Source organism: Saccopteryx bilineata, chromosome 1 (assembly GCF_036850765.1).
Source record: "Saccopteryx bilineata isolate mSacBil1 chromosome 1, mSacBil1_pri_phased_curated, whole genome shotgun sequence".
NCBI classification, from domain to species: Eukaryota; Metazoa; Chordata; class Mammalia; order Chiroptera; family Emballonuridae; genus Saccopteryx; species Saccopteryx bilineata.
The window spans coordinates 405,518,687-405,655,653 of NC_089490.1; the positions used below are offsets into that span (position 1 = coordinate 405,518,687).

The 136,967-nt window shown below is 59.2% G+C and overlaps 4 protein-coding genes and 1 non-coding gene across 15 annotated transcripts; 4 read left to right on the top strand and 1 right to left on the bottom strand.

Moving 5' to 3' along the window:
- Positions 1-8,128: 8,128 nt before the first annotated feature.
- NAP1L4 (nucleosome assembly protein 1 like 4) lies at positions 8,129-54,199 on the top strand. Of its 4 annotated transcripts, none has more exons than XM_066252319.1 (16): positions 8,129-8,211; positions 22,032-22,062; positions 23,465-23,523; positions 25,551-25,650; positions 28,153-28,294; positions 28,488-28,574; positions 30,074-30,205; positions 34,782-34,853; positions 38,511-38,650; positions 40,192-40,337; positions 43,012-43,034; positions 43,366-43,485; positions 45,838-45,867; positions 46,294-46,347; positions 49,515-49,552; positions 53,193-54,199. In XM_066252319.1, exons 2-15 carry the CDS (start codon positions 22,049-22,051, stop codon positions 49,518-49,520), a joined length of 1,125 nt encoding a protein of 374 aa, XP_066108416.1. In that variant the 5' UTR covers positions 8,129-8,211; positions 22,032-22,048; the 3' UTR covers positions 49,521-49,552; positions 53,193-54,199. The 4 variants fall into 4 exon arrangements, with proteins under 4 accessions (XP_066108416.1, XP_066108413.1, XP_066108414.1 ...); XM_066252317.1 differs by lacking the exon at positions 49,515-49,552 and adding an exon at positions 11,163-11,305 and having other exon boundaries at positions 8,151-8,211; XM_066252316.1 differs by lacking the exon at positions 49,515-49,552.
- On the top strand, positions 35,424-35,546 carry LOC136321263 (small nucleolar RNA SNORA54). The gene has a single exon (XR_010728533.1). It is a non-coding gene; the product is annotated as a small nucleolar RNA SNORA54 (small nucleolar RNA).
- Positions 54,200-66,410: 12,211 nt separating the features above from the next.
- On the top strand, positions 66,411-67,430 carry PHLDA2 (pleckstrin homology like domain family A member 2). The gene is made up of 2 exons (XM_066254087.1): positions 66,411-66,868; positions 67,124-67,430. The coding sequence occupies exon 1, from the start codon at positions 66,463-66,465 to the stop codon at positions 66,856-66,858; it is 396 nt and encodes a 131-aa protein (XP_066110184.1). The 5' UTR covers positions 66,411-66,462; the 3' UTR covers positions 66,859-66,868; positions 67,124-67,430.
- Positions 67,431-69,297: 1,867 nt separating this feature from the next.
- SLC22A18 (solute carrier family 22 member 18) lies at positions 69,298-94,791 on the bottom strand. 5 transcript variants are annotated; one of them, XM_066252320.1, is made up of 11 exons: positions 94,678-94,791; positions 91,906-92,194; positions 86,777-86,874; positions 86,399-86,559; positions 85,866-85,998; positions 78,136-78,254; positions 77,063-77,170; positions 76,013-76,113; positions 72,367-72,468; positions 72,030-72,150; positions 69,298-69,582 (listed from the first exon to the last, which is right to left on the bottom strand). In XM_066252320.1, the coding sequence occupies exons 2-11, from the start codon at positions 92,047-92,049 to the stop codon at positions 69,395-69,397; spliced, it is 1,275 nt and encodes a 424-aa protein (XP_066108417.1). In that variant the 5' UTR covers positions 92,050-92,194; positions 94,678-94,791; the 3' UTR covers positions 69,298-69,394. The 5 variants fall into 5 exon arrangements, with proteins under 5 accessions (XP_066108417.1, XP_066108420.1, XP_066108418.1 ...); XM_066252323.1 differs by lacking the exon at positions 94,678-94,791 and adding an exon at positions 94,588-94,651; XM_066252321.1 differs by lacking the exon at positions 94,678-94,791 and adding an exon at positions 93,054-93,257.
- Positions 94,792-110,847: 16,056 nt separating this feature from the next.
- Positions 110,848-112,833, top strand: CDKN1C (cyclin dependent kinase inhibitor 1C). 4 transcript variants are annotated; one of them, XM_066252329.1, is made up of 4 exons: positions 110,848-111,080; positions 111,267-111,919; positions 112,466-112,603; positions 112,696-112,833. In XM_066252329.1, exons 2-3 carry the CDS (start codon positions 111,277-111,279, stop codon positions 112,600-112,602), a joined length of 780 nt encoding a protein of 259 aa, XP_066108426.1. In that variant the 5' UTR covers positions 110,848-111,080; positions 111,267-111,276; the 3' UTR covers position 112,603; positions 112,696-112,833. The 4 variants fall into 4 exon arrangements, with proteins under 4 accessions (XP_066108426.1, XP_066108423.1, XP_066108425.1 ...); XM_066252328.1 differs by having other exon boundaries at positions 110,851-111,084; XM_066252326.1 differs by having other exon boundaries at positions 110,849-111,919.
- Positions 112,834-136,967: the final 24,134 nt, after the last annotated feature.

Below are 136,967 nucleotides of genomic sequence, written 5' to 3' on the forward strand. Positions count from 1 at the left end.
ACATGCCCATGCTCGTCCTCGGCCCCTGCGGCCCCCCTGCTGGGACGCTGTCCAGAAGACCCAGTGTGTCCGAATGTGTCTGTCAGCCAACAGTCGGTGCCACCGGGAGCTCCCACAGTCACACGCGGGGCACAGTAGCTGGGAGACAGTGGGGGGGGCATGGTTTGGTACTGATCTGTCCGACCCTGAACCTTGTAAACATTCTCATCAGTGGTTTCCAACCTCTTTACACTTGGGGACCAGTGAAAACAGATTATTTCTGGCACCGCTAAGGCAGAAATCACCCTGAGCAGAAGTGGATTTGACGGCAATCGCTGGGTCTATAACCTTCATCTGACATCAGGGTGGTTCACACTCACAGGCCAGCAGCTGAAAGACACTGCTCTCCAAACCAAAGACTTAAACCAGCAAGAAAGGAAGGCCCCCACACCACGTGGACCAAGCTCGTCCAGTTATCCACTGCTGTCCTGGAAACCACAAGGTCATGTTCCTGTGGACAGGCCGATCTGATCGGGCTCTCCTGCCGGGCGCAGTCAGGCGGTGACGTCTGCGGTCTGTGCAGGGGCAGCTGCCCCTGGGCAGCTTGGCTGCGGACTGCAGCCTGGCCTGGCAGTGCAGTGCGGCCTGCTGCTCAGCGGGTGCCTGCGCACCCCAGGGTCCTCCCCACAGAGGCCTGTCCACACTCAAGGGGCCCGTGGGGCGGGCTCCCTGAAGCCCGTGAGCCACTATTTGGGAAAGCACCGTGCGCCACAGAGCCGTAAAGCTTGCTGAGGAAAGGCTACTTCATAGAGCTCGCCACTCCGCCGGGCATCTTGAGCGGGGTCTGTTCCAAGTATGAAATCAGAGGCGTTAAGGAAAACCATAGTGTCAGACGCGAATTGGAGAAAACCATGTGAACGAGTGCTTGGTGTGGAGACCATATGTATGTCCTGGCTGTGTAGACCAAGGGGAGGGGGGGGCAGCTGTAGTCACCACGAGAACCCGCCCAGGTTCCGTGCTGCTCCTCGGAGAGAGGGCCCATGCCAGGCCTGCAGCAGAAGCACAGGGGACCCCGGACCGACAGGCGCCCAAAAGCCAAGCTCTCAGACAAACTAGCTGGCTGGATCTGCAGGGCGCCGTGCTGAGTGGAAGAGCCGACCTCACGGGTCACATGCCGAATGCTCCTGTTTAGACCACATTCTCCAGATGCCAAAACCTGGGACAGAGCACGTCGGCAGTGGCCGGGGGTCAGGGCGGGCTGGCTCCACAGGCAGGGCAGACCTTCCGGAACAAGGCGGGGTGCAAGTTTTCCTAACTCGTGTAGCGCTGGCCCACCTGTGAACGGTGTTGCTTCCCTGCACCCGAAGCCTCTTTCCAGGCCTAGGAGCCAGAGTTCTCTTTGCGCTTCTCCCCCAAAAAGCAATCTTTGGTGTTTTCTTTAATAAAAATATCACGGATTCATGATTTGAAAAATCAAATCATGCAGAAAATTACTAGGGTAAAGTAGAGACAGTGTCCCTGTAAAGCCATCTCTGAAAGAGTCACAGGGGACGTCTCCAGACCCCTTCCTTCCGAGGGGAGAGGTTTGCAAGTCCCTCCTGCGTTGTGCGTCTCTCTGCAGGGGACGCGCTGGGGCATTTCTCTATAGCGCCACGTCACGTCACAGACCTGCCCCATCCTGCGTTGTGCGTCTCTCTGCAGGGGACGCGCTGGGGCATTTCTCTATAGCGCCACGTCACGTCACAGACCTGCCCCATCCTGCGTTGTGCGTCTCTCTGCAGGGGACGCGCTGGGGCATTTCTCTATAGCGCCACGTCACGTCACAGACCTGCCCCGTCCTGCGTTGTGCGTCTCTCTGCAGGGGATGCGCTGGGGCATTTCTCTATAGCGCCACGTCACGTCACAGACCTGCCCCGTCCTGGTCCTGCGTTGTGCGTCTCTCTGCAGGGGACGCGCTGGGGCATTTCTCTATAGCGCCACGTCACAGATCTGCCCCGTCCTGGTCCTGCGTTGTGCGTCTCTGCAGGGGACGCGCTGGGGCATTTCTCTATAGCGCCACGTCACAGATCTGCCCCGTCCTGCGTCTCCTCCAGCCCGTCTTGTTACTGCACCCTATTCTGGGTGCCACGGGCTATGGAGGGACGTTGGAGTGTGCCCTCTCTTCTGCCAGCTCTGGGGGTTCCTCAGTGGGCAGCAGCAACCCTTCAGGGCCAGGATGGTTGGGGTCCAGGCGTTCCGAAGCTGTGGGGTTGGAGAAGTTACTCGGGACGGGGATGATGATGTCTACCCAGAACGCTGCGGGGTCTGGGCGGTGCCGTTACTCAGTGACACAGAGATGAGACACAGCACCCCTGGTGGGGAGGAAGCAGACAGGGCGGCCCCTGGAGGGGGACTCACAGGGCTCCTACCTACACAGAGGCAGGTAGGATGCTGGGAAGACAAAACCAGGGGCCATGAGGACGCTGGGTTCTGACCCCAACGCTTCCAGCCCTGCTTGTCCTTGACATCAGCATCCGAGGACTTCGCAGCAGATGGCTCCCGCCTGCCTCCCCCTCTGAGTTCACCGGTGGGCCGCAGAGTGGCGTGGCCAGAGCTTGCCTGTGGGCTGGTTGACAGTGGGGAGGGTGGGGCGGCAGGGCACCCTGTGGAGGAGGACTGCTGTGGCCGCAAACCACGGGCACTAAGGGGCCTTAACTTGTCAAGAGTGGGAACTCCTGGCTAAGAAGGAGCCGGCCTCGCAGAGATCCCATCAGCTGGTGCCCTGCAGTCGGGAGGAAGTCAGAGGACTGTGACCACCAGGTGACTGAGAAGCGCCCCGCCAGAGAAGGCCCTGGCCTCAGGAGAGCCAGGCGCTGATGAGAAGGCCCAGGGCAGAGGTGAGGATGCCGTTCAGAACGAAGGTGGTACTGAGGGTGGAGACAGGAGCCTGGTTCTGTGAAATGGAGACCAGCTTCGTCGCTCGGGGCTCTCGGGAAGCCTCCTCGCAGGTCCCCAAAGCCTGTGGTCTGGCGCATGCGGACCGAAGGAGCCAGGGAGTCTCCCAAGTGCTGGGAACCCATATTCCGGGGCAGCCAGGGGGCTGCTGTGGGGGTTGGCACCTCGCCCCAGGTGGCCGGAGACTTGGCCAGAGCTTAGGAGAGAGCTGGTCCCTGAGAGGGAGATCCCCCCCCCCCAGCACTGGGCCAGACCTCAGCCCTTCAGCCCTAACACTGTGTGGCCGGTCTGGAAACCCAAGGACGCCTGGAGCAGGTGTCCAGCCCAGAATCTAGCGGGAGACCCCCTGCAGTGGCCACGTCCTGAGATTTTTCAGAACAGCTTTGTCCTGGGTTGAAGAGTGGCCTCCATCTGGAATTCCACAATGTGACCTTATCTGGAAATAGGGTTTCGGCAGCTGTAAGTTAGGTTAAGATGGAGTCACACTGGAGGACCCTCAATGCAGTATGACCGGTGTCTTTATAAGAAGAGGAGAAAGACATGCACACAAGCCATGTGACAGACAACAGAGGCAGAGCCTGGAGGGACAGGGTCACTGGCCCCGGGACGCCTGGAGCCCCAGAAGCTGGGAGAGACAGGCAGGCCCCTCCCCTGCAGCTTCCAGAGGGAGTGTGGCCCTGGGACACCTTCATGTCACACTCGTAACTGTCCAGACTGGGAGAGAATCTACTTGTGCCATTGAAGCTGCCCAGTTAGTGGCGTTTGGTGCCGCAGCCCTCAGGAAACCGACAGCAACAGCGATTCTCGTATTTTGTTCTCTTTCACCGAAAAACACTTGATGGCTTAAAGGTTCATTTAAATTCATCCATTCGTGGCTGTCACGGGACGGAAAATACAGTCACAATGCAGGCAGGCACGGACTGCCGCCTGATTTCCTAAGAGACATGACTAAGAGGTTTTGCAGGTTCCAACGAGCCACGCGGTACACAGCCAGCTAGCTGCAGGGGACCCCGACTCCCGCTTCTGCGGGGAAATCCAAGACCCTGTGCCTGAGATCTGAGAGGTCAGCTCCCAAGTGGACTGCTCGGGATGGTAATGTGGGTGTCATTGTGCCTGGTGCCCCCTCTCCCCCATCACTGCCACTTGCAGGTGAGGACACCCAGAACAGCCTGCCCAAAGCATCACCTGCCACAACCCTGTCCCTAAATCTCTGTCATGCAAACGTGCGCCTGCCCAGGGAACCTGCCATGAGTTCACCTCCTGGGGTGGGGTGCGGGGGAGGGCTCCCAGGGACTGTCTTCAGGGACATGAGCTACCCTGAGCTATCTGTAGGTCCTGGAATGCAGTGTGCTGCTCACCGCCCAGCCCACACCCTGCCCTGCCTGCTGGTCCACTCCTTTCGGTTCTCAGGTGGCAGCAGGGCACCCCTTCCTCTAGGAAGTCTGCCTGGCACTTCCTTCTAATGGTGGGGACCGGGCAGGAGGCAGGGAGAGAACGTGCCTGGGTCTCAGGAAAGATGGCAATGGGCGCCTCCATGGAGATGAGGCGGGGAGGTGGCAGCAGTTGTTCAAGGAAGGTCTCAGAGGAGGTGGCCATTCAGCTGGACCAGAATGACAGGAGCCAACAAGGGAAGATGTGGATGAGGACTTTGATCTCACTCACAACCTCCCCCAAATGGCCTTCTGGCAAATCCATGAGACACCCAAAGGGGCAGGCCAAGGGATGTGTACTCGACCTTCCCAGGCCTGGCCTTTCTCCAGGCAGCATCTGGGCCAGAAGTGGACCCAGGAGTCCTGGCCCAGAGCTGTCCTGGGGTCAGCATACAGGCCCTGTGGTGGCTGCTGCCAGTCACGCTGAGCCCCAGGGCCTGTGGGGGGGGGGGGTCAGGCGTCACCTGGGGCAGGATGCAGGCTGAGCAGCACCCCCGACAGACTCCTGAGGAGAGCCTGGGAGGCAGGGACTAAAGGAGAAGCCTGGGCTTCAGCTCTAAGACCCTCCCCCCGACCTGTGACCTCAGGCGCTTGGTCCCCCATCACCACCAGTGCTGGTGGGGAGGTCGGAACAGCCAACACCTGCTCCAAGCTGACCACTGGCCCAGTGTCATTCCAACCTGCCCCCCAGCCTTACTAAGCAGGTCCACAAGTGCCCCTGACATGCAGCTGGGGAAACGGAGGCCCAGGCCAAGGGCCACCCAGCCAGAGTTGGTTAGAGCACAGACATCTGGTCCCAGGGGCCAGTCCAGGAATGCCTGCCCCTTTACCCTGCCCTCTGCTGCGTGGCCCACTGGCCAGGAAGGACATCTGACCACCTTACTGTGCCGAATGGTGGCCCCCAAGAGATAGGTCCAACCCTAAGTTCTGGTACCTGTGTCCTGGGCGTTTGTAAATAGGGTCTTTGTAACGTCAACAAGTTAAGATGAAGCCATTAGGGTGTGGGCTGATGCAGTGACTGGAGTGTTCTTTTAAGAAGACACAGGGCGCCTGACCTGTGGTAACCTAGTGGATGGAGCATTGACCTGGAGTGCTGAGGTCTCCAGTTCGAAACCCCAGGCTTGCCTAAAGTACCTAGGGCAAGCAGTCAACGAACAACTAAAGCAGGGGTCAGGAACCTATGGCTCACGAGCCAGATGTGGCTCTTTTGATGGCTGCATCTGGCTCGCAGACAAATGTTTAATAAAAAAAAATGTTAAAAATATAAAACATTCTCATGTATTACAATCCATTCATTTCCTACCGCTCATGTTCATGGTTGCTGGTAGGGCTGGAGCCAATCACAGCTGTCTTCCGGGACAACAGCAAATTTTTATTGGATAATGTGTAATGTACATGGGTCGTTGTATGGCTCTTACGGAATTACATTTTTTTTATTTTTTTTTACAGAAACAGAGGGACAGTCAGAGAGAGGGACAGATAGAGACAGACAGGAACGGAGAGAGATGAGAAGCATCAATCATCAGTTTTACATTGCAACACCTTAGTTCATTGATTGCTTTCTCATCTGTGCCTTGACTGCGGGCCTTCAGCAGACCGAGTAACCCCTTGCTCGAGCCAGCGAGCTTGGGTCCAAGCTGGTGAGCTTTTTGCTCAAACCAGATGAGCCTGCACTCAAGCTGGCGACCTCAGGGTCTTGAACCTGGGTCCTCCGCATCGCAGTCTGACGCTGTATCCACTGTGCCACCGCCTGGTCAGGCTCTCACGGAATTACATTTTAAAATATGTGGTGTTCATGGCTCTCTCAGCCAAAAAGGTTTCTGACTCCTGAACTAAAGTGAAACAACTATGAGTTGATGACTTCTCGGTCACCTACTCCTCTCTCCTTTCTCTATAAAATCAATAAATAAAATCTTTAATAAATGAATAATTTAAAAAAGACAACATAGGGAGCCCTGGCCGGATAGGTGGGTTCATTAGAGTATCCTCCCTACACACAAAGGATGCGTTTGATCCCTGGTCAGGGCACATACAGAAAACAGATCAACGTTCCTGTCTCTCTCTCTCTCTCTCTCTCTCTGTCTGTCTCTCTCTAAAATCAATGATGATAATAATTAAAAAAGACAACACAGTGAGACACATGTGAAGATGAAGGCTGAGAACTAGTGTGATGTGGCCACAAGCTCAGGAGTGCATCAACCCCCCCCCCCCCAGAGGGGGGAGAACTGGAAGAGGCAGAGGTAGGAAGAGGCAGGAAGGACCCTCCCTTGGAGTTTTCAGCGGGAGCCCAGTCCTGCTGACACCTCAATTTCTATTCTAGTCTCTGGAACCGTGAGAGGACCCGTGTTCATTGTGCTAAGCCCCTCATTTTGTGGCGCTTCGTTGTGGGAGATGAAACAGCATTATCAACACCGTCACAAACCAAAAGTATGTCGCCCACCTTCCTACCAACTCACTGAACTGGCCCAGGGAAAGTCCCCACCACCACAGCCAGTCTACCTTTCTTAGATCCCCCAAGGAGCAGGCCCAGCTTCCTGCCCACTGCGGAGCCTCCCAACTACCACGGGTGGTGATGAGGGGCAGGGCAGTATCCACAGGGACTCCACCAGCTCCATACCAACAGCGCCAATCCTCAACATCTGCCCAGGGCCAGGGCCAGATCCCTCAAGGGATTGGAACCTTTATTAAATATGAGGAAAGACCTCCAAACTTGAAAATGCTGGCTTTCTTCTCTGCAGTAGAGTATGTCTCCCTTCCCTGCCCCCCCCCCCCAGCTCTGCCACACCCTGGCCAAGACCGAAACAAAATGACCAGAAAAGCCAAGTAAAGCAGAAGTCACACAGCCTTCCAACACAACAGCCACATCAGCAAAGACGCTGGGATGTGTATGTCATACCTGGGTGCCCCCTGGCCACCTTGACCTTTTGTCCTCAAGAGCCCCCCAACCAGGGGCCTCCGGATGGTCTCACACCCACGCCCCCCCCCTACACACACCAAACGCCACAGGACAGGAATGAACACCTTGCTAAAAATTAGAAACTTTCAAAAGCAACCCCTACGCAAAGAAAGTCAAGTTTCTGAAAAAATGAAACAGAAAGAAATGAAAACCCCTAGTTTCAGGCAGAGTATGGAAACGACCCCCCCCACACACACACACACAGCCAGCAGTAGCCTGGGGGTGTGGTTTTTCTAACTCAACTGTCATCGCACGCAAGTTGAGAGATTAGTGCTTTTCTACACTCTGGGGGTCCCCCAGCCGCTGGCAGCCCAGCGGCCGCACCTGCAACCGCCCGCATTGGGACGGAGACGCAGAGGCGTGGGCCTGGCGCTGCAGGAAAGAGACCCAGTGCACGCGGGACGAGCGGAGCTGGGACGCGCCCGCGGACTGGAGGACCAAGGCGGGGAGGGGGTCCCCTTAAGTCCGCGGGGCCACCTCACACAGGACTTGGGGTCTGGGAGGGTGTGAGAGGTGTAGGTGGGTCCTACCCGGCACCCGGAAGTGGGACGCTCGGGCGGGCTGCGGCTGGCGCCCTCCACGTGGGCTCCGCGCGCATCGGCCCCTAAAAGACGCGGAAAAAACACGAAGAGAGCGAACACGCGCCACCGCCCCGCTGCCGCCGCAGCCTCACACTGTATATTTGCATATGTCTCGCGGGGCTGAGCGCGGCGCAGCCTCTTATTGGCCGTCGCCGGCGGCGTCGAAGCGTAGTTGACTTGCGCCGAACCAGCCCAATCGCAGCGCGCTTTCCTCGTGGGGGGCGGGGCCAGGGGCTTGGCCAATGGGGGGCACTTTTGTTGGCGGCCACGGCGGCGCAATCCCAGGAGCGAGCGGAGCCCCGGCTGTCGCCACTGCCGCCGGAGGCGTGAGGTGCGGACGCGCGGTCTCGGCGGGCTAACGGCGCGCTGGGGGGGTCCGGCGCGGCCTGGGGGGGTCCGGCGAGGCCTGGGGGGGGTCGAGCACCGGGGACACCGGGCGGCACGGCTATCGCGGGCGGCGGCGGGGGCAGGGGCGGGGCCGGGAGCGCCCGAAGCGGCGGCGGCGGCTTGCGGGCGGGCCCGCGGGGGAACCGGGCCGGACCGGGCCGGGCCGGCGGCGGGTGTTCCTCCCAGCTCCGCCCGCCGCTGAAGGTCAGAAGGCTCTTTGTTCCGCGCGCGGCGTCCCCGGGTAGGTGACGGCCGCGGGCCGGGCGGGCTGGGCTCCAGGGGCAGCGCCGAGCCGCCGACGGGCCTTTGTTTTCGGACCTGGCGCCGTCCGGGGGGTGCGCGGGCCGCGCTCGGCGGCTCTGGACGTGCGTCGGGCGGGCGGGGCCGCTGTGTTGGCCAGGAGACGGAACCCGCGCGTCCGGGACCGTGTCGGGGAGACACCGCCCCCCCCCCCCCCCGCCGCCGCCGGTGGACTCGGGGTTCGGGCCGGGCTGCGGGCCGGGGCCGCGGGAAGCAGGACCCACGTCCCCGCCCCCAGAGGCGCGGCCGGTCGCCGGGCACGTGGCGGGAGGAGAACGGTCCCTGCGCTTCTCCGGGTGGGACGGGGGTCAGCGGTCACTTGGGCGCGTCCCGACCCGACTGCTCAGCCGCCGGTTCGTCCCAGGAGGGGCCTGGTCAGGTCCGGCCCGGCCGGGGGTCTGGGGGGTCAGCGTTCAGCCCGCAGCCCCCGGGCGAGGGGCGCGCACCTGCCGCCGCCTGCGGGGGTCCCGCGTGGTCCCCTGCCGCGCCCTCCTGCGTGGCCCTGGGGAAGGGGCTCGTGCAGGTTTCTTGTTCGCGCCCTGAGACTCAACTGTCGGGACGGGGAGTTCCGAACTTTTTTGTGCCCCCCCCCGCCCCGCACGTGACAGCATCCTGCGGTCAGCACGGCACCCCTAAGGGACGCGCGCTGCGGGGCCCACGCCGGTTCCTGCGCGCGGGCCTCTCCTCCACGCCGGGCCCTGCCGGGCGGACGGGGGCCTCTGTCCCCTTGTGTCCCCGCGCGTCCCCGCTTCCGCCGAGGGAGGAAGGAAGTTTTTTTCTCCTGTTGCTTTAGAGGAGCATTTGAGCCGGTGCGTCGTTCCCAGCTCGTCCTTCTGGGGCTCCGCTAACTGCTCCCCGTGGCGGGATCGGGAGGTCACTTCAGCCTGCGGTTCGTGTTCGCCCCCTGGGGTAAAGAAGGTCGGTGGGGGTCGAGCCCCGAGGTTCCAGAGCCCCTCGTGCTGGTCCCCTTGCTAAGTGGGCAGACTTGGCAGGAGAAAGAACCCCCCACCCCCAAAAAACACGAGTTTGCTCGGCTTCTGATGCTTTTCCTGCTTGTTTTGGGACAAGGAAAGTGTTTTCTTCTCTGGAGGGAAAGTGTCCTGTTCTGGGGTTGGAGAGGGTCAAGTGAAGATAAGACTTTTTTAGCTAATAAAAATAGGATTGCAAAACAAATTTCCTAAAGACCTGTAGTGACCAAAGGGCCTCATTCTATAGATAAAATAGGTGTAGGAACTTAATGTTCCCAGGTGTTACTTGGGAACGTTTTCACTAGAATTTTAAGGTCTCTTCTCATGGTATGATGGCAATAATTCTCTAAAGCAATTATTTATAACTGTGTAAAGTAACTACTTGAACGCTGTAGCACTGCCATAAATACCTAGTATTACGTGTGCATTGCAGTCGTTTTTCGGGTTGACCAGTGTTACTGAGGCAGAGCCTGCACTTAACCTGTGTCTTTCCATCATTCAAACGCGGTTGTGAATTTTGTGTTTTCAAAACATATACTGAATGATGACTGGAGAAATGAACTCCTTTGCAGTAGCTGTTTTATTCACTTTGGGTTTGATAACCTCAGTAAACTGAATTCTGACTTTGAGGCTTGTTATCCTCCTAAAATGTCCAGGCGTTGTAGTTTTGCGAATTGGTAGTTTAGATTACCAGACTCTTCTGTGGAATTTTGAGTTGAGGCGATTTTATCTGTGTGGGGTTGTTTGCGATTTCACAGATTAAATACTTAGAGTTGGGGTGTGTGGTTTCTGTTCACTTGTCAGGTTTTTAGCAGCCTCTTGATGCCAAGAGCATGTCAGCTCGCCACGTATGCAGTTCTCTGACCAGCCACAGTTGTTAGGATTGTGGTCTTTTCCATTTTTCTTCTTTTAGCAGCTGATTGCCTTTTAGTAGCAGGAGGAGGTGACCTCAAGTGTACACATGTAAAGGCATAATGGAGTTCAAGATTAACTTTCAGGCCCTGGCCGGCTGGCTCAGTGGATAGAGTGTTGGCCTGGCTTGTCCCAGGGTCAGTTCCCAGTCTGGGCAGACAGGAAAAGTGACCATTTGCTCCCCCCTCTACTCCTCCTTCAGCCAGTGGCTCGATGGGTTGGAGCTTATTGGCCCAGGGCACCAAGGATAGCTGGGTTGGTCCGAGTGTCTGCCTCGGACACTAAAAAAATAGCTGTTGGTTTGAACATCAGCCCCAAATGGGGCTGTGGGGTAGATCCCGTCTGGGGTGTATGCGGGAGTCTGTCTCACTTTCTCCCCTTCTCTCACTTAAAAAAAAAGATTAACTGTCAGAGTTTTTCTTCCTTGCTTGCAGTTTTCGGATGTTACTGTTTCAGTGAACTCATGTTGTTGGAGAACCTAAATTGTTTTGTTTGTTTTGGGTGAATAATATCTGTGGGCAGGGGGATAATTTAAATTCCCTGGCAAAATTCCTTAGCGCTTGGAGCCAGTGCTCCCACTGATGGCCTGTACTTGACTACTAGGGCAGCCGTGAGGAGCTGGGGATTTGGTCTGACACGCTTACTTTTTTGTTGTTTTTTATTTTATTTTTATTTTTTTTAATATATTTTTAAAGATTTTATTTATTCATTATAGGGAGGGAAGAGAGAAAGAGAGAAAGAAGGGGGAGGAGCAAGAAGCATCAACTCTCATATGTGCCTTGACCAGGCAAGCCCAGGGTTTTGAACCAGCAACCTCAGCGTTTCCAGGTTGACGCTTTATCCACTGCACCACCACAGGTCAGGCCACTATTTTGTTGTTTTTTAAAGGGAAATTACACTATTTAGGCATCCCAAGTAAAAAAGCTGACGTTACTTAATTTGACTTTTCTACAGCCAGGCTGAATTAAAAGTAGGAGGTAGCTGATGTCGAATCATTGCAGGAAGTCGCTGTCCCCTGGCCTTAGCTTATTTTGCGTAGCATCTCCTAGTTTAGCAAGTATTTGCTTCCCTAAACTGCAATTGTGAGATTTGTCCATGAGCACATAGTAACGGCAGAACCCTTATTAATGGGCAGTGAAGACTTTTGTGTTTACAAAATCTTAAAGAAACCGTTTGTGGCCCTGGCCGGTTGGCTCAGCGGTAGAGCGTCGGCCTAGCGTGCGGAGGACCCGGGTTCGATTCCCGGCCAGGGCACATAGGAGAAGCGCCCATTTGCTTCTCCACCCCTCCGCCGCGCCTTCCTCTCTGTCTCTCTCTTCCCCTCCCGCAGCCAAGGCTCCACTGGAGCAAAGATGGCCCGGGCGCTGGGGATGGCTCTGTGGCCTCTGCCCCAGGCGCTAGAGTGGCTCTGGTCGCAACATGGCGACACCCAGGAGGGTCGCAACATGGCGACGCCCAGGATGGGCAGAGCATCGCCCCCTGGTGGACAGAGCGTTGCCCCTGGTGGGCGTGCCGGGTGGATCCCGGTCGGGCGCATGCGGGAGTCTGTCTGACTGTCTCTCCCTGTTTCCAGCTTCAGAAAAATGCAAAAAAAAAAAAAAAGAAACCGTTTGTGATGGTGCAGATTTTTTATTTTTTTATTTTTTTTACAGTGACAGAGATAGAGAGTCAGAGAGAGGGATAGATAGGGACAGACAGACAGGAACGGAGAGAGATATGAAGCATCAATCATTAGTTTTTCGTTGCAACACCTTACTTTATTGATTGCTTTCTCATATGTGCCCTGACCTTCTCATATTGCTTTCTCATATGTGCTACAGCAGACCGAGTAACCCCTTGCTTGAGCCAGCGACCTTGGGTCCAAGCTGGTGAGCTTTGCTCAAACCAGATGAGCCCGCGCTGAAGCTGGTGACCTGGCGGTCTCGAACCTGGGTCCTCCACATCCCAGTCTGACACTCTATCCACTGTGCCACCGCCCAGTCAGGCTTTTTTAAATTTTTTTACAGAGACAGAGAGAGAGTCAGAGTGAGGGATAGACAGAGGCAGACAGACAGGAACGGAGAGGTGAGAAGCATCAATCGTTAGTTTTTCATTGCGCGTTGCAGCACCTTAGTTCATTGATTGCTTTCTCATATGTGCCTTGACCGCGGGCCTTCAGCAGACTGAGTGACTCCTTGCTCCAGCCAGCGACCTTGGGTCCAAGCTGGTGGGCTTTGCTCAAACCAGATGAGCTCGCGCTCAAGCTGGCGACCTCGGGGTTTTGAACCTGGGTCCTCCGCATACCAGTTGACGCTCTATCCACTGCACCACCGCTTGGTCAGGCTATTTATTATTTGATGGCCATTGGTGTTTTACCCTGCCGGCTGCTTTGCTTTGTTTGCCACTGAATTTTAAATTTCACCAGTGTTTTGTAACTGGAGAGGCAGTGTGTTTTTGTAGCAAGAGAACTACAAAAGATCACTTTGTGATCTTTACCTTTTGATCCTAACCATGTGTTGCCTTAAATTTCCTCTTACAAGTATGCTCTGCCAGCTGTTGTAACTAGTGTGCTTCCAGTCCGGTCCCTCGGTTTTTTTTTTTAATGTACTCTTTATCTTATTATTATCCCCAAAAGCCTGTTCAAAAACAAGACTTCTGTTTGATAGTTTTGTGGTAGAAAGATTATCCTTACATTTCAAATACTTATATAGAAAGGTTGTAGAATGCAGTTTTGTTCTAATTTGAAACGTTGTTTGCTCACTTATCACAAAGTAGCTTTCAGCGCTTTGCACCCATCCATTCAGTATGAGCACCTTACCTTCTCTGTGCTAGTTCCAGGTTCTGGGACATCACAGTGAACAGAATAGAAGGCCTTTCCCTCGTTGGTTTCTGCAGTGGAAGACAGACTGATGGGTTGGATGGTGCTTTTGGGAAGAAAAGTAGAGGGAAGGAACAGGAATTTGGGGTTGTGACTTTAAATAGGGGACAGGACCTGGCTGGGAACCTCAGTTGGTTAAAGCGCTGTCCCAAAACAAGGTGTTGCGGTTCAAGGCTCAGTCAGGACACATACAGGAAGCAGCCAGTGAATGCACAGCTAAGGGAAACAACACATGAAGGCCTCTTTCCTTCTCTCCTTTAAATAGGGTGGAGGGGAAAAGCCTTACTGACAAGGTGACAAGGTCTTTAAATATGATACTTAAGAAAAACTGAAAAGTTTGCTTTATTCAGTCTTATGCTAATGAATTGCAGAAAACAGAGAGCAGAGGACACAATTGGAATTACAGCAATGAAGACCCACTGTGCCTTGAGTGAAAATGGGAGACTTGGCCCCGGCTGGTTAGAGTGTCAGCCCGGCATGTGGACGTCCCAGGTTCTATCCCGGTCAAGGCACACATGAGAACCAGCCATCTGCTTCTCTTCCCTCCCCTCTTTCCCTTTCTCTCTCTCTCTCCTCCTCTTCTCCTCGCATAGCCAGCGGCTCTGTTGGTCCAAGCATTGGCCCCAGGCTCCGAGGATAGCTGTGTTGGTCCAAACATCAACGCCAGACGGGGTTTGCTGGGTAGATCCCAGTTGGGGCACATGTTGGAGTCTGTTTCACTATTTCCTCTCCTCTCACTTTAAAAAAAAAAGAAGAAAATGGAGTATTTTGGTTAAGGAAAGGAAATTGTTTTTTTACTCTGTTCCTGAAAACAGCTTGATTCTAGCAAGTTTTTAAAAAGATGTTCACTTGTCTGGTAGTAGCTTGATTTTGTAAGCAGACATGGCTTTCTGCGGATCTTCAGAAACTGCTTATGAGCCTCTCAGGTGTTCATGGGGTCCCTCGCCGTGCTGTGTACAGGCGAGACACACGGGCAGTGTCACTCAGCAGCACTGAACGAAGGAGTGAAGCAGAGATTGCTCGGCCACTGTCTCCTGGCACAGGGATTGCTGTGCTGAGCAAGCAGACAGGTCCCTGCCCTCCTGCAGCTCGTTCTGCCGTGGTCAGACAGACACGGTCCATTATCCATTCTTTCCTTAAAACATAGTAAGAAGCAGTTTCCAGTGTACACAAAAGTAGTAGTCTCCCATACTTGATACATTGCTGTATTAATTAATTTGTTGCCACTCTTAGTTCATCTGAGAACATAAATGATTAAAAAAAATTTTGTTTAAAGAGTTAGATGAGGGGGCAGGCAGGGAGAAAGATGGGAATCATCAATTCTTCATTGTGGAACTTTGAGTTGTCCATTGATTGCTTTCTCATATGTGTCTTGGTTGGAGGGCTCCAGGAGAGTGAGTGACCCCTTGCTCAAGCCAGCAACCTTGGGCTCAAGCCAGTGACCATGACCTCAAGCCAGCGACCTTGGGCTTCAAGCCAGTGACCATGGACTCAAGCCAGTGACCTTGGGCTTCAAGCCAGTGACCTTTGGGCTCAAGCCAGCAACCATGGGGTCATGTCTATGATCTTGCACTCAAGCTGGCGGGTGACCTTGGGGTTTCGAACCTGGGTCCTTAGCATTCCAGTCCGATGCTCTATCCTCTGTGCCACACCACCTGGTCAGGCTTTAATTAACATTTTTGATAAACACCAAGAGAAGGAAGTACATATATGTTAGGCCAGGGGTCCCCAAACTTTTTTTTTTAATAGATTTTTTTTAAATTTTTATTTATTTCAGAGACAGAGCAAGAGTCAGAGGGATAGACAGAGACAGACAGACAAGAATGGAAAGAGATGAGAAGCATCAATCATCAGTTTTCGTTGCAACACCTTAGTTGTTCATTGAATGCTTTCTCATATGTGCCTTGACCGTGGGCCTTCAGCAGACCGAGTAACCCCTTGCTCGAGTCAGCGACCTTCGGTCCAAGCTGGTGAGCTTTTTGCTCACAGCAGATGAGCTCACGCTCAAGCTGGCAACCTCGGGGTCTCGAACCTGGGTCCTTCCGCATCCCAGTCCGATGCTCTATCCACTGCGCCACCGCCTGGTCAGGCCCCAAACTTTTTATATAGGGAGCCAGTTCACTGTCCCTCAGACCGTTGGAGGGCTGGACTATAAAAAAACTATGAACAAATCCCTATGCACACTGCACATATCTTATTTTAAAGTAAAAAACAAAACAAAACAGGAACAAATACAATATTTAAAATAAAGAACAAGTAAATTGCCTGACCTGTGGTGGCGCAGTGGATAACGCATCGACCTGGAAATGCTGAGGTCACCGGTTTGAAACCCTGGGCTTGCCTGGTCAAGGCACATATGGGAGTTGATGCTTCCAGCTCCTCCCCGCTTCTCTCTCTCTGTCTCTCTCTCCCTCGCTCTCTCCTCTCTAAAAATGAATAAAGAAAAAAAAAAAGATTTAAAAAAAAAAAAAAAAAAAAAGAACAAGTAAATTTAAATCAACAAATGGACCAATATTTCAATGGAACTATGGATCTGCTTTTGGCTAATGAGATGGTCAGCGTGCTCCTCTCACTGACCACCAACGAAAGAGGTTCCCTTCCGGAAGTGCGATGGGGGCCAGATAAATGGCCTGAGGGTGCCACATGCGGCCCGCGGGCCATAGTTTGGGGACCCTTGTGTTAGGCTATCAATTGATACATGTGATTGAAGTCAGTTTGAACATAATTTCAAGACTATCTGTATGAATTTAGGTCCTGAGTACCTTTTTTAAAAAAAATTTCTAATAGATTACAAGTATGTGTGAATGTTGTGTTTAACAAGGACATTACCATTAGTTCCGAAACTTACCAAAGTTATTTTGTCCTTTAGGTTGTTTTCACTTGCCTTATGGCATATTGATTGCCCCAGTCACCTCCTAATACTAAGAGATGCAGTGACAGAGTGGATCAGAGCAATGTAACTGAGGCGGGACTGTCCCAGGGCTGCACGTACTGGCTGGGTTCTATGGGCGGGGACGTTGGGATGTCCTGATTCCTTCCTAGAATAGGTGGCTCCTTGTCCCTCCGGATGTGGTCTTCAGGCAACCTGAGGGTACTGCTAGAGGTTTGGACCTGGCCCCGGGGCAACAAGACTCCTTAGGTTGATAGGGTGGGACTGCTGTCCTTCATTGTTCATGGATCTCATGGGAGGACACGCAGGACCTCTGACTTGATTAAGGCCTGATAAAGGCATGAAGATTTGGCTATATTCCTCAGCTCTCACACCTTTCTCTCCCCGGAGTGGCTCAATATGAAACAATATGATTACTCTAGTTGTACACTAGATATTTTCAGTTTAAAATTAAGAATTTAATGTTATCTTGGATAATTTGCTACAAATTTTTTTTTTAATTAAAATAAATTTTCCAATGAAAGGAGTTGTATTGTTTGGGGTAAGAGTAAGTTAATCTGTAAGTAGGGTTGTGAGTTATCTTACATAAATAAAAGCAAAGCATTCGTTTGTGCAATCGGTGTGCATGCCAGTCCACACTTAGGACTGTAGGCTCCTGAGGGAACCTGCACTTCTACATTCTTTGGAAATTTTAGAATATTCTTTTACCGGGTATCCTTTTCATATTTTAACCTGATTGCAGTTTTAGAAGTAGGAAACCCTCTGATGAGGCTTGGGACTGTGGTTTCATAAAATTGAGAGTAAACTCAGCCTACCAGTATTCAAAAACAAATGAAATGGTGGTTATGTTTCTGAAACCTGCAAATTTGCTCCTTTCCTGTAACTTCCTGTTTTGCCTGTAGTGGGGATCGCTGAACAAAAGCAGGTGATCACTGACACTTGACTGATGAACTCCAGTCTTTTTCTTTCTTTCTTTCTTTTTTTTTTTTTAACTGAGACAGAGGGATAGATAGGGACAGACAGACAGGAACAGAGAGAGATGAGAAGCATCAATTGTTAGTTTTTCATTGTGGCACCTTAGTTGTTCATTGATTGCTTTCTCATATGTGCCTTGACCGCGGGCCTTCAGCAGACCGAGTAACTCCTTGCTCAAGCCAGTGACCTTGGGTCCAAGCTGGTGAGCCTTGCTCAAACCAGATGAGCCCGCACTCAAGCTGGCGACCTCGGGGTCTCGAACCTGGGTCCTCCACATCCCAGTCCGACGCTGTATCCACTGCGCCACTGCCTGGTCAGGCAAAACTCCAGCCTTTTTATAATGTCATCACTGCTCCTTTGATAAAGGGAGCAGTGTTTAAAGTCATTTGATTGTTGGTTTTATATCAGGTGATAGATGCAGTGCTATGAGCATATTGCCATTCAGACAGAGGAGAGAGGCTGGTATGGTCATGTACTAGGCATTTTACATGTGTAATTCTGTCTTTAGTTTTTGGACATTGAAACCAAGGTTACACAGCTAAGAGGTGATAGGGACAGGTCTCAAACCCAGATCACAAGTGGGTTATTGTGTGTCTTCTTGATTAACTTTTTTTTAAAGAATGTTATGTCCAGTTTAATTGTTTTGCCATCATGTCACCAAAAATAGGATTAGAAAGTAGCACACGCCTTTACTTTTGTGGAAGTTAAGTGGATCGTTGTGTATCAGTGGGCTTTATTAAACTGAAGTGTCATTACGTGGGCAGGAGAACCTCTTTGGCCCGGGTCTTGCAATAGGGTGTTTACTCATTCAACAGATACTGTGCACGGCACTGTTGCACACCCTGGGACTGCGTGATGAGCAGGCTCGGAGTGTGTTCACGCTGCTTCTCAGTATTGGGTTTCCTGGGAATGCTGGTGAGCTGCGGGTTCCTGACCCCGACGGAGCTCCGATTGTCCTGAGACGAGCAGGTGGAGGTGGCGGCAGGAGGTGGACTGGACGGTGGGCGTAGGGAAAGGTCAGGAGGGTCTGGATGTGAAACACGAGCATTTTAGTCTAAAATGGAACAAAGGATATAGAGCAGGGGTCCCCAAACTACGGCCCCCTCAGGCCATTTATCCGGCCCCCACCGCACTTCCAGAAGGGGCACCTCTTTCATTGGTGGTCAGTGAGAAGAGCACATTGACCATCTCATTAGCCAAAAGCAGGCCCATAGTTCCCATTGAAATACTGCTCAGTTTGTTGATTTAAATTTGTTCTTTATTTTAAATATTGTATTTGTTCCTGTTTTGTTTTTTTACTTTAAAATAAGATATGTGCAGTGTGCATAGGGATTTGTTCATAGTTTTTTTTATAGTTCGGCCCTCCAACGGTCTGAGGGACAGTGAACTGGCCCCCTGTGTAAACAGTTTGGGGACCCCTGATATAGAGAATCCTGCACAGGCGCCTCGGAAAGATGGAACTAAAAGACTGTGAGACTGCTGTAGGTGCCTGGTTTACAGAGGACCGACACACCCCTGACCCGAGCATCAGCCATCTCTCCCGGTCTGGGAGCCCGCAAACGTGCCACCTGTCCCTGGCTTGGATGCTTCCCGTTAGCACTCTGCCCTTAAAAGCAGCTGCCATTGGTGCCTGTGTGTCCCAGACTGCAGCTCCTCTGCTGTTATGCTGTGTCTGACAGCTGGAGCTCACCTCTTTTCTTTCAGGTTGACAGAAACCCGAGTTCACGTCTTGTAGCCGGGTGCCCTGGGCTTTGGTGTTTCACCTTTGCCAGCCTCAGTGTCCTCCCCTGTACTCTGGGGATGCTTCCCCCCTGGGCGAGGGGGGGAGGGTATGAAATGTGGGCGGGTGCCTGTCACAGGTCCCTTACTAGTGCAGGGGGTGTCACATCGCATGTGGCTTGATTCTTGTTGACTGGGTGATGAAGTGGAGTGTGTTAAGCTGGCAGTGACATTGCCTCAGGAGAGAGCAAGTGCCTCCCTTTCAGCCTGCAGTGTGAATGTGGGGTCTGCCGGAGGGCCCCCGGGTAGCTGTCTGTCTGTTAGACTCTGAGGAGCTTTGATTATGTGCCCAGGTCATAGCTGGACCAGTGGGTAACCTTTCGTCCCCTTTGACCCAGCAGTCCTGCTGTTGTCATACATGGAGGAACTTAGGGATGGGAGCCATGTGAGCTCATGCAGATGTTATCAAAGATCGGAGGGGAACCTTCAGTAGTTCAGAGCTGCCAAATGCTAAGGGTATCAACTCCACTAACGTCATCAAATTACCTGCCTTACGTCTGGGGAGGGCAGGGCATGCTCTTGGGAGGACAGTGATTGCAGCTCTGCGTGTCACACACTGCAGACTGAGCTTTGAACAAGAGTGGGAGGCAGACGGAGCTGGTAAGTGTGGGAAACAGGCTTCCTATGTGGAGTGACTGGAGTCAGGGAAGGAGGGACCCTGCGCGAAGTAGTCTGGGGTGAGTGCTGCCGGCCACTGTAGGAGGGTCTGTGTCACGACTTTTCTTACAATTTTCATCTGCTTCCTTAAATAATTCAGCTTTTTGTGTGTGCGTGTGACAGGGACAGAGAGGGACAATTAGGGGCAGACGGGAAGGGAGGGAGGTGAGAAGCATCAGTTCTCCACTTCGGCTCCTTAGTCTCCTTAGTTTTCATTGACTGCTTTCTCATATGTGCCTTGACTGGGGGGCTACAGCAGAATGAGTGACCCCTTGCTCAAGCCAGCGACCCTGAGCTCAAGCTGGTGAGCCCACACTCAAGCCGGATTAGCCTACGCTCAAGCCAGCAACCTTGGGGTTTCGAACCTGGGTCCTCTGTGTCCCAGTTCGCCTAGTGAGGCTCATTTAGCCTTTTGAAAAAGATAGTGCTACTGTAACATTTTAAATTTTAAAAATAATTCAAGGCCCTGGCCTGTTGGCTCAGTGGTAGAGCATTGGCCTGGCGTGTGGATGTCCTGGGTTCAATTCCCCATCAGGGCACACAGTAGAAGCACCCATTCTCTTGCCCTCCTGCAGCCATAGTTCTATTGGAGCAAGTTGACCCCCGGCGCTGAGGATGGCTCCATGGCCTCTGCCTCAGGCTCTAAGAAGAGCTCAATTGCTGAGCAGCACCCCAGATCAGCAGAGCATCGCCTAGTGGGCTTGCCGGGTGGATCTTGGTCGGATGCACATGGGAGTCTGTCTCTCTGTCTCCCCTCCTCTCACTGAATAAGAAATAAAATAAAAATAATAATTCACGTTTCATTTTGAAACAAAATTACCTAAGAAAAATGTAGTTGAGGTAAATTCAAGACAATTACAGGTCTTTTCCAATTGAAGCTGTTTGTTTTAGAAAGAGAGGGAGGGAGGAACCGACAGAAAAGGAGAGAGATGAGAAGCATCAACTCGTAGTTGCGGCTCCTTAGTTGTTCATTGATTGCTTTCTCATCCATGTGCCTTGACGTGGTGGTGGGGGCTCCAGTCTAGCCAGTGACCCCTTGCTTGAGCCAGTGCCTTGGGCTCAAGCCAGTGACCATGAGGTAATATCTATGATCCCACACTCAAGCCAGCAACCTCAGGATTTCAAACCTGGGTCCTCAGTGTCCCAGGCCGATGCTCCATCCACTGTGCCACTGTCTAATCAGGCAAAGCGTTTTTCTCAAATATGAAGTTTTCTTGTTGTTTTGTATTACCTTACAGTATTCTGATGGAGGGGTTTGGACTTTGCTGAAATACCTGCAAGTGAAACTGACCAGTTGTCAACCAGGAACAACCTTTCAGGAATACTCTGGAGTGTACTTATTGCATCTAACATTAAAGGCCCTTCATCACCAAGCCTTTATTATTTTTTTATTTTTAAAGTGAGAAGAGAGGAGGCAGGGACAGACTCCCGCATGTGCCCCGACCAGGATCCACCCAGCAAGACCCCTAGGGGGCAATGCTCGGCCCATCTGGGGCGTTGCTCCGTTGCAACCAGAGCCATTTTTTAGTGTCTGAGGCAGAGGCCATGGAGCCATCCTCAGCACCCGGGCCAACTTTGCTCCAATGGAGCCTTGGCTGCGGGAGAAGAGAAGGAGAGAGAGAGAAAAAGAGAAGGGAGAGCGGTGAAGAAGCAGGTGGTTGCTTCTCCTGTGTGCCCTAACTGGGAATCGAACCCAGGACATCCACACACTGGGCGGACGCTCTACCATGGAGCCAACTGGCCAGGGTCCACCAAGCCTTTATTTTTATTTTTTCAAGCCTTTATTTTTTGTTTAAGTAGTCTTTATATATTTAGATAGGGTTTTGAAATTTTATTATTATCAAGTTCTTATAAAAAAGTGAATGTTCTAGAACCCACCTTTAATATTTATAAGAAAAGTCACTTGAAAAGTTTTATCTGTGTTGTGAAAGTGGGACGATGTGGAATTTTACACAAGCATGGCACCTTCAGTGTCAAAGTAAGAACGTATAGAATAAACCAGTCACGTCTCCTTGAGTTAGAGTGAAAGACGATACACACCAGTAAATGCTCAGAACTACTCTGAAGTAACTGGCCAAGCACAAGAACATACTCCTGTGGTTAAAATTTAGAGGAAAGGCAGATTATAATAGATTGTTCTGAAGTCTGGCCATTTTAGTACTGATGAGAAGTTTTTTATGAGTGGAGTATGCCCACGCTGAAATACACAGCTCCAAGTAGAGTCTGAGTTTTGACACGTTGCATCCACGTAACCAGTACCTGACCGGAGAGCTCAGATCCTTCCCCAGCCCAGAAAGTTCCCTCCTGCCCTGCTAGTAAGTAGGCTGTGCCCTGTAGACAACACTGGTGGGAGAATGCATTTGACAGTTTTTTTTGTTTGTAAATGTTTAGTGATGTTAATTGTTACAATTTTTTTTAATTTATAGGATATAAAAACATTCAGATGGCAGATAACAGGTAAGCCTAAATGGACTTTGTTTATTGGAGTTTAAATTTTAGCTGATGAACCACAGGCCGACCATATTTGTGAACATTTGAGGCGTTAGCTGATGGCTCTTTCTGTGTTTTTCCCTGTGTATTTGAGCCCATAGAGAAATTACTTTGACATCAATGTCTCAAATATTGATACTTAAAACCTTTTGTGGGAAGTGATCCTTTTGCTCTTCTGGGTTGAATGCCCCAGGTAAAGTCCTGTGATTGACTTGACACCGCCCTAACATTCTGTAGCCCCATAGTCAAGTGGAAACTTTTATTTTGTGGAGCATTCTGAAGGTCACATTTGGTTGTGTGTAATGTTTTATGTGGTTTATTTTTGGTAAGGGAGGTGTGTCAGGCATCTTAGAAAAATATTTTATTTATTTTGTTTGTTTGTTTGTTTTCCTGAAGTTGGAAACAGGGAGGCAGTCAGACAGACTCCCTCATGCACCCGACCGGGATCCACCCGGCACGCCCACCAGGGGGTGATGCTCTGCCCATCTGGGGCGTTGCTCTGTTGCAATCAGAGCCATTCTAGCACCTGAGGCAGAGGTCACAGAGCCATCCTCAGCGCCCGGGCCATCTTTGCTCCAATGGAGCCTTGGCTGCGGGAGGGGAAGAAAGAGACAGAGAAGGAGGAGAGGGGGAAGGGTGGAGAAGCAGATGGGCGCTTCTCCTGTGTGCCCTGGCCTGGAATCAAACCCAGGACTCCTGCACACCAGGCCGATGCTCTACCACTGAGCCAACCGGCCAGGGCCCATCTTTGAAAATTTAAGCGAGCATGTAAAGTTTAGTAGTTTTGTTTTATTTTTTTAAAAAGTCAGTTTGAGAGAAAGAGAGAAACATCAAACTGTTTCTGTATGTGCCCTAACAAGGACTCAAACCCATGGCCTTTGTGTATCAGACAATGCTCTGACCAGCTGAGCTGCCTGGCGGGCTCAGGTTTGAGTTTTGGAAAGTGCATGTGGTGAGCTGACACAGCACTGTGGCCCGCAGGCACGTGTCCTCAGAACTTGGGAAGGCAGCTCTTTGATCAGCAGCCATCCAGACCACGGATCCTGGTTGTTGGTTAGTGGGTTTGGGTTGAGAGCAGGGAGAAGGTTTTTTGAGGAAAGAAGTTGTAGAGATGAAAATTTGGAAGCTTTGGCCAGGTTGGAAATCAGACCTATGGGTTATTTTGTGTGTGTGTGTGTAGGGGGGGTGATGGAGTTGTGGAGTGTTTCAGTCAAGTTTCTCATATGTAACACGTGTGTCCCTACTTGTATTCTGCCAAATCTGAAGGTACTGTTGAGACACCTCTAACCAGTGAAATGAGAAGATGCCCTGTGCTCTTTCCCTTTGGAACTTTCATTACAGTAATACTTTTATTAATGCACTGTCTTAGCTTTTCAGATGGGGTTCCTTCAGATTCCTTGGAAGCCGCTAAAGATGCGAGTACTACAGGTCAGTGCGCTGATTGTGGGGGTGTGCGTGCAGAGGGGTCTCCTGCTCTGGAACCCTTTGTAACAATAACGAAGGAGTACACGAGGGTTTTAGGAAGAGTCAGAATAATCACAATAAAAATCAGTACTTAGAAAGAATGTGTTTTATTCTAGGAAGTTCAGACACTGGCATCAGTGGTGACGAACGAACGCCAGCCTTTTCCGTGCAGTTTCTCTTCCCGACTGCCCAGAGGCAGGCCGCAGATGCCATGTTTTGTCACTTAGTTCATAGGTGTATCTTTTCCCCTCTGTTTTCAAATCTATCTGTACTCCCCCCGCCCTGAACTTTTTGAAAGCAAGTTATGGATATATACTAACTTGAAGAGCCCCTGAAACAAGGTATTGTAAATTTCCCCAAAACTGGGACGAATCCTCATAACCACACCTTCACATGACTACAGTACTGTGTGCGGCTGTATTATAACCCCCCTTTTCTGAGCAGTTGTTTCACAGCTATACCCCACACCCAAATCCAGGGCTAGCCAAGGATCGTGCATTATATGCAGCTCTGTCTCCTCTGATGGAGAGCCACCCCCACCTTCTTACCCTTCACCGCAGGGGTCGGACAGCAAGCTGCGTCCCCAGCTCTTGGGGAGTGCCCACACCTGGACTGGTCTGGTGGTTTCCTGGTTATATTCAGGGTTAACGTTTTGGCAAGGCTGCCACGTAGGTGACCTGGTGCAGCGGGAAGTGCAATTAGGCCCTTGACAGCTCCTGGATCGGTGACTTGGTTAAGACAGTGTCTGCCAGACTTCCCCATCGTAAGGGTCCTGTGGATATCCTGTGTTTTGTGAGACGCTTATGTAGTGATTTCAGCACCCATTGATGGTCCTTGGTGAGTCAGTAATGACCCTTGTGCCTGTGAAAGGGTGTTTTCTGATTCAGTCCTGTCATATCGCAGCTGTAAAAGAAGACACCCCTTTGGTGTTATGGTAGAGACATGGGTTACTTGCTTATCGGTCCTGTATCAATTGCCACTGTCTTACTGGTGTGGTTGTCCCACTTGACAAGTGGGTGCATTCAGGCGAGCTTATGTGTCCTTTTACCATGTCCCCGTCAGGTTCCAGTGCCTTTCTGTTTTTTGAGTAGTTTTGTGGCACAAATGATGATATTCCACTTTCCCTTGAACTCTCCTTGCCCCAGACCTGTGTCCCGTTAGGGAGAGTTAAAGACCAAAATGTCGATGCTAGGTGTCATTGTTTCTGAGCCTCACAGTGGCCAGGGCTTGAGGAGGTGTGTGAGTGTGCGCCTCACGTCTAGTTTTGTGTGTGCACAAGTACGTACGTGAGCCACCGAGTTAGTGGTTGCTGGCACTTACAACGAGTGCCTGCTTGGTGTGTTCTGCTTCCCGTCACCTTCTTGCAGAGGGTGGGAGAACTCCCAGATGGAAACTACTTTGCTTTCTGCACAACGGCAGGAAGAGGGGTCAGTTCAGCATACTCTGAGTCCGCTCTGGGCCAGGTGTGGCCCACTCCATGGTTACAGTGGGTGGGACACTCACTTCCCTGCTGCTGTCTTGAGTGTGCGCTGTAAAGGCCGTGTGGGGGAGACAAGTGAGTTCTGCAAGGCGGGGATTAGAACACAGCCTGTGGAGGGGGTTTGGGCAGGAGAAGGCTGTGGGGTGAAGGTGGGCAGAGAACACTTCGGAGTCTGGCCGGCAGGGAATGGTGAGAAGCGGCTTTACTGGTGTGTGCTGGGGCACCAGTAGGCACTGATTATTAACTCCCATAATTAAAGATTTATCTGCGAGCCAGATGCAGCTATCAAAAGAGCCACATCTGACTCGCGAGCCATAGGTTCCCAACCCCTGCTTTAAAATATATTTTAATTATTTTCAGAATGTGTTTTTAGCAAGTCACTTGGTATATTTAGACAGTACAGTGGATGAGCAAGGCTGAGTAGATATGTGTTAGTGATTTTGACTCTTGGCTGGTTTTTCTGTGGCGGGCATATTTTAAATTGTTGGGCCTTGTTTTTAACTCTTAACAGAGAAGCTCACAGACCAGGTGATGCAGAACCCTCAGGTCCTGGCAGCCTTGCAAGAACGGCTCGACAGTGTCTCCCACACTCCTTCCAGCTACATCGAGACGTAAGTATGCCACGGATCAGACTTGGTACGAATTTAAGGAACAAGGAAGAGAAAACCATTTCCCTGTTGCTGAAAATAGGAGTGGTGTGCTTTTCGTTCGGTGACATTGCCTGCTGAGCCGGCGCTGGGCTCCAGAGAGGAGCACTCACCTGGGTCCTGAGCCTGGGGGCGGGACCCGGACCTGCAGAGGGAATGCAGCAGACGGGGCTGTCTGGTAGAGACGTGAGCAGTGCCACTCTGTGGCCATTTGAGACTGAGTCCAGTGGCACAGGGACGTGCCAGCTGAAGCAGGCGCTTTCTCTTCCTGGTAGGTTGCTCTGAGTCTGCTGGCTCACCTGCCTGGGCTTGCAACCACCAACTGCTTTTCAGAAGAGGTCTGTGTGCTGGCCGACTGCCCAGTGGGAAGACGGCCGGTCGCTCTTCTCTGTGCTGGCTGTCCTCCTCTGGAAGGAGGGACTGCCCCTGGCATCCAGCTGGAGGCCAGTTTGAGGCTTGGTCTCAGCACGTCCCACACTCTACATGGTCCACACACATGGCTGGGTGTGTTCTGAGGCAGTTACAGTGGAGAGGGGACGTGTGGGGGCTGCTCTGCCCAGAGGGAGGGCTCTCGTTAAGTGCCTGTTGTGAGGGGGCAGCAGTGACACTGGGGGGCAATGTGGAGTTGGTGGCTGTGGTTGCCAGTGCTCTGGCTTCGGGAGCTGGGCAGGGGGCTGGGAACAGGGTTTGTGGGGATGGTGACGTGCCTGTCACTAGGAGACTCGTTACTGTCACTGATTCAGGGCGTCTAGGGGACATCAGGGTCCAGTTTCCTTAGAATCCTGTATGCTTTTTACTCCAGGATGACTTGAAAGTTAAAAAACAACGTCCAAATGTGTGAACGATACAGAAAAGCAGTGCAGATGCTAGTACATGTCACCATCTTGTTAAATTCTTACTCTGCTGCTTCTGTGTTTGCTCCTCCCCGCACCAGTCCTAGGAAGGTGACTGGTGAAGGGCCTTCACCCTGAGGTGGCCGTGGCTATGATGGACCCAGCACAGGATCCTTTGTGGTTCCAGGCTGTCCGAGCTCTCTAAACTGCCTGTGCTGGGCGTCGCTGGGGGCCCCGTTAAGTGCGCAGGCTAGGGCAGACCCAGCCCGTCCAGCGGGCTTGTGCAGGTCTGGAGAGACCCAAGACTGCTCCGCCTTCTGGACTGTGACCAAGAGTTCAGGCTAGAACATTTTCAGTGTCTTGTTGCCTATAAGTGGATGATTCCCTTAGAGGCCTGCTTTGCTCTCAACCTACCAAATGTGGGGGGGGGGGGGTGCGCACGCATGTGCACGAGTGCATGAGTTTCTTTGTTTTGTTTTTAAACACTTTTTATTTCACGTTATTTTTTTTTTTCAGAGAGAGGGACAGGTAAAGACAGACAAGAGGGGAGAGAGATGAGAAACATCAATTCTTCATTGTAGCTCCTTAGTTGTTTATTGATTGATTTCTCATATGTGCCTTGACCAGGGGCTACAGCAGACCGAGTGACCCTTTGCTTGAGCCAGAGACCTTGGGCTCAAGCTGGTGAGCCTTGCTCAAACCAGATGAGCCTGCATTCAATCTGGCAACCTCGGGGTCTCGAACCTGAGTTCTCTGCATTCCAGTCTGATGCTCTATCCACTGTGCCACCACCTGCTGAGGCGGTGCATGAGGTTTTTTTATTTTTTCTGGGTTTTTTTGTACTTTTCTGAAGCTGGAAACGGGGAGGCAGTCAGACAAGACTCCCGCATGCGCCCGACTGGGATCCACCTGGCACGCCCACCAGGGGGCGATGCTCTGTCGCGACCAGAGCCACTCTAGCACCTGGGGCAGAGGCCAAGGAGCCATCCCCAGTGCCCGGGCTATCTTTTGCTCCAATGGAGCCTCGGCTGCGGGAGGGGAAGAGAGAGACAGAGAGGAAGGAGAGGGGGAGGGGTGGAGAAGCAGATGGGCGCTTCTCCTGTGTGCCCTGGCCGGGAATCGAACCTGGGACTCCTGCACGCCAGGCCGACGCTCTACCACTGAGCCAACTGGCCAGGGCAGTGCATGTGTCTTTAATTGCTGATTTTGTAAGGAAAAGACAGGAGTTCTTTTCATTTCTATTCCTTTAGCTAGTTTCTTTCATGTTTGATTATTTTTACTTTCATGAAGTATTGTCAGCTTCCTCACCCCACATTTTTGTGTGTTTTTTTTTTTATTTCTATTTATCGATCTTGGGGAGAGAGAGAGGAACACTGATCTATTCCTGTATGTACACTGACTGGGGATTGAACTGGCAGCCTCTGCACTTTGGGGGTGATGCTCCAAACAACTGAGCTCTCTGCCCAGGGATCCCCCTTATTTTAACCCTTTTGGAACGCATGCCCTTTCCTTAACGCCTTGAGCTGTTTTCACAGTGAGGATGTGAACTCTGTGTTAACCTACGTTTAATGAGACACGAGTGTGCCGCCTGAGTCTGCAGGCGTGTGCCTCTTCTCCGTGTCGCCCGCTGCAGCTTGCCCAGAGCGGTGAAGAGGAGAGTCAACGCCCTGAAGCAGCTCCAGGTGAGGTGTGCGCACATAGAGGCCAAGTTCTACGAGGAGGTCCACGAACTGGAGCGGAAGTACGCCGCGCTCTACCAGCCTCTCTTTGACAAGGTGGGCGTGCTCTTCGCTGCGCTGGCTCGCTCCAGGTTGACCTAGTGGGCCCTCGAAGGTTGTCCTGTGGGCCCTGGCACTCTGAGCCTCAGAGTGTTGGGGGCGTCCAGTCCTCAGTCTTCCCCTAGCCCTAGTTACAGACCTGGCCTGAGCTCGAATGACACAGCTCTAAGAAGGTCTCGCTCTCCCTTAGAGAAGGGAGTTCGTCACGGGTGATGCCGAGCCGACGGACGCGGAATCCGAGTGGCGCTGTGAGAACGAAGAGGAGGACAAGTTGGCTGTAAGTTGTTCTGATGACCGCGGCTTGTGTTGTCGTAATACCGTCCGAAATAAGTGTTTTAACAGCTTTAATGATTGTCCTGACTTTACCAAGTTAAGAGCCCTAATGGGAGGCGCTGCTTCATCCTTAGGCCAGGTGTTTAGATGTCCTGATGGCTGAAGACTGAGCAGCTGTCGGGCTTGGCATCTGACCGGTCCCGTCAGCACGGTGACCCAGGCGCGGTCTCCCCTCTCTGTCGTCTCCAGCACCTGCACTCAGGACACAGGCGGTGTGGGGGCAGTGAGAGTCCTGTCAGTGTCCTGTGCAGGCGGGCTGTGGTGAGGTGCTGGACACTGCCCCTACCCTGCTCCCTGCTATAGGGCCAGTGAAACGGGGACGTGGCCAGAGGGCTGCCTCTTGCCACTTTAGGTCCGTGGGTTAGGTGTCCTCTTGGTGATATGCCCTGTCCGTCTTCTGCTCACAGACTTTCTGATGATGGGTTCCATTCCACTGCCATGAGGTTCACTGTGTTTGATTTTGTTTGGGAAACAAGTAGCTTCTATTCTGTAAGATTAACTTTTAGGATTTTTTTCCTTTTTTTTTTTTTAAAGATTTTATTTCTTGATGTTACAAAGGAAGGGTGGGGATGAGAAGTAGTTGCTTTACTCTAGCTGTTCATTGATTGCTTGTCGTATGTGCCTTGACCGGGCAAGCCCAGGGCTTCGAACCAGAGAGCTCAGCATTCCAGGTTGGCACCCTATCCACTGCGCCAACACAGGTCAGGCTTAGGATTTATTTCCCTTTTTGTTGACTTTATTGGGGTGACACTTTTTAAGGTTTTCTGAAATGTTAGCCTCAGTGGGCGTGTGGTTTGATGTAAAGCTGTGCAGAGCCTAGTTGAAGCCGTGGCTGGGTCAGTGTAGCTGTGAGTCAGGCCCGCATTGCTCAAGAAACACTGCTTCTGCTCATCGGAGAAGCCACCTGCTTGTTTCCTCGTCAGGTCCTCGTGACGAAGCACTCCCACTTTCCCGTGGCCTGCGCACTGCTGGCCTCACCTCCGTCCTCGGGGTCCTGCTGTCTGTCTTGCCACCTAGCCTCTGGGCACCACGCTGATGTCCGCGCGGTGTCTGTCTGATGCGACCTTTCGCGCCAGCTCTTTTAGTTGGATGTACAGGGGCGTGGCCGTTTCTGTTGCTGCAGCCTCTGGAGCGGTGTGCACTATGCTGGGCAGTCACCCCCAGGGGGACACCTCAGGGAGCCAGCTCTCAGGGCCTTTCCCAATGCATGGCCTTGGACCACCTCTAGCCAGTTTAAAGGACGTCATGGAATTGCTCTGGGTCGAGTGTCTTGAGAGCTTTGTCCCCAGAAATGTCTGTCGTTGCGCCCTGGGTGCAGTGGTCTTAGGGTGCAGAGCAAAGGGCAGGCTTTGTGACCGTAGTCTGGGGGACTCTGTGTTAATTCATTGTGGTGTTCACTAATTTGTTGCTTTGTGGTTTTTTCCCTACATCTTTAACTTTTAGGGAGACATGAAAAATAAAGTAGTTATAGCAGAGAAAGAAGCCGTGGCGGCAGAAGAGCCAAACCCCAGAGGAATCCCGGAGTTCTGGTTCACCATCTTCAGAAACGTGGATATGCTGAGTGAGCTGGTCCAGGTGAGCAGACTGCCACCTGCCGGCGGGGCTTCCGTCTTCACTGTCTGAGCTGCTCACCCGCCGTTCCGCGGTTTCCTTGTGGGTGGAAAGGCACTCTCGGGGACGCCCCTACTGAGGAGCAGTCTTGATTTCCCGGGGGAGTTTGTTACTGCTGAGGACACCCCTACCCACACACGGAGCTGTGGCTGTTGTGGGGAGGCCCGCGGCTCCGAGCCAGGACTCGGAGTCAGCTCACCTCCTGGTATGGGGCTGTTGCCTCGCGCCCAGAAAGCCTGCCAGCAGATCTGAGACCTCTCCATCCTGCTGTGGTGTGAGTAGGTGGGGATGTGAGGGGTGAGCGTGTGCGTGGTGTGCATACACACACACACTTGCACTACCACAGTTATTAGACATCTTTGTTGATGGATTTTTGAAATATGAAATGGGTCCGTTGTGTATCTTTGTTAGCTGTGTAAATATGTAGCATTTTGTTAATGTTCTAGAGGAAGTGTATTTAAAAAAACAATTTTGAAATAGCCACTCTTTCTGTTTTTGTCTTGATCTGTCAGGCTTTCTATAATGAAATGATGAATCAATTAAAAGGAAACAAATTTGACTTTCCCTGAACTGAGTTATGGTAGAACTTTCCAGAATACAGAAGTAAGTCCTGCCCAAAGTCTCACTGGCTGACTTGTCTAGGTGTTCATTGCTCCGAATTTGGAGGAGACGGTCCTCTCTGCGTGGGGCTTGTCGGGGACGGTCGCTGCAGTGCTGCTCTCTGAGCACGGTGCGGCCGGAAGCAAGCTCTGTTGTACTTTCCGTGAGAGTTCGCAGCACGGGTCTAAAGGGTCCCAGAACTCCGCACCTCACTGCCTCGGCTGCCCTCCTGGCGCAGTGCTCCTCTGTGTGCGGGAGCTCGGGAGAGGACGGGCCCTCCTGGCGCAGTGCTCCTCTGTGCATGGGAGCTCGGGAGAGGACGGGCCCTCCTGGCGCAGTGCTCCCCTGTGTGCGGGAGCTCGGGACAGGACGGGCCCTCCTGGCGCAGTGCTCCCCTGTGTGCGGGAGCTCGGGAGAGGACGGGGCCTCCTGGCGCAGTGCTCCCCTGTGCATGGGAGCTCGGGAGAGGACGGGCCCTCCTGGCGCAGTGCTCCCCTGTGCGCGGGAGCTCGGGAGAGGACGGGCCCTCCTGGCGCAGTGCTCCTCTGTGCATGGGAGCTCGGGAGAGGACGGGCCCTCCTGGCGCAGTGCTCCTCTGTGCGCGGGAGCTCAGGAGAGGACGGGGCCTCCTGGCGCAGTGCTCCTCTGTGCATGGGAGCTCGGGAGAGGACGGGCCCTCCTGGCGCAGTGCTCCCCTGTGCGCGGGAGCTCGGGACAGGACGGGGCCTCCTGGCGCAGTGCTCCCCTGTGTGCGGGAGCTCGGGAGAGGACGGGCCCTCCTGGCGCAGTGCTCCTCTGTGCATGGGAGCTCGGGAGAGGACGGGCCCTCCTGGCGCAGTGCTCCCCTGTGCGCGGGAGCTCGGGAGAGGACGGGCCCTCCTGGCGCAGTGCTTCCCTGTGTGCGGGAGCTCGGGACAGGACGGGCCCTCCTGGCGCAGTGCTCCCCTGTGCGCGGGAGCTCGGGAGAGGACGGGGCCTCCTGGCGCAGTGCTCCCCTGTGTGCGGGAGCTCGGGACAGGACGGGGCCTCCTGGCGCAGTGCTCCCCTGTGCGCGGGAGCTCGGGACAGGACGGGGCCTCCTGGCGCAGTGCTCCTCTGTGCATGGGAGCTCGGGACAGGACGGGGCCTCCTGGCGCAGTGCTCCCCTGTGTGCGGGAGCTCGGGACAGGACGGGGCCTCCTGGCGCAGTGCTCCTCTGTGCATGGGAGCTCGGGACAGGACGGGCCCTCCTGGCGCAGTGCTCCCCTGTGCGCGGGAGCTCGGGACAGGACGGGAGCAGCGTTTCCTATGCTCCTTCTACAGTGACCGCCTCTGGCACGCAGCTTAAAATAGCTGGCCTTCCTGCCCGAGCCTCCTCTTCCTGCACAGCTCCAGGTGGGGTGGGAAAGCCAGGTCATAGGCCACGAGCCAGACCTGCAGATTCTCACCCAGACTGCATGTTAGAACCACCTGGGCAGCTTTTCAAACTCAGTAGCAGGACCTGGCGTGTGGACATCCCAAGGTTCAATTCTTCATCAGGGCACACAAGAGTAGCGACCACCAGCTACTCCCCCTTCTCTCTCTTTCCCTCTAGTAGCCACTGGGCTTGATTAGTTTGAGTGTGGTCCTGGGCGCTAAGGATTGCTCAGTTGGGCCTAGTGTTATCCTCAGGTGTTAAAAATTGCTTGGTACTTGAACATCGGCCCAAGATGGGGTTGCCGGGTAGATCCCGGTGGGGGGGGCACATGCAGGAGGCTACCCTACTATCTCCCCTCCTCACCTGAAAACAAAAAACTCAATAGTATCCTCAGTGCCTCCGCACCCCCATGTCATGAGAGTGGTGTGTGTAGAAGCCCTCATGGGACTGGGGTATGCCCCAGGGTGGAAGTTTACCACATAGTGGAGCAGATGGACAGACTCAAAGTTCAGTTTTTTTCAGACCTCAGTACGTGTGCCCATCCCAGGGACACATAGGCTCTGCGCTTCCGGGTGGGACCTGCAGGGCTCTGTCTGATGTGCTCCAGGTGATGCTTGTGTGGCTGGCTGGGCGCGCTGTGCGTGCTGACAGGCTTGGGCTGATGGGGCTTTCTGGTCCAGAGGAGGTGACTTGCTTGGTAGCCTGGCTCTTGTGTTGGTTAGAGTTAGGGGTGCCATGGTGCTTCGTTGTGCATTCCCTTGGTTTTGAGGGCAGTAGGACACTTGGACATAGGTCCGAGGAGTCGCTTTCATTCTTGCCAACACCTTGTCTTGGTGGCCTGCTTCGGCATTGAAGCCACATGGAGTGTTGCTGCTCTCTGTCTTACAGCTGTGGAAGGACATGCTGGCACTTCTGGAGGCTCATTTATTTGAGGGAGTGGTGAGATGCTGTTTGCACTGTGACTTGTTAGATAATGGTTGGAGGTTCCATCCTGGTCAGCTGTTAGGTCTGCTGATGGACTTGACTCGTCTGGGGTTCTCTGTTTGGGGGGCGGAGGTAGAGTGGATGCCTGCAAGCAGAGTAGGCAGTCAGGGACAGCAGCTGCAGCTCTCAGCCCTGCGGTGCCCAGTGCCTGCTGTGGCCACGCGAGGCTCTGGTCCTCAGGGACGTGAAAGGCATAGTGGTTATCTTGTGGGGCTCGGGAAATACCCAGTGAGCGCTACTAGGTTGAGGGGGAAGAGTCTGAAGATCCCGGTGCCATGTAGTTGGAGACACACTAGTGGTGACTTTCCTCTTGACGATTCGGAGCCTGGCATAGGCTCCACCAGGGGTGCACAGCCTGAGAGCCACATGTCCTCTGGAAGTTAGGGTCTGACTCTTCACACTGAGGTTCCTTCCTTCCTGTCTGTGGATTTGCTGTGTACCTGTGTTGCAGTGTTTTGTTCTGTCCATACTGTCAAAAGAACTTAACAATTGGAGACTTGGTAGTTACCAGACTCAATTCTTAGGACTTAATGGGACCTCAGGAAATCTTTCGGTTCAGTCCCTAGACTTCAGGGGTAGAGAAGTGACTTTATCAAATGAAGTGTCTCATTAGCATGTGGTCACTGGGTTTTAAGTCTCTATTCCTTTTCTTTCTTTTTTGGGGGTGGGAGGGGTTGGGGAGAGAGAGACAGACAGGAAGGGAGAGGGAATGAGAAGCATCAACTCATAGTTGAGTTATCTTGGTTGTTCACTGACTGCTTTCTCGTATGTGCCTTGACTCCCGGGGGCTCTAGCTGAGCCAGTGACCCCTTGTTCAAGCCAGCAACCAGGGGCTCATGCCTATGATCCCACGCTCAAGTCGGCGACCTCAGGGTTTTGAACCTGGGTCCTCAGCGTCCCAGGTTGACACTCTGTCCACTGCGCTACCACTCGATCAGGCTAGTTATTCCTTTTCCGGTGTTTTCTCTCTTAGACTTTTTCAAATGACAAACATTGGTAAACTTCTGAGTTCGAATGACAGTCTCTTGTGAAAGCATGTAGCCATTGTTGCGAGCTCTTACATAATGCTGAATGTTGGGTCTCAGACACGCCTGTAAGTGTTCTTGACTGTGAGTGCCTATGTTATAGGTTTTGGATATTTGTTGCCATGTGCCAGTGTGGGAGGGCAGGGGATTGGCCACCAGTGTTAGCAGCTGATGCAGGCGTTTCTTGTGATTCTATCTCCAGAGATGTTCAGTACTGACATGTCAGGTGACAGCAGGCATCTCTGTCCCCATGTACAGTGCAGCTGGTGTTGTTGTGAGAGCAGCCAGGGCTCTTATCCCAGCATTGAAGACATTGCCCTTGGTGCCTGGTGTTGATGGTGACTAGTGACAGGACTCCTCTCTGCTGCCCCGTCGGACTGGCCGTCCGAATGGATGGGGGCTTCCTGGGAGATGGTACCTGACGAGGGCAGGACTGCACCAGCTCCCGCGTCCAGATCCAGGGGTGACGCAGCAGTGACCGAGCACACGTGGGTCCGTTTTAAAAAGCTCATTAGAGATTTCTCTTCGTGTTTAGGAATACGATGAGCCAATCTTGAAACACCTGCAGGATATTAAGGTGAAGTTTTCAGACCCTGGACAGCCTATGGTGAGTACTGGTTATTTGAGCTCCTGGTTGGTGTCGGGGCGTCTGACCACTGAGGGTAAAGAGCTTGGGGCCAGGCGAGCAGTCAGACCCCACTCACATGCCAGGTGTCCTGAGTGAGATGCTCCCTGAGGGCTGGTACAGCTTGGCAGGTGACTCGGGCACCTGCTGTGTGGTGGCAGGTGCAGGGGTCAGACACAGGCCTGGACTGGGTGTCCACTGTGCTGTGCTATAGTTTCTCAGCAGTTTGACCGTCCTTTTCCTAAGTGCCTCCTAAATTTTCAAGGATCTGGCATCTGTAAAATCGGCTTAAAAGCGTGGTGGGTATGTGTACAGATGTGGGCAGCACTTTAACAGGAGTCCAAGATACTAATGAGACAAACCCCTTGGTGTCTGTTCTAAACAGTACCTGCAGAAAAATAGGGCTGACAGGTGCTTCCCTGCCCTTTGATTTGTCACAGAACCCACCCTCCCCAGCACTGCTGCACTGTGTCATTCTAGTGCTGGGACGGGCCCCCTTGACTCTGGAGACACGTTGGCATGGCACAGCCGTCCGGCCTAGCTGGCTGCCCCGGGCACTGTTCGTGACCTGTCCGCCTGGCTGTGGCTGACGGGTTCCATTCCAGTGCTATAGTACTTCCATTGACACATGACTGACTGACTGGTGGCTCTCAGTTTCAGGTCTTGGAGACAAGCCCCCGTGGGCCGTGGGTGGGGACCTAGTCTGGGTCTCCTCTGGGTCTTCTCCTCCCTTCTTGTTGCAGAGCACCAGGCCCAGGTAGTGGATGAGGGCCAGTGTGAACGGAATTTCTTTCTCTAGTCCTGCAGGTGACATTTGCTGAAGGCTGGTGCAGGGGAACACAGCTGTATATGTCCCTTCCCCTTCTCTTGTCTGCTGTACTCTGGGAGGTGACAGTCAGCTATCCCTCAGTGGGTGGGGTATGGACACGAGCCGGAGCGATGCCTGCTCCCTGGCGAAGGGACCCTTTCTCTCCTACTGCAGCACCGGGTACCCAGTGCCCTCCCTTGTCCTCTGCCCGGCAAGCCCTCTCACCTGTGCAGAGGCTTTGCGGTAGCGCCCCCTGGAGGCCGCCTTAGGCCACAGGGCCTCGTTTGCTGAGATGTGTGAATTCTCAGTCCTGCGTGTCAGGGCACTTGAAGATTCTGTGAGTTTTCCCCACACTACTTTCTCACCTGTCATTCATCCAGATTCAGTTTACTGATGTTTCCTCTTTGGGTCAGTTTCCTTTTTTCTTCCTTTTCTCTTATTAGATACTGTATGTTGCTTTCCTGGGCTCGTCTCCTTTCTTTCTCACCCTGTCGGCTGGCTCACAGAGCACGGAGCCCAGGCGGTGGCGGGCCTCGGCCAGTCCTGCTCTCTTGTGAGGGCCCTGTGTGCTCACTGCAGAGGACGTAGCAGAGAGGGCCCGTCTTCCAGAAATAGCTGCTGCTGCCGATTCCCCTAGTCTTGTCCTCTTAAAAATGACCATGAAGCAGCTAAGACATTGAAGCTACATCTAAAGATGGCGAAACCTCCGAGCTTCAGAGTGAAACAGGGTCGTGCGCTGGCGCCGCCCACGCCCCATCTCCTTCCCTCTCTGCGGTCGCCGCTCTGCCACACCAGCACGTGGGTGAGAGTGCAGGCGCTGTCACGCTGCTGTCCCCGCCGTGCGGGCGCTGCTGGGTGCGGCGTGGTTGTTGGCACACGTGTTGGCTGTGGGATAGTTTTTCAGCATCCCCTGATGGGCCCCCATCGCCACCCCACTCTGAGTTGTTGCATTGTGAATTTCTGACACTTTCTTTAGCGTAGTGACTGGGTCTACAGAGGTGAGTGCACCTGAGGCCACCTGCTGGCAGTGTTTCTTCCTGCTTTGTGTGGTAGTCCCCGTCTTTGGGTCTTTATTTTGAAGTAATTTCAAGCTTAGAGCAGAGCACAGAGTCAGTCCCCTGTGTCTGTTATCCACCTGGCCCGTAGAGGGGGGTGGAGTGGGGACCTCCTAGTCGTCCTGGCATGAGTGTTGGCAAAGACAGCAGCCACCGAGTGGATGTGGTGGGCAGAAAGGAGATCCACTCTTACTCTTAACTATGGGTGGGACTGGGGGCACCAATGACGTGGCCTCATCCTTGGGCCTTTGTTTTGTTGGTCCATTGAACACTTTGGCTCATCCCCATTGTGTCTGGGTTACTCTGAGTAAACAGAGGCCTAAGGGAAGAAAAGAAAACAACTGGAAAAGATGAAAAAGCAGTAAGTCACACACTTGGTGCGGAGAAGTGGGGGTAGGACAAGGGAGAAGGAGTGAGGAACGCCCTGTAGAGACGGGACGTGTGCAAGGGCCAAGCACTGCACCCCTCTGGCTGGGCCAGCCCTGTCTGCCCCCTTCTGCCTGCCCCTCTGTCTTCCTGCTGGAGAGGGTACGTGAGCTTCCATGCCCTGGGGTGGCCTTCTGTCCTGCTGAGCCTGAATTCGCCAAATCAGTGGCTTGTGTTTGTTGATTGCCTTTCCTTTCCAGCCCACATGGCTCTTGCAAAGGTCAGCGGACTTCCCCTGGCCAGACCCTGCTGCCATCCCTCTTGAAACCAATTGGACAGTCCCCCAGTCCTCCAGTCACCTGTGTCTGCTTGAGCCCTTCTTTGGAAAGGACTGTTTTCATTCCCCCCTTTCTGTTCTGAGCGCTGCTTTCATAGATTCATCTTCAAGTCAAGTCGAGGGAGAGGCTACGATTTCTCTTTCACAGATGCGAAAAGCACAGAGACCTTGAGTAACTTCCCAGAGTTGCCCAGTACTGCAGGCAGAAGTGAGCCCAGGCTGCCTTACTGGGTCAGCCTTTGTGAACTATAGGGTACTTACCCAGGCTGTCTTTTTTCTTTAAAAACAAGGGTTGAGTGAATGTCTGTGCACATACTCATACGTCCATTCAGGTAGCTCCCTCCTCAGGGAGGACAAATTCCTCAAGATAGCAGTACTAGGATGGGCTTTTTTATTTTAGTAATTATTTTGATATTGCCAAGTTGTCCTTCAAAAAACTACTTAAAAGTATGTGAGTACTCCTGGTTTCCCAAAACACACGATGGAACCACATATCCTTTCTACATTTTGTCCCCAAACCGAGGCATCTCTTCATTTCTCATTTATTGTGGCACTCGTGCGTAGGAGTGCCTTTGCTCTCGGCCATCGGGTTTTATCTGTGGCTTTGCGCAGCTCTGTCCGTGTTCCTGTGGTGCTCCTCAGGCTGTGGCGTGCTTTGTGACAGGGTGGCCTGGTCCTTGGTGTTCCGTGGCTCCCTCTGCCTCCCCCACGCTGCTCTTCCACTGTCACTGCGGGGCAGAGAGCGCGTGTTCTGTTGCGTCCAGGAGGGAAAGAGGAGGGCAGGGCTGTTGTGCCCAGCCTCTCCCTCAGACCTCCCCCCACCCAGAGACAGCCCTTCACTGAGTGGGACGTGCATACAGACCCCCCGCCCCCAGCCTACCCTGTGCTTCAACTTGGTGCTGGCGTTTCTTGCGATAAAGAAGTTTTTCTTGTTACATAGCACGCTATTGCACTTTTCAGTATGGCTTCTACCGGGGAGAGCTGGTTTCCGGTAAGTACTATGTGGCTTGTAAAGTCTGTCCAAAGGTATTTGTAGATTTTAGGTGGTGCTTACCCTGAGTTTTTTTTTTTAGTCTTTTGTATTAGAGTTCCACTTTGAACCCAACGACTACTTTACCAATTTGGTCCTGACAAAAACGTACAAGATGAAGTCAGAGCCAGATCAGGCCGACCCCTTCTCCTTTGAAGGTCCTGAAATAGTTGACTGTGACGGGTAAGGAACGCCGTTTCCACTTCTTGTTCTGAAACAAAACTAGGAGATGATTGTAGAATTTTGCGAGTAAGTTAGAAATCAGGACTGAAGCAGAAAGCTCTTAACCTGCTTAGCCCAGTAGACAAAGATTTAAATTAAATAGTCTTTCTGCTTGGGGATACGATGACGGGTGCTGGGAAATGTGTCACGTGGTTACATGTGATGAGTTTAAGTCAGGGCCCAGTGTCCTCATTTGAGTGAGGGGACTGGGTTCTCGTGCCATCAGTGAAGCTCGGCCATGCCCTCAGCACAGGCTTGGTGGTGAGTGGATGAGTCAGCACAGAGGAGTGCAGGTCATTTGCTTGGTTTGCAAATTCATGGGGCAGTTTAATTGTCCTTTGACTCATGGTCAAGCAATTTGGTGATTTCAGGCTGTAAGTCACCAAGGAATAAATGTAGTTTGAGATGGCTTTGGAAATCATTTCATTTTTAATTAAAAAGTTATTTTTATTCACTGGAACCAACTGAGTTCTCATGAATCTCCCTGGATAAGTAATTCAGAGCATTATTAAAATCCTGCTAGACTTGTTGCTCATTTTGGAAGGACCATTTCCCAGGGCCAGCCATCGTGTGGGAAGCAGTCCTGGCTTTTCAGGTGTGTTCTAGGGCCAGCCATCGTGTGGGAAGCAGTCCTGGCTTTTCAGGTGTGTTCTAGGGCCAGCCATCGTGTGGGAAGCAGTCCTGGCTTTTCAGGTGTGTTCTAGGGCCAGCCATCGTGTGGGAAGCAGTCCTGGCTTTTCAGGTGTGTTCTAGGGCCAGCCATCGTGTGGGAAGCAGTCCTGGCTTTTCAGGTGTGTTCTAGGGCCAGCCATCGTGTGGGAAGCAGTCCTGGCTTTTCAGGTGTGTTCTAGGGCCAGCCATCGTGTGGGAAGCAGTCCTGGCTTTTCAGGTGTGTTCTAGGGCCAGCCATCGTGTGGGAAGCAGTCCTGGCTTTTCAGGTGTGTTCTAGGGCCAGCCATCAGACACGGTCAGGTGCTGCCTGGTGGTCCGGGGGGCGGGGTCAGAGTGTAGCAGCACGCGTGCTGACCCGCCACCAGGACTGCTCGGCACCCTTGGGGCTGGTGTGTTTTCACCGGCTGTCAGTATCGATGTGGTCGCCACTTCCTTTCTCCTGTTTGTCCCACTTACTTAGCTGCCTTGAGAATTCGGATGTGTGAGTGGTGACTTGAAGTGTGCTCTAGGTCTGTCCAGGGCCAGCAGGTGACAGGCTCCCGAGGCACCTTTGCCTTGATCGGGGCTGGGCACAGAAAACACTGCAGACTGTGCAGAAGGTCTTGGGGAGATAATGCCGTCGCAGCTCTGGAAGCCTAAGCATGGGATGCTCCCACTCGGCTGGCAGGGCAGCCTGCCTCTGTCGCCGGCCTGCAGTGGACTGGGTGTCTAGGGCTTGCTTGCAGGTGGGTTTGCTTCTGCTGTCCAGGTTAAGCCTAGAGCTGTGGTGTGCTTGCGGGTGCATCTGTAATCGGTTTCTCTCACGGGGCGTGTCCGGCTTGTCCCTGTAGGTGTACTATTGACTGGAAGAAAGGAAAAAACGTTACAGTCAAAACGATCAAGAAGAAGCAGAAACACAAGGGTCGAGGCACTGTCAGAACAATCACCAAGCAAGTCCCCAGCGATTCATTTTTCAACTTCTTCAGTCCCCTGAAAGGTGAGTAGCTTGCTTTTGTACAGTGTCTCCTGCTCTCTGAAAATCTCCATTCTTGTGAAAGGCCTACTTTAGTACCTGTTTTCAGTAACCAGGAGAAACCTGAAGAGTTTTTGTTTTATGAAACTAGGCAAAAGTCACAGAAGTTCAGTGTGTGTTGCAGGAGCTGTTACAGAGGCGGCGGCCCCAGCTCCTTCCCCAGGACCCACCCTCTCCTTTCCCCCAGCCCTGTGTCAGTCAGCTCCTGGCTTTGTCTGGGTTGAGTCTGAGCATTTGCTGGCAGGGTGTGCCCCGAGGCGTGAGACAAGCCCAAGGGCTCCTGAGGGTGCTGCACACAGCCTGTGCTGGACAGAGCTGATGGCTATGAATGAAGGGAAGGCACAGGGCATGCTCTGACCCTGCCTGCGCCCACCATCTGCACTCTCATAGGCAGAGAAGGCGTCTGGAACGCTGCCTGTCCCACTGGTCCTGACCCCTGCAGGGGTGTCGTTAGTGGACTGGTGGGTGTGCAGAGTGGCGTCCCTGATTCTACCTGTGTCGGTGTCATTTTAGGTTGTGTGCGGCACTTGGTATGATTTGGTGGGTGTTGTTGGTTCTGGGAACCCAGGGCTTTGGGAGTTTCTTGTGACTAATGAGCAGCTGGATTTCCAGTGTGAAAGGCCAAGAGCAGGAACACGGCCTGGAAGCTTCGGTTCTATTGTGTTGTTTCCCCCTAAGTCCTAAAAGAGAGGTGGAACCTTCCAGCTAGGAAAGGGGAGCAACTGGTTTTGAAAGTACGTTGCTTGGACGTCTCAATATAATTTTCTAACCCTGAGAGAACGTGAAGGCGGAGCAGTGGGTCACGCTGAAGCAAGAGAAAGCATGGCTCCTCACTTCCCGAGCAAAAGCAGTTTGAGAGAGCCCTGCCACGTTGGGGAGCTCGGGCTGTCTGCCCTGGGCTGCCTGTCCCGGGCCGCGGGGGGGGCCCGCTCTCGGGGCTCAGTCTCTGATGTGACCTCGGCTCGGAGCCTCGTGCTCCCCCTCCCCGTCCAGTCCAATCCCTGGTCAGAGTCCCTGTTTCCCTGGGACTCGGCTTTGCATTGGTCTGGGGAACGAGAGTAGTCGTGTCCATCGTTCAGTTTCCTCTGGGGGCCCTTTCAAGCTCTCTGTGCCATTCTGGAGGGTGCTCACGTGAATTCACGATACGGGTGCTTTGATTTGTTGGAAGATACATTAAAACTGGATTTTAAGGCATTGATGAAATTAAGTGGACTCGAGAATTTGGAGGTTGATTTTTTTCTTAATTGAAGCACTGTAAGACTGTATCATGTTTGTATAATATTAACATACCAGACAGCACTGACGTGTGCACCTACAGTGGGCATAAGTAATGACTTAATACGGCTACTTTTGAAGTCAGATGAACATACTTTCACATCATAAGCCCTGTGGAATGAAGAGAGGCTGGCAGTGGGAGGCAGTGATGGAGGAGCCAAAGACCTCAGAATTGATTAGATGGTTTTTGAAGTGAAGGAAACATAAGATGGCTGGTCAGTCTAGTGGGTTTTGTTCTTAAACCTACAAAACATCCAGAAGTCAAGTGAGGAAGGTCCCTGTGCTGACCCCTGACCCCCAGCCAGGGCTCTCACACCTAAATCTCACAGCCTGTGGGGTTGCTTACACAGGTGCCAGGGCTTGGGGGCCACTGCCTCGTGGGTGGTGTTTCCACCCAGCACTTGTGTCTCTGGAGTGGACAGCTTTGGGGACAGTCGGAGACTTGTGGAGGTGGGAAGGCAGGGGTGAGGCCAGCAAAATCAACACTCAGCTCCTGATGGAAGCCAGGGCCTCGAACCAGCATTTCTGAAAGTAGGGCCTTTGAATCCTTCGATCATTTGAATGTCGTTGGGCTTCGCTGAATGTGATTTAGTCCTGGTCTTTCCCGTCATGCTCAGGCCTCCGGTCTGTGTGTCACCTGAGGACCCACACGCAGCATCACGTGAGCGCAGTGAGGTGCTGTGTGGTGGGCGCCCAGAGGGACGCGCGGCACGGGGTCTTTCGCGGCAGGAAGGTTTCAGCACTGTCCTCTCCTTCCCCTTCCCAGGCAAAAGCCAGTGTTGACCTTTCTTGAACTTGAAAGCTCAAAAGATTGTCCCGTTTGTCTGCCCCGTTATCACGTGTAGTTGTGTAGGACACAGGTTAGAGCCCCAGCGACAGCACAGGTGCACCCAGCAGCTGCAGTCGGGCCACTCGGAGTCCTCCCACCTGTCAGTTTAGACCGGGGCCGACGCTCCTCTGAAGGCCCGAGTCCTCCAGCCAGCTGGGTCTGTGGGTGGAGAGGGGTGGGCTGGGCTAGGCGGGGCAGGGTGGGTGCCACCAGACGCTCCTCTGAAGGCCGGAGTCCTCCAGCCAGCTGGGTCTGTGGGTGGAGAGGGGTGGGCTGGGCTAGGCAGGGCAGGGTGGGTGCCACCAGACCTCCTCTGCAGGCCGGAGTCCTCCAGCCAGCTGGGTCTGTGGGTGGAGAGGGGTGGGTTGGGCTAGGCGGGCAGGGTGGGGTGCCACCAGGAGGCCCAGAGCTCAGGCAGTCCAGTGAAGACCTCGGTCTGTGCGATGTTTCATTTACCTGTCAGCCGAGTCTCCTGTGTGGGATTGGGGTGGGTTTGCTCATCAGTGTAACGTGAAGTGTTTGTCTTCTTTCCAGCATCTGGGGACGGAGAGTCACTGGTAAGACCATGTCGCCATCAGAAACCTCCTCTTTTGCTGTTAAAGTCAGTGTTTCCTAAGTAGCTACCGATTTTTCTTTTTACCGTGGTCCTCCTCTCTAAAACCCTGGGGTAAATTTGGGTTCCCTGTCCCTCGGGGGTGGGACAGAAGCATGTGTTCCCTAAGTGGGTGGCACTCCCCCCCCCCCTCCTGTTGCTATAAGCTGCTGTCTGCCTGCGGGGCTTGCCTTGGGGGCTTTAACTGGGTCAGGAGAAAGGCAGGCTGGGGGAGGGTGGGAGAACATGGTGTTGATCTCATGCAAGTGAGTTCACACGTGGGTTTTCCCTCCCAGGATGAAGATTCTGAGTTCACGTTAGCCTCTGACTTCGAGATCGGACACTTCTTCCGTGAGCGGATCGTCCCGCGGGCTGTGCTGTACTTCACAGGGGAGGCCATAGAGGATGATGACAATGTATGTGCTCGGAGTCCGCAGCCCATGACACATGGTGCTGGGGGGGGGGGGGCAGGGAGAGGAGTGGTCATAGCATCAGGGGATGTCTGAGGCCACACCCGTGTGCGCCCTGCCCTGTCGCTCATGGCAGGGTGTCCTGAAGAGCCCAGGGGTTTGCTGTGTCCTGCTGAAGTCCTGTGAGTGCTAGGTGCCTGCTGAACAGGAGGGACACTCGTCACAGAGGTCTGTCCTTTGGCCGTCACCGGAGGCAGTTTCCATCACAACCGAGGCTCGGTTGCCGAGGGCCCTGGTCTGTGAAGACAGAGTTTTGTTTTGTAAGGAGTTGCTGGGGGGGCGTTTTAGGTGTTATTTCCTTGTTGTTAGAGCCTTGAGGCCTCTGGCTGCGTCCAGGTTCCTTCCTGGGAAGCCCGCTGGGCAGCAGGAGCAGGGTGGGCTTCCTGGCTGCCGGGTCGCCTGCACCCCAGGCACTGCCTGCTCCCCCTGGCCGAGGGCTCCGGGGGCGGTGTGGTCAGGCTGGGGGTGTTGTGGGGCCCAGCTTGTGTGCGCAGAGCTCTGCCGAGTGCGGGTCACTTAAGCACTCAAGTAGTGGAGACTGAAAGTTTTAGGAACCGCTGGTTACCCGATGACGAGATGACTAGATACAGGAGTCCTGGCTTTGTTTTCCGTGCTCTTCTGGGTGTCTTGCTTGTCCTGTGGGCTGCGCCCCACCTTGTAACCCCTCTTCTACCCAAGTGTGAATGCATTGAATTCAGGTCCGGCAGAACTTGGTAAAGGAGGCCCAGGTGGGACGAGTACTTAGAACCTCAGAAGATCCACCCTTGAGCCTGTTTGAGCGGGTTCCGTTCCGATCTGACCCGAGACACTGTTCGGTCCTGCTTAGGGCACTTGTAAGGAACGGGCACCAGGACCCGGCCCATCCCAGGTGCTGCTTGGTGCTGGAGGGCGTGCAGGCTGGCCCTGGCGTCTGAGATGAGCCGCACCTGCACCGCACTCTCCGCGGTCCGTCTGGGTGGCCTCTCAGGAGCCTGTGTGCGGAGAAGACGGCTCGCCGAGTCTGCAGTGCCTTGTGTTGTGTAGCCCGCAGCCAGCGAGTTCTTCACTTTGCTTTAAATTAAGTTTTAAAAATTTATTTTTTGATTTTAGAGAAAAAAGAAGGGAGAGAAAGCAGGAGAGACAAACATTGATCTGTTCCTGTATGTGCACTGACCAGGGATCGAACTGTCAACCTTTGTGTATTAGGATGCTGCTCTAACCGACCGAGCTGTCCAGCCAGGGCTGGTCAAGTTTATTTTATTGCTGTGATTTTGGCCCCAGTTTGTCGCTGGAACTTGAATGAAGGTGTGGACCAGTGATGTCTTCGGATGTGGGAGAAATTCATTCAAGACCGACCAACCAACTATAGTGTCGGGGTTTTGCCCACATGCAGTTTAGTTCTAACTTACTTTAAACAGAGGTTTCATTATATATACATTTTTAATCGTTGGATTTATTTTTACTTATTGATTGAGTTTAGAGAGAGAAACATCAATCTACTGTTCCACCTTTGTGTGCGTTTGTTGGTCAGTTCTTGTTTGTACCCTGGCCGAACCTACAGCCTTGGCGTAGCGAGACGGCACTACAGCCAACAGAGCTACCAGCCAGGGCTCGTCACAGTTCTAATGGAGGGTTCCCTTTGCGTAGGGTATGAAATGGTAAATTCCTGTGCGTAATAAAATTATGCTACTGGCTTGCTGGGATCAGCCATTTTCTAGTTGGACTGAGTACAAACACAAGCTGACAGTCTCCTTTCTGAACTCCCCCACCCCACCCCAATCCTTAGTCCTTGTTTTGACTGGTTTTCAGGTACCTGGCATCCTATTATCCTGTTAATGTGGCAGGACTTGTGGGCAAGCATTTCTGCAGTGCTGGCCACAACCAGCCCACGGTCTCAAGTGCCTAGACACAGCTGGCCCGGAGCCACACCGCCCCTCTCAGTTTGAGCTGGACTTCCTGCTTCCTTAGGCCTGGCCAGTGGGGCCCTGGACAGGGGCTGTGTCTGGGGCCGGGTGCCACCACACCTTTTTATTTTGAGAGAGAGAGACAGACAAGAAGGAAGAGAGATGAGAAGTGTCAGCTCATAGTTGCAGCACTTTAGTTGTTCATTGATTGCTTCCTATACGTGCCACGATCTGATCTGGGGGCTCAAGCCAGCGACCTTGGGCTTGTGTTGATGATCCCGTGCACAGGCTGGCAACCTCGGGGTTTCGAACCTGGGACCTCAGCGGCCCAGGTCAGTGCTTTACCCACGCACCACCACAGCCCAGGCACCACCACACTTGACAAAACTTAACAACATGTTTTCTTCTTTTTCAGTTTGAAGAAGGTGAGGAAGGAGAAGAGGAGGTAAGACCAGTCTGTGTGCAGGAAGCAGTACCATTGCCCCGAGGCTGTGTTAGGCTTGTGCTGGAGTGGGCGAAGCGTGTGAGGTCCTGGGACCTTGTTAGACCCATTTTTGACGCTGCCTCAGTCTGTCAGCCCTGTTGAAACTGTGAGAAGATGGCAGGGCCACAGCAGTGTCCCATTGTGACCCTGCATTTGGTTGATACAAAGGGATTGTAGGATATAATTTTCTAATCAACAGAATCTGCTCTTCAGTAATATGTTGATTTCAGGTTTTCTAAGAACAAAGAATACCCAGAAATAAAAGTGTTCAAAGCGTGTTAGTTGACCAGTTGTGCGTAGTGATTTCCCTCTAAATTGAAGTCTTGCTGTAACTTGTGGCCAGTGGGACCACAGGAATTGAAGTCCTGTTCACTCCTTTCGATACAGGAGTTGGGAGACGAGGAGGGTGAAGAGGAGGACGACGCTGAAGTGGACCCCAAGGTGAGTTCAGTCTTCTGGGGCGCCAGCCCTGGGCGTGCCGTTCTGGTGCGCATGCACACCCCACTCTGCAGCAGTGGCGTTAGGGACGGGTGTGTCCTGCTCCAGTTAGAACACTCAGTGTGTCAGGAGTACTGGGCTTCCGTTCAGACACCTGTGTGACTCGAGTGATGTCCGAGTGTCCGGGATGAAGCCCCTCCCGCTCCTCCTCAGACCGTGTCGCTGACGTGAGCTCGCCAAGGACCTCGTTCCCGAGTCTGCAGTGGTTTTCCTGACCACAGGAATAGTCTCCTCCTGTGTGTTTGTGTTTGCAAAGGATGGAGAGAAGGGACTTTTAGGGGGAGTTGTTCTTGTCATTTTTTAAATGAGTAGAGTAATGGAATTGTAGGTATAATTTACAGTTGTACTTGGGCTGAGAGGACTCAGAAGTTATGTCTAGTTATCTCATAATTCAAACTAGGAAGCTTCATAAAAACCTGACAGAAATGAATGGGCAGCCCTGTGAACTTGACTGTCGGTTGGAGTTTTGGTCACAGATTAGCTTAAATCAAGGAGCTTTGCCACTTGATCTCCACTGTAGACTGACTGCCTTCGTGAGGGTCCATTCTGGTTTGCTAGCGTGAGTTTATACTCACCCCCCTTAGAGTTGGCTCACTGTCACGGTACTAACATAACATTACTTTCATAGGCATTTTATAGCACGTACCTCTAGGTAACTAGACCGTGTCTGTGCATCCTCCGTGTCTGGGCCCCAAGCTGTCCATGTAATGGCCTGGTCGTGCCCTTCGTTGTTAGCACCCGTGTCTGTACATGCGTGCTCACAGGAGGGCTTTCTGCTGGGCAAGTGTGGAGGTGGATCCGACACTGTGAATGTGCTCGCGGGGAGCAGGCGCTAGAAATCCACCTTGTCGCGAGTCACCACCGCTGTGCTGCCCAGCCAGACAGCAGGCAAGCTCCCGACCCTGAGGGAACAGCCACCAGGCCGCCCAGCCAGACAGCGGGCAAGCTCCCGACCCTGAGGGAACAGCCACCAGGCCGCCCAGCCAGACAGCGGGCAAGCTCCCGACCCTGAGGGAACAGCCACCAGGCCGCCCAGCCAGACAGCGGGCAAGCTCCCGACCCTGAGGGAACAGCCACCAGGATGCGTGTGCGAGACAGCGGGCAAGCTCCCGACCCTGAGGGAACAGCCACCAGGCCGCCCAGCCAGACAGCGGGCAAGCTCCCGACCCTGGGGGAACAGCCACCAGGCCGCCCAGCCAGACAGCGGGCAAGCTCCCGACCCTGGGGGAACAGCCACCAGGCCGCCCAGCCAGACAGCGGGCAAGCTCCCGACCCTGAGGGAACAGCCACCAGGCCGCCCAGCCAGACAGCGGGCAAGCTCCCGACCCTGAGGGAACAGCCACCAGGCCGCCCAGCCAGACAGCGGGCAAGCTCCCGACCCTGAGGGAACAGCCACCAGGATGCGTGTGCGAGACAGCGGGCAAGCTCCCGACCCTGAGGGAACAGCCACCAGGCCGCCCAGCCAGACAGCGGGCAAGCTCCCGACCCTGGGGGAACAGCCACCAGGCCGCCCAGCCAGACAGCGGGCAAGCTCCCGACCCTGGGGGAACAGCCACCAGGCCGCCCAGCCAGACAGCGGGCAAGCTCCCGACCCTGAGGGAACAGCCACCAGGCCGCCCAGCCAGACAGCGGGCAAGCTCCCGACCCTGGGGGAACAGCCACCAGGCTGTGTGTGCGAGAACGTCAGAGATGCCAGCGGAGGATGTCTCGCTGCAGGGCGGGGCACCGCGATGGCGGAGCGTTGCTCCTGCTGGTCTCTGCACTGGCGTAGCTGCCGAGGACTTCCTGCAGAAGAGCTGGCTTTGAAAGTGTGAGTGTGGAACAGACGGTCAGACAGGTCTTCAGACAGTGGACCTGGTGATGAGCGTCTCTCCCCCTAGGAAGTCAGCTCCTGGGCGGGGTTCAGTCAGTCAGCAAGTGACCTGATGAAATTCATGGACAAGTCTCAACTTCTGGAAGCAAAACTTAATGATTTACAAGCGGCTGTACCCTGCGTGTGCACCAGGCCTGCGAGGGGGCCCCGCCGGGACTGTGCCCGCAGCCTTGGTCAGACAGAGCCAGCCCGCCCAGCTGTGGTGCGGCTGCTGCTCAGCTTGTCCGGGCGCGAGGAGTGGATGCAGAGTTGGAAGGGTCGGCTCTCAGTCTGTTACAGGTACAGAGCTCTGAGAAGGGGGTGACTACTGTCCTCATGTTAGCTGTGCTTCCATTAGCGTGTCATGTCAATTACAGCGACTTGACATGGTTAGAAAATCAATTCTCCCTCAGAGAAAACAAAAACCACAGTGCACAGTCAACACCCGCACTCAGCCGACCCCCACGGATTGTAGCCTTCGACAGGCAGAAGCGCAGCAACGAGCTCACAGGGACTTTCGTCTTGAGACTGTGGAAAGCACACTGTGCTCACCGGGCGGCTGGGGAGGGGCCTGGAGGCAGGACACGGACCTGGGGCCCGGCTGTGCATGGATCACACTTGGGGGACAGGGTCGTCGGGGTGTCCCCAGAAGCGGGCAGTCGTGACGCCTCACACTGCCGTGCCTGAGGTCCAGGTGTGTGGGCCCGGCTGCTTCTCTGCCCTTGGGGCGCTTATGCACACGTCCCCCGTGTGGTGTCTGGAGCCAGGCTGGCATGGTTTGCCATGCCCACTGGCGGCTTGGTGCCCTGTGCTTGGGGCAGCATCTCACTGGCTGTGGGCACGACTCCTGTTGTTGTTTCCTTTTGATGTCTGTCCTCCTCTTTCCTGAAGCCTGTTTCCTGGGAGATCGTTGTCACCAAGTGGTGACACATACCTGGGCAGAAAGGAGAGGGTCATCGATGCTGACCCGCACGAGGTTTCTGAGTTGCGTGGTCGGGAGTGGGTGAGATGGCTGTGCGAGAGCAGGGCAGGCCGAGGTGCAGTCTGGTCCTCTGTGCCTGCCCCGCCTCTGCAGGGACCCGCCAGCCTGTCCAGTGAGGAGACGGGCAGCTGGTGGAAGCACCGGGCTGGCGGGGAGGCTGCCGCTCTCGGCCCACAGGTTGCAGCCACATGTACAGAGGTGCTGGGGCTGCGTCCTGCGTGACTGCCTGTCGTTTTCTTCATGCTGACAGTTCCTTTCCATTTCTTCCCCATTTAGGTATAAGTTTTGTCTGTTAGTGATTCATGCGTTTCTAGGTAAGGTGGACTTCATTCATTCCTAACTTCCCAGTTTCTGATCTGTGCTCTGTACCAGTGCCTTCTTGTGACCGGGGTTAGAGGAGGCGGTTCTGCGGGCTCAGGTGGCGGGGGCATGGCCTTTCTAATAAGGGGTCTTGTGCGGGTCTGTGGTTCCTCTGAAACTGACCAACAGAAACCACACTCGGCTCCTGCTTGCCAAGCCTGGGGTTGCTTTTTGACCACATAGCCAAGGTGCACCTGGTGCAGCATTTTCTCGATGAAACTGCCCTCCAGGAAGAGGACAGAAGTCCCCGGGAGGGGGCAGCCTGCGGTGTGGTGCACAGGCCAGTGGCCCAGCGGTCCTGGAGGCCACAGTCATAGGCTTTCAGGCCCGGCTATCCCCTGTGCCCCCTTGCCGCCCCTGCTCGCTGGGGCAGTAAGAGTTGGCCCGCTGATTTTCCTGGGCATGCATCTGCTGGTTGTTTAAACATGTAAACTCCAGGCGTGTGCAGACCAGTAGGTAGCAAGGAGTAACTGAACTTTGTGCCAGAATTCTTACTGAAAAGCTGCTGCATGTGGTGCACACATCAGTGTGCTCTGCCGGGGGGTCTTGAGGTTCTGAGTCAGCAAGGGCAGCACCAGCAAGCCCGGGAGTTGCCTGTGCCCTCCGCATGGGTCTTTTAGCTGTTCAGTCACGGGGCTCACCTGGAAGATGCTCACTACCATGAGGCAGGGGAGGTGGGGGGTGCAGATAGTTGGGAACAGGAGACCTCGAGGCAAATGCCTTCAGGTAAGTGGGAAGTTGCAGGGTGCCACCTGCCGGTGAGTCGGCACTGGCTCATAGAAGTCGTGCTGTGAGAGCTGGGACTTCTTGTTCCCTGTTCAGAAGACCTGATCGTGGTGCTCAGTCAGACCTGTGCCTTTGAGGGTCTGTCTGCACTGTCCTGCTGTCTCCCTTGTGTGGGTGCAGATCTGGGCTGAGGGTGCCTCTTAGGTGAAGTGATCTATGCCTTAAGGGTCAGGGCCGGTTGTATACCTGCCTGTCTAAATTGCTGCTGTGCACATGTCTGAAGAGTGTGTCCACCGGGCTGTCCCTGAAGCCCACTCCCCTACCTGCTAGTTCCTCTGAAGTGTCCCTGACCATCCAGCCTGGATCTCTAGGACAGGAGGACTCTGCTGGTGTAACCACAGAACAGCCCACACCCAGTGTGCGGGCTTCCTTAACAGCATCAGCTTCTCCCGCCAGAGGACCTCGGGGCTGGGGGCTGCCTGTCCCTTCTCAGGGCTGTGGTTATCTGCTGAAATCCTTCGGTGTCATGACGGGCAAGGCTTTGGCTATTAGTTCCTGCCTTTAAAACACCAGCTCCTGTCTTATATTTTCTTATTTTATTTTTTTAGTGAGAGGAGGGGAGGCAGAGACAGACTCCTGCATGTGCTCCAACCAGGATCTACCTGGCAAGTCCACTAGGTGGCGATGTTCTGCCCATCTGGGGCGTTGTTCTGTTGCTCAGCAGCTGAGCTCTTCTGAGCACCTTACGCAGAGGCCATGGAGCCATCCTCAGTGCCCTGGGAAAAAAGAGAGACAGGGAGAGAACAGAGGGGGAGGAGCGGAGAAGCAGATGGGCGCTTCTCCTGTGTGCCCTGGCCGGGAATCAAACCTGAGATGCCCACATGTCGTGCCGACACTCTACCACTGAGCCAACTGGCCAGGGCCAACTCCTGTCCTTTGATGATGAGCATTGGGCAAACAAGCTGTCATTGTGGCATGAAACAGGACGTTTAGTTTGCAGTTTGTTTTATCCTGTGTCACAGGCTGGAAACCGCTGCTGTCGACAGCCCCCTCCAGGCCTTGGTTTTAGTGGGGGCTGTTCCTCCAGCAGTCTTCATCACCCAAGCCACTGATTTCATTTTTGACAAGTAGATCATACACTTCCCCTGGCTAAAACTGGGTGACAGGGTTCAGACAGCACGGTGCAGAGTAGTACCCTGTGTTACATGATGTGTCTGTGTCACGTATACGTAGACGGATGTCGAGTGGAAGCTCCTCCCATCTCTGTGACACCCCTACAGAGCCCTTCCTGAGCTGCTCGCCCCCAGCCCACCTCCTTTCTCCAGACACCAGTGCTCCCTGGTCGCCGCTCTCCCTCTTGCCGTCCCAGCACCAGGCGGGCAGCCGCAGGTCTGCCCCCAAAAGATTTGATTTGGGACTTTTTGGCTAGGATTCCTGGTCAGGTGTAGATGAAGTTGTGACAGGCAGGTGCCAGAGCAGGACCCCGTTCCCCAGTGGCCTGCCATCGGCCCTGGGCAGTGCTGGGCACAGACCGCAGTCCCGGCTCGCTGTGCTCCTGCCACGGCTCAGACAGCGAGAGCTAGGCCGCAGTCCAACCTGAGAGTGTGTGGGCCCTGTCACCCCGGAGTTCCTTCTCAGCCTGTAGTGCAGGCTTTGCCTCCACAGATGTGCAGATTACGTTCAGAGTAAATTAGTAATCTTAGCTCAGGCGGGTGGGTGGAGTTGTTGGTCGCTAGGTGTGGTCTTGGCGGGAGAGGTGCATGTGATAGGCCACACTGGTGGTTCTGGGGAGGGAGCTCCCGGTCCCTTTTCTGGAAGGATGGGGTTCCCACTTGCAGAAGTCCTGAGTGAGTCAGGGCTTGTCTGTGGATCTGGGTGGCAGCTGCTCGGGTGTGGCTCTGCGGACACCAGTTACATGGAGAGCAGGCCCCGGGGAAGAGGCGACCCTCCCGTGAGCTGCAGGGCCGGAACAAGAGCCCTTTGAGGCTCAAGTGTTGGTCCTGTCTGGGGGGTAGTAGGGGAGGCATGCGGACTCCCGGGGCAGCACTGCGGCCACCCGGAGCTCCAGCTGCCCTCCAGCCTCAGAGCATGGTCTCCTGTCCTTCAGTCACCTGCAGCCCGCGGCGTCCTCTGCCCGGGAGCTCCCGTCCACTGCCGGGTCAGAGCTCACAAGCACGGCCTGAAAGGGTAGAGGCTGGTCTACCATGACTTCTTTTAAAATTGATTTTAGAGAGAGAGGCAAAAACATTAGTCTGCCGTTCCACTTATCTGTGCATTCATTGGTTGAGTCTTGTATGGGCCCTGACAGAAGCAAACCGCAGCCTTGGTGCATCAGAGCCCACTGCGCTGCCAGCCAGGGCGATTCTCTGCTAAGTTAAAAGTGTACTTGCAACCTGACCAGGCGGTGGCGCAGTGGGTAGAGTGTTGGACTGGGACACAGAGGACCCAGGTTCAAAACCCCGAGGTCACTGGCTTGAGTGCGGGCTCATTGGCTTGAGCACAGGGTCACTGGCTTGAGCGTGGGATCGTAGACATGACCCCATGGTCACTGGCTTGATTGAAGGTCACTGGTTTGAGCAAGGAGTCCCTTGCTTTGCTGTAGCCCCCTGGTCAAGGCACATATGACAAAGTAATCAATGAACAACTAAGGTGCCATAATGAAAAATTGATGTTTTTCATCTCTCCCTTTCTGTCTGTCCCTATCTGTCCCTCTCTCTGACTCTCTTGTTAAAAAAAGTACTGTATTTGCAGTAACCATTTTTTCGGTTAGAATGAATTGAGAAGTTGGGTGTTGGTTCTCCAGGTGGCGGGAGGTGGCTGCTGGGGGCGTGGGTGGGTTCCCGACAAGCCTGTCTCTCTCGTTGACAGAAGGAGCCCGGGCAGCCGTCGGAGTGCAAGCAGCAGTGAGCAGTGAGGACCGCCGCGGCGCACCTGGCCTGTGTTCAGTGCATGGTTTTCACGTTCACGCCCCTCTTCCTTTTATCTGCTTAACCTGTACAGTGGCAACTGAAATGCATTTCAGACATAGGAGGTTTGATTTCAGCGCCCTCCACGGCCTCGGGGGCAGCTCCATAGACTTTTCCAGGCCTTGCTTTGGGAGGGGTGGAGACCTGCGGGGCGGGGCGGGGCGGGGCGGGAGGTCGCTGAGCCCAGGGCAGCCATCGAGAGTCTCTCCCCTCTCCTGTGGACCCACACGCGCTCCCGGCCGGGTCTGTCTGGCTGCCTCCGAGCGGCTGGAGTGTGGACCGTCTACCATCCTCCCTCCTCCTCCGTGTGCTCTCGTCTGGCTTTCGTTTTCCTCGGGGTGGGGGTGGGTCATGGTGTCGTGGCACCCACGGCGTGGAGGTGTGAGCTTGTGTCCTTCATCCTTGTATTTATTTGTGCTTTTGTGCTGTGAGGGCTCGGACGTGTGCAGTCGCTCACCGGCGAGTCTCTGAGCCCCCGTTTGTGACGGGAGACCTGGTGACTGGACTGGGAGGAGGTGGCTTCTCCGAGTGAGGCCTGTGTGGAAGACACACCCCCTCCTGCCACCAGCTGCCAGTGGCAGGAGCTCGGCTGTGAAGTGCGGACCCCTCGGCGGGCTGGGTGGGGCGCCGCTGTCCCCGTGTGCGTGTCATGTCTCAGCAGCTCCCGTCACTCAGCCCCACGTTCCTCTTGTCTTAAAAGCCCTGGGTTCCGAGCGGCCTGTTCTTGGCTGGTGTGTGGGGTTTCCAAGTGTGACCGTGGTCCCTGGCAGCCGGGACTCAGGGTCCACACTGTGACTGGGTCTGTCTGGAGAGTGCTCAGCCTTACTTAAGATACATTTGTAACTGAATACGCTGTTTTCAATTTGTACAGAATAGTTAGAGTATTCTATTAAAGTTGTGAAACATGAACCCAGTGCCTGTGCAGTCTCTGGGGGGATCCTGGTGCGGAGGAGTGGGCCTCACGGATGTGGTCCCCATCCCCCTGGGCTGTCCGTGGGGAGACCGAGGGGTGGGCAGGTGGGGGCTGGGCCTTTTCTGGTGTCCGTTGGTTTTCTGTGGGTCTCCCGGCCCACATCACTGTCGGGTGTGCTCTGGGCTCTAGGTGAGCCCCTTACTGCCTCGGGAAAGCGTGTGCTCCTGCCCAGGGTTTGCGAACGGGCCACTTAGACCCTGAAGGCTCCAGGAGGGACGTTTCCTGCCAAGCGACCACGTCCGGGCTGCTGGCCCTCTGGTGCTGTCCCGCTGGGCCCCTTGCTCCTCCATAGGGCGGGCTCCTCCTGAAGACCAGCGCTGGGACGGGTGAGACGAGGGCCCCAGACCACCGCAGACGGGAAGGGTCTGTTCCCCAGGCAGCAGGCGAGCTGGGTCTCCTTCCCCAGCCAGTGCAGCCGAGGGGGCGGGGCCTGCGGGCACTGCGGGGCGTCTGTTCCCACCCAGCCGTACAGGTCCCCGGACCCCTCAGCGTGTCGGGTGAGTGACCGTGTCTGTAAACACCTGGTTCAGCAGGAGGAACGGTCAGGAGTGGCTGCCCAGGATGACATCCAGGTACTTCGCAGGAAATGGACCCTGGGCCTGCGGTCCTGCTGGCCTTTGGGGGGCAGCCTTTCAGGGGCGGCCCACCTTCTCCTGATGACGGTGGGCCCACGTTCACTCGCAGAGCACCGGCACTGTCCGGGATGCTGGGTCTCGTCAAGGACACACAGTGACAGCAGTGACGAGGACTTGGGTGACCTCAGTGTGCTGAGGGCCTCGGGACCCGCACGGTGCAGCCCTTTCCCCTGCTGCAGGGCTTCAGAACAGGAGGCTTGTGTCTCCACGACAGGACTCCCGCCCTCGTGTGTGCACAGCCCAGGAGGTGTGCACACCGCTCGCAGTGTCCAGGAGACTGGGTCGAGTGGCTCCACCCACTGGGAGTGAGCCACCAGGAATGGGGCATCCGTGTCCCGTCAGGTGTCGCCTGGGATGCGATAGGGGGTGCAGGTTACGGGCAGGGCCTGCGTGTGGGCACACTCGTGTGGACGTGCACCCTGGGATCACATCGGGAGGCCCCGGGCCCAGCAGGGACCTGGACAGCCGCGTGCTGCTGGGTGGGGCGGGCAGAGGAGCCACCACTGGCCCATCCACGCTGAGCTGTGCAATGTGGGACAGGGGAGGGGAGGCTGTGATGCGGGGTGTGGCTCCCCTCCCCTGGGATGTGTGCAGGGATGTGGGCTCGGGCTGCTACCTGGCCATTCCGGGTCGCTTGGGATGGAGATTCCAGGCCGAAGCCCCAAGAGGCCGTGCTGGTCCCAGCGGTCCCTGTAGTTTGGCCTCGGCCTGCGCCAGGGTCTGTCAGGAAGGTGTCCTCTGACCTCACAGCCGTGTCACCCTTGGATGCCCACGTTTCCTCCGTCTAGGCCAGGGGTCGGGAACCTGTGGCTCGGGAGCCAGATGTGGCTCTTTTGATGGCTGCATCTGGCTCGCAGACAAATCTTTAATAAAAAAAGTAATAACGTTAAAAATATATTATTCTCATGTATTACAATCCATTCATTTCCTACCGCTCATGTTCATGGTTGCAGGTGGCTGGAGCCAATCACAGCTGTCCTCCGGGACAACACCAAATTTTTATTGGATAATGTGTAATGTACACAGGTTGTTGTATGGCTCTCACAGAATTACATTTTAAAATATGTGGCGTTCATGGCTCTCTCAGCCGAAAAGGTTCCTGGCCCCTGATCTAAGTAGTGGGGAGCAGGAACCTCCAGTAGCCGGGGATCTCAGGGACACTGCAGAGGGTCCGGAGGCGGGTTTGGTCCTTGTCACTTGCACTGGGAAGTCACCAAGCACCTGTAAGTTTTGTCCAGAACACCAAGCCAGGAGGCAGCAGGGCAGGTGGCACACACAGCTGCTTGGGCCAGCTTTGCCTGGGCGCTGCAGCCGCCGCAGGACCACACACTGCCCGTCTCTGCTCCCTTGCCCCGGCCCCACTGGCCCTAGGGCTGCTGTGGGCCAAGCCAGAGGGGTTTGGTGGGCAGCCCTCACCAACCCCGCCCCAGGGCCCCCTGGGCCCAGACGTCCTGGTGCCCCTTTCCGAGAGTCCAGGAGGGTGTCCAGGGCCCCTTCTCATCTGCATGGCCTCTGCTGCCCTCGCCCTCTCTTGATCCTAGGGCGCTTCCCCCGGCCACTCTTGTTCCGTTGGAGACTGCAGGGCCTGCTGGGGTGCCCGTCCCTCGGGGCCTGCATCTCGTGTCTCACACGAGACCGGCTCTGAGCCAGCTGCCCTTCCCGAGTGCCCGCCTAGCTGCCTCCTGCTGACCTCTGGGAGGTGTTCAGCTCCACCCAGCCAGGGGGCATCTGCGCAGGACCTCCCCAGGGGCTCAAGGACTGCCGCCAGGTGCCAGCCGTTAAAGGTGGGGTGTCAGCAATGCTGCCACCCCACAGCAGAGTGCAGGAACCCCACAACATAGGGATTTTGAAAGCATGACCGGGGGGGGGGGGGCGTGCAGGTGGGTGACCGGTGCTGGGACCTCTGGAGCATGCACAGTGCCCGCTGGGCAGCGGTGGGCAGGGCGCTGTCTGGAGAGGGAGGTGGGTGCACGCTGTCAGCTGGCATTGCGTCAGCTGGTGCCAGAGTTTTATGAATATGAGGTACACATCAGTGGAGCTAGTTTTCCAAAAGCCCCCAAAGTGGGGTGACTCTAATAAAAGCTCTGGTTTTCCATTTAAGGGGTCAAGAGTTGTGGTCACCCAGAGGCTGGCAGGGGGCCTCTGTCCACACCTGCGGTGGAGACAGCTTAGCAGACAGCTGGTTCACCCTTGTGACCAGTTTGCTGTGTTGGCTAATGTCCCCGGTCTCACGGAACGGGCCACCCAGTCTAGCTTCCCGGCCATCCCCCAGGGGGCCAGGCCCCCACTTGCCAGTCCCAGAGGCCCCATTCCCAGACAGGGAGTCGGCCTGGGGAGGCTCCTCCAAGCCCGTCTCTCGCTGGCCTCTGTCCTGCCCTAATCCGTCCCTGTGCTCAGAAGGGGTGTGTGCCGTCCCCTTCCCCTGGTGGCTGGTGGGGGGAGCCCGTGAGCAGGCAGTGGGCCAGGTGTTCACCCGACCTGCTCACTTCCTGCTGCACGAAGCCCGTGGGCCGCCCGTGGCTCCCTGCCGGCTGGCCCGCCCAACCACCCGGCATGGCGTGGCTGCATCTGGACTTTGGTCCTTTCTGATCAAACTGACTTCCCAGCATCCTCTCTCTGGAGGCAGACTCGTTCTTCCCACCTCAGTCTCAGAGAGCGGAGTCGGGGGTGGGGGGGCGGGTAGGGGGCTTAAGAACCCCACACCAGCCATTTGGTCACCCCACCACCACCAGGAGATGCTGGCGGACAGTGTTCCCAACAGCAGGGGCTTCGGGACTGCTCGGGCTGGTCCTGGCCAGACTTCTCACTACTCCGGACTTGGTGAGGTCCGCCTGGGACCCTCCCGAGCCCCCCCACCAGGCCTGGAGAGAGACCTGCTCAGGTTACAGGGTATCCTGGGGCAGCCGCAGCCTGGAATCCCCCTTCGGGCCCACTGCCAGGAGGGTGTGGCCCTGACACCCCCCCCAGGGCCAAGTCACCTTGGTGCCCCGGGGGTGGAGCTCCACCCACCCCAAATGTCACCGGTGCCAGTCACTGGCCCAACTTGACCTGGCTGACTCACTGCACCGTGGGCTGTGGCCGGATGTTACTTTCCATGACAACCTAACAGGCAGGGCCTCATGAGGACTCTGGCCCAGGACAAGCATGGCAGAGCCACGGGGACCCCCTTCCCCAGGGCCCCTTCCTCCTACATTGGCCTGGGCTCTCCCCGGGACTCCCGAAGTCCTGGAACCCGCCTGCCTCTGGTTCTCACCTGAGACATGGGGAGAACCATCACTTCCTCCCAGCAGCCCGGGGGCTCTGGAGAGGAAGCCCCTTGTGTCCGGCCCAGGAACGGGCACCACTGCCCACTCTGGCCCTCCCCAGGGCCTGCCAACTTGGAGCCAGGAAGGGGAGGATGGTCCTCAGGCTCAGTGAGCTGGGGGCAGGGAGGCCTTCGGGGTGCAGGAAGGCAGTGGTCAGGACACCCTGGGCTCCTCCCCCAGCCTCGGGCTTCCCGGGAGGGCCTGGGTCCCCATGTGCCCCCCCACCCCCGCTTTCGGCAGTGGCTGAAAGACCCCAGTAGGGTTTCTGGAGCTGCCCTCTCTCGGGTCAGGACCCCAGACCCGAGGGGGGGCGTCCAGCCACTTGATTCCCTTAGCCCTGACCTGGACATGCCCCACCCTCACTGCAGGAGAGGGGAGCTGTGAGCTGCACCCCCAGGACTGGCCCTTCGGGTCCCCTTAGCAGGCAGGGCTGGGGGGCGCTAATGAGGAGAGGGCCTTGGCCCGTTGGCTCGGTTGGTTAGAAAGTTGTCCTGAGTGCGGAGGTTACCGGTTTGATCCGGGTCAGGGCACCTACAGGAACAGCTCCACATTCCCTCTCCCTCCCTCCCTCCCTCCCTTCCTCCTCTCACTAAAAGCAATCAATAAAAATAAAGAATGAGCGGAGACGGGATACCCCCTGTGTCCCGGCTGGGGCAGAGGGCCTTGCTGATGGTCCCCGACCAGGCTGAGGGCCCTTCTTGGCATCGTCAGCAAAGGGCCCAGGGAGGGGGCACCGGCGGTGCCGGAATAGCCTCCGACTCCAGCCCCGGAAAGGAAGCCTGCGGGCCATCTGGCCTCTGGACCTGGGAGGTGGTGGCTCTGTCGTTCCAAACCGGCAAGCGCGTGGTCATCGGTCACAACAGCCCCGGGCACTCCCGGATGCCCACAGGTGTCCAGGCACGAGGTTCTGGGGACGGGCAGGGGTGGGGCAGGCCAGGAGGTGGCAGAAGAGGGAGGGCAGGATGGATAGAGCGGGGAGGAGGGAGTGGGGGAAGGGGCTGCCAAGGCCTCTGGCCTTCAAAGTGGGGGCCCTGTGGAGGCCCTTGAGCATAGGATGTCTGCCCGCGAGGTCAGCTCCCACTCCCACAGCTATGTGTCCAGTCGGGACTTGAGTTCAGGACCCAGAGCCCGCAGCCACCAGCGCCCCCCCACCCCGGGCCAGGCAGCATTTCCATCCGATGTCCAGCCGTCTTCAGAGCACACGGAACGTCTGTCCCCCTCGTCCGTGCCCGAGGAAGGCTGGGCGGTCTGCAGAACCAACCACTCGACCTTGGAAAACCCAGATCAGAAAGTCGCGGGTGGGCTCTGGGTCTTGACCTCACTGTCCAGGGTCGGCTACTCCCTTTAGCATTCTGTCCCCAGACCGTGTGCTCCAGGCCCAGGGGCGGTGCTGCAGACCACCCGAGGGCTGGCTCTACCGGGTTCCGGGGTGGCTTCAAACAACAGACAGGGACTCTCACGGGTCCAGACGTCAGAAGCCCAGAGTCGAGGTGTGGGCAGGGCCGTGCTCCCTCAAGACTCCCGGGAGGCTCCTGCCTGTTTCTCTGGCCTCCTGGGGCTCCCGGTGTTGCTGGGCCTGTGGCTGCGTCACTCCAGCCTCTGCGATCACGTGGCCCCTCTGGGTCTCTCTTCTGAGGACACTTGTGATGGCATTCAGGGCCCAGCAGAATGAGCTGCCTTTGGCCATGTGAGGTAATATTCTTCACCTCGTAAGCTCCCCGTCACGGGCTCTGCGGGTCGGGACGTGGGCACCTCCGTCAGCCCCCTGCAGGGGCTTTCCCAGTGGAGGCAAGCGTGAGTAGAGGAAGGACACCCATGGGACAGGCCGCTGCCCAGTGGGCAGAGATGACCGTACAGGCCGGACCCCAGAGCATGGCATGGTGTCCGTTGCTGGGCCAGTTGGGAGTGGCGTGGCATCTGCTGCTGCAGTTAACCGGTTCCCCGCCTCGCACACGTGAGTGGTGTTAAAGGCACACGGAGCCTGACCAGGCTGTGGGGCAGTGGATAGTGTTGGACTGGGATGCTGAGGACCCAGGTTCGAGACTCCAAGGTTGCCAGCTTGAGCGCGGGCTCATCTGGTTTGAGCAAGGCTCATCAGTTTGAGCCCAGAGTGGCTGGCTTGAGCAAGGGGTCACTCGGTCTGCTGCAGCCCCCCCACCCCCACCCCCAGTCAAGGCACATATGAGAAAGCAATCAATGAACTAAAGTGCCGCGATGAAGAATTGATGCTTCTCATCTCTCCCTTCCTGTCTGTCTGTCTCTCTGCACATGGACATTGACACAGCAGTATCTATGACAGTTGGCGGGACACTGGCCATGGTCTAAGTCAGGGGTCCCCAAACTTTTTACACAGGGGGCCAGTTCACTGTCCCTCAGACCATTGGAGGGCTGCCACATACAGTGCTCCTCTCACTGACCACCAATGAAAGAGGTGCCCCTTCTGGAAGTGGGGCGGGGGGCCGGATAAATGGCCTCAGGGGGCCGCAGTTTGGGGATGCCTGGTAAATTCTGTTGTCGCGGGCGATGATGGATGTACTGAGGGTGACCGTGAGAGGAGGCAGGGTCCCAGGGCGTGTCTGGGTGCTTGGACCGTGTTGTCTCCCTTCCTCCCCTGTCTGCACTCCTGGCTTCCGTGGGAGGCCCACTGTAACTCGTGGTAGGAAGCGCACCACGTACAGCTCCCAGGGCGCAGCCCGGCGGCAGGAAGCACGCCCACACTGTCGGGCGGCCGTCAGCACCCTCATCTCCGGGATCTGCCGTCTTCCCAGGCTGACCGTCCCAGGAAGCACCAACTCCCAGGCCTGGCGCCCACCGCCCTTACCTTCTGTCTCTGACTGGATTATTCTCTGTTATTCTAGAAGTGGGATCAAGGACTTGACCTTGTCACTCAGCACAGCGTCCCCCGGGGCCACCCATGCAGCCCGTGTCAGGGGACCAGGCAGTCTGCCCTTGGGGCTGAGGGTCAGGGTTTCTTCCAGAGTGTGCGGACGGACCACCTTCTGTGTGTCCACCGTCCACGCGCGGACACGTGGGCGCTCCTGCCTCTTAGCCGCAGTGAAGAACCCCACCGTGTGTGTGTCTGTGTGCGTGTCTGCTTGAGACCCTGCACTCAGTTCTGTGGGTCTGCACCGGAGATGGGGGTGCCTGTGTGGTAATGCTGCGTTTAATTTTTTTTTTTTTTTTTTTGAGCAAATGCAAAAAGCTCACTCCCCCAGGGGCAAGAGGGCCCTGTTGGGGACAAGAGCAATGAGCGGTCGGAACCAAGGTCCGTTCCGTATTTTTCCACTTATTTTTTTTACCTTTTTATGTCAACAACAGGTTACTGTCTTGGTAATTTTTTTAAATAAAAGATCTCTTTTTTGTAAATTTTTTTTCACATTTATTGATTTCAGTGCGCGCGAGAGAAAAACATTGATTCGTCCGACTTACTTACACACTCCTTGGTTGGTTCTTGCGTGGATCGAACTCAACTCCCCACCTCGGCCTGACGTTCTAACCAACTGAGCTACCGGACCCGGGCTCTTGCGATAACTCTGCACGTAGGAGAGAACGGGTTAAAATGCACAGGACCAGGCGTCCTGCCCCAGGCCTGCTGCCCGAGAGAGGCTTGGGTTCCGGCTGGGCAGGCGCCAGGCATCCTGCCTGTCCTGCGGTGATGGTGACGGGGATGGTGACGCTGCCCCGGCCCCAAGGGCAGACTGCCGGGTCCCCTTGGCCCTCTCTCTCTCTCTCCCTTCCTTCCTGTATTTCATTCACTCGTTCATCCAGACTTCCGGAGAGGCCCCGTGTGCCCGTGGACCAGGGCCTGGGCAGTCGGCGGAGTCTCGGGAATGCCGGCTGGCCCGTGCTCTGAGCCCCCCAAGGCCGGCACCTGCCAGGGGCTTGACCGGCCAGCAGTCTCCACCACCGTCAGTTGCTCTGACCAGCTGACCAGAGACTTAGGTCGTTCAGACAGGGAGATAACTTCTCAGTGCATTTTTATTTTTCCCCAAAATTCCTGAGAACCTGGGTCAGGCCCTAAAGACTCAAGATTCATCACTGTGTTGTGCCAGGAGCTGCTGGTGCCTTGTAAGCAGGGGACTGAGGGGCGAGGAGGGTAGGAGTCCCGTGGTGTCACTTTCTCATTAGATCCCCAGGGCCTTGTGGGATGGGGCCCGCCTAGCTAGGCCCTATGGGCTCCGGCTGAAGGGCTCAGGGAAGGAGGCAGACAGAACAAGGGGCACAGCCCTGAGGGCCCCAGGCCAGGCTGTGGCAGTGAGGGCCCCAAACCCGGTGCCACAGGCCTCCTGCACTGCACCCATGGGCCTCGCTTCTCCCAGGCCTCCCAGGAAAAGGGCGGGCCCGAGTCACAGGCTGGGGCCTGTGGGATGCAGGGCTCACCTCGGGCGGCCTCAGGCCACCTCTCAGGTACCACAACTCCAGGTTGGGTGGGCCTCCACAGGCTCGGGAACCCCGGGGCCCAGCGCTTATGCAGTCGATGGGAGCCAGCCCCTGAGGGTGTGCCCTGGCCATCTGAGAGGGCTTCCTGGAGGAGAGGGTCTTCCAGGCAGGGGAGTCTGAGCAGCACCGCCCAGAGGAAGGGGTGGCTGAGCCCCGGGCACCTGCTCTGTGACACACAGCTGCCCGACTGGCTGTTCGCTGGGCTGGTTGGGCGACTGCTCGGGGCACGGCTTCGGAAGTGACCTCACTCGGGGGAGTTTCGAAGAGGCGTGCTCATTCTTCCTCGGGCCACTCGGGGCCACCTGACATCCTCGCCGGGCTGGGCAGGATGGCGAGTGTCCCTGGCCAGATGTTTGAGAAGCAGTCCAGGGAGGAGGGGGGAAGCCCCCTAGCCGGACTCCGTGAGCATCCCAGATGCCATCCTCGGGTAAATAGTAGTAAATTTGGCCACTCCAACCTCCACCAACGAGGCGAAGCCCAGCACGGCCCTCTCCCTCATTCTGAGAAATCGCCACCAAATGTCCGCCACCCGGAACACACTCAGCCACTCGGGTGGGGGCTGTCTCCTGCCCCAGGTCTTGGGGTTCGGTGGGATGGACTCAACTGCTGCCAGCCAGCTGGGTGACCTCAGCTGAGTCACTTCAGTTCTCCCAGACCCTCGCCTCTCTCCTTGACAGTCCAGGAGGGCCACCGCCACAGCCCCACCCCCCGCGGTTACCCTGACGGAGAGATGGGGCCAGCGGCTCCCTTTCCAGCCCCCACCTGGCCTCGACCCCCCCCTTCCCGGGCTGCCGCTCCCCGTGGGGGGTGGTGCCTGTTGGGAAGCCGTCCTGGGGGGTCCTCTAGGTTCCTGGCTGTCAAATGGCCCAGGGAGGGTGTTCCCCCCCCCAAAAGATCCTCACAAGGTGTTGCAAAGACAGGGGTCTACCTCTGCCTCCCAAGATGGAGGCGTCAACAGTCTGCATGTTCCAGAGGGACCCTCAGACGGGCCTGTGGGCGGGGGGGTCCTCTCTGTGTTCCAGGTTCAGGCTGGTTTGTCCTGACCAGGAGGGGGAATGTGGGATGACCCAGCTGCCCACCTCCCAGCCCCCACCTCCTACCTGGAGCCTCTCCGGAAGGGGGTCTTAGGCCCCAGGGCGGGGGCTGTTGGTAGTGAAGCTGCCTGGGTGGGCCTGGCACCCTGCCCCCGGGGTCTCCATCCTACCTCCCCCCATGACCTGTCCTCCCAGCTCCTGCTGATGTCCACCTGTCAGATCACCCCCCCCCAGGTCACCACTGGTCCCTCCCCCCTCCCCAGAGAGGCAGAGGGAGGAGCACTGGGTGCGGCAGGGGGCGTGTGCCTCACCTGGCCTCACCTGGCCTTCCAGCCTTCCCACATCCTCTTCCTCCAACCACTTTCAAGCCCCGCCTCCTGCCCTTTCCCCAGTCCCTTTCCCTGGGCTTCCCTTTCCACACCTGTGACATGGGGAGCGCATGCCCCCACAGGGTGGTCTCTGGGCCAGTGCCGGGAGAGGCTGGGCAAGTGCCCGCACGCCAACCCCTACTGAACTTCAAGGCCCTTTGCTCCCCAGTGAAGTCCTCCAAGCTGTCCTCTGGGCCCCACAACTCCACACTCACACTACGTGCCTGCTGGGCTCCCAGGGACGGGACTGGCAGGGCGCCTCCCTCCCCCCACCCTCTCCTCCCCTCCCCTCCCCTCCCCTCCCCCCTCCCCTGCCCCCTCCCCTCTCTCCCTCCCCTCCCCTCCCCGGAGCTCTGGCACCAGCCAGCTCTGCAGGCACACGGCAGGTGTGGACTCAGGCAGTGTGCAAAGTGGCTGGGGTCTGCCCCGAGCCCAAGTTCCACTGACTGGCCCCTGGGTGATGGGAGGCAGTCTGGTGGGTGCCGGGGGTCCTTGGAGGGGTCCAGGCAGGCACCTGGGTGGCTGGCTCATGCTGGCTCCCTAGGGACGATGACACAGCGCTCCCCCTTGGTCTGTGTGCGTCTGGTGCCGCACTCCCGACAGGACCAGGTCTCAATGCCCAGCAGCCCCAGGCCTACTCAGGTCAGCGCAGTGGCCAAAGGCCTGGTGTGGGAGTGTCAGCGGTCTCAGTCAGCCTGCTGCTGGCACCCCCTTCCTGTCAAGGGCTGGCCAGCTCTGTCAGGATGTCTGTAGAAACGGGGAACTCATCTTAGAGAACTGCCTTCTGTTGTCTTAAGGGGGGACGTGTCCCCTCCAGCCCAGCCCACGCCCTCCCCTCGCAGGCTGCTGGCTCTCCTGGCCCAACAAGGACGCTCGGTCCCTACGCTTTGTGCTGTCCTTCCACCCGCCCCCCACCCCCGCAGGCCAGTCCTGGGCACCATCTCCATGAACTCCGATGTCCTGCCCTCTCCCCCCCAACCAGTCCTCTGGCCACACAAGTGGGGACCGCTGGGCAGCTGCCACCTGGATGCCATTTGCACAGGTCTCCTGAGCCACTAGTGTCCTTTATTTCTCCAGGGACCCTGCAGGGTCAGCGGACTTGCCCAAGGCCACAGGGGGAGGGCAGGTGGGGCAGGGGTGGCTCTCTGGCCAGCCTCGCTAGCCCACACCCAGAAGGGCCAGCGCGTGGTTTCACACTTTGCTGTCACTGTCTTGAAACTTTTGCTACTTGTGGAACCAGGAGATCTGTGTTTTCATTTTGCACCAACCATGCAAATAAGAGGACTCCCGATTCCCCACACTCTGCTGCTCCTGCCTGGTCACAGCTGTGGCGGGTGTTGGAAGGTGGGGGCCCTGGAGAGGCTATGCACCCCAGAAATCCCTTTGGCCGGCTCCACCCCCACCCCTGGGAACCAGAAGGAGTCGGCCAGCAGTTCCTGCTCCTGTTAAACCCTTGAAAGGAAGAGGGTAAATAGAGACGCTTGTGGGCCGGCGGGCAGGCGATGACTCAGCCGCCCCCGCTGCCCTGGCCGGTCGCCCCCGCGCCCCTCCGCTCCCGGGCCCCTCCCGTTTCCGCCCGTGCAGTCGCAGCGGAACCGTCACCCCGTGGGGACACCAAGCTCGACGTCCAGGGAGGACAGGTCCCCAGGAAGGGAGACTGGAGCGGTCTCTACCCCTCACACGGGAGCTGTTCTAGCACTTGACTTACGTTACCGAATCTAAAAAGGTGTTGCTATCCGCATCTCACAGAGGAGAAAAGTGAGGGTCAGAACACCTGCCCTCCGGTGGGCCAGGCCGGCGGGTGGCAAGATGGGCAACAAGGCCGGTGTGGCAGAGCCACTGGAGGGTGTCCCCGGGAAGGGCCCCCAGGGTGTGGGAGGAACCAGGGGACAGCGACCCGCTTCTGCCTCAAGAGTTCTGGAGCGGCAGAGTTGGGGTGTCGGGGTGCCTGGATAGGGGCGATCTGGGCCTCCCTGGGTCCCCTTCCCCAACGTGGGCCGGCCCGGGCTGCGGGAGCTTCCCGGGGCTCCCGGGCGGTGAGTCACCGCAGGCAGGGCCGGACATTCCTCCGCGGGGCCGGCGTCTGGGATGGGGTGGGGACCGCGTGTCACCCCATGGGTCTGGGGCTCCGGGGGACAGGAGGGGCGCCTGGTGAGCTGCAGACATGGAGGAGGGGGCGACCGCGGACGGAGACGCTGCCGGCAGCCGGAATGGTCCGGTTAGGGTGGCGGGGACTGGTGGGCGCAGGGGGCGGGGTAGGGAGGGCTGAGGCGTGACCCCTCGAGGGGGTGTGCCCGGGAGGAGTGGGGCGGGACGCGCGGGGAGGGGCCGTTATAAGACTGCACGCGGACGCGCCTTGCCGTAGATCCCCAGCCGTCTCCGCCTAAGCGCACCAGCTGCGCCACGCCACCGCCCACATGAGGAATCCCGGCGAGGTGCTGCGCGAGGGCGAGCTGGAGAAGCGCAGCGACAGCTTCTTCCAGCTGTGGAAGAAGAAGCGCGGCGTGCTCACCCCGGACTGCCTGAGCCTGTTCCCTGCCGGCCCCGGCGCGCGCCCCAAGGAGCTGCGCTTCCACTCCATCCTCAAGGTGGACTGCGTGGAGCGCACCGGCAAGTACGTCTACTTCACCATCGTCACCACCGACCACAAGGAGATCGACTTCCGCTGCGCGGGCGAGAGCTACTGGAACGCGGCCATCACGCTGGCCCTCATCGACTTCCAGAACCGCCGCGCCCTGCAGGACGTCCGCAGCCGCCAGGAGCGCGCCGCACCCGCCGCGTCCCCGGAGCCCCAGACGGCCCGCGCGCCCTGAGCCTGCCGCGGTGAGTGCCGCCCGCCCGCCCCTGCCGGCCCTGGACTGCTGCAGACGGCGGAGGGGGAGGGGGAGGTCTGCTCCGTCGAGGGCGGCGGGGGGGGGGGGGGGACGGACTCATTGGCTGCCATGGAGTCGCGGCGTCCCTGAAGCACGCGTCAGGAACCGTCGCTCGCAACCGTCGCCTCCGGGAAACCATAAGGGGGACCCTGGCCCTCTCGGTTCCGGGCTCGGGCACAGCTTCCTAACCCCTCCTCTCCCACAGGAACCACACTCTGGACGAATCGGACCGAGGCCGCGAATCGGCAGGAGCCCAGTGGGTGCTGGGGATGGCCGGAGCCCATCCGCTGACCACGGCGAGGACTAAGGGCCGGCGGCCGTGTCCCTGCCCTGCGGAGGGCGGACACCTTCCCCTGCCGATCCCCCGCCCCGCTGAGCGGGCGCGTTAAATTATTGGACTACTTGGGTATTTATTTCCATGTTTTTTTGTCGTCAAACCATCTGTCTTAATATTTCGTCTTTGTATCAGTGCCATTCCGAATAAACTACTTGACCTGTTCTCTTTTCTACCAGCCCGGATGTGGTACAGTGATGTCCCTGGGCATGGCGGGGTTGGAGCGAGGTCATTCGGTGGGGGAGGGGGGAATGGCCACCCGCCACCCCACGGTCGGTCTGAAGGGCAAGGGAAGTGCAGGAATGAATGGGCGGGACCGCGCCCTCCTTACCAAACGGCCTCTCCAGAGGCAGGAAGTGCGCTGGGCTTCTGCCCTGGCTGATTTTCGACCCTGGGTGTGTGATCTGGGAGTACAGGGCCGGGAGCAGTGCTCACTCCAGGGGGTCCTTCACCAAGGGCCCCACTGAGCTCAGTGCGCCTCCTTCCCCTCCCCTCCCCCACCTCTTATCCCCCTCCCCTCCGCCCCCGCCCCAGCTGCCCCCTCCCACCCACATGCCACCTGCTCAGCCCTCGGCTGCCTGCCAGCTCCTGTGACGCCACCCCAGGCTGGCTCCTGGCGGCTCCAGGTGGTCTGGCTGCCAGGCCCCCCATGGCCATCACCTGTAATGGCAGGGCAGCATGGCAGGCAGCGCTGGGCAGATGCCCGCATCAGGGCATCCCCAATGATGCGGCAGCAGGCTGAGGCCTCTGAGTGGCCCAGGGACGTGCTGTTGAGACGGAAAAGCTGGAGGGATCCATAGGCACCGTCCGCCCCGCCTGGGGAAAGGGGTGGACAGGGACAGTGTGTGTGTCCAGGTCTGTTCAGTGGTGAGGGCTGGAGGATGTGTCCCTCCACCTGGAAGGTCTATACGTGATGAACAAGCCAAGGGGGACAGAAGAACAAGGGAGAGGGCAGGGATCCTGGCTGGTGAGCGGGCCTTCATGGCAGGAAGGGTGTGGGTGGGGGAGGGGTGGCTGCCACAGGCCTCTTAGCTGGGTGGGGGTGGGCAGACCCCGCACCAGGGGTCTGTCCCTCTGCTAGGAGGCTCAGGAGCTGGTGGGAGAAGGGAAGCACTCCCTGCCCGGCATTTCTCTGGAGCAACGCGTTACGAAGCCGAAGCCGGTGTGCAAACCGGGATGGGCTCCAGAGGAGAGCACACCGGCTCCACGGTCCCCTGACCCCAGGGTGGACCCCATCCTGCCCCACCTCGGAGACCTCCCGTTCCTCTGCATGAGTGACCCAAGTCAGGGCTGAGATGCTTGTCCCCAGTGGGGTCCAGAAGGAGGGGCGGTGCGGCCCTCTGAGGCCCCTTCCCGTGGGGACTGTGGAATTCTGAAGAAGGGATCCAGAGCGTTAATGGCTTCTTCTGAGGGCTGCCTGTGGGGGAGGGGTGGCCGCCATGGTCTCTGGGGCCCCACAGACCCCATACAAGGTTTTCTCTGCACACTGGTCATCGGCCACAGCAGCCGGCCGGCTCCCCGTGCCCAGAGCCCCTTCCCTGCAGACCCGGGCAGGGGGTGTTGGGGTTGATGGTGCACCCCACTTCTCAGGCCTAGCTGCCTGGGTCTGCCCACTGGGCTCCCCAGCACAGAGTGAGAACTGTTTTCCTAAGCGTTTCACAAGCCTTGAATTTCTGATCTTTTAAAAAAAAAAAGTCTTTCCTTGCATGAACAGCAACAACTGTGAAGACTCATGAGGGGCGTGGGCAGTGCACTGGGCCAGGGCCCTCTGGTCAGCGCTAGAGCAGGAGGCGGGGAGTGGGGGGCAGAGAGCTCCCGTCGCTGGGAGCATGAGCACATTTGGGGGGGGTGGCAGTTGAGGAGACGTCTCCCCAGGTGTGCTGATGGACATGGAGGGGAGGGACGGAACCCACTTCACACCACTTGGGCGATTCTGCCCTCTCCACAGCCCTGGGGCCCAGCTGCAGGCCCCTCCTCCAGGAAGCCCTCCAGGAAGCCCTCCAGCATTCCAGGCTCCATCGCTCTCCCCCCAGGCCTCTGGCCCAACCAGACACACAGGCAGGCCTGGTTGGAAACCTGCAGAAATCAGGCCGGAAGGGGCCCTGCGGGAATTTATTGCCAGTCTGTGCCCAGGGGCCAAGGTCACCGGACTTTCTCCGTCTTCTGTGGCATGGGCTGCCTCCAGAGGACCAGGAAGACGAGGAGGTTGACGGCGAACTGCACATGGCCGAAGACCGGGACGCCAAAGCTGCGGTACAGGAGGCCGCCCAGGGTGGGCCCCAGGGTGCGGGTCAGCGGCTGCACAGAGGCGCAGAGGCCCAGCATGGTCCCTGTGGGGGGGGGAGAGTCAGATCAGGCCCAGGGTGGGCCCCAGGGTGCGGGTCAGCGGCTGCACAGAGGCGCAGAGGCCCAGCATGGTCCCTGTGGGGGGGGGAGAGTCAGATCAGGCCCAGGGTGGGCCCCAGGGTGCGGGTCAGCGGCTGCACAGAGGTGCAGAGGCCCAGCATGGTCCCTGTGGGGGGGGAGAGTCAGATCAGGCCTGGGTGAGCCCCCCCAGCGTCACCACCCCAGCTGCCCACTTCCCAGACGCAGCAGAGGCCCCCTTTGTCTCCCCGACCCTCCTCTGTTCCTCTGGCCCCTTCCCCCAGGGCCTGCAGGTCCGCTCCCCGGGGACCACTCAGCCATGAAGGGGCCACACTGGACACTTCCGCCCTGCCCCAGAACGTTCCCAAGCGCAGGGGGGGCCCGGGACTGGGCAGTCACCGGCCAGGGCCGGCCTGTCCCTCCCTCCTTCCCAGGCCACCAGGGAGGTGGCAAGGGTGAGCAGCTGACAGAAACTGGGAGGGTGGGCCTGGTGGTAACAGGTGAGCCCCCCAGTGAGGGCTGGGGCTGAGCTGCCAGGCAAGCCATGACATCAGTGTCCCCCCACAGCGCCTGTCACCCTCATAGGAACTGGAGGGAGCGTACTCTACAGGGCTGGAGGGGCTTCCAGGGCTTTCGAAGGGCGCCCCACGGCTTCTGACCCCACGGCCTCGGCTCACCTGGCTGCCTGAACCCCATCTCAATGGCCCTCTTGTCAGCTATGCCCGGTGTGGGCGAGTCTGTGGTGGCTCCTCTTCCCAACCCCAACCCCAACCCCAACCAACCCCGGGAGGGTCAGAGCCCAGGTTAGAACACTGGCTAGAGTTAGAACACCGGCTGGGTCAGCCTGGAGCTGCCTGGTGAGGCCCCGCCCGGGCTCAGGGCCACCGGGGAAATGGAAGAGCAGCCTCTCCCATCGCCCACATGCTGGGCAGACTCCGGAGAGCAATTTACCGCCCCCTCTGTGGTCTCTGGTTCCCAGGCCAACGCTGGGAACCAGCTCCTGGCTCCTTCCACGCGCAGGGGAGGGGCCTCGGGCACACTGAAACCAGGCCCTGCCCTCATCTCTTCCGGGCCCGTTCTTCCCCTAGCCCGTTCCTCCACGTCTCTCCAAAGTGCTGGCCCACTACCTCCAGGAAGCCCTCCAGACCCAGCCTGGCCTCCCAGGACCCCAGAACCGCAGGTCTGAAAGGCTCTGGAGGTTCCCAAGGCAGTGCTTAGAAGAGGCCTTGCTCGCCAGCGCCCACCCCCACCCCACTGAGCCACTAGACCTCAGCCAACCCCTCCCAGACAGACAGACTGACCAAGGGTCAGCCAGCTCCCTTGAGCTCGCCCCTTCCTCCCTTCCTTCCTCCCTTCCTTCCTCCCTCCCTCCCTTCCTCCCTTCCTTCCTCCCTTTCTCCCTTCCTCCCTCCCTCTCTTCCTTCCTTCTTTCCCACCTTTTATTTATTGCCTTTGACTTATTGACTTATTGATTTTAGAGAGAGGAGAGAGAGAGAGGAGTGAGGAGTGGAAAGCAGTTGCCGCTTATGTGTGCCTTGCCCCGTCAAGCCCAGGGTTTAGAACCAGCGACCTCAGCACTCCAGGTCGAGTCTTTATCCACTGCGCCCCCACAGGTCAGGCCCCCACCGTGAGCTTTCTAACCCTGCTGCTGCTGCTGGGGAGGCCTTCACCCTCAACCAGCCCATAGGAGCCCCTGGACTCGACCTGCACCATGCCTGGATCAGGGTTGGGACAGAAGCTTGGCCAGGGCCGGGCCCAGGGCCCCCCAGTACCGCTGGGAGCGTGGGGGGGGCTTCCTGGATTTAACTAGCTGTGTGTATTCATTCCCACGCTTCTTCACCTGGAAGGCGACTAACTGCACCCCTATGCCCTGGGCAGGGAGGAGAGGGCTGGCTCCGCCTCCAGCCCACCCCTTCCTCCCATTCCCCGCCCACTGGCTGTCTCCTAGCTGGCCTTGCTGGTGCCTCTCAGGTCCACACTCCACACCTCTGCTTAGCTGGGACCCAACCCCTCACGCCATCTTTTCTCCTCCTTTCTAGTGAAACCCTGCCCCTGCTTTAGAGCCAAGGCAGATGCCACCTCCAGGAAGCCCTGCTCTCATCCCCCAGGTCTGGCCCTGGACTGGTCTGCAAGGCTGACCAGGCCCAGCGGGGCTGGGCGGCGACCAGAATTCTCACCTGAACCCTCTTGCGGTTCCCCACCTCACCTTACCCACTCAGACCCCGGGTCACCCACCCCACCCAACACCCAACACCCAACGGGTTAGACAGACCCTGCCCCAAGTCGGGCCAGCAGTTCCGTGAGCGGGATCCCCGGAGACGGAGACGGAGACGAGACGGAGACGCAGGCCAGGTCCTCCCCAGGCCCGGCCCACCCCGCCCCGAGCCTCTCCGGGCCCGGCCCCTGCGCTCACCGGTGTCTGCGGCCGAGACGGCCTTGGTCAGCATGCTGTCGGTGACCACGTTGAGGGTACACAGGCTGAAGACCAGGCCGGGCATCAGGAGGCAGAAGTGGAAGACGTTGGACATCAGCGCCTGGACGGGGCGGGACAGGGGCCGTGGTGACCGGGGAGGTGCCAGTGGTGACCGGGGAGGTGCCAGGGTGCTCAGGCAGGAACGCCCGTCCTGAGGTGGCCCGAGGCGGGGGGTGGGGCGGCCCAGGGGCTCAAGCGTAAACCAGGCGGGTGCAGAGGGGTCAGGGAGCGGGCTGGACCCTGCTCTTTCTGGGTGCGGCCCCCAGGGGTGCCTTACCATAGCCAGGCCCACCACGCTGAACAGGAGCACGCTGGCCCGGAGCAGCGCGGCCTCTGAGAAGTGGCCGCTCAGCCGTCCGATGACCAGGCCCTGGATGACCTGGGGGGAGGGGAGGGGAGGGGAGGGGAGGGTCTGAATGGCGCCTGCCTGCCTCCCGCCCCCCACAGCCGGGGCACCTCCGCAGCATGTGACACCCAGCCCCGAGCAGTGACCAGCTCCAGGGCAGAAGGGTGGGGCCCCAAGGTCCCCGGGGAGACAGAGGAGGGGGTCTGGGTGCCTCACACAGTCACATGCACACACACACTTACACTCCCACGGGCACGGCCGGCTACTCAGAGGTCCGGTTTTCACATTCAAAACTAATCTCTTCTCTTTAGTTTCGGGCGTGACCAACATTCTAACCCAAGAAGGGCCGTTTCCCCGCACATGGGGGTGGGGGAGGCAGTGGGCATGGCGCAAAAGACTACGTTTGTCATTTGAAAATGCTCAGTGTGGCCTGGAAGCCAAGCCTGGGGACGCTCGTGCTCCTGCAAAGGTCCCTCCAGTGTCACCTGGCCCCCAGGGGTCCCCTCCTCCCTATCACGCTGCCCCAGCCCCTCTCTGTCCTCTCACTTGGGAGGAAGGGCCTGCTGGTGCCACAGGTGGGGAGACTGGAGCTCCGAGAGGATGTGGTTGGCCTGGGACCTGAGCCCCCTGACCCAGTGCTTCTGTGCGTCCCCAGCCCGGCTGGCCCGACCGAGGCCTGGCCTTGATGCTGGGGGACGTCCCTGTGCTGGGACTGGCCCAAGAGCTCTGTCCTCCCCACTCCCTAGGAGGCCACCTCCCCGGTTTCACTTGGATAAACTGAGGCCCCAAGGGCTGCTATCGTGAGCCCAAGGTCCCGAAGCTGGCCAGTGGTGGAGTGGGCGTGTGGCACCCACCAGCAAGTGCCTGGTTCCAAGCCTGGTCAGGTGAGGTCCCCAGAGGCAAGAGAGTCCTCTCTGCGGCCACCTGCTGTCAACCCCACTGGACCTCAACCCTCCACTCCCAGCTGTGTCCTAGGAGCTGGTGGAGGACAACAGCGCTTACTCTGTGGTCCCCTCCTGCCCTCGGCCGGAGAAGGGCCCAGAGCAAGGACACCCAGGGACACCAGGGAAGTGACTCAGAGGGCAGGGCCAGGCTGAAGGCCACTCCCAGGCCAGGGTGAGGCTCCCTATCTGGTCCTCTCGCCCCCTCCACCAGGCAGGCAGGCAGGAAGTGCCCGGGGCATGCCAGGCTTGGAGCGGGGTGCACTGGGGCTTGGGGGGACAGGCAGGCAGGGGGTCCGCGCCTGCCTGGGCTGGGGTTCTTGCATTTGGCCTCACCACTTTATACACAGAGACTAAGACCCTGACGAATCAACTTTGGGGAAGCCTGAACTTGTACAGTTAACAAGCAGGCCCGCGTCTCACTTTCTCCTAACCCCTTTCTGTCCTCTCCTAACCCCGGGGGCAGGTGATAAGACCTTGCCCAGCCTCCCAGTGGCCCCTTCCTGCGGCCCCATTCACTTTGAATAAATCTGGTCCTTCTTGGCCCTGCAGACCACCTCCCACAGTGTCTTCAGCGCCTGGGCCGCTCCCCTCAGGCTGGGGTGGGTTTCCACCTGAGGGCCGGTACACTCGCAGCCCTTCTGTGCCCCGTGGCTCTCTCCCTGGCGGTCTCCTCTGGTGAGGCCCCCACCAGCCGCCTCGCCTCACACAGCGCCCCTGCTGTCTCCCTTCCAGCCGCTAGTTACCGGGGTGGTGACCGTGCCTGGCGTGGAAGAGCCCAGTGGGGACTCCTATGGAGGGACAGAGGACTGTCTGCAAGGGACAGAGGGCTGCAGGCCTACCAGGGGCGGAGGGGGGTGGGGTCTGCCATCCCTTTATGTCAGGACCACCTGAGCTGTCACTCCTCACCAGCCCCCAGCGCCAGCCTATACAGGGAGTGGGGGCAGAGGCTGCTGTAGCCCCCTTGGGGTCCGTCAGCGCCTCGGGTGGGGCAGGAAATGGTCTGGCCAGGAAGCAGCAGGTGTGCGGCCAGCTGCAGGGGACCAGATGGGAGGCAGGTTCACCCCGCAGCAGCGGGTCCCCCTCCAGGTCCTCAGAGACCAGCCTGGGGGTGGGATGGTGCCTGAGGGAAGTGTCTTCAGGCCTTTCTCTCTGCAGACACAAAGCCCAGCCCCAAGTGTCCCCCCCTCAACCCACCACAGCTCGGAGCCTCAGCTGCCCCCCTCCCCGCCCCGTTGGACTTAGGGCCTGGGCCCCAACACACAACCCTCCTCTGGGCTCCCTCCTTCCTCTCCGGAGGCTCCCCTCACGCCCCTGGGCACCGTCCCCCCTCCCACTGCTTCTCCCCACCCCCAAGCATCCCGCACCATCCCTGTAGGAGTCTGGGGCAGGCCCACCCCCCAGCCAGGCCAGAGGCTACCCATGTCCGTCCCTGAGGGTCTCCGGGGGTCTGCTGGTTCCCGCCAGGGCGCAGGCTGGGTCTCCAGGGCCTGGGGAGCCCAGGACGGAGCTCAGGCTGGGGGCCGGCCTTCAGAACGAGGCTCCAGGGGCCACGACTTTGCAGCGTTATGACTCCTGTTGTTCTGTTGACCGCTCTCCCCGGCAGTGTGGCCGGGCTCTGGCCATGGGAGCTGAGGCCCGCTCTGGCCACGGGGGTAGAGCCAGCCCTCCCAGGAGGAGCTATTTTAGCACCGAGGTCTGCAGCAGTCGCCAGCCAGGAGCAGGGAAGCAGATGGCTGGGAGGGGGCAGGAATGCCACACACTTCCGGAGAGAGGTCAGGAGCCCCCTCCCCTGCCCCAGCAGGTCCCAGAATAGCCCCTCCCACGCGCCGGCTGTCAGGCAGCCGTGTCCTGGCCGGCGGCACCACGTCGCCACCTGTCCCACCACCCCAGGGCCTGGACCAAATGCCCAGGAGGAAGTGGGGGCGACCTAGCTCGGGCAGGGCTTGCTCTGGACCTGGAGCTGAGAGTCCAGGCGGCTGGCAGACAGGACACCTCAGACTGCTTCTTGGGCAGTTTCTGAGGCTGAGAGGCCAGCCCAGGGTCCCCCACAAGGACAGCAGGACATCAAGTCGGAGCGTTGCTTAGACGGGGCTCCTGAGGTCCCTGCTGCTGTCCCTAGGAGGTCTGTCATATCAGCTCATCTATTTGGCCCAACGACCCCACGGGCAATGCCACGGTCCCTCATTGCCAGACGCAGACACTCAGACCCGGAGACACGGAGCCCCGGGGAGCTTGCCCGCCACACGGGTGGCCAGCAGGACGCAGAGCCCGGATTCTACTTCCTCGTGCCCCACCACTGGGTCTGTGCCTTTCCCTGTCCCTCTGCCACCGTGAGCTCAGAGGTATGCCCGGCGGACCCGGAGTCCCAGACACGCGGCCGGACAGGAGGCCAGGGCGCACCAGCCCCCACCAGGATGGGTCCCGGCTGCCTTGTCAGACAGGACATCTGGCGGATGGTGAGCCACCAGTGGCCTGGGTGCAGGGCCGGCAAGCCTGCTGGGAGGCGGGCAGCGGGGGCCGGGAGAAGTCGGAGCGGAGGGTCCCGGCGCAGAGCCTGGCACGGCTGAGGAACCACGTCCGCTCTGGAGACCCCGGCTGCCCCCACGCATCCCCGGCGGCCGGCACAAACTCACCATCAGGAGAACCCCGAAGAAGGACATGAGGTAGCCGGTCTGGGCAGCTTCCAGCTGGAAGAAGTCCATGCAGATGACGGAGAACATGACCATGAAGAGCCCTAGGCGAGGGGGGGCGGTCAGGGCTGTGGGAACGGGCTGCCGCCCTTCTGTCGGCTGGACAGCGGGAGCCCAGGCTGACCGGCCCGGGGACCAGGGCCCTGGCCACAGCGGCCGCTTCATGGGGGAGGGGGTGCGCTGGAGCAGGGAGCCTTCCTTGAGTGTGGCCGGGGCCCAGGCCCGGGACACACTGCCCCATGGACTGCGGTGACGCTGAGCAGAGAGGAGCCGGACACTGCCCCTCGGACAGGGTGCACAGCCCACTGAGGGCGTCCCAGGGCGTCCAGGAGGGTGGGCACCCAGGGCAGACGGTACGGAGGATTTAGCTCCAGACCCACCAGTGGCCCTCAGAGGCCCTTTTCACCGAAACCGGGGACGTGGTCCAGCCCCGTGCCCCAAAGAGCCGGCCTGTGTGGGAGCCGGGGCTCAGCTTTGCCAGGGGGGCACCTCCTGCGAGGGGGCATCTGAACTCTTCTGAAAGCAGCCCCCCTGGGCTGCCCCCCCCCCCCGTCCACGTGAGAGGACCCAGGCAGGCAGGGGCACTGGCCTGGCTCTGGGCACGACTGCCATCAGCGACGCCCTCCGGGGTCACCCTTCACCAGCTGGCTGGGACACAGGAGTCGGCCAAGTGCAGGTTCACCTTCAGACTTCTGTCCCCGCCCCCCAGCCTGGCCCGAGGGGCCTGGGAGACCGCAGGCGTGGGGCCTGAGTGGCGGGAGGGCCGGGGGGGACCCTGTACCGCCACAGCTGCGCGAGCTGGGACTGTCGCCCTCTCTGGGACAGGCGCAACCGGGTATGACCCAAGGGAGGCTTACAGAGAGTGGCCTGGAGCTCGCCACACCGGGCAAAGAAAAGGGGCGCCGTCCCAGCCATAGACCTCCGTCCCCACGGCCCCCGTTCTTGGCTATGCCCGCCCGTCCCTCCTGGCCCAGCGGGCAGCCCGGGACTCACCTGAGGGGAAGCTGGAGATCACCTTGACCAGGAACACTGGCAGGACGCCTGGCTGCAGCAGCACGCGGCTGATGGCCTTCAGGTCAAACACGCTGGCCCTGGGCCCACCTGGGACAGCAGGAGGGGCCCATCACGCCCACGCCCCAGGTCTGCACCCTGATGCGGGGGGCGGGGGGGGGGCCCTGGGCCTGCAGGTGTCACGGCTCCCTATGCCCCCTAGGAGGGGCTGGCTCTCTCCTGTGCCTGGCCGCCCGCTCCTGTCGTTGGGAGGTGCTCCCTGCAGCTCCTCCTCCTGCTGGCTGTGATGTCCGCTCACGAGAACAGGAGCAGATGACACCCGGCAGCCCCTCTCTCCCGACCCCCCCGGGGGGCACGGGCAGCTCACCCCACTCCCAGGGGGCGCCCAAGCTATGCTCTCTGTCACTGAGAGGCCCGGGGTCCCCTCTGGGCCAGGCACGCAGGGTCCGGGCTGGGACACCCTGGAGGGACCCTCTCCCCACGGTGGGGCCCTGGGCTCTCTCTCCTTGAGGGGAGGCACACAGCGCCCCACATGCCCCGACCTGGCCGGGCTCTGCCCGCTGCACTGACACCCGCCCGAGCTGGGCTCCTGGCGCACCTGCTGCTCTGGGCCTCAGGGTTCCGGCTAACCCTCCCAAGCCACCCCTGCTCACTCCCGGGGCTTCCCCCGGCTTTCCTGGCTGGTGTCCCCTCGTAACACGTCCACTGCCTGGGACCTCGGCCTCCGTGCTCCCCTCGAACAAGGGTCCCCTCCGTGACCACACCCGGCTTGGCTCCAATGGTGTGTGCGCCCCAGAGGGGTTCAAGGAAGGAAGGAGGGCAGGAGTGGCCCCTGACTTCGGCCCCAAGCCCCACAGGCCCACAGGCTGGAGTGCGCAGCCCGCCTCCGAGGACAGGGAGCCACCCTGCATGTCCTGGTCTCAGCAGCTCTCACTGGAGGGAGGGAGCGGCCTGAGGAGGCCCAGCCAGAGGTCCAGGGTCCAGCTGGAGGAAGAAGGGACACGCGGCTCACACGCTGGCCGAGCCCCGGGAGCGAGGTGCCCGGTGGGACGTACCTGGAGGGACAGGCTGGGCGTGGGCGCTGGCCCCTTTGGTGCTGGTGGGGATGCAAGTGATGCTGACAGCGGCTCCCAGGAGGTTGGCCACAAGGCCCACGAAGGCTGGACACTGCATCCTGGGGAGGGACAGTCGTGGTCACACAGAACTGCGGCTTCTCCCCCCCACATCTTCCATGCCGCTTAGGCCATGACAGCTGAGAACAGCTCAGACCCACAGCCTGTGACCTGGAAGGCGGAGACCGGGACACTCAGGGCATGTTTATCAGGTGACAAATGAAGGGACAGTGGACGCTCTCACCCCTGACCTTCCCACTGTGGCCGCAGCCTCCAGCGTTCACCGGGGTGCAGGGGCCGGAGCTGGGACAATGAGCCCCCCCCCCCCGAAGGGCTGGGGCGGATTCTTCCAGGGGACAGTCAGGTCTCAGGCTGCTGAGAGGCAGGAAGGGTCCCCAAAGGACAGGCCTGGTGTGCGTGGGCATGCGCACCCCTGCTCCTGCCCTGGGCAGGTGTCAGAGACCCGGGGACCACAGAAGAACCTGGAGACTTCTGGGTGGCCGTCTGTGGCCTAGTGCCCGGCCATGTCTTTTGTGAAACTGGAACTAGCACAGATGAGCTCCGGGACGCCCACCCACTTTACAGGGAGAGGAAACTGAGTCCCTCAGGGCTCTCCGTCCTCCTCCCCCCTGGGGGGGCCTCCTGGGGATGGGGATGGCAGCTGAGAAAACCCCCTTTCCCCTTGGGGCCTGGGGTCTGGAGTGGTCGGTATCTGGGCTGAAGGGGTGACACGCCAGGTCGTACTGGGGCCAGGGTGCGGGGGTGCTGGCTGGCGAGACTACCCCCTGCCCCCGCCTGCCCCTCTGGTGCAGAGGTCTAGCTTTGGACCTGAGCCCACCCGCAGGGACCCCCCGCCTGGCCACAAGAATAGGTCTGCACTGGGTGGGCGGGCCTGGCCGGGGAGCGGGCACACTGGTCCTGGGGGAGTGGTCGGCCCCACAGAACCCGGGACACCACCTCAGGCCCCTTCCTGCCTGCTCGCACCGCCGGCCAGGGCTGTGGCCAACCCCCTGTCCCCTGCTTTCACTTCTTTGAAGGGGTGTTTCCTGCCACGAGTCACCATTTGGAAACTCAGCCCTTGACCCCACTGGAAGGTGAGGAGAGGCCTCGGCTCCGGGCAGACTGTGACACTTGGGAACGTAGGCACTGGGGGCTGAGGGGACCACCTGAAGGCTGGGGGCTCCAGGGGGCGATGAAGAGCCAACCAGGAGCTCCTTACGGAGCCAGGCCGCTCTGACCCCCACACCTGCATGCAGCTGCACCCCCTTCCCTTGAGCAGCAGAGAAAACTCCTACACATCCGGCGAGAGCCTTCTCTGTGAAGCCCCGGCCTTCCTCCGCAGTGGGCACCTTGTCCCCTGACAAGGGGTGTGCTTTATTAAACGGCCAGTATCCGTCCCCCGAGAGCAGGTGGGCCTGGGGTAGGGCTGGGGGGCCCTGCACAGAGACCCCAGTGGACATCAGACCGTAAAACAAATCTGTGAGCCGTTCACGTGGATAACCAAAGGCCTGCCCCAGACCTCACCAGAGCCCTGGGCAGGGCCTCAGTGGCACAGGCCCGAGTGGGAGGTCAGCGTCCTGGGAGGCGCCCACTGTCCGTCCAAGCGCAGCCAGTCCCGAGCTGCCCTCGGGCCTCCATGGAGTTCAGAGAAGGGTTTTCCTGTCCCTCCCCACCACAGCGCGTGCAGGCGCGCGGTGCACACGCACACACTCATGCACACGCACGCACTCATGCACACGCACGCACACGCAAGCCCACACCGAGCTCCCTGGGGAGGGGCTCTGTTCTACTAGGGACCAGGGAAGGCGGTGGGGGTTAGAGCCTCGGCCGCCCCTGTTTCTTGGGGTGGGATCTGCCTGGGCTCACGCAGTGGTTGGGGCCTGGCACGTATCCAACCTGCATATGCCACTGACCCCTCCCCTCCCCCATGGCTCTGTCTCCGGCCCCCTCCCCCCAACGCCCACTGCCCACAAGCTGGTTCCTCAGGCTTCCCGACTGCCAGGGTCCCAAACAAACGAGCCTTTCCGTGGATTGGCGGGCTGAAGGCTCAGAGGGTGCTGGACCCCAGAGTGGCCCCCGGAGTGGCTGGCAGGGACTGGTCTGTGACGTGAGCGGGGACAGTGGGGCCGGGTGGCTGGCTCCGGAGAGAAGGGCTCTTTCTTCAGGGCTCCCGACCTCAGAGGCCCGGACGTCACTGCTTGGAGCTGGTGGGAACAAAACCAGCTTTCTCTGCCAGAAGCCCCGGAAATGTGGGGGAGCAGAGGCGGCCACTTAGATGGCTATTTTAGGAGGCTGGTGACAAGGGAGGGGTGTAATGGCAGAGAGCCAGGCCTCTTCTCCTGGGACCTTGACTGTGTCTTGTGTGGTGGCTGCTGACCCAAGGGGCACAGGGACCCTGAGGGCCCCGGGCGGGAGTAAGGGTGCTTCTCCCCCCTCAGAGCTGTCCTGGTTCCCCCAGGACAGATCACCCAGGAGAGCACACTGGAGGGAAATGGAGAAAAAGGCAGCTTCAGCCCCCGGCCACTGAGGGACAGCTTCTTAGCTGCAAGGCCCCCTCACCCCCGGGGCTAATGTCCACAGCTCAGGGGGCCTCCTGCCCTGGGGGGCTTTGTGGTGCAGGGTCACCCGCTCTGAGGTTCACTGGACCTCTTTACAAATTGACTGCTGACCACTTTGTGTGTCTTTTGTCCGCCCACCCCTTTTGGTTTGAGTTGAAAGGGTGGACAGGAGGCTGGACGAATGGCCACGTGGATGCCACGGAAGGGCGTCCTTCTATCCTGATCCAGATGAGGCCACCCTCCCGGGACGCCCCTCCCCCGCCTGCAAGCCGGCAGCAGCCCCTGGGGGCTGTCCTGAGGCTCCTTGTGGCGCCCCTTTCTCCCTTTCCCTGAGGCCTGGAGCGTGCCCACAGGACATTAGCAGGAGAGGGGGGTGCCTGGCCATCTGCCCACCCTGTGTGGACTCTGTGCTTGTGCCCGGCTCAGGGTGACCATTCCTCGGGGAGCTGGAGCTGCCCTCCCCCACCTGCTCCCAGGCCCTGAGGCCCTCAGAGGTGACGGTATGTGGCCAGGGTCCCCTGGCCTGGCTGTGGGCGGGGCTCAGGGCCTCCCAGGCTGTGCACCCCCTCCCCTGTCTGTCCTGGAGGGCAGGCAGGGGTCAGCTTGGACCCTGCTTCATCTGACACCTGGATGTGAGGACATCCAAATGATCCACACTCCGCAGCCCTGGCTAGAACCGGGGAGTGGAATTCCATGTGCTGGAAGCGAATTCTTGGGCGGCCGCTCCCGGTTCAGCCTCCCTCCGGCTTCCAGGTCCAGCCAACGGTCCTGAAGCCAGGTCCGGTCCAGCTCCTCGCAGCCCTCCACGTGCCCCCAGCACCTGGTCCCTCCTCTAGACCACACAGGCCTGCAGGCCGGCCCCACGCTCCTTCTGGCCTTGAGGCCTTTGCTCAGACATGGCCCTGGCCCCGCCTTCAATGGCTGACGCTTTGTCTCAGGTCTGAGCTGAGGTCCCAGCCCGTTTCTTCCAGCCATCGTTGTCCTGTCTGGGTCCTTCCTAGTGCCTGGGACCCCAAGGCTGTCAGCAGGGCCTGTCCGTCTGGGGAGGTAGAACCCTGGCTGACAGGGCACGGCTTTCGTGAGCCACCCAAGAACCAGGCGGGGCCGGCGGCCCGGCTGACAGGTGAGTCACTCCTGCCCCAGAACCGTCCAGGGCAGCCCCGGGTGCCTACTCATTAACTCGCAGGGGAAGCCGATGTGTCACCCAGCGGAAGCCTTCTATCAGAAAGATAAGGGTTTCCCAGGCCTTTATCCAGACAAGGGCCAGGGGAACGTCCCTCGCTGTGGCCTCCCTCCCGGCCTCCCCGATAAGAAGTGCAGTAAATACCTGCTGGGGGTCAGAGCTGGCCACTCCCCGGCCACTCAGTGCCCAAGAGGGCCCGCAGCTGAGACCCAGCCCCAGCCCCGCACTCACACTCTCCCAGGATGGTGCCAGTGGCCCCCTGGCGGGAGTCTTTCGGAATCCCGACCGCTGCCGGGGCACAGAGCCCTTGGGTGGCTTGGGCTGGGCTGGCCCGAGGATGAGGGGGTCTCCTCCAGTGGGGACCTGGGGAGCCCCCCCCTGATTTCTCTGAGCTCAAGGCCCTCTCCTGAGCAGCTCAGTCTTCCGGGGTCTAACGGGCTCTCCTTCCCTCTAGCTCAAGGCCCAGGGGAGTGTACCCTTGACCCTGAAGTCCAGGGGCTGCCCCCCCTTATCCAGAGCTGGGGAGGCAGAGACCATGGAGGGCTGTGCCTTGCTGAGGTTCCGGGGCAGCCCCTCAGTGCTCAGAGGAGCAGGGGGGCAGCCAAAGACACCCCCCCAACACTAAGTCCAACAATCCGGCCCGGGGTCCCATCAGCACCGTCCGACAGGAGGAAGCTCCCCACTTCCTCGAAGCCCTGAGAGCTCTAGGCAGGTTGGCACTGCCCATCCCTGATGCACACGAGACCCTCTTAGGGGGAGGGTGTGACAGATGCTTCTCCAGGCTGTGACGTGCTGGGCTCGGGGCCATGAGTCACAGAGCTGTCCCCCCCAGCCCCTCCATGAGTCAGGCCTCCGAGGAAGCTCCAGGATGAGCCCAAACCAGTTACACCAGAGCCAGTCACCCAGCACAGCCTGTGGCTGCCAAGACCACTTCCTCCCGGCGGGAGGCCAGGCAGGGAGATGGGGTGGACACTGATGCCTGCAGCCACCTCCCCCGGTCCTTGGACAAGGACCAGGAACGCCATGGGGAGCCCCACTCTCTCTGGGGCCTCAGTGTCCTCTGTCCATCAGAGCACATCCCAAAGATAGGAAGGGCCTTGGATCTCGGGATGAAAGAGGGAAGCTGATGGAATGTTCTGGAAGGTGAGGGCCGGGGCAGTGGTGATCTCGGGAGCTGCTGAGAGGGAGAGAGGAGCGGTGTCCTCGGGGTCAGCCGCCCAGCCGGAGAAAGAGAGAGACGTGGGCAGTGGCAGGAGGGGGCGTGGGGCAGAGCTGGCGAGGGGAGGCCACAGCACCCTGGGGAGCCAGCCGGGGCGGAGAGGCCCACGTCACAGGTGAAAATCCCCGGCGAGGCGAGGAGAGGTGCCCGCGGGAGCAGGTGCTGGGCCGGAAGGTGCATCTGCCGGCTGGGAGGCAGAGGAAGGCCCAGTGGGCGGGCAGCAGGGGTGACTGGCTCCTCCCTGCCCTGCCCTGCCCACCTCCCCAGCCCCTGCACCCTCTTCACCACCCTGAAGACCCCTCCTCTCTCAGAGCCCCGCTCCTCTTTATTCTCTCCTGGGGGGTGGGTGGGAAGAGACAGAGACCCTCCCCCCCGACCCTGCTCGGTTTATAGTCAGGCTCCGCCCCCACCCCCACCCCCCAGCACCAAGACCGGCGGCGTCTCATGGTCACACTCAGCCACCAGGGCATGGAGGGTCCTCCCCGCCTGGACTGACCCACGTCCCACCTGCCTCTCAGCTTCCACATGTTCTCGTGGGCCTCCTTCCCTCTGGTCCTCACTGGCCCCCCCCCCGACCCCCACAACCTGTCATCTAAACCAGCTCCCAGGGAAGCGCAGCCCTGCTCGCCCCCAGCTCAGACCCCCTCACCTGGCCGCCTGGTCCCCCCTCCGGCCCCTAAGGGGCACTGGACTTTGCCTGACCCTTTGCTTGATGGGACCCAACTCCCGCTGGTACCCCGGGCTGCTCAGACCCCAGCCAGGCCCACGGCTCCCCCAGGACCAGCCTGAATTGGGGCACCGCCTTGCGGTCACACATGCATCCCACCTGTTAGCAAAACCACACCAGAACCTGCCCTCTGCCCTCTGCCGCCACAGCCACCCCTGCTCTGGCTGCCATCCCGTCCTGCCTGGACTAGGGCAGTAGCCCCCTGGCTGGTCTCCCAGCCCTGGCCCAGCCCTCACATGCTCAGCACGGCGGCTGGGTCGCACCTGCCGGCCCACACCCCTGCCCGCACAGGGCTGCCTGGCCTGCCGCCTCCTCGGCACCCTCCCTGCCCTCCACTCCCCCCACACAGGGCCTCCTGCCTCTGCCCTCGCCTCCCTGAGTCAGGTGACCGCCAGGCCACGCGGCCCCCCGATCGTGCTATATGACTTTTCACGCCACGCAGTTCAACCAGGTGTCATGGGAACACATGCTGTGTTCATTTCACCCGAGGACTCAGCCAGCCTGTCTTGTTGGCGGCTGCACCCCAGAACCTGGGATCCCGGGGACACTTGGGGCATGCTCAGCAGACCTTGGCGAGGAAACATGAATAAAGGGGTCCTGCCCGAGGGGCTCAGCAGAGAAAGACTCCTGAAACTCAGGCTCTGATGAAAATGCTGGGGAGGGGGACAGGAGACAGGGACAGAGATACCTCTCTGGAGGGAGGGGTCAGGACAAGGCCACCATGCCCTTCGGTCCTCCAATCCCTCCCTGCAGCTCAGCCATTAACCAGCTGCCTGGGGCCTGTCTGGGGGGCACTCAGAAGCCTGGGGACACAGCCCCCCCGAGGCCCAGGGGCTGGCATAGAACCATCCACTGCTGGAGGACCGGGCAGGTGTGAACGGAGGTGTCCACCCAATGCCACCGCCCTGGGCATGTGCCAGCGTGTTGTGGCGGATGTGGGCATGTATGTGTGTGGTTCAGACTCTAGGGAGGCTCCTCCCCTGAACTCAGTCCCGGGGCAGCTCACCCCGGTCTCTGCAGGGCCAAGCCGGGCGGGGCGGGGCAGGGCCCTGACCTGCCAGCACAGGGCCTCTGGTCAGGGAGCCGGTGGAGGCCCCTACCGGCCGCTGAGTTCCATGGCCACCACCCAGACCAAAACCAGAGACCTGGGTCTGAATGAGGGTGGTGTGCGAGATTCACCTCTTACGGCAAAAGCCGATTTCACGTGGGTGTTGGAGCACTTCCAAGGAGGGAGACATGGGGGGGGGTGCAGGATGGGGGCACCAGTCACCCAGCCGCAGAAGGGAGGGCCCGGCCCTCTGTAGCCAGGCTGGGGTTTCCCGGGGCCAGGTGTCCTGGGTTCAAGGTTAAGCTCTTCCCCCAGAGACACGCCCAGGCCGCTGGCACAGCCAGCTCTGCGCAGCCTCGCCACAGGCTAGGAGCCCGGCACGGCCCACTCTGGACACCACGTGTGGGAGCGGCTGCTCTCAGGAAGACCTCAGACTTCTCTGGGTGTGGAGGGCGATAGAGGCCTTTGTCACACATGCACAGTTATTAAACTGCCCACAAGCTGCCCTCACCCCCTAGAGGCTCAGGGTCCAGCGTCCCCTTTGCAGGACCTTAAGGGGCCCAGTCCCGCCATCCCAGGACGTTGCCCCAGGGCCTGCCGTCCAGTTTCCTTTAGGTCAGGGAATTGCCCTTCTGGCTGGGCGGGTCCCCCCCCCCACAACCTGGGACCGCCCCAGGAGGGACAAGCGGCAGAGGGAACCCGCGCCTGCGCCTGGCGGGGCTGCAGCGCGGGGGCGACGCGGACCCCCGCTTAGCGTGCGGTGGGGAAACCGAGGCCTCCAGAGGGGACGCGGCCGGGTCCACGTGTCCAAGCCAGGCGGCGGCGGCGCAGAGCCCACCCAACCTCGGACGTCCCGAAAAGCAATCCCACCGCCCCCTCGCTGGCCGGTGCAACCCCCCCCCCTCCCCGGCCAGGGCCTCGCCCCGCCCTCCACTCACCCGCAGGCGGCGCTCAGGGTCCCGCCGAGCAGGGAGCCCAGGATGGTGCCGATGCCAAAGCAGAGGCCGAGCCGGCTCAGGGCCGTGGGCCGTGCCTCGGGCGCGGAGAGGTCGGTGATGACCATCTGGGCGGCTGGGGGCGAGGCGGGGGCTGAGCGGCTCGTTCCCCTCGTCGACCCCTGTGTGGCTCAGGCCACGCCCCCACACCACCCCTCCGTGCGACTAGGCCACACCCCCAAAGACCCCTACACCTGTCTCTCTCTCTCTCTCTCTCTCTCACACACACACACACACACACACACACACACACCGCCCCCTCACAGATCACGCCCACACATCACCCCCACACCCCTACTCCTCCCCTTTGATCTGTCCCACTCTGGTCCAGGTCACTCCCCAGGTGAGGTCTCACATCATCACCCCCTTCATTCCGTCCTGCTCTCGAGTCCAGACTGACATCCTTGGGGGTGCCCTCCAGCCTGCCACCCCCCACCCCGCGCCCCTCCGATCAGTCCCCCCAGCCTGGCCCCTACCTGGCAGCGTGTGCATGAGTGGAGCCGGCAGGCGCGAGGCAAAGAGCAGGACCACGCCGGGCAGGGCCTGGCTGCAGGCGGCCGCCAGGAGCAGGAAGGTTGCGGAGGACGCCAGGAAGGAGACGGTGAACGCGGCCCGCGCCCCTCGCTGGTCTGCAAACCTGCAGGGAGCAGTACCGGTGACCCTCCAGGGGGCAGGCAGGGTTCTCCCTCCTCCTCTGCCCCGCGCCCACCTCCTAGGATTCGGGGATTGGGCGCCACCCAGCCTGAAGGGGACTAAAGCTCTTCCGTGCCTCAGTTGGTCCCTTTGGGAGACAGAGCTGCGGTCACGCTGGCGGGGCCCAGTGTGAGGTCAGGAACCTGGCGGGCCCACAGTACCTGCCGAACATGGGCCCACCCAGCAGCTGGAGCAAGCCAAAGGTGGTCTGCAGGTAGCCAAAGGCCACGGAGTCCAGGCCCAGCCTCCGGGACAGGTACTGAAACACAGGAGTGGCCCAGGGTGAGGGGCTGGGCAGGCCCCCAGGGCTGGAAACCAGGGATCTCGGTGGTCAGGGGCTGGGCAGGCCCCCAGGATTGGAAACCAGGGGATCTCGGTGGTCAGGGGCTGGGCAGGACCCCAGGATTGGAAACCAGGGATCTCGGTGGTCAGGGGCTGGGCAGGCCCCCAGGGCTGGAAACCAGGGATCTCGGTGGTCAGGGGCTGGGCAGGCCCCCAGGATTGGAAACCAGGGGATCTCGGTGGTCAGGGGCTGGGCAGGACCCCAGGATTGGAAACCAGGGATCTCGGTGGTCAGGGGCTGGGCAGGCCCCCAGGACTGGAAACCAGGGGATCTCGGTGGTCAGGGGCTGGGCAGGCCCCCAGGACTGGAAACCAGGGGATCTCGGTGGTCAGGGGCTGGGCAGGCCCCCAGGATTGGAAACCAGGGGATCTCGGTGGTCAGGGGCTGGGCAGGCCCCCAGGACTGGAAACCAGGGGATCTCGGTGGTCAGGGGCTGGGCAGGCCCCCAGGATTGGAAACCAGGGGATCTCGGTGGTCAGGGGCTGGGCAGGCCCCCAGGACTGGAAACCAGGGGATCTCGGTGGTCAGGGGCTGGGCAGGCCCCCAGGACTGGAAACCAGGGGATCTCGGTGGTCAGGGGCTGGGCAGGCCCCCAGGATTGGAAACCAGGGGATCTCGGTGGTCAGGGGCTGGGCAGGCCCCCAGGATTGGAAACCAGGGGATCTCGGTGGTCAGGGGCTGGGCAAGACCCCAGGACTGGAAACCAGGGGATCTCGGTGGTCAGGGGCTGGGCAGGCCCCCAGGATTGGAAACCAGGGGATCTCGGTGGTCAGGGGCTGGGCAGGCCCCCAGGATTGGAAACCAGGGGATCTCGGTGGTCAGGGGCTGGGCAGGACCCCAGGATTGGAAACCAGGGGATCTCGGTGGTCAGGGGCTGGGCAGGTCCCCAGGATTGGAAACCAGGGGATCTCGGTGGTCAGGGGCTGGGCAGGACCCCAGGACTGGAAACCAGGGATCTCGGTGGTCAGGGGCTGGGCAGGAACCATGGTTCTGTCCCTGACTGTTCTGTAGTGTGCTCATCTTGGAGGGGAGCCTCTGGGCCCCCCCCCCAGGACTCACGGTGGGGGGCTGTGTGAGGCTCAGGGGAAGGCTCTGCTGGCCCTCCTTCCCTCTGTGGGGTGCACCTCAACCCCCACCCGCTGGGCTTCTTTCTCTCAAAGAGGCGTGGGGAAGACTGTATTGTTCCAGGCCAGCGGGGGATTGCCCCAGCGTGTGCCCTGAGGACCTCCGGGGGGCATCCCTTCTCCCAGCAGGACCGGGCCTGCTCTGTGAGTCTTCCAGCTCCTCCTGGCCCTCCTGCAGGGTGCCTGGCTGGGGAGCACAAGGCAGTGACCGGTGTCCCTCCAGGGACCCGTGACGGTGGGGACCCAGGTCTTTGTGACTCCAATACTTTGCTATACTTTGTAGCTGCTCCTTCCCCTACCCTGGTCTCTGAGTTCCTGACCCCTCCCTCCAGTGATCCCACTTATAATGGGTTGAATTGTGTCTCTCCCAAAAAACATATGTTGAAGTCCTAACGCTCGGTGCTCAGAATGTAACCTCATTTGGAAACAGAGTCTTTCCAGATGAGGTCATCAAGGTGGGCCCTCCTCCAGGGTGACTGGTGTCCTGGGTAAAGGGGGATTGGGCACACACACTGAGGCAGAGCCTGGGCATGCGGTCCCAGCCAGGGCCGGTCTGTTGCCACCAGAGGATGGAAGGTCTGGGAAGGACCCCCCTCCAGGCTTCAGAGGGAGGTCTGCAACACCTGGCTCTGGACTTCTGGCCTTCAGAATTCAGGCCGTACACTTCTGGGCCTCTTTTTTCTTTTCTTTCTTTTTTTTTTTCTTTTTCTCCGAAGCCGGAAACGGGGAGAGACAGTCAGACAGACTCCCGCATGCGCCCAACCGGGATCCACCCGGCACGTCCACCAGGGGGTGACGCTCTGCCCACCAGGGGGCGACGCTCTGCCCACCAGGGGGCGATGCTCTGCCCCTCCGGGGTGTCGCTCTGTCGCGACCAGAGCCACTCTAGCGCCTGGGGCAGAGGCCAAGGAGCCATCCCCAGCGCCCGGGCCATCTTTGCTCCAGTGGAGCCTCGGTAGCGGGAGGGGAATAGAGAGACAAAGAGGAAGGAGAGGGGGAAGGGTGGAGAAGCAGATGGGCGCCTCCCCTGTGTGCCCTGGCCGGGAATCGAACCCAGGACCTCTGCACGCCAGGCCGATGCTCCATCACTGAGCAAACCGGCCAGGGCCACTTCTGGGCCTCTAAGTCACCTGTTTCCTGTGCTTTGTCACAGCAGCCCCAGGAAATGAGTGGGCCATGCCCCTGCCCCCCCCCCCCCCCGCTCTCCCTAAGCTCCCTTGGGGACGGGGACGTCCACGGCGGTGTGCACACGGCCTTCCCCAGGGCAGCTTTGTCTCAGGGTCATGGTTCGGTCACCCTCCCCTTGTCTGCCCCTCCCCTCACTCGGTCAGCTGAGCTGGGCTGTCTGTCTGTCCTTGTGCACTTGGACAGCTGTCACACATTACCCTGGTGAGTCTATTCTCGGCCCCACATCCCACGGTGCCCCTCCAGCCCGTCCCAGCCTCTGGCCTCCCCTGGGGCAGCTCTGGCAGGTCTCCCTAGAGGATGGACCCCTGATCTCCACGCCTCCCTCCCTCCCCTGTCCCCTTGGCTGCAGAACCCCTCTGAAGAGCTGCCTAGCCTCACTACCCCCACCCCCACCCCCGCTGCGGTGCTCCCCTCCTCTGAGGTCCCCTTTGCTCTGGGTCTTCCGCTTTGACCTGCAAACCTACCCTCCCTCCACCTCCGCTCCCCGGGGAGCCCGGCCTGGCTAGAGGCACGAGGGAACAGAGGGAACACCATGTGGTCTCGTGAGACGCATGGCTGTGCGGGCACATGTGACTCCTGGCGCCTTCCTCCTGAATTCCTGTGCTCTCCGCTCAGTGTCGGCTGGGCCTGGGGGTCGGGGTGGGAGTAGGTATCATTTTTGTCACCATTCCGGTATAGGCAGGGGCTCCAGGGCAACCGATGAACACCAAGGCCTAGCTCCCTTCTATCGAACGGCCTGGTCCAAGCCCACCTCCCCTCCTCCTCTGCAGCCTTGCAGCCTGGGCCGGCACCTTGATGTCCTCACCGTAAAATGGGTCCCAACCATCCCTCCCTCAGAGGGCTGGTGTGGGGGGTGATGTGTGAACAGTTAGAACCCTTAGACATGCTGGGCACCCACTGTGTGTGTCCTGTTCTCAGAACTCGGACGACAGCAGAGCACGTGGACTGACCAAGCTGCCCCTCACAGCCGGCCTCTCCTCCAAGCCGGCTTCCTCTGCTCCCCTGCTGACCCCTCCACCCTTCCAAGGGCACAGTCCAGACCCCCAGTGTCATCCTGATGTCCCCGTTTCTCATGCGACCCTGCCTGCCCAACCCCTCAGCAGCTCCTGAGGCTCAGCCTTGACCACAGACCCCCACTCCAGCTGCTCCTTCCCTCCTGGAGACCCCATGCCCCTCTCTGGCCTCAGCTTTCTCCCCTCCACTCCCACCCCACCTCTCCCCAAGCCTCACTACTGCCCCAGGGCCTTTGCACATGCTAGCCTCACTCCTTGTTTCCTTTAAGCTTTTGCTGAATGTTGCCTTCCTAGGGATGCCTTCCCCCCCCCAAACCCGCCACACACCCTCAGGCACTCCCAGGCCCCCCTGCTACCCCCAGCCTTCTCCACAGCACAGTCTGACTGGTCTTGTTTACTGTGGGTGGCTGTCACTGTCCCTCCATCACACACACACACAGTGCGGTCAACCGTCAGCTGTGAGGGGCAGCTTGGTCAGTCCACGTGCTCTGCTGTCGTCCGAGTTCTGAGAACAGGACACACACAGTGGGTGCCCAGCATGTCTAAGGGTTCTAACTGTTCACGCATCACCCCCCACACCAGCCCTCTGAGGGAGGGATGGTTGGGACCCATTTTACGGTGAGGACATCGAGGTGCCGGCCCAGGCTGCAGGGCTGCAGAGGAGGAGGGGAGGTGGGCTTGGACCAGGCCTTTCGATAGAAGGGAGCTAGGCCTTGGTGCTCATCGGTTGCCCTGGAGCCCCTGCCTGTACCGGAATGGTGATAAAAATGATACCTACTCCCACCCCGACCCCCAGGCCCAGGTGCGGAACTTTAGAAAGTGCCCAGCGGCTGGTGGCACAGCCCCTCCAGACCAGGTGGTGGAGGACGTCTGGGGCTCCTGCACTTCCAAAGCTCCCTGGGAGCTGCTGCCTGGGGTGGGGGGTGGGGCCGTGAGAGCCTGTGCGGGGCAGCCCCACAGGGTTCTGGACGGAGAAACAAGGGTGCAAGGGGGATGGATGGCTGGTGAGTGGGCGGTAACTGGAAGCCACAATGGCCAGTCACCCACCCGCCTGCGATGACAGGCAGAGTTCCAGAGGAGGAACGGGACGTGGACCCAGAGCTGCCGTCCTGGTGGGGGAGACAGAAATCATCCAATACCATGGGACAGGATATGGGGGGTGGGCACGCTGCCCGAGGACTGACCGACGGGGACCAGGGACGGAGGGAAGGGGCCCAGGTACCAGGCAGGTGTCGGGAGGGCCTGCCCCAGAGCAGTCAGAGCAGAGCCTGAGCGCAGCCAGGAAGTGGGTGGGAAGGTGTGTGCGGAGGAAGGGGGTCCACAAGGCAAAGGTCATGGGGGGCAGTGGGAGGAATGAACCTTGCAGGCTGGAAGACGGTGTGGCGGTGGGGCTGTCTTCCTATAGCCCCTCCCCAGGGCTGGCCTTGCAGCCAGAGTCCAGGAGGTGCTTAGCGGGGGGTGTCAGGAAGCATAGTCCCTGGGTCCCTCACTCAGCTCCAGTGTGGCCATGGCCCCCCCAGCGAGAGGGGCCCGGGCAGCGTCAGACTCCCACCGCCAGCCCCTGACCCGGCACAGAGGGACGGCGAGAGGGACTGCGAGGGCAGGCTGGTGGAGGTGCTCACCGGCAGGACGGAGAACTGCATGAAGAGACAGGTGAGCTCCAGGGCAGCCAGCGCGTAGGTGAGGAGGAGGACCCAGGACCTGCCTGGGGTGTGCGTCCCGGCAGGGGACTGGCCCCGGCCCCTGGGGGCCTCGGGCCCCTGCATCCTGGGCAGCTGCTGCAGGAGACCTTGCCGGGAGCCAAGTAGGAGGCTAGCAGATCTGGCAGGGGGCAAAAGTCCTGTTGCACCGGTGAGGGCGCTGAGTCACCGGGTGGAGGCGGCTGGCACGGGGCCTGGCGAGAGAGCGGGCCTGCGGGGAGAAGACAGTGCTGCCGGACCCCCACGGGGCTCTCCAGCCGCTCGCCCGCGGTGGTGCCACCTGGAGCCAGCCTTGCCCTTGGAGGAAGTGGCAGCTGGCCCTCTCCCTCCACAACCGACACCTCCTGGTGTTGGGCACACAGCCCCCATGGGACTGAGACAGGGGCCTCCCTTAGCAGGGCCGGGCTCAGGAACCCACATGCCTTACCCAGGCAGGCACCGGCTCCCCAAGGTTAGGGCAGACAAGGCCTGGAGTGGCTGCCCACTGCCGCTCAGGTAGGTCCCTCCCGAGGGCGGGGGGTGGATGTGGGGTTCTGTGCCGCCTGGGTGGGGAGTCTGCCTCGGCCCACAGTGCAGCCCCCGCCCCTACGGAGCAGCTTTTCGTGAAAGGCCTACCTTCCTGGCTGCCCCAGCCACAGCCGGAAGGGCCTTCCAGAGTGGCCTAGGGGTGGGGTGGGGGACACAGCCCAGTCCTCCAGGCCCCTGGGAGGGCAGCCCTGCCACACCTCCTGCACGGGGGCCTGTCTGCTTCCCACGCCCCAATCGGCTGGAATCAGATTCCGTGGCTTCAGGGAGACCTCCATCAAGTCTTGCCCAGTTAACAGGAAACTGTACACTTGGGCCCCACGGGTGGCCTTCAGAGCTCAGTCCCAGAGGTGTAGGGGTGGGAGGTGACAGCAAGGAGGGACCCTGGGCTTCGCCGAGCTGCCCTCTTCATCTCGGGGTGCCAGGAGGTTGAGGGGCAGGGCAGAGGCTCATAGTGGCAGGTTAAGGGCACCTGGCTGGGCAGGGGCTGGACGCTGCGTGGGGTACGGTCAGGGGCTGCCCTGGCCCCCAGTAACCTCAGGTACCTGCTGTGTGGCAAGGCTCGTCTTGGGTACCAGCTCGGAGAGGTGGGCCCTCCTGAGTGAGTTCAAACCTGGCCTATCCGGGGCGGGACTCGGGGTCTCCCCCTCTTGGGGTGACATGAGATTCTGGCCCTCCCAGAGGGACCAGACACACCACACCACACACACACACACACACACACACACACACACACACTCTCTCTCTCACTCTCTCTCTCTCTCTCTCTCTCTCTCTCTCTCTCTCTCTCTCCCCACCCCCCCCCAGGCTTCCCCGCTCTCATTGGCCGAGCCCGACACGCCCCCGGCGGGCCCCGCCCCCGCCCCGCAGACTCGGCCTCCTGGGCCGCCCCCACCCTCCCAGGACTGACTTCTCCCTCCCTCCCGGGACTGACTTTTCCCATTTCTCCCAGGTCGGCGTGGGAGGCAGGAACTTTGACCTCTCGAGCAGCACTGATATCCAGTGCGGTCCAGTCCGGGCATGGCGCGGGCAGGGGGACGGGGCGGAGGGACTGGCTGAGTATAAGGATACGAGGGGAGGAGGGTGCAGGGGAGGGAGAGGAAGAAGGGGAAGGGGAGGGAGGGCCAGAGACCCAGAGGAGGGCCAGGGGGACTGGAGCATTTGTGGGAAGCTCCCCCCACACGCCAGGAGGCTGCTGGGAGTTAACAGGCCTGTCAGTGTTCCGCTTTTCACTCTCTGGTGGCCCCGCCCCCTGGGTGCCCCCCCCCCTCCCCAGCCGCAAGCTATGCATGGACCTGTGGCCTCCAGTGGTCCCTCTGTGAGGTTTGAGGGACTGGCAGGGAGCTGGGGAGGCCTTACAGCCCCAGGGAGCCCCTGCTGCAGCCCTTGGGAGCACACGCACCTACCCCCACCCCCCACCCCAGGCATGTCCCCGTTGAAGTAAGCAGACACCCATGCTGGACCCTGCTGCCCCCTCCCCAGCAGCTCAGAGCCAGGCCACAGGCCCAACTGTCAAAACCCAAGTGCCCTCTGCCCTGTGTTCTCTACAGCTCAGCAGGGCAGAACACCACCAGGGCCAGGGGCCTGAGAGCCAGCGGTGCGGTGCCCAGGGAGGCCCAGGAGAGCAGGCCAAGGTCCCGGCGGGGAAGGGCAGTGCCAGGAGCCGGGAGCACCGCTCTCAGGGCCTTTCAGGGCAGGGACAGGTGGACCCCAGGTCGGCAGGGGGAGCGGCACCTGCCCCAGCCCACTGTGTGGTAAGCCTGTGTTCACAGACGATTTCAATCCAAACAGTGCAAATGGAGGAGGTGTGTTTGTACCTGAGGACAGGGCACCCCGTTTTCTGCCCACCCCAGAGATGTGGAGAGCGAACGAGAGCCCGGGGCTGGGTCCAGTGCACCAGCTGGGCTTTCCTGGCCGGAGTAAGGGTTGAGGGGACAGCAGTCTCAAGCTCTGGGATTTAGGACTGGGGGGCGGGGATTGGAGCCTGTGGTTCCGTGCTCCAGGGAGGTGGGGGCGGGGGCTGTTTCCTGGAGGCTCCAGAGCCCCCAGTGCCTGGCTGCTGCTTCCCAGGGACCTCACCTGGCTCCTCCTGGGCGTTGTAGGGACAGGTAGGGGAGGCCAGGGCCCTGGGGTGCCTGTGGGGTGGGCAGGAATGGGCTGGTTACTCACCTCTCCCTTCCTCCCTGTCAGGCGGGGCCCTTGGGTGGTGTGAAACTGAAAGGGAAACAATCTAGCCCAGCTTTCCTCTGTGTCACCAGCAGGCTCAGGGAGGGCAGGGAGCTTCCTGGTCCCAAGGGAGTGTGGGAAAACTGCCCTTCAGGATGGCGAGGGAAGAGGAGCACCTGAGAGTGTGGAACCCCCTGGGCTAAGGTCTTCCTCCTCCGGAGCAAGCAAGCAGCTTTGGCGGCTGGGGGCCAGCATGACCGACCCGCTCCCTGAGCTGCTCAACAAACGCTCTGCATCCCACCAGGTCCCCTGCATTCCACCAGGTCCCTGCATCCCACCAGGTCCCCTGCATCCCGCCAGGACCCGTGCCCAGCCCACCAGGCCCCTGCATCCCACCAGGTCCCTGCATCCCACCAGGTCCCGTGCCCAGCCCACCAGGCCCCTGCATCCCACCAGGTCCCTGCATCCCACCAGGTCCCGTGCCCAGCCCACCAGGTCCCTGCATCCCACCAGGTCCCTGCATCCCACCAGGTCCCGTGCCCAGCCCACCAGGTCCCTGCATCCCACCAGGTCCCTGCATCCCACCAGGTCCCTGCATCCCACCAGGTCCCGTGCCCAGCCCACCAGGCCCCTGCATCCCACCAGGTCCCTGCATCCCACCAGGTCCCGTGCCCAGCCCACCAGGTCCCTGCATCCCACCAGGTCCCGTGCCCAGCCCACCAGGTCCCTGCATCCCACCAGGTCCCTGCATTCCACCAGGTCCCTGCATCCCACCAGGTTCTGTGCCCAGCCCACCAGGTCCCTGCATTCCACCAGGTCCCTGCATCCCACCAGGTTCTGTGCCCAGCCCACCAGGTCCCTGCATTCCACCAGGTCCCTGCATCCCACCAGGTTCTGTGCCCAGCCCACCAGGTCCCTGCATCCCACCAGGCCCCTGCATTCCACCAGGTCCCTGCATCCCACCAGGTTCTGTGCCCAGCCCACCAGGTCCCTGCATCCCACCAGGTCCCTGCATCCCGCCAGGTTCTGTGCCCAGCCCACCAGGTCCCTGCATCCCACCAGGCCCCTGCATTCCACCAGGTCCCTGCATCCCACCAGGTCCCGTGCCCAGTCCACCAGGCCCCTGCATCCCACCAGGTCCCTGCATCCCGCCAGGTCCCCTGCATCCCGCCAGGTCCCCTGCATCCCGCCAGGTCCCGTGCATCCCGCCAGGTCCCTGCATCCCGCCAGGTCCCCTGCATCCCGCCAGGTCCCGTGCATCCCGCCAGGTCCCTGCATCCCGCCAGGTCCCCTGCATCCCGCCAGGTCCCCTGCATCCCGCCAGGTCCCTGCATCCCACCAGGCCCCTGCATCCCACCAGGTCCTGTGCCCAGCCCACCAGGTCCCTGCATCCCACCAGGCCCCGTGCCCAGCCCACCAGGTCCCTGCATCCCACCAGGTCCCGTGCCCAGCCCACCAGGTCCCGTGCCCAGCCCACCAGGCCCCTGCATCCCACCAGGTCCTGTGCCCAGCCCACCAGGTCCCTGCATCCCACCAGGCCCCGTGCCCAGCCCACCAGGTCCCTGCATCCCACCAGGTCCCGTGCCCAGCCCACCAGGTCCCGTGCCCAGCCCACCAGGCCCCTGCATCCCACCAGGCCCCTGCATCCCGCCAGGTCCCTGCATCCCACCAGGTCCCTGCATCCCACCAGGTCCCGTGCCCAGCCCACCAGGCCCCTGCATCCCACCAGGTCCCTGCATCCCGCCAGGTCCCCTGCATCCCGCCAGGCCCCTGCATCCTGCCAGGCCCCTGCATCCCACCAGGTCCCTGCATCCCACCAGGTCCCGTGCCCAGCCCACCAGGCCCCTGCATCCCACCAGGTCCCTGCATCCCGCCAGGCCCCTGCATCCCGCCAGGTCCCTGCATCCCACCAGGCCCCTGCCTCCCACCAGGCCCCTGCATCCCACCAGGTCCCGTGCCCAGCCCACCAGGCCCCTGCATCCCACCAGGTCCCGTGCCCAGCCCACCAGGTCCCGTGCCCAGCCCACCAGGTCCCGTGCATCCCACCAGGTCCCGTACCCAGCCCACCAGGTCCCTGCATCCCACCAGGTCCCTGCATCCCACCAGGTCCCGTACATCCCACCAGGCCCCTGCATCCCACCAGGCCCCTGCCTCCCACCAGGCCCCTGCATCCCACCAGGTCCCGTGCCCAGCCCACCAGGCCCCTGCATCCCACCAGGTCCCGTGCCCAGCCCACCAGGTCCCTATATCCCACCAGGTCCCGTGCATCCCACCAGGTCCCGTGCCCAGCCCACCAGGTCCCTGCATCCCACCAGGTCCCGTGCATCCCACCAGGTCCTATGCCCAGCCCACCAGGTCCCTGCATCCCACCAGGCCCCTGCATCCCACCAGGCCCCGTGCCCAGCCCACCAGGTCTCTGCATCCCACCAGGCCCCTGCATCCCACCAGGTCCCGTGCCCAGCCCATCAGGTCCCTGCATCCCACCAGGTCCCGTGCCCAGCCCACCAGGTCCCGTGCCCAGCCCACCAGGTCCCTTGCCCAGCCCACCAGGTCTCTGCATCCCACCAGGTCCCTGCATCCCACCAGGTCCCTGCCTCCCACCAGGCCCCTGCATCCCACCAGGTCCCTGCCTCCCACCAGGTCCTTGCATCCCACCAGGCCCCTGCATCCCACCAGGTCCCGTGCCCAGCCCACCAGGCCCCTGCATCCCACCAGGTCCCTGCATCCCGCCAGGTCCCCTGCATCCCGCCAGGCCCCTGCATCCCGCCAGGCCCCTGCATCCCACCAGGTCCCTGCATCCCGCCAGGCCCCTGCATCCCACCAGGTCCCTGCATCCCACCAGGTCCCTGCATCCCACCAGGCCCCTGCCTCCCACCAGGCCCCTGCATCCCACCAGGTCCCGTGCCCAGCCCACCAGGCCCCTGCATCCCACCAGGTCCCGTGCCCAGCCCACCAGGTCCCGTGCCCAGCCTACCAGGTCCCGTGCATCCCACCAGGTCCCGTACCCAGCCCACCAGGTCCCTGCATCCCACCAGGTCCCGTGCATCCCACCAGGTCCCTGCATCCCACCAGGTCCCTGCATCCCACCAGGTCCCGTACATCCCACCAGGCCCCTGCATCCCACCAGGCCCCTGCATCCCACCAGGTCCCGTGCCCAGCCCACCAGGCCCCTGCATCCCACCAGGTCCCGTGCCCAGCCCACCAGGTCCCGTGCCCAGCCCACCAGGTCCCGTGCATCCCACCAGGTCCCGTACCCAGCCCACCAGGTCCCTGCATCCCACCAGGTCCCGTGCATCCCACCAGGTCCCTGCATCCCACCAGGTCCCTGCATCCCACCAGGTCCCGTGCATCCCACCAGGTCCCGTGCCCAGCCCACCAGGTCCCTATATCCCACCAGGTCCCTGCATCCCACCAGGTCCCTGCATCCCACCAGGTCCCGTGCCCAGCCCACCAGGTCCCTGCATCCCACCAGGTCCCGTGCATCCCACCAGGTCCTGTGCCCAGCCCACCAGGTCCCTGCATCCCACCAGGTCCCTGCATCCCACCAGGCCCCTGCATCCCACCAGGCCCCGTGCCCAGCCCACCAGGTCCCTGCATCCCACCAGGCCCCTGCATCCCACCAGGTCCCGTGCCCAGCCCATCAGGTCCCTGCATCCCACCAGGTCCCGTGCCCAGCCCACCAGGTCCCGTGCCCAGCCCACCAGGTCCCTTGCCCAGCCCACCAGGTCTCTGCATCCCACCAGGTCCCTGCATCCCACCAGGTCCCTGCCTCCCACCAGGCCCCTGCATCCCACCAGGTCCCTGCCTCCCACCAGGTCCCTGCATCCCACCAGGCCCCTGCATCCCACCAGGTCCCTGCCTCCCACCAGGTCCCCTGCATCCCACCAGGTCCCCTGCATCCCACCAGGTCCCTGCCTCCCACCAGGTCCCTGCCTCCCACCAGGTCCCCTGCATCCCACCAGGTCCCCTGCATCCCACCAGGTCCCTGCCTCCCACCAGGCCCCTGCATCCCACCAGGTCCCTGCCTCCCACCAGGTCCCCTGCATCCCACCAGGTCCCCTGCATCCCACCAGGCCCCTGCATCCCACCAGGTCCCTGCCTCCCACCAGGTCCCCTGCATCCCACCAGGTCCCCTGCATCCCACCAGGTCCCTGCCTCCCACCAGGTCCCTGCATCCCACCAGGCCCCTGCATCCCACCAGATCCCTGCCTCCCACCAGGCCCCTGCATCCCACCAGGTCCCTGCATCCCACCAGGTCCCTGCCTCCCACCAGGTCCCCTGCATCCCACCAGGCCCCTGCATCCCACCAGGTCCCTGCATCCCACCAGGTCCCTGCCTCCCACCAGGTCCCTGCGTCCCACCAGGTCCCCTGCATCCCACCAGGTCCCTGCCTCCCACCAGGTCCCCTGCATCCCACCAGGTCCCTGCATCCCACCAGGTCCCGGGCCCAGCCCCAGGGCATGCACAGGCTCGGGGCCCCTCTAAGAAACTGTGCCAAGACCTGAGGGACCCAGGCTGGCTGGGGGAAGCGGGGACCCAGGCTGGCTGGGGAGAAGGGCTTCTCAGAGGAGGCGACATCTGCACCCAGTCTTAAAGATGAATGCAGACTAGCCAGGTGTGGGAAGGGCATGCCGCGCGGTGGGAACAGCATGACCAAAGGGCAAGCTCGAGGTGTTCACAAACTGAGAATCCTCTATGGGGCCGGGACAAAGGTGGACAGTGGGGCCAGGGGACAAAAGTTGAGTGTGTGGAGAGGGGCAGTGAGTGTCTCGCAGATCCTGGAAAGGCCCAGGGGTGCCCGAAAGGGCTGGGAGTGGGAAGAACAGGGTGAGCTGCAGTCTGGAGAGGGGTGCCCTGGCTCTCACGTGTGCTGGAGGGTAGAGACCCCCTTGAGTGTCCCAGAGCCGGCAGGATCCAAGGAACTGGAAGGCGTCTGACCTGCTGATGACGCATAGAGCGGGCAGCCTTGCTGAAACTGACAAACGTCCGTCCGTTGAGCACCTACTGTGTGCTGGGCTCTGTGCCAGGTGCCTGGGCTGGTCAGCCCACAGAATGGACTGCCCGTGTGTAGCTGGCATCCTGGCATGCCTGAGAGTGCCTGTGCGTGTGTGTGCACACGCGTGTGTTTGCATGTGTGTGTGCATGTCGGAAAGGACAAGGTACCCAATCCGTGTGGCAGGGACTGAGCATGTAGGCTCTGCTCTGGGCACAGTGGAGCCACCGCAGGGCTCTCTCTGAGCTTGTCTTGATGTTCTGGAAGGAACTCTGGCCCATGTGCTCATCAGGGATGGGGGTGGGGGGCGCAGTGCTGGCGAGGGGGACGTGAGCTTGGAGGGGAGGTGGCAGTGGGGGGTGTGAGGGGTAGGGGTCTGCACATCCGGGGAAGGGTGGGCTGAGCTGACAGGCACCCCGATGCGCTGCGGGTGGGGCCCGGAGAGGGTCTGCGCTCTGGAGCTGCGGTCAGCTGAGAAGGGGCCAGGACGGTGGGGGGCACGGGCTCTGGGGAAGGGGGAGGGCCTGCCGGAGCTCAGTGCCCGAGTGGGTGGAGACATGGGGCATCAGGATCATCACACGGCTGCAGGAGTGTGCATTTTGGGGCTGTGGTCTGAGCTGAAGTTATGAATTGGGGTGTTGATTACATCAAGATAGTATTTATGAGGGGGTCCACGGAAAATGCTGGGGATAGTGCTTGTTACTCCTATATTCCTCAAGGGCCCCCCTCAAAGGTAATTTCTTCAAGGGATCAACAAATTTTTGGCTGAGGTTGGACCAGGGCAGCTGACAGGGTCAGATGTGGGTCCCTGATGGGCCCCCTCACCTTCTCAGACCCAGGTGAGGTGCATTTTCAGGCTTCTGCCAGGAGGGGGCGCCCGGCCCCACCTCCATGCTCCCCAATCCCAGATGCTCCTGTCCCAGTCAGCATTCCTTGGGCAGTCAGACTCCAGCCTGGTGTCCTTGAAATCACGGTTTGACAAGGGGCACTCCCACCTCTGCAGCTCCATCCTGGAGGTGGTTGGATTAAGGGTCCAGGAGGGCAGGCTTAAAGCCCCTTTGCAGGTACCCCATGAGGGGCTGGGCTGGCAGGTGCCAAGGAACCTTCCAGAACTGGAGTCTGGGAATAGATCTCTAGGGTTGGGGGCCTGGGCAGGGCTTCTTGGAGGAGGGTCAGGTGCTGGACCTTGTCCAGCTCACATGTTGGTTTCAGTTTACCCTGGGTGGGGCATGCGTGGGACTGAGGCTGTCAGCCCCTGCTCCCCCACAGCCCAGAGCAGGCTTCGGCAGCCAGTGGGGGCTTCTCTACTGCCTCGAGTGATCGAGGCACCAGTGTCCAGGCGGAAGGAGGGCACCAGCTGGGCAGAGGCCTAAGGTCCTGGGATGGACTCTTATCCACTGAGTGCCCAGCCCAGTGCTGGGATGCAGGGTCTCCTACGGTGGGGTGGGGGCACTTCAGGGTTCATATTAGCCACAGCCACACAGAGCCATCAAGGCCTAGCTGGGGAAGCTGCTGGGGGCAGGGGCCCGGTGAGAGGCCTGCAGGCAGGCCTCGGGGACCCGGAGTGGCAGCTGGGGTGCGCTGTGGGGTGGGGCCAGAGAAGAGGACGCGCAGGGGACCCTCACACAGGCACCACCTGCATCAGCTGGCCCGCGGCCGAGGCGTTTCCAGGGTGCGTGCGGTGCTTCCCGCGGTTCTCTCTGGACCTTGCCCTGGGGGAGGAAGGGAAGATGTTCGGAGGGGGGGGTCCCTGCAAGGTCATGGGGCTCCACTTCCAGGCCCTTTCAAGGGACACCGCACCCCGACTTCTGTGCTTGGGTGGGAATAGCAGTTTCAAAGGAGGGCTGTCCATCCAGGGAGCCAGAGGGGGAGGCGGCCGGCAGCTGGTGGCGTGGCCTGGCAAGGGCCTCGAGGCGGGGTGACCGGGCAGAGGGCAGCCTGGAGTCTGGCGGAATGGGCCTCTCGACTTCACAAGAAAGCAGGGCTCAGAGAGCAGCCACACACCTGCTCACCAGGCTGGGGGGGCGGGCCGATGCAGGTCACGTGGCATGAGCAGGCTCCTCCCCAGGGGGCTCCTGCGGCTCCACCCCCACCCCCCAGCTGGAAGCGGCTGCTTCGTGTTCTGACTTCCATTCCGCATCTCCTAGCACCTTCAACCCCTGGGATCAGAGCAGAGAATCCAGAAAGAAGCAGGAAGGACTTTCCAGAAAGGCAAAGAGGTCGCAAACCTGTGCACCCTCCGCATCCTGGAGAGCCAGCGGCTGGCCGTCACCGGTCATCTCCCCGGGCCAGGGTGGCAGTTCCAGCGAGCCTGGACATTTGGTTTCTGGTGGGGGCCAGCCACGTGAACGGATCCGGAAGTTGAAGCAGCTTCCTCCCTTCTCCTCTGCTCTGGGCACCTGGGGCCTGGCTGCGGGGACCTAGGAAGCCTCCTGCCCCCAGGCCCCTGGCCTGCTGCTCAGCCCCGGGCCGGCCGGGTCTCGCTCACACTTTGCAGCCTGAACGAGCATGAACAAGATCCTGCAGGACTTGGCACAGCCATGACCCTGGAAAGTCCCCGGACCCCTGTCACCCTCGGGCAGCTGGCCTGCAGCCTGGGCACTGCCTTGGTTTGTTCACCCATTTCCGCCCCAGCTCACGGGTTTGGAAGCCCCCAGAAGAGAGAGCCCCCCGAGGTCTCAGGGAGACAGGTGTCTGCTGGCTGGCTGGTGGACATCGATGAAGACACAGACCAGACACCCCTCATCCAGGCCCTGACCTGACAGTCAAGGGGGCTGCTAGGGTCACACTGCCCACGGTGGCCAAGCCAGGACGAGATCGACTGTGCGGTCAGCCCCGCTGGGCTGGCATCTCCATGACTCATGTTGACAAGGATCTTGTCCTCTCCAGGACAAGTTTTCCCCATCTGTGACATGGGGACAACAGGCATCCCCGTCTCATAGGACACTTGTGAGGATTCCACGTGATAATTCACACACAGGGCATGGCATGGGGCTGCCCGGAGGCTGGGTACCGAGACTCATCTGGGCGGGCACAGCCTGTATCCCAGACTCTCTGAACCCGGGGGGGGGGGGGCAGAGGCGAGCACTGTCCAAGCTTGTCACAGGAATTATGATGCAATCACGGTGTCATTGTTATGCCAATACCATTTCATTCTGTCTGACAATTTGTTAGGGGGCTGCACATCAGGGGCATGGGGGTGGGCAATACCTGGCCGGCGTCAGCCTCTCCCTATCAGCCCGCATCCCTGGGCTCAGCCACTGTCCAGGTTTCATGGCAAGGGCAGCAGGATGGGTTGCCGTGCCGGGCTGTGCTCTGCCCACTCCTCTGGGCTGCAGGGAGGGACTGAGGAGGGGGTGGGTGACGCTTCCTTCTCCAGGAGGGGACCCCTGTGCCAGGTACATGGGGACGTGAACTTCAAGCCTCTTTAGGAGCCCTACAAATGAGAAAGCAGAGGCACAGAGAGGTAAAGCCACTTGCCCAAGGTCACACACACAGCAGGGAAGAGGCTGTTAGTTGTTCTGCTTGACTCCAGAGCCCACAGGATCACCCCTTGACCAGGCGGCACCCTGACTTTGCCCCTGTCCCATTCCTCTACTGTGTGAATGCTGCCGGCATGCAGTGGCCAGAGGTGGAAAGGCCAGAGGTCACTAGCAGGAAGCCATGCCCACTGGCACCCTGGGGGACAGCCATGTGTGGGCAATGGCCTACTCCCTGGACCCCAGCAGGGGCCTGCTGCCTCTCCCCTCCCACCCACACTCTAGTGCCCCAGAGGCCCTTCCTGGCAGCATCCTCCCTGACTCCTCCCTCCCTGTCCTTCATCCCACCCCCACATCCCAGGGTCCCAGAGCCCTCTGCCCTTCCCAGGCCCCCAGCCCTTGCCCTCACCTGGCCTTCCAGGCCTATCCTCTACTCCTTCCCAACCTCTGGTGGTGGCACTTGCATCCCTTACTCAATCACAGGACCCTTCCCAAGCTGGAAACCTCTGGGGCCCGCAGTGTCTTCCTGACACAGCCAGCTCCTGGGGTGGGCACACCTGGCCACCCAGCCCTCTCTGGCCCTCTCGCACCAGCAGTGATAGTCTCGGGGCTTGTGCACGGCCCCCTTAGCTCCTCCTCTTCATCCCAATCCCTGGGTGGACCCTGGTGGGGCGGCTCCTGCTGTACCCCACTTCCCGCCACCATAGCACGGATCACCCCAGGAGCTGTAAAGGTTCAGCTGTTTGTCCCTGGCTGTGGGCAGCTTGGAGGTGAACCCATGGGTTCCCCAAGGCTGTCTGTAGGTTTATTTGAGGGGCGGGACAGCGGCTGGAGAGTGTGGGGCGCACTTATCCCTCAGGCCTGCTTGCTTATCTGCTGCTCCCCCAGGCCCCACTCCTGCCTGGAAGGACCACCTGCGCCCAGATTCCTGCCTGCCCTGCTCCCAGCCCAGAAAAGGGAGTTATGACTGCTCTGATGAGAAGCAGCAGGAGCCTAGGTTCTCCGTGTGTGCCACACAGGGTCGCCCAGGCCCCCGGGACAGGGGCAGGCAGGGGTGGGCAGGTGCAGGCAAAATGGGGAGACCCACCCAGGCCAGCCTCAGAGCTCTCCAGCCTGGGGGGTCTTTGACCAGCAGCCCTGACCGCAAGATGGAGACCCAGCGCGCAGGGACCAGGGACCTCGGCGGCTGTGGGGGGATACGGGGCAGGAAAAGGAAGGGGAGGAGCTGGGGGGAGGAGAGAGGGAAGGAGGAAGGGGCGGAGGGCTGAAGGGCAGCAGAGGGGGAGGCGGGGAGGGGAGGGGGAGGGAAAGAGAGAGGAAGAGGGGGAGGGGAGGGCAGCGGAGAGGAGCGGGAGGGGCCGGCCTTCACCTAGGGTCTGTCTCTCTCTTCTCCCCTTCCTGCTCTTCGGCCCCTGGCCACCCCTGGCCACCCTGCGTGTCTTTCCCACTCAGTGACAGCCCCCCGTCCCTCAAGCACCCAAGGGTGGTTTCTTTTTGGTGTTTTATTTTTTAATGAGCTTCCTCTCTCTCTCTCTCTCTCTCTCTCTCACACACACACACACACACACACACACACACAGCAATAACTGGGCACATTGGGCAGACACCCCCATCTTAGACATGAGGTCACAGAAAGTGAGGCCCTTGCCCAAGTCACCCAAATGGTGAGGAATGAGTGCAGTGGGCAGGGGTTCAGTGTGAGGGTGTGAGGTTCCAGGGAGCGGGGGTCCCGCTTTCCCAGTCCCTCAGTGCGGTGGCCCCCAGGTTGCTGGCGGCGGTACCGCTCGTGGACACCAGGGGGCAGCATGCGCCCATTTTTGGAGCTCAGGGCTTGCGGCGGGCGGGCTGGTGGGGAGGTGGCTGGACTGGTCTGGCAGGCCGCCCAGGGGCTGCCGCCCCTGCCTCAGCCCCCACCCTCCCAAGCCCGCGCTGTAGGGGGAAGGTAGGGGACAGTCAACCCTTATGTTGAGCCCCCATTTCGGTGCAACCCCGGCCTCCAGGAGGACCAGCCAGGGCTCGGCAGCTTCTAGCACCGCTTCTCCTACTGAGAAGCTGCTGTTCGAGCTGGAAACCGGGGATGAATGAATGAATGAGGGAGTGAAGGAAGTGGGAAAGGCTCCCTTCCTCCCGGACCGCAGACAGGCAGTGGCCTGGAGCTTGCTCTTCCACGGTGGGGACTCGCCATGGGAGCAGGGTGCGGGTCCCAGAGTGCATGCTGAGTAGCGGGCGCTCGACTAATGTCCAAAATGAGGCCTCAGCCCAGGCCTAGAAAACCCCTGTGGGGTCTGGGGACACGGAGGGAGGGGTGGGGAGCTTTGCCTCTTGTTCCTCTGGAACTGCAGGGCCAGGTCCCTGCTATGGTGTTGACAGGGACACTCACTTCTCCTCCCTGGCATTCCCGACTTCTCTGAGCACCGCGTGGCAGTGGGTCCTTGGTGCATCCCGTGGGCAGAAGATACTGACTCATAGGAGCCCCCAGGAGCCCAAGAAAACCAGACAGAGAGTCGGGGTGGGGGCACAGTGGGTGTGAGGTCCAGGACGGGGCATCTGCTCACCCTAGATTTGTTTTCTAGCCATGTCCCTGGCAAGGGGAGCCCCCGGGCCCCAGAACCAGCCAGTCTGTGTCGTAGAGGTGGGTTTGAGGAGGGAGGCTGGTGGTGCTCAGAGCGGGCCACCGAGTGTTTGAGACAGGTCCCCCCTCTCGGCCTCCAGACACGCTCCTCACCGGCCCTGCCCTCTACCCCAACCCTGGCGGGGCCTGACTGCACTCTGGGACCACCGAAGGTTTCAGGGTCTCCCTGGACGTTCAGTGCTGACACCAGAAAAGTTCTCGAACCGGTTGGGAGGGGCCCTTGCTTGAGACCCCGAGGGCCAGCGGGCCCTGGGCCGGCTGGGGTTTGGGGCGGCAGAGCTCTCTCGGGCGGGCTGTTCCCTGTTCCCGCCGCCCCTCCCCGAGGCCCCTCGATTCCGGGGCGTGAGGACCCGGTCGGGCCCGCGCACAAGGCAGCCCCTGTAATCAGAGCTTTCGAATCGCGCCGCGCGGCATGTGGACGCGTCACCGCAGGGAGGTCGGCACCTGCGGAGGACGTGCCTGGCAGCCGCCGCAAGAACAGCCCGTCCCGGGAGGGGGTGGGGGCGAGGGGGTGGGGAGGCGGGGCGAGCGGAGCGCGGGAACTCGGTGCGGGAGGAAGGTTCTGGCGCAGGCGCTGGGCCCCCGCCAAGGCGCCGGAAAGGCTCCCCCTGCGCGGGCGCGGAGCCGGCCTCCGCCTGTCGCTGGGGGCTGACTAGTTAATCTGTAACTCCCCACACCCTCGGGGCCTCCAGGCCCCATCTTAGGGAGGCGAAGCGGGGAGGCTCAGGGGCCGGGGCCTTCCCAGGGGGTCTCGCCACGTCTGTCCAAGGCCTTGTTGAAAAACTTTTCTGTTGGGGGATGTGGTTTGAGGCCAAAGGGCTGGTCCTTCCAGGGCCGTGTGGGCACCCCTCGAATGCTGGGGGAAGTGGATGAGGCAGTGAGGGCTTTGCCCTGGTGGGCGGGGTACAAGGGGCACAGGTCAAGGCATGCACAGGGGCCTGGAGGGAGTTTGGTCACCTCAGGGGATGACATGCGCCATAGGGCTTAGCCATCCTGGCAAAGCTGTACCCCCACCGATGCCCAGCCCTGGCTCCAGGGCTTCAGGAATGTCAGGGGAGGTGAACCCTGGGACCCTTGTCCTCATCCTGCTTTCGTACCCACCAGGCCCTCGCGGAAGTTGGGCGGAGGGGCTCAGGGCTGGGGGAAAAAAACACAGATCTGCTCCAACCGAGTGCCTGGTGAGCTGAGGCTGTACGCCTAACTTCTCTGAGCCTCGGGCATCTCCTTCGCACAACGGGCTTCAAAATCCCTCGCTCTGCGGGTTCTTGGAAGGAATCGCGAAGCCAGGAGCCCCCCCTACCCCCGACCCCTGCCGAGCGGGCTGGAGGTAGCTGGTTTTGTCTTGGTTTGTGTGATCCATATGGCCTCCTCCTCCAAAGGGCACCGCCCTGGACGCACAGCGTCAGGAAGCCTGCCGGGAGGGTCGCAGACACAGGCACCCCTGCAGGGTCCCGGGGGGCACTAGTGTGGGTCGATTGGCACGCCGACCGCCCCTCCAGGGTTTCCAGAGGAGCTCCGTGGGGCTTCCCGGGAGAAGGGAGGTTTGGGGCAGCCATGTGGCGCTGCTGCAGACTTCAGCCACCAGGAGGCAGCATGCGGCCGGGGAAGGCGCCGCCCGTCACTTCGGGGAGTGTTTGCGATCCCAACCTCAGAGTCTTCAGCTGTGCAAAGAGCCCGGATATCCAGCCATGGCGGGGGCGTTGGGAGAACGAAATCCCACCAGGGGCTGGGTGTGGGTTAACGGCCTTGACCACCGTAGGCTTCAGAGAGTCCTCTGACCCTCCTGAACCTCTGTTTCCCCATCTAGAAGATGCCCCTGTCCTACCCGGGATTAAGTGGTGTCCGCCACAGACACCCTGAGTTCTAACGGATTAAGACGCAATAAAAGTTTATTTCTCGTTCCGTCCCAGTCAGGGGTGTGTGCAGAGGGCACTGGTCGGGCTGGGTGGTCATTCAGGGCTTCTGCCACCTATGGGCTCTGCTGTTCCTAAGGGCCATTTCCTGGACCCCACACTGCTTAGCAGAGCAGGGAGAGGAGAGGAAGGGAGGACTGCTTGGTTGGTATTGAAAGCCGGCCTGTGGTGCAGAGCAGCCCTGGTCATCTTTTGTGGTCGAGAAGGGTGGCGCGACCCCACCTCGTGCAAAGGGGCTGCGAACGGGGCCTCCCTGTGTGCTCAGAGGAAAAGGGCGGCTTGGTGAGTGCACTGAGTTTACACCGCTGGATGGGCTCGGAATCATGACGTGTAGGCGTGCAAGATGCCAGCAGGGGCCAGGTGCGTCTGACACCCCCACAAAGGGCGCCCAGGACCTGGGGCACTGTGGCAGCCCGCGGCAGTTCTTGCTGGTCCGTAGGGCCAGCGCCCTCCCTAGTTCTGCTGTCTGCAGCAACGCCTACAAACTGTTCCTTTTGTTTCCTTTCTTCCTTCGGATGTATTTTTCATTACAAAAGTAGAGCTTGGTTGTTGTACCGAGACAGCTGTTTGCTTGCTTGGGCCCCTTGGGGTGGAATTCAGCCTCAGATTCCCAGCCCCCAGCCCCATGGCTGTCCTCCCCCAGTTCTGTCCCTGGCTGGAGGGGGAAGGACCCAACCTCAGTCCTGGGACCAGCAGGTACCGTTCTTGATTAACTTCAGGGTCACAGACTCGGAGGAGGTCACCTCTCTGCTTAGAGAGGAGATGGTCCTATGGCCCTCAGAGAAACAGAATAGGAAGCCAGGCAGCTGGGAGGGTCCGGTCCACACCCTGCTCCTTCCCTGCTGTGTGGCCCTTGTAACTGCTTTCCCTGTAAAACAGGTGAGGCCCCGCAAAGGGCCACACTGCGTGACACACAGAGGTGTGTGGAGTATGTCACGCTCAGTCCTTGGAGGCAGGACTCGGTGTGAAGTGCTGCTGGGCTTGTCAACTGTGAGAGTGCCACTCGGGGGAGGCTGGCATGGCCTGAACTAGCTGGCACTCATGGAAGTGTTCGGGTGGGTACCCCAGGCAGTGGGAACTGTCCCGCCCCCTTAGGGGACCCAGGGCAGATAGGTGCTCATACCACAGGGCAATCACTGCCCCTGCCTGGGGGGAGGGCACAGGTCCCCCTGGGCGTGCACAGCAGGGCTGGTAGTTTGGTGACTTCCTTTCCCACTGACCGGAGACAGCCTAGCTGGTGAGCCTGGGCTGGGGGAGGCCAGGGCTCCCTGACCTTTTCAGAAATGTTGGAGGCTATGATGTGTGGTTCCACATTCTGTGGTCACTGCCTTCTGTGGCTCTGCTCACATTGTCTCTGAGGAGACTGGTATGGGCGTGGCACCAGGGTCTGGAAGACCCTACCTTCTTCTCACCCCAGGCCAGGTGACATCAGCCCTACCCAAGAGGTCCACGGGTCTGGGGAGCTGTTGTGTTTCTCTTTTATGTTTCTGGGGACAAAATTTAGCAGCACCTGTGCTTGTCCTGGGAAACTGGAATACAGTGTACGGAAAGTAGAGAAATCAACACACAAAAAAACTGCCTTTGTTTTTGCTCTCGAGGGCCGGTTGGTCACCTGGGTTGGTGCCCTCTCCTGCTTGCCCCCCCATCACCCAACCCCCCTCCGGGACACGTTTGCATATTATCACAGCCTCTCACCCCGGGGGTGTCCTGGAGTCCACCTAACCCTACTGCGGAGGCAAGGCAGTTGGGGTTGGGTTGGCCTTTCTGCCGCTGAGCTCAGGACTCCTCAGGTCCTTGGCTTCCAGCCCCACGACAGGCTGGGCTGAAGGGAAAGCAGTGGGGATGGCCACTGGACAGGCCCCCGGGCTCCACCAAGGAGTGCTGTGTGGGGAAGGTCATCCACTTCCTGGGCCGGCCTCCCCATCCCTGAGGCTGTGGTAGGGCCCTTCGGCTCCTAAGCCTCCTCACTCTGAGGGATATTTCTACCCAACAACCAACAATATTCATCGGGCACACCTGAGAGAGGGTGCTAGCCTTCCAGTATGGTGGAGGAGAGGTGCCACTCATGTAGCAGCTAGAACAGGGGGCCCTGGGCTGCTGTGCCCCCCGGGGTAGGCGGCTTCCCCATGTGACAAGGGACAAGGCTTGCACAGACGATCGGCAAAGCCAGGCAAGGCCCTAGGCTGGGTGGGGCCAGACCCACCTCAACGGAGAAGCGGCCAGTGCCCCGTCCAGTACCCCGCCCAGCAAGCAAAACAGCAGCCAGACCCACGCCTAAGGTGGCCCCTCTGTAGCCTGCAGTGGCCTGGCCCAGGCCTGAGGGTCGGTGACACGGTGGGCACAGTCCAGGATGGGGCTCAGCCTGTTTCTTACCGGCTGGACAGGGCTGGGAGGGACCCAAGAACTTGAAGTTTCGGACCCTGGCTCAAGGTGTCTGCCACTTGGCCGGCCACCGCGGATTCGGTGCGAGACTGGAGCGAACCCTCCCTCCCTCTGGCCGTCCCCCCCTTCCTGCTCGAGGGCCTTAGGACCAACAGGTGTGTTAGGGCTCCAGGTGTGCGGAGCCTTACCAGGGACACAAACCCCGGGCGTAGCAAGCCGCGCGGGGGCAGCCCAAGACCCCGTCTCGTCTCGCTCCAGCTAGGGACGAGCTGGCCGAAGCGGGTGAAAGCCCCGTCAGCTGGCGCGGGAAGCCCAATGGCGAGCGCCGGCCGCGGGCTGGGCGCCCTCGGGGGGCGAGGTGGTCCTGGCCGGACGCTGGACCGGCCGGGGGCCGTCGCCGCCGCGCCAGGGAGGGCGCGCGGGCGGAGGGGGGCGCCCGAGCCACCGCCACGGCACAGCCCCCGCCTGCAGACAAAGGAGTCAGCGGGGGGCGGGCGCGGGCTGGGGGGGGGCGTCGAGAGAGGAATGGGGCGAGGGGGCGGGGCGCCGCGGTGTCACGTTACCGCCCGCAGCGCCCTTTAACTCCGGCCCCGCCCCCTCCCCCCGCCAGCCCGCTCGCTGCGCCCGCGCCCCGCCAATCCGCCCGCGAGCCCGCCGGCCCCGCCCGCCTCGGGTGGGTGTGTGTTCGCGGCCACTGGGCGGCTCGCGGGGGCCGGGCCGCCAGCGGAGAAGGGGGGGAGCGGCGCGAGCCAATCGTGGCCTTGTTGTTGAAACTGAAAATACTACTTTATGCTAATCGCATCGGGGGCCCGCGAGCCGTGGGGGTGGGACCCTCGCGTATAAAGGGGCGCGCGAGGGCTGGGCGTTCCACAGCCAAGTGCTCTGCGCTCGGTGGGTGCCAGCCAGGCTAGAGCCACCCGAGCGAGCGAGGACAGGCATCGAGGGGGCGCGGCCGCCGGCCGGACCAGAGAGCGAGCGAGACTCAGGAGCCGTTCACGGCCAGACAGGCAGGTAGCCGCCGCGCCAGCCCTCCCGCCGCGTTCCTTTGCAATGCAGACTCCGGGGTCTGCGCGGGGTCTCTCTTGTGCCCGGCCTCCGCCCTCTCCTCCTTCTCCTCCTCCTCCTCCTGTCCTCTCCTCTCTCTTCCCGCGGCCCGGCCACCCTCTGGCCATGCCCGACGTGTATCTCTGCAGCGAATTGGCAATGGAGCGCCTTGTCTCCCGCCGCACCTATCCCCAGTTAGCGCGCAGCAGCGCCTGCCGCAGCCTTTTCGGGCCGGTGGACCACGAGGAGCTGAGCCGCGAGCTGCAGATGCGCCTCGCCGAGCTGACTGCCGAGGATCAGCGCCGCTGGGATTACAACTTCCAGCAGGACGTGCCGCTGCGGGGCCCTGGGCGCCTGCAGTGGACCGAGGTGGATAGCGAGTCCGTGCCCGCCTTCTACCGCGAGACCGTGCAGGTGGGGCGCTGCCGTCTGCTCCTGGCTCCCCGGCCCCGCCCGGAAGGTGCGGGCGCTAGCCCACCCCCTGTGCCGCAGGCTGATGAGCCCCTCGACGGCCTGGGGGAGGCGCCGGCGTCGCCGTCTGGCGGCCCGGCAGTGGCTCCGGCCCCGGCTCCAGCCGTGGTGCCGCAGGAGAGCGCTGAGCAGGAGGCGGGCTCGCCTCCGCGCAACCAGGAGCCCCTTGCTGAGCCGCTGCTCTCGGGGATGTCCGGGCGCCCTGCACAGGGCACTGTGGCCGTCGCCACTACTGCCGCTGGTGCCGCAACCACCAATGGGGCCGCTGCCACCACCGCTGCGGCCGCCGGAGGCGCAGCGATCAAGAAGCTGCCCGGGCCTCTCATCTCTGGTGAGTACCGCGCAGCCCCGCCCCGGCCCTGCCCGGCCCTGCTCGGCCTTGCTTTGTCCAGCTGGCCGGGCTCCCCGGCCCTCGGGGGCCTCTCTTGGTCCCCGTCTCCTCCCGTGGCATTAAAGGGCCCGCAGCGCGCAGGGCGCGGCTGCGCCTGCACCCGGTCCCCGCCCTGTTGTTGTGCTCTCCAGCCTCTCGCAGGAGCGGGAGGAATGGGAGGGCGCGCTCCGGCCCTTTGGAGCGCGGTCCTCTTCTCCGGCCACTGGAGTCCCTCCCCGGGCGCGGTCAGGCGCGGTGATTGCGGCGCGGAGCGGGTTAAGTGCGCAGCAGCCCCGGGGGGCTTGGCCGCGGGACAAGGGGAAATGCTTACACAGCACATTGCGAGACGACGTAAACAAAGCTGACCCGCCACGGACCTCAGCGCGGGCGGGGACGCGCCCCCACTCCGCCGGCCAGCCGCCCGCGCCCCCTCCAAAGCCCTCCTTGGGTTCCCCGGCACGCCCTGTCTTGACTGGTAACGGGGGTCGCTCGCACTCTGTCGCCCAGCAGATTTCTTCGCCAAGCGCAAGAGATCTGCTCCTGAGGCCAAGGCTTCCAACGAGGTCCCGGCGGGATGCGCCGCGCCTGGCGGCCCTCCAGCCGTCGGCTCCGCGGAGCAAACCCCGCGCAAGCGCCTGAGATGAGGTGAGTGCGTTGGCTGGGGGTGCACGGGGAGGGGCCCGCGGGGGTCCTCTCGGTGCCTGTCGCCTCCCACTCATTGCCCCTTTCTCCTGCAGCCTCACGTCCAAAGAGCCCCGAGGGAGCCCGCTGGGCAGCGGACAGGAGGCGCGCTGGGCCTCGGCTGGGACCGTCCATGTAGCAGCAACCGACGGCAGCTGCCGCAGAGCAGCGTTCGGTTTTGTGTTTAAAGTTTGAAAACTGTGCAATGTATTAATATCTCTTTTATATCTAAATGTATTCTGCACGAAGAGTACACTGGTCCCAAGGTGTAAAGCTTTAAGAGTCATTTATATAAAATGTTTAATCTCTGCTGAATCTCAGTGCAAAAAAAAATATGAAAAAAGAAAAAAAAAGGATAAAAAGCGGAAAAAACATTGTATATTTGTACAAAACATAAAAAAAAAAGTTATACTAACTTATATTTTCTATTTATGTCCCGGCGTGGGCTGCTGTCCCACGCGATAGCTGGGTTATTGGTTATTCCAAAGGCACGTATCCCCCATCTGGTCACCCCCAAATGTATAAATTTCTTTTTTTTTTTGTCATGGACTCTGGGAGGGGTCGCTCACAAGCTGTAGCTGCCTGCCACCGCGCCAGCCCACCTAGCTTGCAGTCTCTTCGCGCTTTCGCTGTCTCTTTTTATTATTAGGATTATCTTTAACTTGAAGACAATTGTTAAAATGGTTCCTGAGCCGTCTGCACCACTGTCCTGGTCCCTCGTCCGCTGGGTTCGAAATAAAGAGGCCAAAAAAAAAGAAACATTTGCCGTTCAGTTGTGTGTCCTTGTGCCGACTCCGCCCTGGTACCCCAAAGTTAGGGAGGTCGGTTGCCACCCGGGGGCAGCCCCAAAGAGGGGGACATTTTCCTGGCGGGGCTGGCTGGTGCCTACCTGCTGCGGGGCTTCTTTCCAATTTAGAGATGGGCGGCCCTGCCCTGGTTTGTCTCTCACACACACACACACACTCTCTCCCCGTTTGCAGGCTGTGCCCTGAGAATCAGAGCTCATTGCATCCCTTGGTGCGAAGGAAACCACCACACCCAGCTGCCCTGGACTCAGCCCTCATGGGCTCAGATGGGCACTTATTTTGCAAAGGGCTGGTCCAGTGTAGACCACCCTCCTGCGATGGGTGCACTGCCACGGCACCCCCCCACACACACAAAGTGGAGCCCCAACTGCTCCTGGGGTTGCAGCTTCTCGGGGATGTGGGGTCCTGAGAGCCCTGTTGGGCCTGCGGGGAGGGGGTCCTGGGAGAACAAGGGGAACAAGGGGAGGCACTGGGCTCCCCCAGGGCTTCTGTGAAGAACTCAGCACAGCACTACCTTTCTGGATTCCAAGGGCTGCCTTTCATTCAAAAAGGAGAAACTTTTTTTCTTTTTAAATAGCTGACCCATAAACCTCTGAAAATTATGGCTTACAAAGGAAAGGGTGATATAAAATAGCAAAAAACCCCAAACACACACACACACACACACACACACACACACACACAAGAACAGACGGCTGGCAGCATTTTTTGCTGGTGGCAGGAGGAGAGAACTCATGACTTGAAGTTACCAGTTGGGGGGCTCATGTCCCCCCAGGGTCAAGAGAAGCGGCTGGGCTCAGCCCTCACACATGTGGACGTGTCATGAACGTCCCCCAGTTGCCTGAAGCTGCCGGGGCCCCAAGGCCCAGCTGGGGCCAGATGCTGAGCCGTGTCATCCCCATGAGAGGGGGGCCCCTGCCCCCTTCAGCTCTGCATGAGCCTGGTCATAATCGGACCTGTGTAGACTTGACTTCAGGCCTCTAGCCTGCCCCGGGGAGGGGATTTGCCCACAAACTTCTCCTTCCCCACTGCCGCTGCGGCTGTGGGGGAACCAGGCCTGAGTGCAGGGTGGCTGATGGGGGATGGTAACAGTTGAGGTGGAGAGTGGCGGCTTTGGGGCACCCTACCTGAATTAAGAATTGTTACTGAGGCAGGAACCTGGCTGGGCAGGCAGGCACCCTGCAATCCCCAAACCATGGCTGCAGGGGCCGGCCCCTGGCCCCAGGGACCCAGCCCCTCTGCTGCTCACAGCCCTGGTCCCCAGGCCAGGGACTTGGGGAGTGCAGCCCGCCCGCCTGCCTCCCTCCCTCTGGGCTTCAGGTGTGTCTCCAGGGTGGCTTTCTCCAGAGCAGGGCTGCCTGGCAGAGAAGGTGCCCCCTGATGTTCTTCCTGGGGCAGGTTCATCCTGAGACTGGAGCTGGCACTGGGATTTGAGTCGCGTGTGGGACTGCAGGCAGGCACCGGTGGCCCTGAGCAAGCCCCCCTTTCCTTGGCGGGCCTCAGTTTCCCGCCTCGTCCAGGCGGTGATGAGTGAGGGTAATCATGAAGAACAGGGCATCTGGCAGCACGGTGGGCAAAGCTCTGTGCTCGTCTGTGCGTGTCTGGCTGTCAGGATGGGGCCCTTTCCTCCCTGTCCCCAGGCCCCGTCCCAGCCCAGAGCACCTGGCAGCTGGCAAACACACGGCTGAGTGTGCCCTCTGTCACAGTCTGACCCCCGCTCCACTGGGGATTCGGGACCATCGTAATAAAAATGATGCTGTGACAACCGTGACAAGGAGCCACAATGGCTTCGGCGCTGGGTCCTTGCTCCACGCCAGGCAAGGATTAAGCACGATCCATCTTGAATGGGGTCTCACTGTGTTCCCCCATTTGTCTAAGGAGGAAACTGAGGCAGGGAGTTACTTGCCCAAGGAGGAGCCACTGACCTTGGCAGGGCTAGGGGGGACTTTGGCCTGGGGCTGCTGGGATGGTACTGTCTGCCCTTGGGGGGTGGGCACAGGGTGGGGAGGGAGCCATGTACACAGCGTGGGCTGCAGGGCATGTCACGGGCTGGGACAGAGCGTGTCCTTTGCTGAGCGCGTGCTGCGTGTGAGGCCTGGTGCTGGGCTCTGGAGCAATAGCAGCTTCCTGTGGACCCAGCTGGGAAGACAAAATATTGAGCCTTGAACCTATAACCCAACAAAGCAGTGACAGCCAGGCAGGGGCTGACCAGAGACTGCCCTGGGCAGCGGTGGGCAGGGCGCGTGAGCCACGGAGTGGGATGACAAACCGTGCAGAGCAGGGAGGACAAAGGCCATGGGGGAGGCAGGGTGTCCCAGAGCCCGGCCATGTGATAAGGGCGAGGTGGGGGTTGCTGGGTGCTCCCCCCATCGGGCCTGGCCTGAGGCTGGGTGTTGGGCCTGCACATAGTTTAAATATTAGTCAACGAAAGAGTATCTTTTGGGGTGTTCCTGTCAGGACCCCCTTTCCCTGTCCTCTCCCACCGGCCTCCTGGACGCTTTGTGGGTCTGATGGGCTGGGGTCAAAGGTTGGATTTTATCTTTCGGCAGCGGGGAGCCCTGGAGGCACTAAAGCAGGGGAGACAGAAGCTGAGGGACTTACACAGCCCCCCCAGAGCTGCAGGGCAGCAGGGGCGTGGGGGCCAGACAGGGGCTCCTGTGGACAGGATACCAGTTTGGCCAGCACGCAGCTGCCTCCAGCAGGCCAGACACTGCTTTGGGCCCCAGAGGCCCAGCAGAATGAGAGGGACACAGCTCCCTGCCTGTGGGAGCTCTCGGGCAGCGGGAGGGGACAGAACAAAGCCCGGTAAGTGAGCAAAGGGATAGTGTGAGCAGTAAGCAATGCTGAGTCCCTGGCCAGGCCAGGCCAGGACCTCCTTTCCGCCCTCCCCTCCAACCCCCCCTCGACAGGTGATGTCTGAGCTCGGCTGAGGTGAGAACTGAAAGATGTGACAATTAAATGGGAGAAGATAGTTTCAGGCAGAAGGAACAGCCAGTGCAAAGGCCCTGAGGCCCGCAGTATTCATGGAATAGTGGGCAGGGGGTGGTTGCAGGGGGGGTGAAGTGTGGGGGGGTGCTATGAGATACATTGGGAGGGAGACCTAAAAGGACTCGCTGATGGACTGGAAGGGGTGTGGGGTGTGGGTGCCTCGGAGGTGACCGTTTACTTGTAAGTATGCACGTGGGCCATTCTCAAAACTGAGGAAGCCTTCCCAGAGAAGGGGAGAGCAGAGAGCCCAAGCCTTTCTTTCTCGTGGGCATACATTGCCAAGTCCAGGCCACCCCTGCTCTGAGTTCCGCTCCTAGCCCGGCCCTGTGGACACGAGCACGCACATTTAGTTTCGGGGAGAGTCCTGACAACGAGGCATCAGCCCTCTACATGGGGTACCCAGTGAGGACAGTGAGGCCCACAGATGCCAGGCGAATGGCCAACGGTCACTCGTGTGCAAAGCACTCGGAGGCTTTCCCCGACGCTGTTTCAAGAGAACTGTTTCTTAAAAATAATCGAATGCGTCCTGAGCGAAAGTCTATGCTGTATGAGCGCACTCTTAGTGCTGCGTGTGCTGAGGGCTGGGGCAGAGGTAGCTGGCTCATGTGGTGGCAGTGCCCCAGGCTTCATGAGTGCCCCCCGAGGGGCCACACCATCTTCCATTTCCACCAGCAGAAAAGAGAGCTCCTGTCCAAGACACTGGTGTTTTTTTTCTTTCTTCAAACTTACCTCCTGTGTGCACCACACCAACCACCAGTTTTTGGGTGAATTTAAGAAAAAAACAAACAAACAAAAAAAGAAACCTCATTACAGTTTAGACACAACAACAAAATGAGCGTTATGAAAAATTACCAGCGGTGACAGTGGCTTTATTTCAGGGCCTGGCTGTGACCCGGCTGGGGTAGACACAGCCTGAGCGTGGCCGGATCCTTGTCCCGTGGGTTCTGTGAAGATTGCATTCGTGTCCAAATATTTGCTGCCCTGCCCTGCGGTAGATTCTACAGCTCCTGCCTGTTGTTATCAGACTTGGCCACGTGGCTTGCGCTGGGCCCTGAGTGTGTGATTGGCACGACAGATGCGGCTGTTGAGCAGAAGAGGCACAAGCCGGTATATGGTGCCGCCCTCTGATCCCTCCTCTGTGACACCAGGATGGGACTGTCACACTGAGAATTCTGCCCATGGCTGTAAGCCACAGGGATTTTTGTTATGCAGCATAAAGGCTGAGCTGACAGAGACACTTTGTCTGAAGATCCCAGCTCACTGCTTTCAGGTTCCAGGAATGAAAGGAAGTTGCTCTGAAAACCGGAACATGGGCCCAGGAACAGTGGCCTCTCTGAGCATGGCGCTCAGTGTCCCGCTGGTGCTAAATCCAGCCTGCCGTGTTTAAGGGCTGGCGGCCCAAGTCTGGCAGGGTGCGGCAGGGTCCCGTGTCCTCGCTGGTGGCCTTCTGTCTGCTGTCACCTGAGTATGGGCTTTCTAACGTGTTCGGTCGGCGAATGAGGCATGGAGCATCTGGACAGAGGGGCTGCAGGCGCAACACAGGCCTGGGAGGGCGCGGAGAAGGCCGGAGCCTTCCTGCACGGTCATTGTGACAGCGGTTCTGACCACACTACCGGATGTGGTGGCTTGTATGCTCATCCCACCCCGGGGATCAATCATCTTGATGCCACAGAACAATGACAAGTGCCCAATGAATGAGATGCCACACGGCCACTTCGCCTTGCCTGCCCCTGTCATTGTGCCGATGCCCTGAGCTATCTGGGGCACAAGCGGCAGACGCAAGGCTCACGCTCACGAGGCGCAGTGTGGACCCACCGTGGAAGCCCAGGGGGCGGCTCAGGGGTTTCCTCCGGGAGCTGCTCACAGTTGAAGAGAGCCACCCACCTCCAGTGACAGTGGGTTTGGGGACAAAGCCTGGACCCTGGCCTTGGGCAATCAACTCTGGGGCCCCCTAAGGGACTGGCTGTGACCTTTGTCTCATCTGTATCACTGCTCAGTGCCTCCCGCCTCCCAGCCTACTCTCCAACCCACAGGGCTGGGCCTGAGAGCGGCCCTGGGACAACTCCCTACACACACTGCATGGACACACACACGGACATGGACACACAGACATGCAGAGACACACACGGACATGGACACATAGACATGCAGACAGACACACACAAACATAAATACAGACACACAGACATGCACATACGCATGGATACACACGTACAGGGCCACGCAGGCATACAGACACAGACATGCACACACACAGGGACCCAAACACACAGGCACGCACATGCAGACACAGACACACATGGACACAAACACCTGTGCGCACACACATGTCCAGTAACTCGTCTTCTGGTTTTCTTTGATGAAGGAGGAAAACCATCACTACTTGGGAGCGGGTTGCAGTCTCAGACCGAACAGTGTGTCCACGGCTGCGCACATGTAAGCCCAAACACTTATCCTGAAGTTTAAAAATGGTGTTAATCAGGTCCTGAAGCGAGTGTTTCCGGGGTGGGCAGGATACCGATCATGTCACTGGGATGCGCTCCCTGAAATAAGGACTAGAAACAGCCTCTGGTGGCCTCAGCAGCCTCCAGAAGAATGATTTGCTCCTAGCCAGTGCCCAAAAGCCGTCAAGTGAGGGTCCTTGTCTTCAGGGGCTGCCCGGCTCCAATGGCCAGCGGCCAGCGGCCAGGTGTGTTCACCACTCCCTCCCCTGTCACAACGGCAGCTGTATTATTCAACGCCAGGGCACAGAGGCAGGTGAGCACCAGCAGCCGCTGCCTCCTCTTCTGTTGGCAGGAGAACATCTGTTCCAATGAGCCGTCACCAAGGAAAAGCTGTCCCGGAGCCCAGGGTTTTGTTGATGCCTATGACACTGAGAGTCAGGAATCTGGGAAGTGCTGGTGGGGAGCTTGGCTCTGCTTGATGGGGTGTCGGGGTGGTTTGATCGAGGCGAGGGATGGACTTCCAAGGTAGTTCATGCCCAGGACCGGCAGAGTGGTGCCAGCACCAGCTGGGGCCTCAGTTCCTTACTTGTGACTTCTCCACGAGCCTACTTGGGCTTCCTCACAGCATGGCAGCTGGGTTCCTGCAACAGGTGCCTGCAGGAACCTAGTGAGCTGCAAGGTCTCTAACCGCCCGGCCCAGGACATCACCAGCAGCCTCTGCCTCCTCCGGCTAAGCCAGTGCTTTACTGATGCTGCCGGCGTCCAAGGCAGGGGACCCCACTCTGCTTCTCCAAAGAGCTTGTGGCCATCTGGGCACGCACCCTTCCTTCCTGGCAGTGCCCAGCGCTGATGCTCAGTGATCACCCAGCACATCCTGAGGTGGGGTGGGGTTTACTTCAGGACTTACACAACAATTGTTACCTAAATTAAAAATAAAATTATTTTCCGTTAGCGTGGAGTTTCAGTAATCCACAGTAAGGGAGGTCATTGAGCACTGCTCACATCTGTACTGACCAAATGCCAGGAGTGGCTTCTTGCTCAGACCTCAGAGCGGGGTCCAGGCGGGAGGCAGAGCGTTGGGCAGGGGCACATGACAGCACGGACCCCTCCTCCTAAGACCACCGGGACTGGCGCCATGGCAACCCCTGAGAAGGGCGTGTTGCCAGCAGCCCCCCCTGCATTCTTCTGTTGCCTGTGCCGGTTTACGGTTGATACACAATACACACATGTATCTACAGATACATAGTTTCTCTGTTTTTGTCAACTTTGTAGCTGTTTTTATGTTTTCTCAGCAACAGCAATAGTATCACTTGTATCTCTCCTTTAAGGAAATTCTTATTGGGAACAGGTAACCACACCCAGAGTAAACACACTGGAGCAGTGCCTGGGGCCCCAGGCACTGAGCACTGTGTCCACCACCCTGAGCATTCTCCAGATCTCGTCCATTTGTTTCCCTACCCAAACTGTTATTTTATTGTTTCATTTTAGCATTTGCTTATTTATTTATTATTTTTTTAAAGCCATCCCAGACCCTTGGTCCTCCCACGGGCAGATCCATCTTTGCAACTCAAATGGGCATCGGCCTTGAAGGGCCACGTGGACCCACTGTCAGGGCAGCGTGGTGGGCTTCATCCAGGAAGCAGCCTCTCCCTTGCTCTAACCTTGCTGGCTTCCGGGGAGGCCCGTGCTTTGTTTGAAAATGACACAAAGCCTTGGCCAGTTAGCTCAGTGGATAGAGCGTGGGCCCAGTGTATGGACCGTCCCAGGTTCGGTCTCCAATCAGGGGATGCATGAGCCTCCCCCTTCTCTGAGCCTTGCTCTCCCTCTCTGAGAGGGGAACACTGGAGAGTCTCTGAGGACCCACCTATTGAATGTTTTTTGAGTCCATGAAGTAGGCCATGGCTTAAAATCTGCTCCCCAAAAGTCCCTCTGTTTTGGTGCTGGCCCGTCCCGAGGCCCCCCTGGGCTGAGGCTTGGAGGACCTTGACTGTTAGGCCTAAGGGAAGGAGCTCTCAATCTGGGATTTCTGGGGGCTTTTATATTGATGGTCACTTAGGGTTGATCCCCCAATCCGGGGGCCTGCAAGCTGAGGGCTGGGGCAGAGCCAGGACTGCAGAGGCCAGGAGTGACCGCCCCCCCTGCCCACCCCGCCCCGTCCACTGATCCATGCTTGCTGGGGTGGGGGTGGGGTGGTCACGCTGCACCCTGACTCTCCCAGACAGAGCTTCCAGTGGGCAGGGACGACCCCCAGCTTCAGCCACACCATGGCCTGACTGTCCCTGTGGAGGAGTCCACCAGGGGCTCAGAGAAAGGCCAGGGGTCTGTCTCCTCTGGGTCCTGGTGCTAACACCCCTCAGCCCTGGGCCTCCTGGGTGGGGAGGCCCCTTTTTGGTCTGTTGTACCCCTGAGAGGCAGGGCCCGCGTGTGGGTCCCAGCACCCAGTTCTCTGCCGTGCTGCAGAGACTTCCACAGCTTCTGCTGCGCCTGAATGAGAGAGAGAGAGAGAGAGAGAGAGAGAGAGAGGAGGGAAGGCGGGAAGGAGGGAAGGAGGGAAGGAGGGAGAGAGGGAAAGAGGGAAGGAGGGAGAGAGGGAAGGAGGGAAGGAGGGAAGGAGGGAGAGAGGGAAAAAGACATGGAATCCGAATTCTGTCAAAGACCTGTTTGTTTTTTGTTTTCTTTTCAGTGGTTCATTTCAGGGTTTTCTCTCATTTCAAATCTGCCACTCTGAGGGGCCCCTGCTGCCAGGCTGGGGGAGCAGACCTCGGGCCCCCACACACTCCGTTGGAGAGGTTTCTGTGTGCTCAGCGTGCCAGAGCTCCCTCCCCCCCCCCACCCCGCTGCTCCCCACGCTCCCCTCACACCTTCCACTGTCCGGTGTGGAAAAGCGGACTGGACCGTCCTGCCCAGAGTGGAGTAACAGAAAACTAAGGAGCACGGGGCTGGGGGAAGCAGATCTCTGGGAGTTTTAACTCGGAGCGGGGCCTCCCGGTGAGGAGTCTTCCTAAGGAAACGCAGTGTAAGGCCAGTGCGGCTGCCCCCTCGGAGGCCAGGGAAGAAGGTGGGGAAGGTGGGAGGAAATTGGACTGGCCGGGCCACTGCACCGGGAGGGGACGGCACGGGGGTCTGGGCGGGGCACCGAGGAGGGGACGCAGCCATGCGGCCTGCCTGGTGGAAGTCACTCCAGGTCAGAAATGCCCAGGCAGGAAATGAGATGAACTTGTAAAAGACATCAAAGGAAGTGGAAAAACATTCTTCTAACATGTCAGGGAGAGGAGAGGGAGCGGGAAATGCTGGCCCCTTGTTAGAGGAGGGGAAGGGGTGATAAAGAGATGGCATTAGATAATTAAAGATCATTAAAACCGACAGACAGCCGGAGACGAGGGTGGGGTGGGGAGTGGTGGGAGCGGGAGACCCAAGGAGCAGGCGCGGAGCCCCCGCAGACGGGCACCTCTGTGGGCACCCAGAGCAGCGTGCAGAGGCCTGGCCATCGCGCGGGGAGGTGGCGTTCGTTCTGGTGCACCATGTAGGCCTCACCGAAGACTCGGGAGCAGAACACACGCCTTTTCCTGGAAGAAAACCCCTGCTGATCTGTATGCCAACGCTTGAAGATTCCCGAGAGCGTGTGGTGCCCAGGCCACATCCAGGAGGGGCCGGAGCTCTGCTCCCTCCGTGCAGAGAGGCAGGGTGTCTGGCCCACTGACAGGACGACAGGACGCGGCCCCTGTGGGAAGAGCTGCCCTCGGTACCCTCGTTCACGCTCGCCCTCGACTCAGGCGGTGGCCCCATCTCCAGTGCCCGCCCTCAAGTGGTCTGTTTGGAGCAGGCCCACACCCCCACTCCGTGGGCCAAGCCCCAAGGGGCAAGCCTGTCCTGTTTCTGGGCACATCCCAGGTGGCATCACAGGCCCGGCAGAGAGCAGAGCGTTGCAGCCTCTGAAGGCGCCGGTGGGCAGGAAGCGCAGGACGTCCTGGGCCTGGCACCCAGGACTGGGAGCGGAGGGCGTTGGCCCCTGCTTTTGGGGCCTCTAGCAGGTCCCCAGCTGGGCTGGGCCTTCAGTGTAGCTAAATGGGGCAGGAGACGGCAGCCCTGGGGGGCAGAGGTGGGGTTGTTTTTCCCAGGCCCTGGGGGAGCAGTGGGGAGCCTGGAACTCACTCCCAGGAGGGCGCTTTCCAGCGCTCCCAATACTATAAACAGCAGCAACAGTAACAACAGAAGTCCAAGAATCTTCCGCAAAGGCAAGCCTGAGAGAGCACCCCTCGGTGCGTGCGTGCCCGCCCGACAGGACAGACGGGAGGACAGGGTGCTGGCCAGCCCGGAAGACAGGCAGCCCTGAGCGCAAGACTTGACCGCAGGAAGCCTGGAGGGACCGCTGCGCACGGACGGGAGGGAGCGCGCTGCGCATGGTGCCAGGCCTTCCTGCCCTACCGCCGGCGGCGGGAGCAGGAGCAGGGCGGTCGGTGGGCGGGAGCCGCCCCCTTTGGGCGCGACCGAGCTGGGCTCGCGGGTCCGCGGGGAGGGGCGGGAAGGCAGCTGGACGCGACGGCGATTTATGGGCCTTTCAGGCGAGCAGGTGCCTCCTCAGGCCGCCCATTGTCTCGCAGGCCTCACAATGGGGCTGCCGCAGTGCTGGCCCCCGCCGCGGCCTGCTCGGGCGCGAGGGTCCCGGGGCAGCGTGGGCCATCCGTCCGCCGCCACGAGCCCGTCGGGGCGTGCGCCCCCGCGTCCTGTGCGCGCCCATCGGCGGGGAGCAGGCCCTACGCGCTTGGCGTCCGGCTCTGCGCACGGCCTGCCTGCGGGGCCCTGCCGGTACCCCGCGCCCTGACGGTGCGCCCATGGCCCGTGGCGCCTGCTACTCCTGCGCCGTCGGGGCGCTCGGCTCTGCCTGGCTGGCTGGCACGGCCCGCGCGGCCGCGTCCCCGGTGCACACACAGAGGGGCCCATTCTTCCCGGCTCCGCGCAACCATATGGCAAATCCGCGTCGACACAGCAGCCCCCGCTCATTCAGGCGCAGAATGTCCCGCAACAGGGAACAATGACAACTCTGTTCGCGTCTATTATGGATGCGAATGGGCGAGAAAAAAGAAAAAAAAAATCATTTAACTCCAAGAGATAGCCAGCTAATTACCAACCATATGTGAGCCCGGATTCAAAGCCATGCCGAGGGAGTTCATTCTGAACCGGGCGACTTTATTAGGTATAGAAGACAGATGTCCCGACAGCACACGCATCACAGAAAATCGTGTAAGGGAGTTCTTGAAATGTCCGGGAGAGCTCTTTAAACATTAAAGACTCGGCGCTGTTGATGGGCTGGGCCAGGGCCCTCTGGGAGCCCCGGGCCCAGAAGCAGGGCTTAGCAACAGGACCTGTGGCAGACAGCGGCCCTGGCTGGCTCAGGGAGGGGTCCTTCTCCTCTGCGCCCTTCCCTCTGTCCTCAGCGGCCCTGGGGGCCCACAGAGAGAACCCAACAGGCATGGAGGACTCATTGTGTTTTCTGACGCCTCCCAGGTCCAGAGGATGACACTGGGGTGGGGGGCATCAGGGCTCCACTTTGCCCTAAAGGGAGGCCCTGGAAGCTAGTTGCAGTTGTCCGTGTCCGGTTACTTGGGTCCACCATAGCTGGGCTAAGTTGGGCTACAGTGAGCCTTCCATTGGAGTTTGCTGAATGAATGAATGAATGAATGAATGAATTAGCCGGTGGCAGTCAACCTACCAGGAAAATCCCTTGGGGGTGGGGTGGGGAAGGTTGGAGGGGAGTGGGGGCAACAGGGAAGGAAGGCGGCTGGCCTAGAGCCTCGATTCTTTGAGGAAGGAAAAAGAAAGCTCGTTAGAGAGAGAGCGCGCGAAAGAGAGAGAAAATCTCTCTGTTTTCCATGCAATGCAATTATGTTCCAGCTTTTTCTCCTTGTTATTCTTTTAAGCCAAATGTCTGAATAAAAGGATTATTCCCCGCCTCCCCCACCCCGCCCCGCCCCCTCCCCAGGCCTGGGGTGGGGTGGGGGGGCTCTGCCGGCTAGATTAACTGCCGCCCATGGCTTCCGCATTTCTTCTATGAAAATAAGTGGGGTCAGCTGCCATTCAATGGCCGTAGCATATATATTTGAAAATTTAAATATTCGAATCAAAGGGGGAAGGGGGGATTTGCATTTCTGCCCAACGCGAGGGAGCTCGTCCCGAGCCCCCCGCACAATGGGACCATTTCACTCGGGATGAATTGTCTCCTCGCGGGAGGATTCTGTACAAAAGGCCGCCAGCGCCCTCCCTCTCGTTTCTTCTGCTTTTGTTTTGTGTTGTGTTTTTCTTTCCTCTTACCCGCTCCGAACCAGGAGGGTGTTCTCTGAAACGTGGTGACTGACTTCAGTTTCGAGGACAGAAAGGAACATGGAAAAAAAAAAAAACACACAAAAAAACTCCCCCAGAAACACTCACATCAGAGGCCTCTCTCTGGCACCAAAGCAAAGTTTAATTGCACACGGGCGGGTGGGAAACAGATATGGAGGGACTCCTGGTGCCTCTAGAATGGGCTCATCGGCCGACTCCAGCTGGACGGGAGGAGGCGCTTCAGGAAGCCCAGGAGCGGAAGGAAGAGAGGCCCCGGGGTCCCCGTAGCCCCACGGGGCTTGGCCATCCAGCCAGGTCCTCCTTCTCCAGGGTACCCAGCCTCCCCAGACCGCCCGAGCCCCCCACACCACCTAAGCCACTCACATCCAAGTGCCCTCGGTTCTCACTTAGCATGAGGGGGACACACAGCCATCTGCCGCTGCACGGGTGACCTCAGAAAACAGTATTTTGGGTGGACTCCCAGGTTCGCGATGTGTCGCTCGGTGTTGGGGCAGTTGATGCCATTCGATGACGCTAGCGGGCAGCAGTGTAAGTAAGGTCATCTGTCAGAGAGGGTCTGCCAGCCTGACCTGGGGGCGGGGGTGGGGGGAGGTGTCTGCTGGTCTGCGGGTCTTGGGTGTGGTCGCTCTGTCCACCCCGGCCACGTGGGTCTGGGCAGGTATGTTCCCCTCTGTCAGGCCCGGGGTGGGTTGGAGGCTGTGGATTCGTTTGCTAGGGTTGCTCTAACAAAGTCCCACAGTTGGAAGCTTAGACAACGATGTACCGTCCTGGAGGCTGGAAAGCGAAGACCCAGGTGCGGGCAGGGCCTATTCCTCCCAAGGCCGCTCTCCTTGGCGTGTAGATGGCCGGCTTCTCCACGGTCCTTGCGTGGTCGTCCCGATGCGTGTGTGTCTGTGTCCCGACCACCTCTTCTTGTAAGGCTGTATCCACCCATCTGCCTTCACCTTAACTTAATTACTACCTCTTTCGAAGACTCTCTCTCTAAAATAAGGTCCCTGGATATTGGGACTCCAACATACAAGTCTTAGGGAGACGTGATTCAACCCCTCAACCTGGGCTTTCAGGTTAGGCCTCCTGCTCTGCAGCCTGAGAAGCCCGCTGGTGAGCTGCTTGCTCTGTGCAGGTGGCCTGAAGCCTGGTTCAGTGGGAGGGCCGGGGCCGTGGGGTCTGCTCGTGGGGCTGGGTGATGAGGGTTCAGGATTGACTCAGGCTCCCGGGCCTCCTACATTTCAGAGAGGCCACCCTCATCCCCTCCCCTCCAGGACAGATAGTCTCCTGAGAGGATGGGGGTCTGGAGATGGATTCTGTCTCACCCCCAGCTCTCCCACCCCCACCCCTTTCCTGGCACACTGAGCGTTGAGGCCTGAGGCTCCTTGAGAACCCATCCCTGGTCCATGGGTGCAGGAAGGAAAGACAGGCCGGGCCACCTTGAAGGCCCACGTCCCCCTGCCAGCCCCTCAGAATCACTTCTCCTTATTTCTGTCTCTTGTGTCTGACTCTGCCCCCCCCCCCCCATCACAGTCATGCTTTTCCTTCTCTTCCCTCAACAAATCCCCAAATCCAAGCACAAGGCCCAGTGGGGGCTGAAGCCGAGAGAGACTCCACGGGATGACTTGGGCCACAGCACGAACTTCCATTTCCACCCCACCACTCCGATGATGCTGTGTGACTCAGACGGGTATTTGGACCTCTCTGAGCTGGGCTGGCTGGCTTGCTTCGAGGCAAGTAAAATGCTGATTAGTCTCTCTCTCTCTCTCACAGTGAGAAGGATCTAATGCAAATGGCTGGAAAAAAACAACAAAGCACTCCAAGCATTTTAAAAATGTCACGTAATTGCAAAATAATAACAATAACAACAGTATACTTTGGAGGCCCCCCCCCCCAGTGGAATTTGGCATGAAGTTGGGTCTGCCCTGGCCTCTGCCCAAGGGACTTTAGTTACTGAGCCCCTCCCTAGGACCCCTGTCCCCCAGGACCCCTTCTCACGAGGGGCCAGCTTGCAGAAGAGCCGCTACACCCTCAGGTCACGTTACTGGCAAACCAGGGACGCTTTTTATTTTTACTTTTTTAATTTGCCAAATAGAAATAGCCTTATATTTCCTCCTGATTGCAGAAATATCACATAATCATTATAAAAAAAAAGAAGAGAAAAATGCAAACAATACAGAAATGGGTAAAAAAAAAAAAAAAAGAATGCCAAACTCCCCCCAGCCAGCTTCTCCCGCTCAGAGATCACCATGGGCAGTAGAGCAGTTTGGGGTTTCTACACAATTCTGAGGCCCATGTTTACACTGTAGATCTAAAGTACATACTTAGCACATATTTTTAAAGCATCAGAGTAAATAGACGTATATGCACATATATACATAGGCCGTTTTAATTTCAAAATATTTAACCGCGATGAGAGGTTAACAGGCCTTTCCTAAGGCTCAGAAACCGTGCCAGGAAAGGCCAGACTCCCCCAGGTTCAGGTTTAGGGGCCCCCCCAACCCCGCGCGAAACGGAGTGGAGGGAGACACAAGTGCCCTAAAGAGCTGCCCGCAAGCACAGACATGAGAGCCCGCGAGGGGGGCGCCAGGCTGTCTCTCCCCGCCCCCAGGACCAAGCTCTCTCTCAGAGAGGGGGTGGTGGTGGCTGGAGCTCAGCTGCACAGGAGGGAGATGGAAGTCTCCGGTTAATGAAGGGACAGCAGGGGGTGAGGACCAAACCGTGTTTGTGTCACATGGGTGTACAAATCCCATTTGAACTGTTTCCTGGAAAGAAATGAAAGGGGCGGTCTGAGGGGGGCACCTGTTATTTCCACATTGATACAAAACGGGTTTCCAGCCCGTGACCATGGAAACTTCCACGGCGCATCCTGGCTGTGTGTTGCCCCTCCCTAGCCGCCCCCCTGCCCACGCCTGGTGACTGGGTTGGCACAGACCCAAGGCCAGCAGGACAGGCAATCAGAGGTCGGTGGGGCCCTCTGGTCCCGGCTGGGGTGATGTCCCCCCAGACAGGCACACTGCAACCTGGACGGGGTGTGGGGGCCAGACTGAGGAGCCAGGTGAGGAAGGTGCCTGGGAGCACGCCCCCCACCCCCCAGCAGGAGAAGGCGAAGGTGGTTGGGAAGGTGCTCGGGGCAGAGGGCTCTCGGCAGGCCCGGCAGCAGGACTGGGCTGGTGGCAGTTGGACTGGTTCAGTAGGCAGGCCGTCTTCAGAGCTGGCCTAAGTAGAGGTCACCCTGTTTGTGGTGTGTCGGCCCTGTGTCTGAGCAGATTACAAAAACACAACACCGTCGGAGGATGAGCCGGCGCCTTCTCTGTGTGATGGTCGCTCTGCCCCAGTTCTGGGCAGGTAGGACTTGCTGGGCTCAGGAATGCCCCCCCCCCCCCCCCCCCCCCCCGCTTCACAACTGGAGGGGGAGTCAGTCCATCACCCGCCAACGCCCAGGGCTTGTGAGTCTGTGGTTCATATACTAGAGGTCACAGAGGGACCTTCCCCATCATTCTCTTGTTTATTTCTTCTCTTCTTCATTCATCTTCTTCTTCATTCTCTCATTAATTTACGGTCTCATGCATCCCTCCCTCCCTCCCTCCATTCATTCTGTCCAGACATTCTCCTGAGTTCAGTCCTGCTACTCACTCTGCCTACTCCTGCACCCCACGTGGTCAGACCCGAGCAGCTGAGGGCACAGAGCAGCAAGGGTGGGGACCCAGGGCATTTGGAAAATGCCCCCTTCACTGGGGCCAGAGACTGGGTCTGCCGCGGGGGAGGCAGGGGCTCTGCTCCTGCTGAGCGGCCCTCCCTCCGTGCGTGCGGGGCCTGCTCCAGGCTCATCTTGGTGTCCAGGCGAGCCTGGGCATCTGTTTCTGGCTTGAAGGAGCTGGGGGAGGGGAGTGTGCCTGCATTCTGGTTGCTCTGGTGGCCCGGGAAGAGGAGGCCCCAAGCCTGCCTGGACTTACCAGGCTGCCCCCAAGTCCTGATCTGGGGGTGCGAGGGTCCGGCCTGGGCGGCTACCCACCCCCCGCACCCCCCCTCCGGTCCTCGTCCCTGGCCACCCCTCACCGCCGACCCCGCGCCTCTCCCTCTCGCCAACCCCATCGCGCCGCGCACGTCTGTTTGGAGAAGAAAGCGGCCAATTTGTTTTCATTCAGAATCACTTAAGATCCCATTTTGGAGAAATGAAAAGAGAAAAGCGCGCTTCCCCGAGTCCGGCCCGCTGGGTGCCCTCTCGTGCCCGGCAGCGCGCTGGCAGGGGGCGGGTGAAGGCGGGTGCCGGCGCCCCTCCCTCGGCCTCCCCGTCCGTCCGTCCGTCCGCAGCCCCAGGCCCGGCCCCGGGCCTCGGCTCGGCTCAGGTCGAGGGCGGCCCGCAGGCCCAGCGGCGGCCGGGCCGCGCTCATCTGCATGAAGCGCACACTCGCGGCCCATCTGCAAAGGCGCAATTAAGCGCTGGGGGCGGGGGACGCCCTAAATTAGCATTTCCGCGGCCATCTGGCGCGAGGAGCGGGCGCGGCCGGACAAAGGGCGCCGGGCGAGGGGAGAGGCGAGTGTGCCGCCGCATTGACCTGCAAATGAGGCTTTGTCTGCGCATTAAAGCTGGCCGGACCCCCGACCCGGCTCCCGCCCCTGCCAGCACGACCCTCGGCCCCTGGCGGCCCAGGCCCGGTTCGGCACCCAGAGGCCTGGGCCCTGCCCGGTCAGTGCAGGAGGCAGGCCGGCCCTGCTGGGCAGGCCTGGAGCTTCTTAGTCTCCGACCCAGCCCAGGCCCAGCGATCCTTCTGCCGCGGCTTGCCGATCCCCGTTCCTCTGGGCCTTTTCTGCCCTACCTACCTCCTGGGCAGGGCTTTCTGAGGTTCAGCTGCCTGGGTAGTCCTAGCAGGGGTTGGGGGGGGGTCGTGGGGCTGGGTGGGGAACATTTTATGCTAGAGAGATACTATAAATTGTCCAGTTGCCCACTTGGGCAAGTGTCGTTCCCCCACCCCCACCCCAACCCCGCCGTGGTCTTAAAAAAATTTTTTTTTAAATTAATTTTAATGGGGTGACATTGATAAATCAGGATACATATGTTCAGAGAAAACATCTCCAGGTTATTTTGACATTTGATTATGCTGCATTCCCATCACCCAAAGTCCAATTGTCTTCCATCACCTTCTAACTGGTTTTCTTTGTGCCCCTCCCACCCCGGAACCACCACACTCTTGTCCATGTCTCTGAGTCTCATTTTTATGTCCCACCTATGTATGGAATCATATACAGTGTGTCCGTAAAGTCATGGTGCACTTTTGACAGGTCACAGGAAAGCAACAAAAGACGAAAGAAATGTGAAATCTGCACCAAATAAAAGGAAAACCCTCCCAGTTTCTGTAAGATGGTGTGGCAGCATGTGCGCATGTGCAGATGACGACGTAACACCATGTATACAGCGGAGCAGCCCATGGCCATGCCAGTCAAGATGTGGATGGTACAGAGGAAAGTTCAGTGTGTTCTGTGGCTCGCTAAATTCGAATCCGTGACCAAAGTGCAACGTGAATATCGGCACGTTTATAACGAAGCGCCACCACATAGGAATAACATTACTCGGTGGGATAAGCAGTTGAAGGAAACTGGCAGTTTGGTGGAGAAACCCCGTTCTGGTAGGCCACCAGTCAGTGACGAGTCTGTAGAGGCTATATGGGATAGCTACCTAAGGAGCCCTAAAAAAATCTGTGCATGAGCCCACATCGAACTGCACTGAATAGGTATGTAATTGGGAGAGTATTCCTTTTATTTGGTGCAGATTTCACATTTCTATCCTCTTTTGTTGCTTTCCTGTGACCAGTCAAAAGTGCACCATGACTTTACGGACACACTGTGGTTCTTAGTTTTTTCTGATTTACTTATTTCACTCAGTATAATGTTATCAAGGTCCATCCATGTTATTGTAAACTAGAAAGCCCGGCGGTCATACAAAATGACCGCTGTTCTAGATATTATAAATTGTAATTAAAATGATTTGTGCAAAGGTGTCTGCTAATTCAAACTGAATTACCCAGGGCAGGCAGCAAGGACGCCCCTTTGCTTAGTGCCCCACGGGATTTCCCCCTTCTACTTGCTTAATTGCTTCAAGTAGAGAGCAATGAAGGAAACCACTGGCAGTACATTTCTTAAGAGCCACCGCTAGCTCAATAAATAAAGGTGATTTAAATAATAAAATGTTAATTCACATGTCAAAGATCTCTTTGTACACAACATTTCTTGTGTAGATCTTTCCATCATTTTTAAGCTCGCCTTGCAGAGGACCATCAATTATTTTTAATTTTTATGTCCGTTCTTTCACGAACTCTTGAACAGGCAACATAAAGTTGACCGTGTCCAAATGCAGGCTCAGGTAAAAAAATGCCAACACGCTTAAGCGTTTGGCCCTGAGACTTATTGATGGTCATAGCAAAGGCAAGTTTTACAGGAAATTGTCTACGTCTCAATTGAAACAGCAACCCTGTTTGAGATGGAGCCAAATCAATTCTTGGAATGACATGTATTTCACCTTTAGAGGAGCCAGTCAAAGACTTAGCTATTATGACATTATTTTTCAATTGGAGAACCTCTAGTCTTGTACCATTGCAAAAACCCCTTCTGGTGTTAAGATTTCTTAACAGCATAATAATTGCTCCAATCTTTAACCTCAATTTGTGAGGTGGCATGCCAGAAGGCAACAGACTATTTAAAAATTCTGTTGGAAAGTTGTTGGCACTCGCTTTATTATCAGCTACAACGGAATCAACACTTAAATATGTCGTGTCGTTCCCTTCTATGATATTTAAAACATCGTTATTTAGTTTGTCTACATCAGAATTTTTAGGACACAATATTGCCCTTTCACTAATTTCACTGATGTTTCCAGGCTGCGAGAAAGACGCATTTGCTCTGCGACTGAAGCAAGCCTTGTCTTTCTCTGCTTAGTGGTTTCTTTTTGTCGAGAAAGCCATTTTTGTGCAGCTTTAGCTCCTTTTCTCTCCTCTTCAGTGCTGTATTTTCTAGGAGGCATTCTTAAAAGAAATTACGTTAAGACGTAGTTTTTATGTAAAACAGATGATTGCCAATGCAAACAAATGTTCACCTTCCCCCTGACCCGCTCAATTTGCGTTCAGCCGTGGCAACTTCATCCCATTGGCTAGTACAGTTACGCAAGCAACCAATAAGCTATCGGCGACAAACAGACACTTAAGCCGCATATAATAAAGATGATCCGATGTCATCACTTCTTATGGCTGAGTAGTATTCTATAGTATATATGTACCAAAGCTTTTTAATCCACTCGTCCACTGACGGACACTTGGGCTGTTTCCAGGTCTTCGCTATTGTGAACAATGCTGCCATAAACATGGGGGTGCATTTCTTCTTTTAAAACAATGCTATGGTGTTCTTGGGGTATATTCCTAAAAGTGGGATAGCTGGGTCAAAAGGCAGTTTGATTTTTAATTTTTTGAGGAATCTACATACTGTTTTCCACAGTGGCTGCACCAGTCTGCATTCCCACCATTTCTCCACATCCTCGCCAGCACTTATTCTGTGTTGTTTTGTTGATGAGCGCCATTCTGACTGGTGATATCTCATTGTGGTTTTAATTTGCATTTCTCTAATGATTAGTGATGAGCATTTTTTCATATGCCTATTGGCCATCTGTATATCCTCTTTGGAGAAGTGTCTATTCATTTCTTTTGCCCATTTTTTGATTGGATTGTTTGTCTTCCTGGTATTGAGTTTTACAAGTTCTTTATAAATTTTGGTTATTAACCCCTTATCAGACGTATTGTCAAATATGTTCTCCCATTGTGTAGTTTGTCTTTTTATTCTGTTCTTATTGTCTTTAGCTGTGCTAAAGCTTTTCAGTTTGATATCCTGTCCCATTTGTTTATCCTGTCTTTTATTTCACTTGCCCGTGGAGATAAATCAGCAAATACATTGCTGCGAGTGATGTCAGAGAGCTAACTGCCTATGTTTTCTTTTAAGATGCTTATGGTTTTATGGCTTACATTTAAGTCTTTTATCCATTTTGAGTTTATTTTTGTGCATAGTGTAAGTTGGTGGTCAAGTTTCATTTTTTTTCAGGTAGATGTCTAATTTTCCCAGCACCATTTACTCCACTGTATGCTCTTACTTCCTTTGTCAAATATCAGTTTTCCATAAAGGTGTGGGTTTATTTCTGGGTTCTCTGTTCTGTTCCATTGATCTATATGCCTGTTCTTATGCCAGTACCAGGCTGTTTTGAGTACAATGGCCTTGTAGTATAACTTGATATCAGGAAGTGTGATACCTCCCACTTTATTCTTCCTTTTCAAGATTGCTGAGGCTATCCGTGTTCTTTTTTGGTTCCATATAAATTTTTGATATATGTGTTCTATATTTTTGAAGTAAGTCATTGGTATTTTAAAAATTGTCCAGTTGCCCACTTGGGCAAGTGTCGTTCCCCCCCACACCCCCATCCCGCCATGGTCTTTAAAAATTTTTTCATTTATTTATTGATTTTAGAGAGAGCAGAGAGAGAAAAAGTGGGGGGAAGTGTTGAGTGGGAAGCATCAACTCATAGTAGTTGCTTCTCGTATGTGCCTTGACCCCCCCAGCCCAGCCTTTGGAACTGGTGACCTCAGCATTCGAGGTCGACACTTTAGCCACTGTGCCACCCCCCTCCCCCACGGTCTTTAATACCCTACCATTTGAAACCGGTGGCTTCGAAGTCTTTTACAGGCCTTCACTGCCAGGAAATCTTTGGCAGAGGTCACATTGCTCTGCAGCGTGGTGACCTGGGCTCCCGGGGCGGGCCGGCACTCTGACCGGGGGCTCTTCCTGTCCTTGCTTAGGACCAAGCCCTCCAAGAGTTCAAAGTGTGTGTGGGGTGGGATTAGAGGGCCTCCATGGTTCCTCAGCGGGTACAGCTGAGGCTGCAGGGGGGAAGGGGTGCCCTGGAGGCGGAAGACAAGACCGGGAGCCCCGGAGACATGCCCGGGTCGCTTGGCGCCCCTCTAAGTCCCCTGCCCTTTCAACAGCGTTGCTCAGGCTCTGGATACCCCCCAAGGCTTGGAGGCGGTGCGTGGCTGTCTCTGGACAAACGGGAGCCTCGGCGATCCTGCTCAGCGTGATGCCCTTCCTGGTCGCCATGCCTCCTCCCGTTCTGTCACCAGCTCTTGGCGTACCTGGAGGGGCTGTGTAGGGGGCCAGGGGACCCCGAGCCAGCCTGCTGGTGATGCAGAGGCTTCCTGGAGGAGGAGGGCCGAGCTCAGTCTTGAATGAGGGCAGAGGGAGGGGAGCGCTGCCCATCATGGGGTTGGCTGGGTGGGGCGGGGCCTGGGATTCTGTTGGGGGTGCGTGAGGCAGGGTCCTGGAGATGCCGGTCGGTACTGGGTTCTCCCTGCAGTGAGGGCGGGACTGAGTCATGGTTTGTGGGGGGCCCTCCGATATCCCCTCAGCAGGGGCCAGAATTCTAAAGTCTCCCCAGCAATGGATACTTCAGGGCTCAGACGAAGTCTTCTATAGGGTCAATTCTGGGGGGGCAAATACGTGTCAGAAATACTAAGCTGAACGTCGAGGGGTCAGTGCTACCCCAGTGAAAAGCGGTCTGCCAGCTCATCTTCTTGGAAATTGGGACTTCCAGGGACCGGTGTCGAACACTGAATCTCTCGGACGGGTGTGCTCAGATGGGGAGGGTACAGCCTGGTGTCGGACTACGGGGGTGGAGGCTTTGGCCACCAGCCATTTCCAGGGGAAGGGGCTCTCCCGTGGTCGGTGGGCTCTGCATGTGAGGAGGGGCAAAGGTCTCTGGTCTGGGAGCTGCGCGAACTTGGGGAGGGGCGTGTCTCCACCTGGGCCTCGCACGTCTGCTGTGTCCATAGGGCAGAGCAGAGTAACCCCCTCCTGCTCTTACTGCAGGGGCGCTGGGAGGAGGCGTGCTGCCAGGGCTGTGGTGGCACCTGGCACGCTCAGGTGTTCTTTGGAAGCCGAATGAGCTTCCTCAGACGGGGTGATGTCATTCAGGCGTCTGGAAAAGCACCATCAGGACAGTCGTGACAAAGGTGAGGGTGGCAGTGTCGGGTCTGTGGGGGCAGAGCACATAGCAACTTGTTCTCCCAGATCTCTGCAGGCATGCCCACGGAGGAGGCGGGCACCGAACACTCAAGGAGCCTGCTCTGCCCAGGCCGCCTTCCAAACTCGTAGCTGTGGGCTGTGGGTCAGAAGGACGGTATGTGTAGTAAGTGCGGCTGGTCCATGGGGACAGGGGACGGGCGTGGGTGTGCCCCTCTCTCTCCTCTGTGGTTCTTGGTGGCACCCCCCATTCTCCAGGGCTCAGTCCAAGCCAGCCGGAAGCAGTGGAGCCCGGTGCCCAGCGCTTGTGGGCACTGAGCTGGAGGTCCTGCAGGTTAGCATTTCATAGACAAACCGCCATGGGTTCTCTGCAGGTTATGTGTCCCCTCCATAACTTACTGAAGGGGCACTTTCCTCTCGGGAGGGATGACCAGCTGCAAAGGACACAGACGGCGTCTTCAGTGGGTGCCGAGGGCTGGGAGGGAAGAACCTGGGCAACAGTTGGCTAGCTCTTCAGGAAGGCTTCGTGGAGGAGGGGTTCCCTTGCCTTGGGCTTTGTTGGGTGAGTAGGAGTTTGCTAAATGGGACAGGGAGGAAAGGCCAACTTAGTGGACGGTGGAGGTGGTGGTGGCCCTGCCAGGGGTGGTGATTGGGAGGAGCTGGGGCAGTTGCTGCTGGGCAAGTGGGAGAATGGGGTTGGGGAGGCGGGGCCTGGAGACTGGCCCTCCTGCCGGGTGTCCAGTCCCTGTTCCCGTGTGGGGGTGGAGCCCCTCTTCGTGCTGCCCGGCTACAGGACGTGCTTTTCTGTGTGACCAGCCGGGCAGAAGAGCCGACGGGCGGGCAGCATGGGCCCTGCCTTTGGAGAGCAGGACTGCCTCCGAGCCCTGGGAGGCATCCTGGAACCGGGGCACACCCTGCACTGATGCCCAGTGCCCGGGCCCGCTCTGTTCCCCTGCCTAGCCCACTCCTCTCGTCCTGTCTGGACCACAAGCGGGCCACTCCGGCGGGAGACGGGGCTGGAGGCCCGCTAGAGGACAGGCGGCCTCCCAGGCTTGGGGGTCAAGCCTGGCCTGGCCGGGGGCCTGTCCCCTCACTGCTTCCATGGGGTCCCCAAGGCTACAGGCTGTGCTCACAGGCAGAGGCCCAGGGCTGGGCTGGGGCTGGGAGCCGGTGACGAGGGACAGCCCAAAGAGTCACCCGGGGCTGATGGTCTCAGGACCCCAGCTCACTCTGGGTCTCTCCGGCAGGGTGTTGGCGGGAGGAGGGGTGGGGGCCTCCTTCCTCAGGGCTGCTTGCTGCCTAGACTGTCCCCTGAGCGGGGCCACCGTGAAATGAGTGGGTCCATGGCCCCGTCTCCGGGGCTGGAGGCCTGCCCCCCCGACGGCCTGCAGCGCCGGGTCCCTCGGCCTTGGCTCACCGTGTGCCTGCACCCACCTGCCCGCCTTCTCCGTCCGCTCACTCGGAGGGCATCCCTGGGTGGGGCAAAGGTAGGCTCGGGGAGTCAGACACACCTGGCTCCAGCCGGCTCTGCTCCTCACGGGCATGGAGACGGGCAGCTGAGCCGGGCACTGTGGCCTCGGCTTCTTCATCTGGAAAGCAGGGGCCGGAAGACTGTACCAACTTGTGTCGGGCCACGTGGACGGACCGTTTCCCTGAACACTCGGCTCAGACACTCACCCCTGTGCCCACGCCAGGCCTGCCTGCTGTCTGTGC

Bases quoted from the DNA above. Each gene is read 5' to 3' on its own strand.
- NAP1L4 (XM_066252316.1), top strand. The intron at 34,854-38,510 runs GTGAGTACTGGT...TTTTTTTTTTAG, and splicing joins CAGACCCTGGACAGCCTATG to TCTTTTGTATTAGAGTTCCA. The intron at 43,486-45,837 runs GTATGTGCTCGG...CTTCTTTTTCAG, and splicing joins CCATAGAGGATGATGACAAT to TTTGAAGAAGGTGAGGAAGG.
- PHLDA2 (XM_066254087.1), top strand. From the start codon at position 66,463: ATGAGGAATCCCGGCGAGGTGCTGCGCGAGGGCGAGCTGGAGAAGCGC.
- CDKN1C (XM_066252326.1), top strand. From the start codon at position 111,124: ATGCAGACTCCGGGGTCTGCGCGGGGTCTCTCTTGTGCCCGGCCTCCG. The intron at 111,920-112,465 runs GTGAGTACCGCG...TCTGTCGCCCAG, and splicing joins GCCCGGGCCTCTCATCTCTG to CAGATTTCTTCGCCAAGCGC.
- SLC22A18 (XM_066252320.1), bottom strand. From the start codon at position 92,049: ATGCAGGGGCCCGAGGCCCCCAGGGGCCGGGGCCAGTCCCCTGCCGGG. The intron at 86,560-86,776 runs GTACTGTGGGCC...TGCTCCCTGCAG, and splicing joins GGTGGGCCCATGTTCGGCAG to GTTTGCAGACCAGCGAGGGG. The intron at 76,114-77,062 runs GTGAGTCCCGGG...CCCCTCGCCTAG, and splicing joins GATCTCCAGCTTCCCCTCAG to GGCTCTTCATGGTCATGTTC.